This window comes from Simochromis diagramma, unplaced genomic scaffold (assembly GCF_900408965.1).
Source record: "Simochromis diagramma unplaced genomic scaffold, fSimDia1.1 OVJJ01000274.1, whole genome shotgun sequence".
Lineage (NCBI taxonomy): Eukaryota > Metazoa > Chordata > Actinopteri > Cichliformes > Cichlidae > Simochromis > Simochromis diagramma.
In genome coordinates this window covers 86,472-209,118 of record NW_024387386.1, presented here as the reverse complement: position 1 = coordinate 209,118, position 122,647 = coordinate 86,472, and the positions used below count along the sequence as shown (strand labels likewise).

General features: G+C 41.4%; 5 protein-coding genes, 2 long non-coding RNA genes and 2 pseudogenes across 9 annotated transcripts; 2 read left to right on the top strand and 7 right to left on the bottom strand.

Moving 5' to 3' along the window:
- Positions 1 to 2,618: 2,618 nt before the first annotated feature.
- On the bottom strand, positions 2,619 to 15,298 carry capga (capping protein (actin filament), gelsolin-like a). 2 transcript variants are annotated; one of them, XM_040009802.1, is made up of 9 exons: positions 15,168 to 15,298; positions 8,414 to 8,607; positions 5,678 to 5,832; positions 5,086 to 5,244; positions 4,728 to 4,877; positions 4,439 to 4,525; positions 4,218 to 4,350; positions 3,245 to 3,336; positions 2,619 to 3,046 (listed from the first exon to the last, which is right to left on the bottom strand). In XM_040009802.1, exons 2-9 carry the CDS (start codon positions 8,604 to 8,606, stop codon positions 2,981 to 2,983), a joined length of 1,035 nt encoding a protein of 344 aa, XP_039865736.1. In that variant the 5' UTR covers position 8,607; positions 15,168 to 15,298; the 3' UTR covers positions 2,619 to 2,980. The 2 variants fall into 2 exon arrangements, with proteins under 2 accessions (XP_039865736.1, XP_039865735.1); XM_040009801.1 differs by lacking the exon at positions 15,168 to 15,298 and adding an exon at positions 12,852 to 13,627.
- Positions 15,299 to 19,285: 3,987 nt separating this feature from the next.
- LOC120720192 lies at positions 19,286 to 24,031 on the bottom strand. Its single transcript, XR_005692827.1, has 5 exons — positions 23,829 to 24,031; positions 23,130 to 23,227; positions 22,997 to 23,047; positions 22,265 to 22,423; positions 19,286 to 21,703 (listed from the first exon to the last, which is right to left on the bottom strand). It is a non-coding gene; the product is annotated as an uncharacterized LOC120720192 (long non-coding RNA).
- A 2,626-nt stretch (positions 24,032 to 26,657) lies between these two features.
- On the bottom strand, positions 26,658 to 32,516 carry LOC120720188 (transmembrane protein 272-like). 2 transcript variants are annotated; one of them, XM_040009813.1, is made up of 5 exons: positions 32,404 to 32,516; positions 30,243 to 30,353; positions 30,103 to 30,153; positions 29,791 to 29,997; positions 26,658 to 27,660 (listed from the first exon to the last, which is right to left on the bottom strand). In XM_040009813.1, exons 2-5 carry the CDS (start codon positions 30,304 to 30,306, stop codon positions 27,452 to 27,454), a joined length of 531 nt encoding a protein of 176 aa, XP_039865747.1. In that variant the 5' UTR covers positions 30,307 to 30,353; positions 32,404 to 32,516; the 3' UTR covers positions 26,658 to 27,451. The 2 variants fall into 2 exon arrangements, with proteins under 2 accessions (XP_039865747.1, XP_039865746.1); XM_040009812.1 differs by having other exon boundaries at positions 30,243 to 30,328; positions 32,404 to 32,515.
- On the bottom strand, positions 32,402 to 61,748 carry LOC120720175 (annotated as a pseudogene).
- On the bottom strand, positions 41,506 to 54,147 carry LOC120720178 (annotated as a pseudogene).
- Positions 61,749 to 61,765: 17 nt separating the features above from the next.
- cnpy4 (canopy FGF signaling regulator 4) lies at positions 61,766 to 64,229 on the top strand. Its single transcript, XM_040009811.1, has 6 exons — positions 61,766 to 61,942; positions 62,034 to 62,160; positions 62,303 to 62,399; positions 62,510 to 62,632; positions 62,870 to 62,987; positions 63,706 to 64,229. The coding sequence occupies exons 1-6, from the start codon at positions 61,858 to 61,860 to the stop codon at positions 63,819 to 63,821; spliced, it is 666 nt and encodes a 221-aa protein (XP_039865745.1). The 5' UTR covers positions 61,766 to 61,857; the 3' UTR covers positions 63,822 to 64,229.
- Positions 64,230 to 70,298: 6,069 nt separating this feature from the next.
- LOC120720201 lies at positions 70,299 to 74,098 on the bottom strand. Its single transcript, XR_005692829.1, has 2 exons — positions 73,423 to 74,098; positions 70,299 to 70,752 (listed from the first exon to the last, which is right to left on the bottom strand). It is a non-coding gene; the product is annotated as an uncharacterized LOC120720201 (long non-coding RNA).
- Positions 74,093 to 93,640, top strand: ntn5 (netrin 5). Its single transcript, XM_040009830.1, has 7 exons — positions 74,093 to 74,295; positions 79,934 to 81,408; positions 82,089 to 82,277; positions 83,691 to 83,840; positions 89,374 to 89,424; positions 90,175 to 90,255; positions 90,524 to 93,640. Exons 2-7 carry the CDS (start codon positions 79,944 to 79,946, stop codon positions 91,084 to 91,086), a joined length of 2,499 nt encoding a protein of 832 aa, XP_039865764.1. The 5' UTR covers positions 74,093 to 74,295; positions 79,934 to 79,943; the 3' UTR covers positions 91,087 to 93,640.
- Positions 93,641 to 98,940: 5,300 nt separating this feature from the next.
- si:dkey-33c9.6 (active breakpoint cluster region-related protein) lies at positions 98,941 to 120,387 on the bottom strand. Its single transcript, XM_040009832.1, has 22 exons — positions 120,175 to 120,387; positions 119,883 to 120,001; positions 119,018 to 119,122; positions 116,686 to 116,919; positions 113,970 to 114,077; positions 113,831 to 113,885; positions 113,689 to 113,741; positions 113,383 to 113,520; positions 113,136 to 113,257; positions 112,790 to 112,958; positions 112,323 to 112,436; positions 112,155 to 112,230; positions 108,957 to 109,052; positions 108,674 to 108,748; positions 108,474 to 108,571; positions 107,966 to 108,067; positions 106,184 to 106,347; positions 105,769 to 105,908; positions 102,783 to 102,917; positions 101,263 to 101,368; positions 100,804 to 100,945; positions 98,941 to 99,155 (listed from the first exon to the last, which is right to left on the bottom strand). The coding sequence occupies exons 1-22, from the start codon at positions 120,278 to 120,280 to the stop codon at positions 99,054 to 99,056; spliced, it is 2,559 nt and encodes an 852-aa protein (XP_039865766.1). The 5' UTR covers positions 120,281 to 120,387; the 3' UTR covers positions 98,941 to 99,053.
- Between the last annotated feature and the right edge of the window lie 2,260 nt (positions 120,388 to 122,647).

Here is a 122,647-nt window from a genome sequence, read left to right as displayed (position 1 = left end):
TCAGTCTGACTGTAGTGAAACTGAATCCTAGCAACTCTTATCTTTGCCTTGACACATATTACACAAATGTGATATATGACGCGCCACTGTTTACAGTAACTGGTCCCATCTTGTCTATAACACTCATCATGTGGATGAATTTCATGGTCATCACTGTTCTTTTTCTGGGCTGGACTGATCATCCAGCATAGATCTTTAACGACTTTCAAATGCACATATTTCAATCTATTTAGGATTTTCTCTCATCCACACAGGCTCTAATATTTGGTCACATGTTCCTTAGCAAGTTGCACCTCGACCAGATGCTTCTCGTAGCCATCAACAAGCCTCTGACTTTATTCTAGCTGCATATTTAACTGAATTGGTAGAGTTTGTTTAAATTAGTTGGTTTTCTGGCGTGAACACTGCTTTTAAGATTAGTTCCCAAAAGTTCAGTAAGGTTGGCATCAGCGCTCTGAGAGACGTCAACATGCAAAAGACACCACATAACCGTCAGCCCCGCTTATTAAAAAGACTTCAGTGACTTAGTATAAAGCCATCTTTCAGGAATGACTATATTTCTTTCATTTCATTATTTTTGTTGTTTTTTTGTTTTTAAGTAAATCTTCATGTGAAGCACTTTGTAACTCTGTGATGAAAGGTGCTAAATAAATACTTATTAGAACTGAAAAGACAAAAAACCACACACTACAGTTCTACATCTACATTTTACATAATGTGGGATTTGTTTTTATGTCTTTATTTCCTTTTGCTTAACAGCAGATTATGAGTCGAAGAAGTTACTGATTATGTCAAAAACATCCATTGACTGGACTCACAACGTCCCGAGCGGATGCAATTTGGAAGGGTATTGCATGGTGTCAAAAAAGGCCGAAAAATAGGAGCTTCCATTGAAAATGACTCAAGGCATGCACATCTGGATGTCTTCAGCATTACATGCAGAAACGTCAGAGAAACACATGCTTCCCTGTATGTATCATCAGCGCGCTGCCCTTTATTCCCCTTTAGTCATCAGTGTTACATCTCGCTGCACTGTGCAAAATGAAACAGGCATATGAGAAGGAGAGGATTACTTTTAATAACCAGGAGAAGAAGAAAGGTTACAGTCAGCTATACTTGGTCCAAATTAGATTTTTAAAGTGGGGTCCTTATTCCTGGAGTTTTTGCCTAAATCATTGTGGGTTTCTTCCACCGCCTGGTTATCTGTGACTTCAAGGTCAGAGTGTCATTATGCAAGCCGCCGAGCCTTACGCTGTTTCTGTTTGTATACAATAAAACCAATCTAGTGTAAACTATTAGCCGCTGAGTTTTTTTCCCTTTTGAACAAACTTCAGTTTGCCTTTTAAGTCAGGTGGAGATTAAACCTGAATAAATCATCCTGCAAGAGAACATTCGTGAATTTTCTAACCTTCAGCAGCAGCGTAACCTAAAATATGATCAAATGTTTCCACAGTTGGTGTAAGAGAACCAAATTCAGCGATTCAGTCCGACTTCAAAAGCATACTTGACTGAAAATGAATCTCTGCATTAAAACAACAACAGCAAAAAACAGCAACCTTTCATAATCTCCTATAATGAGTTTGAACATCAGCAGTCTGCAGTAAGAAAGACTGGGTACAAATCAGGGGAATTCAAAATACCTGGTCCTTCCCTGAGAGTGGCTGACCAGCACAAATCACTCTGAGAACAAGACGTGTGATAGCCTGGGAGGCCACACAGAGCTCAGAGTAGCTTCTAAGCAGACAAATCAGAAAGCTGTCTGAGTAACACTTAGTAGCTGTAGTTAAATAACTAAACCAAAGGTTTTTGGTTATAGCAGAATAAACATCAGCATCAGAGGCTGATCCCCTCTGAGACACATCTGGAGGTGGGAGATTCTTTGGGTCTGTTTCAACGCGCCTGCTGATTATTAAAGAAGCAATGACCTTTGTGCTATGCCAGGTAGCCATTAAGAGAAAATGCCAGGGCATGTTAATCTAAGTAGGAAATAGGTCATGGAGCCACACAGGGACTGGTCAAAGAGGAATGATGACAGCATTTTTGGAAGTGAGTGAAGGAAACAATTACTGGCATTTTTTTAGTCCCACAGCTGGTTTATTGTGAATACTCCAAGTCACGGACATGGAATAATGAAGGCCTGATAATATTGTCCTCTCAGATTATTTAGGGTTTCCTCTTCACCCCCTTTTTAATAGTTGCGTGAAAATAATCTTGACGTCGTGTTTGTGCAAAAATACAAATTTGATTTCCCTGCAGCTGAAGCCGAACAGGCAAAAGGTAAAACAGTATATATAACTGTCCTTTCAAAAAGTCCTTTATGTAAAAGTATGCTACATATTACTCAGCAGTAAATGCAATGCCCCCTGTGACCGACTTAATAATGCCAGATTGTTTAATCGCCAATTATTGTGGTCTATAGTTAATTATTAATAGTGTGTTATTATACAGTCGGGTGTAATATTTGTGCAGCCGTGGCAGCAGTAAGGGCATAGTTTAGAATAAAGGTTATATAAAGTCCACAGTTGTGGGTGGAGACGTGACTGATAAGCATCAGATAATTTCTCCACATGATGACTGGGGGAGGGGGGGTAAAAAAAAAAAAAATCAGCACAACTTCCTCCTGTATAAACCACAGTTTTACATTTATTTTTGAAATGCAGGCAAAGCTGGGACACCATTGAACCAATGTAAAAAAAAAAAAAAAAGCACATCTCATTTACTTGAGTTATATCTAATATTTCTCCTTATATCCTTTTTCTGTTGCTACAAGGAGCTTTTTTTTTTTTTTATAAAAGTGGCATCACATCTCTGATTCTACCAAAGTACAAGGCAAGAGGCAGCTTACTGTCAGCCTTACAAGTATGTACATACAAGTCAGTATATATGTATCTTTAAAAAAAACAAAGCGATGCATTTTGTAACAGGTGCTCTCTCAGGATGCGCAGCCTCGTCTCCATGTGCAGGATTCCCAGCGAAAGGCTCAGTTCCAGTTTTTGAAGAACTGCTTGAAGATGATGGTCTCCTTTCCCTGTGGCAGGATTTCCACCTGTAGTGCAACGCACATAAAACTTTACTGCTTACTGCTTATATAAAAGACCTTACAGTTGACATCATAAACTCACACGTCAGATCTGTGGCTGTAAAAATAGAAACAAAGAGGTTGTACGAGCTTTCCTGTCTACAGTAAAGAAAGACGCTTGACTGGTTTGCGGTGTTTAACATGAGCAGCTTTTAGCAGCCGTACCTGTGTTTTCATGTGAGGGTAATTCATTTGTTCGATGAATTTGTCCGCCATCTGCAGGGCCATGTCCTTCTCCTCATCGTTGGCTCCGTTACCTGATGATTAAACGAGCTAATGTTAATTAGCAGCTCTGTTTGAGAGCTTTTTCGCACACAGAGTAACTTTCAGGGTAACTTTCGATATCAGGCGTGGTACAAGCTGCCACGATGAACAAATTGTTGAACAAAAGGTCCCTGAGCACATTTGCAAAAAATACTGACCCAGATACGAAGCAGCAAACAGCTCGTGGTGCTTTTACACCACAGCAGCCCTTTTCTAAAGTAAAATCGTACAGAAACACGGGTGTTTAATGACTTTAATGAGGTTTTGATTGCATTTATTATTTTATGAGCTATAATAGTTAATGTGAAAGAGGTCAGTTAATACAGTCTGATTTTCACATGCATCAGCCAACTTGGTGACCTTAATAGCTACTTTATGGCTCTGACAGTTTTTTAAAATCAACCTTGGAGCTGCTCTCACTATAGTTGTGGCAGAAATTTGGGGCTTCAGTTTTTTAACGAGTTTTTTTTGCCGTTTGCTGTGTGTTCAGAGATGCTCTTCTGCTCACTTTGAACTTTAGCAAGTAGCTTTGATCATCTTTACACCCCTAAATGCACTGAGTTGCTGTCATGCGATTCACCGATTAGGTGCACCTGATGAGATGTTGGGTGAGTGCATGTTTCTATGATGTTTATTTGCGTTTGGTGTGTTGTCTGATCAGTTCAGAGATGACAGTGTGAAGCTGTAGAAACCCCGCTGTAGCTCTTTAAGAAACCCTTACTCCGATCACATGTAAGCAGGTCCTCAGACTCACCTCCTCGTGAAACTGCCAATCATTATTTCTGACTGCGTTCATTACAATTTCATTTCATCAGATATCAAATTTGAGGAGGTGGCGAGTTTGCCGCTTCGAGTTTGAGTAGCAGCTCCTCACCTTTCCAGACGAAGATCTTTCCGTTGGAGCCGTTGTCCAGGATGAAGCAGTCGTCACGAATCAGCAGCTCCTGGAGAAACGGGCTCTTATCGGACACTTTAGTTGTTGTCATGGAACCGGTGGCATCAGACACCTGATGAGTGAGCATACAGTGAACAGTGATGGAAAAGGTGGTTTTAAAACGTCAACCTTGTGTATATAGTTCTGCATATAGAGCTTACCTTGTAGAGGGAGGCTATGTTGGAGGCGTCTGCTTTGCTGTCCTCTTCTGGCGTGCTCTCTGGCAAAGTCGGAGTCTGTCCTAGGACCTGCACAGCAGCACAAAAACATCTTATGAGGACTACAAAGAGAAGCTTTTTTTTAAAAAAACAAAAAAAACAACAACCCAAAAACCAAACCAAAACAAATAGATTTTTTTTTTTTATGTAATTATTGACTTGGAAATGGAAAAAAAAAAACCATCCTTCCTGAATAAAACAATCGGATGACAAATCAGGAAAACTTATTTACTCTGATCATTTCCTCCGGCTCTTCCCCCTCGTTTGCATCCACAATGCGGGCTTTACCGTGTCGGTCTATGTCGCGGATCAGCGTGGCGATCTCGCGCACCTTTTGCTTCTCGAAGATGTTGGCTTGTGAGCCGGTCCAGGACACAATCGTCTGGGTACAATTATCAACATTAGATCAGCACAACGTGGTAAAAGTGGCACTTTATTTTATTTGCAAGTTGCAGTAAAAAAGCGAAACAAACTGGTTATTGTGTAGCGCGTTAGTGTATAGCTCTGACACATTTTAGAAGAGCAAATGATTCTGTGGCGTTTGGCTGCACCTCTCCCCGGCATGTCCTCCTTTTGATAGATTATCTCACCGTTCCGAGATCGAGGATGAAGCAGTCTCCCTTGTTGAAGCTCTTCCAGGACAGCTCCACCTCTTTGGCACGGATGTTGCGCTTTCCTTTGATCTGGTACAACCTCTGCACGGTGCCAGAGCCCTGAGCCCTCCTGAAACCTGACTCCACACCACCCTCCTGTGAGGAGAAGCAGAATCATCACTTGGACTGAACTTTCATGGTAGTTTATTTTTTTAATGTTTTACGACAGCTGACTTTTTGGACGAGCGATTTCAGCCTTAACGTTGATTCATTTTAACAAGCTCAGATTGCTACCTGTAAAGAAGTCACAAGAAGCTCTAAAATGATAAAATTTGTTATTTATGTAACCAAGGATGTACCTGAGGTGGCCAAATCTACACAGACCTGACCACCTCAATCTCCTAAAAATAAAATAATAAAATTAAAAAGTCATACGGTACAGAATATTGTATTTTAAAGCTTGCTGTTGCTTGTTTTAAATGGCAGTGCACAGTTCAGTGCAGCACACGTATGCTGTGGTAATAAAGTTACTGGCATTTTCAATTTTAGGCATCCAAACACGTCGCTGTTTCCAGCACCACCTGCTCACCTTGTAGCTGACCCCTCGGGGGAAGAGCTCCATGAACTCCAGAGTCTCGAAGCCCTGAACGTGCCTGTGCTGAATAGGGTCTCCACCCAGAAAATTATCCAGCTGGGTGGCCAGCATGGCACAAGCTACCTGCTCATCTCGAGACGATTTTTCACCTGGAACAAGGGGGTGGAGCACAGGTCACTGAAAAGCATGTTCTTCCTGTACAAAAACTCAGTTTATTTATAAAGGATTGGGGATGTGAGAAACCAAGTTTGGGAAAAAGCTGAAAAACTGCTCTGGACCTGTTGCTGCAAGTTTAACTTATGAGCATGATGTAAAATAAAACAGTCTATCTTTAGCCTCGGCTGGTAGCCCACAGTTGGGTTTAAACTGTTCACACCAATTAGAATTTGTTCTCACTTTATGGCAGATTTCCCAAAGCATTCAGTAAGATATTAATACGTTCGACCAGCTGAGGTGAAGTTTGTGATGATAAATCCGCCTCAGTGCATCCAGTAGGAGCTGCTTCGACTACTTGAGTCACTTTCTGATTATAATTTGAACTCCTACAAATTCAAAACGTATTTACTTCTGTATTTTGTGATGTCAGAGTTGAAGCTGACTTCTCATTATACTAAAGCTAGGAGACGGTGCGAAAATTAGCCTACAGAGAGTGGTGCCACACATTTTCCTGGACATTCAGGTTATCTGTGGACCTCTAGTGCATCATCTAGCCCTACGGCCACAAAGCACTGTTAGCTCTGCAAATAACATATGAGTACTGCTACATGTGCTACCAGACTTACAGACAGTTTGTACCGCCAGGCCAATCAGGCTTCTTAACATATCTAAATATTACACACTGCATATTTGCTTTCTTGCTTCTCTGCACATTGTCTTATTTCTTGTACTGCTTACATAAGACTGATTGCACCTAAACCTTTACTCCTACTCTAGACTAAAGCTAATTTTAACTTCACCAGTAAAACTAAGTATTAATACTTAAACAGGGGTCAGGAACAACTGTGGGCTGGCCAAACAGCTTTAATTAAAGGAAATAAATCTATAATCTAAAACGGTTCTTCCAAAAATAGCTGGAACAGTGTGAATTTATTTTGTCGTCTCTGGTTTCCTGTGACAAATAAGCACGAGGAGTTTTCAAGAAAGCCACAGTCTGCTTCTTCTTCTGCAGAATTACACTTTAACATACAGGGCATAATAAAAAAGAAGAAGAAAAAAAAACACGAGTTTCTTACCAGGTCTTCAAATAATGTCAATACAACTTCAGATGAGCAACAACATATTACTCATTAGACTGTGTCCTTATTTATTTAACAAAAACTGAGCCAAAGTGTAGAAGCAGTGTGTGAAAAACTTAATCCACCCAAAGATTGGGTAGTTTGTCGACCCACCTTTAGCAACAGTAACTTGAAGTAATGGTTTCTGTATGACTATCAGTGCCTCACATTGTTTCCATTCTTATTTGCAGCATTGCTTCATTTCATTGAGGGCGCTCAAAAGCATTAAAATAAGGTTGAGGTTTGCCTTGCAGCACCTTAATTCTTTTCTTTTCCAACCATTTTGCTGTAGGTTTGCTGCTGTGCTTGGCATCATTGTCCTGTTGCATGACCCAGTTTCAGTCGTGCTTTAGCTGTCAGACAGACGGCCTTAAGTTTGACTCTAGAATACTTTAGTACACAGAGGAGTTCATGTGTGACTCAATGACTGCACGTTGCCCAGTTCCTGTGGCTGCAAAACAAACCCAAATCATCACCCCTCAACCACTGAGCTTCACAGTTGGTATGAGGTGTTTGTGATGATCTTGCTTGTAATTTCTCTGAACTTGTTTCCAGTTGAATCTAAATAATCTTTCTCACTGTAGACTGGAATGCCTTTATAACTCTTCCTTGATGGGCAACAACAGTTGCTTCTCCAAGACCACTTCTGACATCTTTTCTCTTTGGCATCATGTTAACACAGACCCGAGTGCCAGGTCTGATCAGTTAATCAAGTGCATTTGATTATCAGCACCTGGCTGCTACTTACCCTCTTTGTTTATGTGGAAGCACTAAACGTTTGCTTAGCGTTTCACACACTGCTTCGCATCGATATCCTCTTTTCAAATAGCAGCTTTATTATTTACCTGTATCCAACATATTTAGTGGAAATCTGTAAATTGTACCTATTATAAAAAACCCCAAACAGGTTATACTCTCTAATCAGGGGCTGGTACGACTGATTAAAAAAAGCTGAACTAAACAAACGGTGGACATACAAAGACACCGCCGGTCCATCAAGAGGAGGAGGAGGGAGGATTAACAGAGGTGCATGTTAGAGCGAAGAGAGGGCTCTCCAAGTTGTGACAATCAGCTTAGTGTTACCAAAGCACCGGATACATGCTGGAAACAACAGCCACATTTGAGTACTATAACAGTGCTCCTGTATTTTTAATGCTTCCCTCTGGACTCATTCCCTCATCATCCCTCTTCATCCAGCTTCTCTCGACACACAATGATGCATCAGGGCAGCAGAGTGTCTCGTGTGTCATCACCATCAGCGGGGTGGCTACTAGCCTTTCAGCCAGGGTTATGTGTGTAGCGAGCGCCAGACAATGCTTAGCTCTTTTACTGGGTGGAGTAAAATGAAATCAGATACTCTTCCATTGTTTTTCTCCAAGTAAAGTCAAGACTAGTTTGTGTTTGATTTGCATCGGGTAGCATGTTGCATAAGCCAGATGCGTCTTCAGTCTCTTACCTATCCACATGTGGAGGTCAGCTCCCTCCTCCCCGCGGTTATCCAGCACCAAATAGGAGTCTCCATTGAAGAAAGCTCCCACCTCAGAGGAATCTAGTGGCACCGCCTTCATCTTTTCTACTCTCCATACCCACAGGCCCTGCTGCCGGACCTCTGGGCTGAACTGACCTGGCACTGGCTTCAAGGGGAGCATACTACATGGAGAAAAGAACAAAGTAAAAAGGTGTTAGAAGAAAAAACAAATAAAGAGTAGGGAGCACGTGGGAAGCTTATCCATGGAGGACACCTGAGTCACACATCATGTCCCTTAAAGAAGGAAGAAGAAACAGGAAGTGGCAAAACAGTGTTGTGTAACTTGTTCTACATGGGAGCGCGTGCACGGATTTGGCTGGAGTAAGTAGAAGTAAAAGAGGAAGTTGAAGCCACAGTGTGTCTAAACGGAGCGGATTTACGTGACCTTTCTTGTCTACTCCTCAAAGCTGCCTAAATTCTCACTAAACTGACACTCCTCTCCACACTCAAGGAGAAGGTGCACTTCTGAATGTAGCTGGAGGTTGTTTGATTCGCTCTTACTGCAATCGTTCTAAGGCAACAGAACAGAGGCTGGAGACACTGTGATGAGTGTAATTATACCTCAAGTAGACACAAAGTGTGGGTTGTGTTGCTGCCTAAGGACCACAAGCTACATTACATGACTTTTATGCAACACGACACCAACGCAGCCGTAGCGCCACTGCACAAAAACAGTTGGTGTCGCAGGTAGGAATGAGGCCAGGTTGGACTCGCGTAATCGTGCCCCTCTTGTTTTTCATTAGCAACGAAAAATTTGTGGTTTTTTTGTAGTACACAAACAAGTGCGTCATCCAACCATACGCCCACGTCTTCCTGTCTTTGGTTGGTTTTTCTGGTTTGTCTCTTTGCACGAGAGCAGACGGTTAGCTTTGTAGGGGGATCAGATCACCAACGTCACCACCTTTCATGTCATTATCTCTCACTGTGCCTGACTGTATTTTTACATTGCATCTAAATTGTGGAAACTTGCAATCATATTTTTTATTGCTTGTACCTATTAGGGCTTCAGCAACACACGACCCAGAATTGGACAAGTGGAAAATGGAGATAAGGATGACGTTTGTCCCCTTCATGATATGTGTACTGTTCATTTCTGACCATCAGTCGGTTTTTATATGCTTGTTCAGTGTTATCCAGGTCACAGTGGTGAGGGTGCTGGAGCCTATTTGAAATGCCATAGAGTGGCGAGCGGGGAACACCCTGGACAGGTCCCTAGTTTATTGCCAACATACTACTACATACTTGCCCTATTAACCAAACTATTATGTATATATTGGTTAATAGGACAAGTATTTAAGTTTTATTTTGTTACAAAGAAATAAAAAAGGCAATAGATCACACTGGAAAGGCTTGAAGTGTCTTTTTTTTGGGAGCTTTCAAGCACATCAGAGTTGTCCTTGGCCGGGGCGGCGACTCATTGGATCATGCGAGTGAAGGTTTGCTCTTTTGTAAGGTAAGGGTGATTAAGTCAGCAATCTTTATCTACTGAAAAAGACCAAGAGATATTTTGAAAGCTCTGGGACGGTGGCCATTTCTTTAGGTTAGTGAACTTTCACGCAACAAGAATTATGTTGTTTAAACAGAAAAACAGAAACTGTAACTTAAGTGATGGCCAGCTTCCTTGCTCTACAGTTTTCAGCAAGATCTTCTGGATGAAGACAGACCATGCTGAAGTTGACTTTGTTGGAGTGATGACTTGAGGAATACCCTTGCCAGCTGCTAAAAGCAGCACAAAACTATATAAAGGAACCGTAAACAAAATTATTTGGAATTAATTTTGCAATGACTCACAGGAAAAGGACACAGAAGCCAAAACCCAGGTTTTAATCCAAGCAGGAGTCAAAAGCAGAAGGTAAGGTTGATAAAATATGCCAAGAACACACAGGAATGTCCTTAAAAAGCCAACAATGGATGAGGAACAAAGAAAACAATAACGGGAACTTGAAGGTCGGCGACGTCATAGCTTATCAGGTCGACGATCGACCACAGTTGCATTGATTGTATTACTGCAGTTAGCTTGAGATATGAAGGCCACACCCATATAACGAGGAAGTTAACCAATAGGACCACTCGACTCCATGATCAACATTTCAAAATTCTTTCTTTACAATTTTGTACAAACTCTGTGAACCTTGAGATTCTTGTGTCACTGACTTTGCTGAATGGCTGAAATGCTGAAACTGTAAATAGTATGCATGAAGGTAATACTGTGAAAAAATATATAAAAGGCGCTGTAAAATGACAGTGACTTTGAGTATAATTTGGATAAACTTATGTGATCACTGTAAGTTTCACTAAAATGAGACCAACAGCGCAGGAAAAAGCAGAGATTCTTGTGAATTGGGAATAAACGGACGACAATGCCATGGCACGAGCTCATGAGCTAAAACTAGAAAACACGAGATCGTGTCAGGAATATTTGATAACGGTGATAAACAGAATCAGCCTGACAACTGACGAGTGCAAAGCTGATCAGGCTTAACATCATGACCACTGACAGGTGAACGGACAACATTGATTACCTCTTCAGCATAGCACCTGTTAGTGGGCGTGATGTATCAAGCAAGTGAACATTTTATCCTCAAAGATGTGTTAGAAGCAGGAAAAATGGCCAAGTGTAAAGATTTCAACAAGTTTGATTAAGGCCAAACTGTGATGCTTGACGACTGGGTCAGAGCATCTCCAAAACTGCAGATCTTGTAGCATGTTCTCATTCTGCAGTCAGTATCTATTAAAAGTGATCCAAGAAAGGAACAATGGTGAACCAGTAACAGGGTGATTTCAAACAGATGAGCTGCTGTAGTTTAGATTACCTAAAAATATAATTCTGGTTTAAATAGAAAGATGTGAGAGTGCACAGAGGATAACCGTTTGTTGTGTAGGGCGCTGCATAGCTGCAGACTAGTTAGGATACCCGTGCTGACCCCTGTCCACCACCGAAAGCGACAACAAAGAGCATGTGAGCATCAGAATGGGACCACAGAGCAATGAAAGAAAGCGCCCTGGACATATAGGGGATTTTCCCATACGTCACTGAAGTATGTGCAAATGACTAGACCTTCTGCCCCTCCCTTTCCTCCTTTCTAAATAGCAGGATAATGCCACAAAGCAGAAATGGTTCAGGAATGGTTTGAGGAGCACAACGAGCTTGAGGTGTCGACTTGTCCTCCAAAGTCCTCAGATCTCAATCCAGTCGAGCATTTGCTGGACGTGCTGGACAAACAAACCTGATCAATGACGGCCCCACCTTGCAGCTTACAGAATTTAAAGCATCTGTTGCTAACATCTTGGTGCCAGATACCACAGCACACTTCAGAGGTCGAGTGGAGTCCATGATCAAAGGATGTTTTGGCACCAAAAGGAGACCAACACAATATTAGGTAGGTGTTCATAATGTTATGCCTGACTGGTGTATACTAAGCAGACTGAATTCCTAACTGACCACAGGTGTGGTACCAAAGGGTGGGAAACAGAACAGAGACCTCAAAATAAACAGGAAGTGGCTAAACAGTAGCTGATGATGAGACAACTGGTTTCAATGGCCAAAAATCAACTTTCAAGATGTCAAAGATAAATACTGATAAATATTAACTTCAGTGTCGATGACAAGCGAGAAGAAAGACTTCCCAGCTTTTATATAATCTTTATCATATTGATGCATGCTGATGTATATCTGCAGCTTCGCATATTCATCATCAACCTTATAAAAATGTTTCACAACGTCAAGAAGCTCTGGGGTTGTTTTTTTTTCTTGCGATAAAACTAATTAAAAAAAGGTGGCAAACTTATGGGTGTCATAACACATTCAGGGTGAGCCCCAACGGGCATTTAGATAAACATCCGTTTATAAAATAAAGCACGGGTGGAGCACTTACACTTTAACGCTTTCTTTTAGCTCTATCATCATATAAGTGAGAAGTTTTTGTTTTAACTGTGCTGCTACAGAGGCAACGGGAAGATAAAGGGAGGCTGGAAACAAGCAATTAGTTTAATTATAGGGATTAGAGTCAAGTGATGATCCAACATGTAAGAAGCTGCTCCCAGCGCTACTGCGTTATGTGTCTTAAAACAACTCATTTGGCAGCAGAAAACAGCGCATCTATCAGTGCTGACTATCGGCACTGTGGTCAGACTAACAGGATGTCAACATGCTCTTAAAACTCAGCATTATTTTTGTAAACTGTCAATCGAGCAAACAGCGCAGTGAAGTGAGCGTTTGAACATATATACTGAGTAGTGTAGAGGGGGTGCAGGGAAACGGAGAAAGGCGGCACATGCAGAGGCCACTGGGTTAAGGTTACAGTGCTTGGACAGCCGCTTGAAGAGTAAGTAAGGAGGCACAAATAAAAGCACCGGTCCACTTAACTGTATGATCTCCTCTGGTACCTCCGGCATGCTGTCTGACTCCAGGTCCATTCTGCGTGTCCACTGGAGTGTGTGTTGTGTGTTTGAGGTTGTAAGATATCGAGGGGTCTGACGAGGAGGAGTGTTTGAGCTCACCTGGCCTTGTTAGCTTATATGTGGGAGGTAACTGAAGCCGGAGTGATGAAAGCCTACCTGAGGCCCGAAGATAGGACGCTGTGTGTGTGTGGAGGTGGGGAGAGTCGGGTTCCTGGTTTCCTGGCTAAAGCTAAACACCAAGCTGATAATTACAGTGAGAGCGAGCTGCTGGCTTCTTCGTCTTTCCACTGTTTCCCCCTCCTCTATCGCATCTCTTCCCCTTGTCCCCATTTGTCCTCTTTAAAACAGGAGCGAAGGGCTGGTCTAAGCAAAGCATTTCTGTATCCAGCCTCTGAGGATCAGAGGGTAATTAGCAGCCAGTTGCCGATAAGTGTGAGCAGTTTGGAGATCTGAAGTATTCAGGTGTCTTAACACAATGCCATAATCTGCTCAGGAGCGTACGTCGCAGCAAATTCTACCCCAAGATAAGGCCCAAAAGCTACATGTCAGACTCTACAGGTCTCAGTTAGGATGGTAAATGTTAGAGTTCATGCCGGTAGAAAAACACTGAACAAGTATGGCTTCTGTGGACGGGCTGCCAGGGGAACGTGGACCATCAAGTCCTCCGTATGCCAAAGTATGCTAAAGTCAGACGTGTCTGACAGCTAAAGCTAATCTGGTTCATGCACGAGGGGAATGATCCAAGCACAGCAGTACATCTACAACAGAACAGCTGAAAAGGAAAATGATCAAGATGCTGCAGTGGCCCAGCGGCAACCACCCAAAATACTTTGTAACAATGAAGCCAAATGTAATGAAGTTAAAAAATATAAATAAGTATTCGCACAAAAGTAAGTCGACTTCATGAAACAGTCTGCACGAGGTGGGTCATGCATTAGCAGCCTGATGAAACTTAAAGAACATCCTCCCAGGAGGAGGTCTTGAAAGGGGCATCTTTTTAGTTACAGCATTAGGCTTAATTTTTTTTAATGACAATGTAAATAGTAATATAGAGAGAGTAACCTCAGAACTACAATTTTACTTTTCAAAACTAGCTCTGAAGCTAAGCTCATTTTTAAATTACAAGCCTGGCATCAAACTTCCAAAAACTGAAATCTGCTTCTTTTTTGTTTACTGCAGTTTCCATGAAACGTATAAATACCGACAGGCCTGTTTTTATTTCTCTTTTTCTTTCTTTCTTACTTCATTTTAGGTTTCTATTATTTTTCAAATTTGGGTATTGGTTTCATTCAAAATCATCTTTCACGTGCCTTTAAAACAGTGAGGGGTATTTTAAAATCAGTAGTTTCTCCTCTGGTCTATTTAATACGGAGCATAATAACTGAGCACTGTAATCTCTAAAATCCAGTCCAATCTTCTGCGGAGAAACAAAGCAAAACGAACTAAAGACGAGTTGCGGAGCAGAAAACGAGGTCGCTCGAGGGGTTAAAATGGTAAAAACGCAAAGATGCCCTCTTGGCCTTGTCCACTGAAGCATCAAGTGGCGCCTGGTTAGATGGAGAGGAGAGCCGACAGGGAGGGCTTAGATGGATACACAAGGTCAAAGATAGGCTGCTGGGGTCACTGAGCCAATCAGCCATTCATGCGGTGTTGGGCACACAATGAAATATGAGAGCGTACGACATGCAGGTGCACAGAGCATCAGGCGTGGAGAGACCTGAGAGCAATCTGTTAGTTGGCGACTGGTGAACAGGATGTGTGTGTATGTGTGTGTGTACGGTTCAGTGGGCTCTACGTTTATGAGAGTGAAATCAAGACAGAGTGATGGAGATACTGAGTGGACTGAAAAACAAATAGGGGTTAGAAAGGAAACAGTGTCATTTTAATTCAATGTGACAGCACGCTGCCTATGGTTTAAAGCCAAGGGTAGTTTACTTCCTTGTCTAAAGTAATGACACAGATTGGAAGTTGCTTCAGTGCCACACCCTAACCTCAAGGAAATTATTAGAAAGCTGTAAAAGGAAAGGAAATGAAAAACACGGGGCTTCCCTCGCTGCTAACTGTAAGAGCGTTGCAGTGAAAAAGGGCAAACTTTGAACGAAATGATGGACAGAGGTGAGTCCCACTGACGTGAAACTGAAGACTCATTGTCCAGGAGCAGGAATGTGCTGAGCAGACAGGGGAAAAGTACAGGGAAAAGGAAAAGTGGGAACAGAAAGAAGAAATCAGAGTGAAGAACTGTAGAGGGAAGCAAAAAAAACAAATCCGTGATAAGGCTTACCTTGGGAAGAGAGCTGGCGGTGGCACAAAACACGTCTGAGCAGGGAGTGGAGAGAAGAGCAGCAATGCAAGAAGCAGCACGACCTTAAACACACACAGTTAGGCAAGATATTTCCTGCCTCAGTCTGTGGCAAGCTAAGCCCAGCCCTCTGACTCAAAAAACCCACAAAATCTACATTTAGTCAAGACTCAGAGGGAAGGCAGAACTGCTGCTTCACAAATCCACCAGCCAGCTGTTGAAAGTGGTTTCAATCCATAATAGTTTGTGTCTTGTGTCAGAAATGTGAAAATCTGGTGTAAAAAATAAATGAAAAAATAAAAAAAATAGTTTTTTTCTTGTTGTTTAATGAAACCTTCATTTTAACAATATGAGTTCAGTCGGCCTCTCTGTGACTCACAGAAGTTAACAGTTTTCCTGTAATTAGTCAAACTCGGATTCTCCCAGTCGGACGCGCCCATCAGTGTAGCTAATCAGTTCATCACAAGGAACGCCACCCACCCACCCGCTTGCACAGCGTTACATGCACATAGTGGGAAACCTGTGATTCATCCTTTCCACAGGTAAAGGACCTCCCAACAGATAAAATGAGCTCTTATCTGGACAGAGGCGTGAACAGCCTGCTGTCTGGATGACTTTTTAATTTGCTGTCTACTTATTGATAAAGTGCAAATGTTTTAAGTTTAGAAAAAATTGATTCAAATAAGGATTGATGGCTGGAATTTCAATTCATAGGATCGATTAAATCAAACGAAATGCATAAAATATTCAGGAGAACTTTAAACCTCACGCAATCAAGCTACGCCGTGCATCCACGGTGTTCGCTCACCCATCCGAATGAATTAATTCAGTTGTTCCAATCGCTTCCATGACCACAGGTGTATAAAATCGAGCACCTAGTCGTGAACACTGCTTCTACAAAGAATGGTGTAAGAATTGGTCGTTTTCAGGAGCTCGTGAATTCCAGCATGGTACCGTGACAGGATGCCACCTGTGCAATAAGTCAGTCGTGAAATTTCCTGGCTACTAAATATTCCACAGTCAGCTGGTATTACAACAAAGGGGAAGCGACTGGGAACAACAGCAACTCAGCCAGGAAGTGGTAGGCCACATAAAATCACAGGCTGAGCAGCTGCATCCAAGCCTTACACCACCAGGCGCAATGCAAGGCGTCAATGCAGTGGTGTAAAGCACGCTGTCACTGGACTCAGTGGAGACGTGTTCTCTGCAGTGATGAATCACACTTCTCTGTCTGGTAAGCCAATAGGCAAGTCTGGGTTTGGCAGTTGCCAGGGGAACGGTACTTGTTTGACCGCATTGCACTGAATGCAAACTTATTTGGAGGGGGGATTATGGTGTGGGGTTGTTTTTCAAGAGTTTCTGGAAACAGTTTGGGGATGGCCCTTTCCTGTTCCAACAAGACTGCAAACCAGTTCACCAAAGAAAGGTCTATAAAGACACATTTGGTGTGGAGGAATCTGACTGGCCTGCACAAAGTCCTGACCCCAACCCAACAGAACACTAGCGCTGTAACTAACGATTATTTTTATAGTCAACTAATCTGCCTAATTTTTTTTTCTCTTCAATTAGTCAACGATTATTTAATCTGCACTTCCTGTGGGCAGGAAGCTTCTGCTCTAGGCTCCAGCACCTCACCTACTCAAGTTTTCCCACCTGTGTCACACTTTGTTGCATGAAAATGAAGTAAATCAGAATATTAGGAAATAGAAATTAATGTGCAAATAGGAAACCAAAAATTTCCATGAGTTCAATTATAGCTTCAAATTACATGAAAAAGATTTTATTTGCCGGTCAAAATGACAAGTTAGCAAAGTTTCCATATAATTTAGTTCATGAATTGACGATTGCAGTGTCCATGCTCTGGAGTAAGGCCTGCTCTTATCTTAGAGCTGCTGATAACTATGCTGAAGATGCTCTCTGTCACGATTTCAACCATTTGAGAGGTGCACGAGCCTCTTTACAGGACAAACTCATCTATGTGCCTTAATACTGGTAAAACAGAATTAGTTACTAAGCGCAAATTTGGTTGCGTATCATAGTTTATCAGGTGGTGTAACTTTCATTTCCCAATAAATTGTTTGTCCGACCCACAGATTAACGGCCTTAAGTTGGGTGGAAGAGGTTTACTCTTCAGAATAAACACTAATATTAATGTGAGAAAAAACAAACAAACTCGTATACAGTGTAGCTGCTCCTGTTCATTGGTCGCATTTCACTTATTAGCTAACAAAACTAAAATCGCGTTGGCTTAGCTGGCATCATGCTGAGCGGTTTCCGACTGTCTGTACAGTAACAGAAATATAAAGACGCTATGAGCGTGACGCACTATCTTAACTATCTAAAACCCATTCAGAGGCGACGTCACAGCTCCAGGGTGCCGGGGGTTTGTTATAAAAGGAAAAGGGTCGGCTGACATCATATTAAATGAAATATATTAAGAATAGGACATCACTCAAGAGTATATGTGTGCAGACTTTATTCTGTTATACTCTATTGTGATTTTTGCGTTTGTCACTACATGTCTGTGGAAAAAAACAAAACCTGTCCTTAAGATTAAAACTTCAGCATCTGACATTTTGCAGGTCTGTTATCTTTGGTTCATTGCAAAAGCTACATGTGGAAATTTACAATAACATATAAGCCAACGGACCAAATCATGTAGGAGAAGTAGATCGGCACATCTACCAGAACAGCACAAAGACCCTCTGGCTGCTTCAGCAGTTGTATCCTGCTATTACCAGCCTTTAGAGCTGCCGGATGAAGTACGTGTAATGTTCAACAAACCAATTAGAGATGATCTGAGCTTCAAACTGGTTCTTGAAGTGGTTTATGACTTAAAGGACTTGATTTTAGCTGAGTCAAAGTGGGATTATCAGTGTTTAGCTGAACTAAACTAAACTATTTTCTTTTTTGTTTTGATTTTTTTTGCATACGTGTTAAACACCTTCCTCCTTATAGCTGTTTTACCTGCTACGCCTCGCTGTGGTTCCTGAGATGAAAGCTTCAATCAGTCACAGCTGCAAATCAACACCATGTTCACCTTTTCATTTTATACATATTACCTGTGCAGTTTGCACACTAACAGACGGCTCTAATGTCCACTGAAGGACTTTACACTTCCTACAAACTGACTGGTGAACTCAGTGAGCAGGTGAGCCCACGAGCTGAGAGCGCCCCCAAGAGGACGAGGAGCGAGTAGATTGATTTGATTGATTAGCAGGCTGATTTTTTACGACAGCAGCCACTATGGGAGTGCAGGGTAAACACAGTTGAGACAATTATTATTAATAATTATGCTTCTTCCAAGCTGTTTGTGCCATTTGTACTTTTTGACATAATGGGAATTTTGTTGCACTTCTTATGAGTGTTTTCTAATTCACTCTCTTGATTGAAAGTCAGTTACAATGTAACTTCAACGTAAAGTTTTTAAGTTTTAATAAGATTGAACAAAAACAAGGATATGTGTGTTTTGATGTTTTAAATGCAGTAAAATTAAGTTTATTTAACGATGAGGTGTCTAAATTTGTTATGTACATCCTGACAATGCTAGACTTCTTTTGTTGTGTGAGCGCGTGTGTCCAAGTGTATACATTTGTGAAATAATGCACATATCTGTTGTTTATATATATATTTGTTGTATTAGAGCATATTTTTCTATTCATCTGTCCTGTAGTGCTAAATCACAAAAGTCACCTCAAAGAGCTACAATAATACAGAGAGAAGCCCAACAATCAGATGACCCCCTCTGGGTTTCCTGACTTTGTTTGAGTATCTGAGTAACTGGGAAAAAAAAACAACATAAAAACTTTCTCAGGTGTTTACATTTAAGACAGACTGGATTTAATCATATTGTGCGCATGTGGTCAGAGACAGTTGTAAAGCTGTTTGTAGATTATGAACAAATTCAGGTAAGAAAATATTGCTGAATTACAGATTCTTGCAAAGGCATTAATGTCACGGGATGTAAAGGCATTAGGGGAGCATCTAGTGGAGTTCGAATATAACTGTAGTCTGTTTTTGCTCCACTTGGAAGAAGTGAAACTAAGATTCAAACATGAGCGATGAAGAAACGATTTCACATAAAGAACAAACAGGAAATGTAACACTGTCAGTTCAATTTATTCACAAATCGACTACAATACAAATTCAAACATGATCACGAATATGATGCAGTTCTTTGTGAAATAATGATTTGTGAGTAATTTGTGAATGTGGACTATATATGAAATACATACATATATATAATTCCCAAAAGACATCATCCTTAATCACTCAAACATCTTAAGAATACCTTAAAGATAACACGAATCCAGTGACATCTGAAGAGTGACATGTAACCCCCCCCCCCCCCAAAAAAAAAAAACAACATTATGCATTACACGGACATTATGAAGGATGTTACATTTAAACAACTTCAGAAGTCTGTAATGAAGAAGAGGATTAGGGGGATCTACCTTGGACCATGATACAGCTAAATATAACTCTTTTTGTAACGTCTGCAATCTCCTAAAATGAGCAGGACACATATTACACCATGTAATTATCACAATGATTCACATTCAGGACAATTTCTGAATTTTAAAAAATAAGCCAACATATTTGGAAACTTTTTTCATAAAACCATCAATTTGCCTCTTAGAAGTCACAAAGTCATCAAACCTTCCAAAATATTGCAGATTTTACCCTCTTGATAACACTACTATTTATCTGCATACATACATTGTCAACATTTTTCTAGTTTCTGTTTGAGTTAAATACAACTACTTTTTTTATTATTATTTTTTTTTACATTTTTGCAAACAATAACTTATTAAATGTATAATATGTTGGAGATTATCTAGTTTTCATGAGACAAAACAGATTTGTATCATTAGCAAACATTACTTTATATAAAATACTAGAGGAGTAAATAAAATCATTAACATATAGAAGGAAGTAAACTGGGCCTAATATTGATATGTGGTGCTTTTATTGAATATTTGCTATTAACAGGCTAAATACAGGTACTATCTCTGCAATAATCCTATACTTCTGTTGTTAATAAAGCACTAAGTAAAAGTCTTGAGACCCCCCTAATTTATCTATATCTTGCTTCCAAACAGCCAGATTATCTTGTTGTTGTTTTTTGTTTTTTTCTTGCTTTTGTTTGTTAGTTTTTGTTTTTGTTAGTTTAGTTTTAGTACAAGTGGTCTTGTACAATAGGTCTTCAGGTCTGACTGAGATCTAGGGAATTAGGAGTCCACACCTTAAACCAACCCTGAACCATTTTTCATTGTGTTAGGGCGCTTTATCTTGAAAGAAGTGAAAGAGACTGTGTCCATGACAGCGTCTACATGACCTGCAATAATGATTGGGTGGTACTTGTTAAAGTAACATCCACATGGATGACAGGACCCAAGGTTTCCCAACGAGACATTTCCTAAAAACAGCACACTGCCTCTGATGGCTATAGCCTTCTTGTCATGGTGCATATTGGTGCCAGGTGTTCCCCACATGCACCTGGCCCGTGATGTAAAAGAAAACACAATTCATTAGCTCAGGCCACCTTCTTCCTTGCTCTGTGATTCAGCTCTGATGCTCACGTGACCGTTGTGACTGATCTACGGTTATGAAGCCCCATGTGCAACAAACTATCAGAACCACCATTAACTTTTTCTGCTGTTTTTCGAGCTACAGTAGCTCGACTGCTGGATGGGACCACACAGGCCAGCTCTCACTCCCCAAATGCATCAGTAAGCCTTGGCCGCCCATGACCCTGTCGCTGGTTCACCACTGTTCCTTCCTTGGACCTGTTCCTCTCAGTGTACACTGTATTTCCATGAATGTCTTTTCACGGGTTTAAAAAACCTCCCATTTTCTGAACAAAATAAACCGAAATGAGGGGCGGCTAAAGACTTTTGCACAGCACTGGAAAACAGTTCCACTGAAGAATAAACTTTTTTCAGCTGCAGCATTCTATGAAATAAATATTCTCCCTGGTGTTTGGTTTTTGCCACATTTCATTGCATTTCAGCTTTATACGTTTTGGACCTTTGAGAATCTCGAGTTCGTAATAACTGAGCTGCCAGTGGCTCAGTGAGGCAGAAAAGCATCAGCCAACCTGTTTTATGTGCACATGTAATCAAGTGCTGAAAATATTATTTGTAATAATGAATCAAAAGCTCAAGTTCATATCAAAAGCATTTGTACAAAAACATAATCATGTTTAATCCTGCATTTTACACGTCAATTATAATGTCAGTGCTGCTGTTTTATCCATTTGATGATATGCTTTAAATACACATATCCCATAAAAACACTCATTAGACAGCATACACACTGATTTTGACCTTCTGTGTGTATTTATACTTGAACATCAACCTCATCTGCCTCTTCTTTACAATAGCAACAACAACAAATAAATAATAAGACGTTGGTCAGAGTGGTGCTCCAAAATGCAAAAAGGTAGAGTGTCTTACTGCAGTATCTGTAGTCTGTAATCTGAAGTTGTTTATAATTGCTGTAGATCACTGCATTACCTGCAGAAATATGAGAGAGATCTCAGAAAATGAATGATTTTGGTGCAATATCAATTAAAGAAACAGTTGAATAGAATGTGTTATATATTTCTATTCTTCGGGCACTTGAGAGGAGAACAAACACAAGCTTTGCGATGAATCCAGTCGTTTTTAGCTTTCATTATTTCTATTTTCCTTATCTGGTTTTTTTGGTGCAGCACCTAACTTCATCCACAGCTAGAAACAAGCGATTTAAGCTCCTCCTTTAATCCCATCAGTACTTGAATTAGTATGATATTTTTGCTTAATTAGTCCTTTATTTTGCCAAGTTAAAGTCTCCTTGATGTTAAAAATGTCCATTCCCAGAGTAAACTGGTCAGGTTTAGGTTTAGGATCTGAACTTATCACTTGGTTACTTGAATAATTCCTATATTAACTATGCTTATAGTTTTGCTTTTTGTTTTCTTTCTCTGTCATACTCGTTGCTTGCTTAATGTGGTATTTTCTGCTGTGCAGGCTTCATGTTATTTTTCAAGAGCTGCCTGCTGTGGTCAAAAATTGAGTAAAATCCTTAAAGCTTACCAGCAATGTACCAGCAAATGAAGAAGAGGGTGGTCACGGACCAACAAAGCAGGTTACATGACCTGTACATACACCATGCAAAGAAGGCAATGATGGGTCCACAAAGATAAATAGGGATGAAGGGAATTCCTGGACAGTCATCGTTGGAGTACGTCCCACCTTTTAGGCACAAAGACACAAAGTATCACCAGAACTGCTTGCACGTCACCTGTTTGATGACTATCTTATTATAAACCTCTGGCTTTTCTCATGAACTCTTTATTTGATCTAGTCTACACTGGTGTGGTGTATTGTTGGGGACACAGTGAAGGGCTCGCTCATGGAGTCACAGTTTTCTTAATTCAACTGTTAAGCTTTTACAACTTCTGCTTTCTTGAGCGATCAGATCCTAACAAAAATTGTGGAGCAAACAATCAATATTTGTCAATATGTGTGGGACGTCTTACTGATGCTGAGAGGTAGTCTCAGATGTTATGTATCTAATTTGTTTGGAATTCAGGCTGCAGAGGACAAAAACACCTTCAGCACCATCATTAATTAAAGTGCAGGAGCATAAAGGGAAGCTATGGTATTCTTACAACTATGCATGTCATTTTCTATTGTCTGGTCCTGTTATCTCTGTATGTGAAGCAACTAATCTGTTAATAATATCATAAAAATAACACATGCTACATGCACTGGTAATATATATTCAGATAAATTCAGTCTGAATGTGCTGCTTCTCTCACTTACCAACTATCACTTGAGCAAAGACTGTGACGAATAAAAGCACTAAGATGCAAACTGAAGGGAGACAGAATAGATTTTTAACATCACAAATGAGACGGCTCAACAGCTGCAGATGTGCTGCACAGGACTCTCTTACCTAATGATGCTGTTTGTTTTGCCATTGTGCCAACTTTCACCAGCACAGATCCAGACAGTCCAGTTGTTTTTATTTTTCAGGAAAATGAAAAGATCAGTCTGCCAGAGAAGAGAAGCGTTTACTATCCATACAGTCTTGCATAATGAGCAACCACCTAATCCCCCCCCACAGAAAATAAAATCAGGTGTTACCTTTCTGCTGTGTAAGACACTCAGTTTATGTAAATGTTAGTAATGTGCCACAAAAAAAACCATAAAAAAATAAAAAATAAAAAATAAATAAAATTCCCATAAAGGACAATGATAAAGTGGCTCCTCCCATTTGTACTGGCAGGAAGTCTACCACAAAACAAACAACAAATTTGTTTGAACATTTTTGCTCTTTTCTTTTTTTAAAAGTAACATTTAGTTAATGCAGGCTCCAGCCCCTCTGGATTGGATAAGGTGAAGAGAATTAATGGACAGTACTTATTGTAAATAGCCTATTAAACATAAATGCAAGTATAAAAGAGTACAATACAGGATGCGTCATGAAGCACTCAACAAATCCACCAGTGGGACGATATGACACACACGACTGAGTGTCATGTACTGATAAGCATGTAGAGATATTTTTAACTGGCATTAAAAGTACTCACAAGTACAAAAGTAGCATAAAAATTGTTATACCTTCATTCTCTTTATAAGGAAACGTGTTTACCTGGAGGTGCACTGAAAAAAGATGTGAAGATGTACCAAGGAAGAAGCCTGCGCCACCAAAACAACAATGCTGGAGGATTAGTGATGAAACAGAAAGTTATGTTCTCAGGAAGCCATGTACTTGCAAGCGCTTCCTCTGGGGTTTAACTGCAGTTGGCATCTGTTTACAATGCATTACGCCAATCTTTATTATTTATCACAGATTTTCTGTGTTTATATTATATGAAAAGTCACCAAAAAAAAAAAATAAATAAACAGTTTCACTAGGGTCCCACTTTAGTATGTACTAATAAATAAATGTAGGTAAAACGCACGCCAAGCCACGTTCACTTTGCAAGCCTTTCACGTGGGGCAAAAAATCTATTGTAATAAGAACAGCCAATCATTGGCAAGTTCCCCCACCTAAAAGGAACACAGAGTCCAGTAATTTGCACCAAAGGTCATTCAAACTGTGAGAACAGAATTGTAAAAAAAAATAATAACATCCATGAGCCCCCACTCATAGGGAATTTATTCGTAAATCATGGGGAAACATAAGTTTTGGTCAATAACAACAATACACTCAATACTTTTCCAACCTTTGTGGCAATACCAGAGGTCAAACGTTTACTATAGGCTTTACCAGGTTTGCACACACAGTAGCTGGTATTTTGGCCCATTCCTCCATGCAGATCTTCTCGAGAGCAGTGATGTTTTGGGGCTGTCGCCGAGCAACACGGACTTTCAACTCCCGCCACAGATTTTCTATGGGGTTGAGGTCTGGAGACTGGCTAGGCCACTCCAGGACTTTCAAATGCTTCTTACGGAGCCACTCCTTTGTTGCCCGGGCGGTGTGTTTTGGATCATTGTCATGTTGGAAGACCCAGCCTCGTTTCATCTTCAAAGTTCTCACTGATGGAAGGAGGTTTTGGCTCAAAATCTCACGATACATGGCCCCATTCATTCTGTCCTTAACACGGATCAGTCGTCCTGTCCCCTTGGCAGAAAAACAGCCCCATAGCATGATGTTTCCACCCCCATGCTTCACAGTAGGTATGGTGTTCTTGGGATGCAACTCAGTATTCTTCTTCCTCCAAACACGACGAGTTGAGTTTATACCAAAAAGTTCTACTTTGGTTTCATCTGACCACATGACATTCTCCCAATCCTCTGCTGTATCATCCATGTGCTCTCTGGCAAACTTCAGAGGGGCCTGGACATGCACTGGCTTCAGCAGCGGAACACGTCTGGCACTGCGGGATTTGATTCCCTGCTGTTGTAGTGTGTTACTGATGGTGACCTTTGTTACTTTGGTCCCAGCTCTCTGCAGGTCATTCACCAGGTCCCCCCGTGTGGTTCTGGGATCTTTGCTCACCGTTCTCATGATCATTTTGACCCCACGGGATGAGATCTTACGTGGAGCCCCAGATCGAGGGAGATTATCAGTGGTCTTGTATGTCTTCCATTTTCTGATGATTGCTCCCACAGTTGATTTTTTCACACCAAGCTGCTTGCCTATTGTATATTCACTCTTCCCAGTCTGGTGCAGGTCTACAATACTTTTCCTGGTGTCCTTCGAAAGCTCTTTGGTCTTGCCCATGGCGGAGTTTGGAGTCTGACTGTTTGAGGCTGTGGACAGGTGTCTTTTATACAGATGATGAGTTCAAACAGGTGCCATTCATACAGGTAACGAGTGGGGGACAGAAAAGCTTCTTACAGAAGACGTTACAGGTCTGTGAGAGCCAGAGATTTTCCTTGTTTGAGGTGACCAAATACTTATTTTCCACCCTGATTTACGAATAAATTCTTTACAAATCCTACCATGTGAATTCATGGATTTTTTTTTCACATTCTGTCTCTCACAGTTGAAGTGTACCTCTGGTGCAAATTACTGACCTCTGTCATCATTTTAAGTGGGGGAACTTGCACAATCGGTGGCTGACTAAATACTTTTTTGCCCCACTGTATGCTTCCTGTGTGAAATCTTCACAATCTCCACTGTTTCTCTTTTGTGACACCAATAACATTGGCAATTTAAAGGTTTTCCCATAATGAAAGGTGTATTCTACATACCAAACAGAACTGCATTGTATATGAACCAACCTGTTTAAAAGGGTTTGAAAGAGTGTGATTGTAAAACACTTAATTTTATTACTTTCCCTAAACTGGCTAGGCAGATAAATGGTTAGTTTATCATCATTCATTAGATTTTTTTAAATCATAATATATAATAGGCTCTTATTCAGTGGTTTCAATGGTCCAGATTAGTCAGTTGTCAGTGGCAGTTGACTATTCACAGACACTAACCCTTTTCAATTCAAATTTATTTATGTAGCGCCAAATCACAAGCGCTTTATATTGCGAGGTAAAGACCCAACAATAGCACAAAAAGGAAACAAGTGACCCACTATGAGCAAGTGCTTTGGCGACAGTGGGAAGGAAAAACTCCCCTTTAACAGGAAGAAACCTCCAACAAAACCAGGCTCAGGGAGGGGCGGGGCCATCTGCGGTGACCGGCTGGGTTAAGGGGAGAAAGACTGGACAAACACAGGGTGTCCTGCGAGCCAAGCAGGAGAAGTAATAACTAATAATTTAGCACAGAATGGTGTATAGAGGTGTATACTTCAATTCTTAACCATAGTCGTCTTGCACAGAAACAGATATTTGAATAAATAAGCTTTGATATTGAGACAGTGCCAGATTGCAAATTTTAAACATCAGATACACTAAAAATATCTTTACTGTCCATTGTGCGATTGGGTCTAATGCTTTTTTTGCACAGATAACTACCGTTTAGCGTGTAGGTCCAGAATTTCTGCTTTTCAGATAAAATCGATTAGCCACACAAAGCTTCCCACTCTTGTCTTTCATTTTTATTTCTGACATGACAAAATACGGCAGGTCTTTTATTTCAAATGTCAAGATTCACGATCCATAACTTACAGTGATAAACCTCTGACTTTAATGATGTGATTACATTTTGAACAGTGAAATACAGAGAAGTGTTGGTTTCCACAGAAAACAAACCTACACTTTACAGAATTATAAATTATGAAAAACTGCATTACACAGGATTTTTTTTGGTATTCGTTTATTCCCTGATTGATACCATTACCAAAGTCACTTTTTCCATTTCATTATTTACACGCAATAACCCGAATTTGTGGCTCATCATGTAACAGCACATCTACAGATTCACAGATGTATCAGCTGAATCCTGACACTGACTGATGCTGGGCATTTATCAGCAAATAAGATGCCAGTAAACGATGTCAGTGGCTGAGATTTATCTGTAGCGTCACTAAAAGAGTTTAATGACGAGCTGAGATCCTTGTGAGAAAAACCTTCCTCACATTTATAATATAGACGTGTTTTCCTGGGACAAACATGGGGACAAATAGGAAAGTAAAAATAATTTTGCTGTTGGAATCAGCTCTCGCATAAATTCTTAAACACCAGTGATCTTCTTGATTTCAGAATAAAATTCCTGTAAACAGTAGCTGCTGCAGAGGTATAGAAAATGCTCATCTTTCAACACAAGATGCGCGGTCAAATCACACACTTACAACATATTCGTAAACATATCTGCATCAGCAGCATATTCATTGTATGCATCCAGAAAGCCGTTATCGTTTCTGAAAGCCGTTACACGTCGTCGTCGGGATCAGCACGGCCACACAGGCAGAAGCAGAGGAGGACCAAGAAGCCGCACACGAAAAACAAACCGATCAGGATGTAAACCAGAGTGGTGGTCCAGAAGGCAAACAGGTAAAGGGTCTTGTTGCAGTAGGTGCTCACATTTGTTGTGTTTTTGGTGTAGTTGGGCTGATAAATAGAGTAGATCCATACATTACCTAAAAAACAAACAAACAAACAAACAAATGAAGTGAAGAATGAATAATAACTGTTTGATCTCTCTGCACATAAGCTGGACTTTAGTGTTTGGAGGCCTGACAGCTGACAGGATGTGCAAAGCAGCACTTGAAGCCTCACTGAGCTTAGACAACTATTCTAATTATCTTAATTCATGTTACATGTACCTCTCAGGGGTTTGTGTGTAGTAATCCATTAAAACAGCCATATATTGCCACCTAGTGGCCCTTGCATGTTACAACATTCTCATTCTCACCCTTCAAAAAATATCTGGTTTTAGTAATCCAGTTTTTTCCTTCTCTGGATTATGTGCATCTAATCCATCTTACTTTTATCCTGGTTGTTCAAAGCAGAACTTATAGGCTCACTCTGATCCAAGTACAGACTTTCAAACATGATCAAATTCAGATTACCAGCATTTTCATTAGGATGCTGGGGGTGCTAAAATAAAAAAATTAAAACAAAATTAGAAAGATTCCCAATTAACTGCCTGCAGTTTGTTAACGCCCTATGACAAATGGAAGATCTGTTCAGAACGCACCCTGCCTCTCGACCAATGGTAGGTTGGATAGGTTCCAGCGCCCCTGTGAGCCTGATAAAATTTGATTGAAGTTTGATAATAAACAGCTATTTTGGGAATATTTAATTAGCAAGAAATTCGCTATTTTATCCACAACCAAGTTTACCTCACCTACTTTATCATGACTCAGAAGCACTGTACTGCATGACCTAAATAACTGCACTACCACAAAAGTCACAATTAAGACAGATACAGTCAGCTACTGCTGGTGATGTTAGCTAGCAAAAGAGACAATTGAAAAGATGATTGAAAACATCAGCTGACACATTTTCTGCACTTTTTGGCTCTGACAGAAAGCAGCAAACACTGAGAGCCTATGGATAGATTTAAGTCTTTAATGAGTTAAAGTTTATCTACTGTGATCACCTTTAAAATTCTTAATTCGTAACCTTTTTTAAAATAATGTCTTGTCTTGATCTTATTAGACCTTCCAGATTACTTCTGAAAACTAGGCCCAGTTTCTCAGACATTGATTAATCCAAGTCTTACACCACCATCATTTTCTAACATAACTTTACTAAATTTACTTCCTTTATCCCTTCTTGTGAGGCGTTTGGATGCCCCTACCCAGGCAATACCAGTACTTGAGGGCGATAAGGCCATCGGGAAGTGTGAGACAATGAGGAAGCTGAGGAGCATTTTCTCAGAGACTTTGCACAACCTTAAGTATTTTTAGAACCGCAGCAGTCACGTCGCAGCAGTCACGTCGCAGCAGTCACGTCGCAGCAGTCACGTCGCAGCAGTCACGTCGCAGCAGTCACGTCGCAGCAGTCACGTCGCAGCAGTCACGTCGCAGCAGTCACGTCGCAGCAGTCACGTCGCAGCAGTCACGTCGCAGCAGTCACGTCGCAGCAGTCACGTCGCAGCAGTCACGTCGCAGCAGTCACGTCGCAGCAGTCACGTCATTCGCTAAACTTTTAAGAACTGGAAGCTACATCCATCATTCATATACAGATTGTGATCTGCTCTTCCCTCTGCCAAGAATAATGGCTATTGATCTTCTGACCAATGAGAAAAGAGCATATTGATCAATCAACACTCAACCCTAAAGACTACAGTCCTAATTTACATCCATGTTTTCGCGCTTGTACTCCTCGTTTTCGTAGCGGCTAGCTTCTTTCACGCAGTGCTAGCGTGGGATATCAGTTTTAATGATTAGACAGGGAATCCTGCACCCTGAGTACATAAGACTCAGTGTCTGCTGTGATAAATCTAAGAGACACAATGAAGCGAGAGCACTTAACACAGCACCATATATTTTTTGCTGGCTTTTTAATACATTCAGTTTGGTGTTTGGAGAGTCATGGAGCTGAAACTAATGTGGTCTATAATAGAAACATTCTGCTATAAAAGCTGCATGAAGCACACTGTAAACATTGCCTGTTCTGTTTGCGGTGCTGAGAGCCGTTAATGTTTAATCTCTTCGGTGTGAATTTATGCTGGTTGTTTGTCCGATGACCATGATTGCATTTACACAATTTTAACAGGCAGCTAACCAGAAACAGGTCACTTCCTTTACTTTTTAACTCACCAGCGATAAACCAGCAGAAGAGAAAGACAGATGTCAAGGAGTTCCAGGTTGTGCAGATTGTGCTCAGAGGGTTGGAGGTGCCTTCTTCGGACTCCCTGGCGCAGGGCAAGCAGGAGAGCAACGACAGAATCAGGCCAAAGACTCCCACCACTATCAGATAGATGGGGATGAAGTGCTCACGCGGACACTCATGAAGGTATATTGTCCCTGGTGGACACAAGGAGGATGATTCAAAAAAAAGAACAATCTGAGCTGCCTGGAAAACTTTAATACTTGTGAACACTCAGTCAAGTAAGTAAGTATGGAGCTCACCAATTGCAATCTGAGCAATGGGCATGCCGCACAAAATCACCTTTGAAAACGCTGCAAGAAAAATCAAACACTGAACTCATTTTCTTCACATGATATTTACAGAAATGAAACTATGACACCAGCGTTCCACCAGATTTTACCTAGAGCGGGTGCTGGGGGTTGAGGATGGTTCCGGATGCGTCCCAGAAGGTTACTGTTCGCCATTTTTCCTAATGAGTTTTTTCACCTGCAAAGGAAGATAAAGAGCTGAGCTGGTGAGAGAAAAAAAAAAAATTGTTCAGATTCTTTTAAAGGTTAAAGTGAAGTTGTGCAAAGCGATTTTGAGCAGCCAGAAAAGGCGGTGACAATGAAGCAAACAAAACAAATCTTCTGATTACAATACAAGAAATTTGTATCTTTGTCTGCGAGCTCCTCCTTCGTCTGAGGCTCCTGTGGGCTCCAACCTACAGGTTTGTCAGGTCATCAAGCGGGCTATCAAACATCGAGAAATGGCCTAAAACGACCCAATTTTAGCATATGAACATCCACCACTTCTATTATTTTTTAATTTTCCCCAATGTGATTAAGTACAACAGCTTGCTGGCAGCACACACACTAGGATTGGATACCAAACTCTGTATTTTTCAGGCTACTACGAAATCAGTCTGCAACAGATGTTTGGTACCAGAACATGAGGACTGGTACCAGGATTAGAGGAAGAAAGAGAGCGTTCCTGTGATGTGTTGAGGAAGAACAAAAACACAGGATGGTGGCAGTGGTGGTAAGCCACAAACAATCTCAATTGAAAGGACTCTCAGAAAGAATTGTCATGGCAACACAGCACATCTAATCTGATGAAACACCAGGTTAGTCACAACATACTGTATATCATGAAGACATGAAGATTATATCAAATCTGAAAACCAAATTCCCTAGCAGAGCGGCAGCTAGCATTAGCATTGGGAGATAATGAGGAAACTTTATGTGAGATGGCACGTCTGAAATATTTCTATTTCACGGAGGAGCCATTTTCCACACTGAAGCTCTCTGAGCGCTCAATAAGATGTAACTGATTTAAAAAACAAACAAAAAAAACCTTAACCGTCTCATTAAACTTTTTGTTGCTAATGCACAACCAAGTCCTGCAGTGGTACTTCTGAGTAAAAAAAAAAAAAAAAACCCTCATAAAATATGTATGTGGGGTAATCAGGTTGTTAGTTTTTAACTGTTGCAAATTGGCAACGCCTGCCTTGAGAGGGTTAAATGGACACCACCTCTGAGTCTTGCAAAATTTTACATTCTTGTAATATTTATAGACCGTCAACTGAAACCTCCCAAATATTTCAGTGTCATTGCTAAAAATAAAATAAAAGAGCAACTTTTATTAATTGAGAAGCTTTAAACAAAAAATGAAATTACTGACCAAAACTCCAATCATCGCATTAGACACAAACATATTTTCATTCCATTGTAAATGAAAGGTGATGGCATCGTGCATTAGTAGCTATGATAACACAATTTATAATTCATGGGCATGCTTCCAGCTATCAAGTGTGTCTCTTCTGTAAAGTAGGAGAGACTCAGAAGAGAGAGTCCAAAACAATGAATACTACATTTCCCATACTGCAGCTGGACCCCATCTCTCATCGAACAAATTCCCATCTGTGGTAGGGTCCTTTAATAGCAAAGCAGGCCACATTAGCCCAAATTCAATTTACTTTCTTGCAGTTTATGTTGCAGCTCTTAATTATGAGCACAGACAGAAAATGTGATCAAACGCGGTGAACACGGAGTGGATTCAGTCTGTGTGGAAACTGGGTCGACTGAACTGCAGTGAAGAAGATAAAGGGGAAGAAGGAGAGGTGTGTCTGCATTCACTACAAAGCCAGTTTGACCAATATTACTTGAAGAGCAGAGGAAAGGAAACAGCTCGTGTTCCACATTACAAAAGAGAGAACGCAGACACAATCACGAGCAGGGGAAAAATGTAAAGCATGTGTGAGCCTGTTGAACAAACTTTTAACAGCATCCGAGTTGCTTTACGGAGTTCCTATAAAAGTGACGTAATTGCTTTCAACCCCCCCATACGCTTTATAATGTTCCCTATCCAGCACGTTTAACGTTAAACTGCAGCCTCGCCTTAATTTTTTTAAGCTTGCAAGACGGTAAGCGTCTCCGCCTGCGTGGGACACAGACACGAAGCGCGTGTCGTCTCTCGAGCCCTCAAACAACAGCAAAAAGTCAACACAAAGACAGAGGGAGGGGAAAATGAGTTTCTGTGTTTAGATAAACGAAGGACAGATTCCCTTTTAAATCTCTTACCTTGTGCTCACTCCGAGTTCACCTCCTGCCAGCTGCTCGCGTCTCTGACAGCCTCACCTAGTCAGATGCAAAGCCTCCGCCTCGAGGGAGCGCGCGTACAAACTAAAGCGCTCGCTCACGCGGTCAGCTGATTGTGAAAGAGGCGAGAGGCGACAGGCTCTGACACACATCCGGTTTAATAATGAGAGTTGTTAATGATAAGTTTCAAAATGACTGCGAAACACACTGTGTAAACACTTCAATACTTAAATAAAACAGTTTGAAAAACAATTACTTAATGCAATTTTAAACTGTTGTTCTTTTCATACCACCGGCCTAAAAAAAATGGCTCCAAAAAAGGTTTCTGAATGTTTCATTCCTTTGGACTGTTTTCAGAGATATATTTCAATATTTATTTATTTTTAAATTTCCAGGCTAATATGTTAAACTGGTGTTAAATATTTGAGAAAGAAGGAACGATTGTAACATAAAATGCAAATAAGGCTGAATTACTAAGGGTGTCATTAGGGTGAAATCATCTTTCTGCTCAAAGCACTGGTCGTGGCAGTTTGAGGTCCTTCACTTCTTACAGCAGCTGCTCACACATAGCAGCTGTCCTGATAATCAAATGCTGTCACATGAGAGCAGATAAAAGGTGGATGGGCCGTTTGTTCTTCTCAAAAGTTTATTGTTTGCATTTAAACAGAGGAGTGGAGCTCTGCAAATATCACCAATACACGTATATGTGCATTGTTTTTGTAAGCATTGTAATGTGTAGTAATGCTACAAGACAGATTTGAGTCTAATGAGAAGAAATGCTATTAAAAATGATTCACCCTTACGGGTCCCAGTGATGTCACCGGATATTTCATTGCATGCACTCATATATGTACTGATAAAGAAATGAGCACAGTGCTGTTTAATGCTTTGATTTTAATTTTACATGTTTATGCTTTTAAAAAAAGATAAAATGATTTTAAAAGAAAGGAATGCGAACTGTGAACTTTTGGTTCTCTGTCTGCAGCGGTCTGTAATCCGAACCGCTCAGTCTGACCACTGGAGATAAAAATAGTCGTTAAGTCAGATTTGTTATTGAATTACGGTGTGTATTTCATACTGCTGATTCTAGCTTTTTACTACAAGTGCTTTTAGTTTCATTTATTTATGAAAATTATGTATTGTATATGTATATAGGCTATATGATATATGTATATTTTTAAAATGTTATATTGTTACATAAAAATCATTTGAGGCCTTCCCCCCCGAGACAAGAGTCAGTCTGAGTCTGCTCACCTTCGTTTTGTGGCGTTCCCTCCTCCCTCCTGTACTATAGCGTACTATAGGAAGGGTGTCTGGGTCTTCCCTTAGGAATAGGGCAAGTTGCTCGGTCATTTGGGGGGGCAGAGAATAGAACCGATGCTCCTCCACATACATGAAAGGGCATACGTTAGTTGGTGATGCTGCTAGGACTTTGGCTAACGCGTCACCCAGCTTGCGACAAACCACCCACGGAGCATCGGGGACTCAGTAAGTCTAAGTCCGACGTAGACTGACATATATATTGACGTATATTGACTGACACAATTGCCAAGTGGATTGCAACAAACTGCAGACCTGTTAATATTGACGAGAACAGGCGCTTTACATAGCTTTGCAAAGTAAAATGAAATACAGAAAAATAAGTAAGTACGTTGATAAATGAAAAATTAAATGCAGAATTCAAAACACTGGAAACATAAATTGTGGAAAATATAAAAATAAAATTGTAAAAAAATGTTTTGGTTTTGAAACCTTTGGGCAGCTTTGGTCCTCCGTACCTTTTCAGTATCTACAAATATCAGAACGTTCAAAGCTATTTCTAACCCTTCTTTCCTGACCAGCATTTCACCTGAGTCTGATACGAGAGTGGGAGAAGAGGCGAAGCAGGAAGGTGGTGGGCAGCACAACATAACGTCCCAGAGTCAGAGTTCACCTCACTGTCACACTCCGGGAATCCATGTAGATGGAGCTGGCCGCCTGCTCCACCACGCACTGCACCCGACTGCAGCGGTTCACCTCCACCTGCAGATGATGAGGAAGGAGTGAAATATTTTTTTTATGAGTCAAAAACGTGAGGTTGCTCAGTGGCCCGGCTCACCTTCAACACCTCAAAGCCAATAGGCAGGTTTTCTCCTTTTCCATTTTTCCTCCATATCCTCCTGTCCTCCTGCTGCAGACAGATCAGCACCTCCTCCTCTTTGGCTCGCACCTCAAACATGAACTAATAAGAATGAAAAGTCATTTTTAGCATTCATGTGCTGATGCAAACCCTGGTTTCAATCTTATATTTACCTGTGGATTGTGCAGGAAGGTGTCCCTGTGATTGATACATCCACCACACCGGCTCCTCTTATCCAACTCCACCTTCCATACTCCATTCACCTTCCCACCACCCTTTTCTGCTGTCACTTTGTTCACATCAGGCTTGCTTCTTCCTCTTTTCCTTCCTTCCTGTTGACTCTCACCGAGTCGATCCTCCTTTCTGTTCCCACGCTGCTTGGTCCCTCCAGGCCCGTTGCTGCTCTTACTCAGAGTCAGTGTAGGGTTACTCTGGAGCACAGTGGGTGGAGGTGCTCCATGGGTGGGGGGAGGTAGAACCCACTCCCCGTAGCAGCTCACTTCTCTCCAGCGAGATCTCGGCCACAGCAGAGTCCTCTCCACCAGTCTGCACACCACCACGTCTGTAAAGTGTTGACAGAAGTCCTCGAAATCCATCCTGGGGGAAAAGGAAAAGAATAAAATGTGAGGCAGAAACCAGCTAACCCACATGACTTTTTGTTCTTCAAATAATAAAAATCAGAAGTACCAAAACTCCCCGACATCGCGAACAACGAGCCCCATCTTGTCCCTCTCTGCACGACTCAGTTGCTGCCACTGCTCTGACCTGCAGGGGGCGCACAAGGACAAAAAGCAGAACACTTGGAAAGGATATAAAAATAAAAGCAGTGTTTCAGCTTCTAGAAATCTTTAGTGATCCAGTTCTCAGACTTCCATGATGTGAACAGCAGATGTCCCTCCACCCCAGTAAAACAAATCCCAAACTATTGTAAAATGTCAGAATCTCTCCAGAATATCAGTAGTGGCATTATAAAATGCTGCAAACCACAGCGACACTGTTAAAGTCAGCAAAGACTTTTCCCCCCAGAGCTCCTACAAAATGCTCTCAGCAGTCTGACATGTGGCAGAAGCCAGTGCAAAGACTTCAAAGTCACCTCTCACCTCTGACTCCAGGCACCGGTCCAATCTGTGGTCCCCCACGGGTTCCTCTTGCGGACCATAAAGAGTCTGGATGTTCCGCCTCTCTTCAGTACCTTCTCCCCCAACCTCACCTTCCTCACTGCCGTGATCCCGTAGGCGTGTCCTCGCACAAGCCCACACTCCAGCACTGACTCCACGGTCTCTGCCTCTGCAGGCTGAGAAACGTGTAAAATCTTTTTAACCAATCTTTTTAACAGTTTTTAAAATGTTCAAGACTCAGAAGCCCTACCCGTATGGAGCAAGTGATGAGTGATTTGTATTCATGGACCTTGGTTAAAGTCTGGAAGAGTGCCCTCCTCTGGTCACTGTGCAGTCTCAGGCCCTCACGATCCAGACTGAGCGGCTCTGAAACTCCACCAGTGAAGTCGATCAGGGCCTCTGCAGTGTTCCCTCCCTCCAAGGCCTCATAGCAGCCGTTAAGTCTAAAAGGCATGATTCACGAACATTACATATTAGGACTGCCATAAGTAGTGGTTGTGGCAGTCAAGATGTAGGTTCAGCAGCCTGCATAAAATTAACAACAGTCCCATCGAATACCAAAACCAGCATTTGGACTTTGCTGCTTATAAATGGAACACACTAGCAAAAAACCTGCATCCCCTGATTTCTCTGATTCTGATTACTCTTGCACATTTTTCTTAATTTGCATGTATAATGTATGATACGTCCTTTTATTATGTAAATCTTTGTCTGTTTTTTTTTTTAATTTGTACACAGGTCACAATCGCATTGAGACTACATGTTTAAACATAGGATTTAGTGATAATATGCGTGCCTCACACAGACTGCGATACTTGCTAAAACAAAATACAAAGGTTTCACTCACCAAAAACTGGATGGACTTTACACCTCACAGCAATCAAAGTTTATGCCACACAATCACATTAAAAAAGGCACAATCACCACAAACACAGTCAAAGGGGTGCACAGTTGAAACAAAACAGAAGTAAAGCTTGGCAACCTGTCTGGGTACCCAGCTAACTAATAATCAGTGTTGGGCAAGTTACTTTGAAAAAGTAATTAATTATAGTTACTAATTACTTCTTCAAAACAGTAACTGAGTTAGTACCTGAGTTACAAAATTCTAAAAGTAATTAATTACTAAGAAAAGTAACAATTGCGTTACTTTAAAAAAAAATAATTAGGGTATAATTGGCTGTTTTTGACTACTTTCAATTTTACCTCTACATTTCACCTTTAAAAACTATTTACTTTGCCTTGTTTGGTATCATTCTTTTCAGCACAGCCTCACATGTCTGAATTTACAGTTATGTTTTCATTTTGACATACTGTATTAGCACAACTGATCTGAAATCAGACAAAAAAAACCCAAACTCTGAGTAGAAAAAGTTATATTCTTTTACTGTAACAACCACGAACGTGTTTAATGAATCATATTTCTGTCACGGTTCTGGGTCAGTTCTGACCTAGCATTTTGAGTTCTCATGTTTTGGTTTGATTTTGTATTTTTGGTTATTTTCTTGATCTATTGTCAGGCTATGATGATGATGATGATGTTTAGTATGTTCCAGCTTATTCTGGTTTAAGTTTAATTCTGCCCGTGTAAAGTCCATGTTTCTTAGTCTGCGTCTTTGTTTATTGTTTCCTGTTTTATTTTGAAAGATTATGTCTTATGTCAGTGTGTCCAGCAATAAAGCTGAGGTTTTTTGAGGTGCATTCTGTTTCCGAGTCCTGCATTTGGATCCACATCTCCACCTGCCCGCACACAGAGCCCTGACAATTTCATAACTTTGAATGTAAATATAAATTGTAAATTTTAAAATCCTATGCACAAGTTATTTGCAGCCATTTACTTTTCACCTTTTTTTAATAGCCATTTCAAACTATTTACATAACAGTCAGGTGTTCTCTATTAAATAAGATGCCACACAAATTATTTGTGCCACTCCAAAAAATATTTTCTGTCCACTATAAAGGAGAACATCACAGCCTGATACCTGCAGGCCTGACACAAGGTCATAAGCAGAGAGTGCTTGCTAATGCTGTCCTTAGACATTAAACATGATGAAAGTATTCAGGAAAAAACACCGTGTATATATTGTTTATCAACTCTGGTTTTACGTGGCCTATCAACACAATTTAAAAACTAGTATATATCACATTGTTGCTTTGTGATCTTGAAGTGGTCGTGTGATTGGCTTACCACGACTGCTTTATTCTTCCTCAGTCAAACAGCAGCCTCATGTGATTGTTTTGCCCCCTAGCGCCAGGTGTTGCGCCAAAAAGTGATCGTCTGCCACAATGACATTGGTCTGCCACAAAGTGATTGCCCCTACCGTGCCCCTACGTAGCCCGGTGGCGCCTGTGTCCGGCAGCCTCGCCTCTGTCAGTGCGTCCCAGGGCAGCTGTGGCTACAATGTAGCTTGCCATTGCCAGTGTGTGAATCAGTGTTGGTCAAGTTACTTGAAAAAAGTAATCAGTAACTAATTACTGATTACTTCCCCAAAAAAGTAATCCCGTTACTTTACTGGTTACTTATTTTCAAAAGTAATTAATTACTCAGTTACTTAGTTACTTTTTAAAAACACGATTTACAACCTGAGTAGGTGATAAAGCGATAGATCTTTCAGCCCAATTCTACTTTTTCTGCATAATCCATCATACAAAATGTAATCAAATGGAAAAGTCTCTTTTTATTAGTTTTAATCTTTTAACTTTATGCATCAAGCAAAAATGTAATTATATGCAACATTCTCTGACTTGAATAAATTAGTTTAACATTTAAAGCTATTTTCTGCACATTCCAGCACATAAAATAAAATATTTTTTGTGTTTACACTCAGTCTTTCAAATAGATGCAAGTAAAACACAGCAGAAAATAAATAAAGTCAAAGACTAGCGGTCCTTTTGCTCTATTTTCACCTGTAAAGCAGGAGTGGGGCAGGCGGAGGTTTACCCTGGTGCAGGTGTGCCGCGGTCAGTTGAAGAATCCGCGAGTTTCTCTGTGAATTTCCCATTACGTCATAGCGCACTCGGTGCTTGCTCAGAAGTTTAGGGGTTTTTTTCGCTTTAAAAAAGAAGTTTTCTTCCCACGCACAGCGGACGCTAATGTTTTTGCCACTTTTTATGGAATCAAACTCAAAGTAAGGTCAGTACTTCCACGCTTTAAACGCTGCACGCTCATACTCTCTCCCACAATCAATATATTATCCATTGTTGATCTGCACACAGCTGTTGTCGTCACACTCGCTTACGTCACTGTCATGAGACATTCTTGCAAAAAAAATCATGGTTTTAGTAACGCAGTAACGCAGCGTTCCTACGGGAAAGTAACGGTAATCTAATTACCGTTTTTGCAATAGTAATCCCTTACTGTACTCGTTACTTGAAAAAAGTAATCGGATTACAGTAACGCGTTACAAGTAACGTTTTACTGCCCATCTCTGGTGTGAATGTGTGTGTGAATGGGTGAATGACTGAATGTAGTGTGAAGCGCTTTGGGGTCCTTAGGGACTAGAAAAGTGCTATACAAATGCAGGCCATTTACCATTTACCGTGGCCCTGAGTGGCCAAACAGAAAAGAAAACACCAGCAATAAAAAAAACGCTGCAAAAGCACACAAAACACAATGGAAATAGGAAAAACGACAACTGAAATAGGAAACAACAAAACAGAAATAGGAAAAAACAGATTTCCAAAAGCACAAGGGAAGTGTTTCTGGGGAGACAATAACCAATGTACCAGGTGCAGGAACCAAAATATGCCAAAATTGTGCTGGGAGACACTTGAGAGAAGTGGAGGATCTATCGGTTTTGTGAGGAAAGAAAACATGAGAGGTAAGTGTGTTAGCCTAACTATTAGCCTAAAAATCCGTCATCAGTATTATATGAATCACGATAAAACACACCTACCATGTTTTGGGTTCCTGCAACTGGTCCATCGGGTTATTGTCTCCCCAGAAATACTTTCCTTGTGCTTTTGGAAATCAGTTTTTTCCTATTTCTGTTTTTCTAGACAAGAAATAAACCTTTTTTATGATGTTATCGTGTTTGTAACAAGCTTCTGGTGAGATCATAGAGATTATAAACTGGATAGTTTTGATAGCAAATGGGAAGTTAGGGTGTGTTTTGTGTGTGTGTGTGTGTGTGTGTGTGTGTGTGTGTGTGTGTGTGTGTGTGTGTGTGTGTGTGTGTGTGTGCCAGCAGGGTGAAGCGACAGGTGACACCCTATCATCTGTGTTGATACGCGCTTAAAATACCTGAGTAGTGCATTAGGAACGCAATACCATTAACCCTTTCTCTCCAGCTCTGAGTCAACAAATTAATTGTCAGCAGGGTTTCACATTGAGAGCATTGAAGGCCTGGCAAATATACTGAATGAACTCCTTGAACTAATGACCCTGATGGGAAATATCTGGGGATTTCTGATCCTTTCACATGTTTCACTGTTTGGATTAAACAGATTTCCCTCAGCACAGCACAGTGAGGATCAGTGTCCTGAAGATTAAAACACATCAGACTGGGATAATCATAAAGTTCTTGGACCATGAAATGTCTGATAAATATCCACACTAAACAACAATCCTTTCAACCTTGATTCAACTTAACATTTCACTGGTTTAATTCAAGTGTATTACTACACCCTTAGCTCTCTGTGGACGCAATAAAAACCTATCCTTAGCCCACTGTTGTGATGGGTACAGCTGTCTATTTACATTGGCTTGTGCTTTTTCTATGTTCAATTGTACACACACACCCACAATCCCACCAATATAGCAGTCCATCATCAACTTCCTCCCTGAGGGCTAAGGTTTCACCAGCTGACATGACGCCTGTCCTTTAATAAAAAGTGCTTTAATTAACTCAATCTGCTGAAATGCAACATGTGGAGGCAGCAACTCAGTTTATATGTGGGAGGTGAGAAGATGTATCCATCCATCCATCTAAATTGATAGCTTTGCTTTTACACTCAGCAATCTCTTCAACACAACAGACCAGTGCAGCATCCGCATCATTGCAGCAGCAGCACCAACCCATCTGTCGATCTCCCGCTTTTTCTCCCGTCACTCGTGAATAAGACCCCGAGATACGTGAGCTCCTCCACTTGAGGCAGGAACTGGGCACTCCACCCTTTTCTGGCTGAGGACCGCTTCACACTCGGCTGCAAACCGTTCCAGGCAGGGCCCCGGTAACCCTATCTTGGGCAGAGTGAACTGTTCCCTCGATGGTCTTCTCATAGGGGTCTTCTGAATCGCTCTTTGTCTGGTCCCTCACCCAGGACCAATTTGCCATGTGAGACCCTACCAGAAGTCCCGGGACAACATAGCCCCTGGGATCCCTGGGACACACAAACCCCTCCACCACGATAAGGTAGCGATTCACGGAGGGGATGTATTTCAAGTTAAAAAACAAAAAAATTTATATTTTACACTCCACGTCTAACTCACCCTCGGCCTCTGCCAGGACAGACCTGGTGGAGGCTGTCTCTTGTAAAAGAGGGACTGGTCTGTACTGGGGAATGGAGGATCCTTGTAGAGGATTTCAAGTCTATCACAGATTTCTCTGTTGTTCAACTGTTTTTATTTTCTGAAAACCTAAATATTAGTTTTCTTATCTGCACTGAGCCCCCACTCCTAAATACATGACTAAAACTGGCCTTCCCAGCCATACACTTTGCAAGCCTCTAAGGTTCTTGGTGTTTCCTGGATGAAATCATGAGTCTCCACTGTGTCTTTTTTGTAACACCGATTCTTATTCAGTGGTTTCCCATCTTTCGGTTGGGGTTAGGGAAGAAAGACAGGAAAAAGACATGCTGTGGAAGCAAGCCAAGCCAGAGATTATTAACAACTAATAATTAAACAGAGTCGGTTATAGAGGTGTACACTTTAACCCTTAACCATTGCCGTCTTTCACAGAAACAGATATTTTAAAAAAAGTAAGCTTCAGTACTGGGACAGTATCCAATTACAAATTTTAAAGATCAGATACACTGAAAATAACCGTATTATCCATTGTGCGCTTCGGTCTAATGCTTTCTTGCACAGACTATCATTTAGCATGTAGGTACAGAATTTCTTCTTTTCAGATGAAACTATTTCCTGTTGCTACACAGCCGGCGCATAAAAGCTTCCCACTCTTTCTTCTCTTTCATTTTTATCCCTAACATGACAAAATACAGCATGACTTTTATTACAAATCTCAAGGTTCATGATCCATCCTTGCAGCGATAAACCTCTGACAGAGTTTAATGATGTGATTACACTTTGAACAGTGAAATACAAAAAAGTGTTGGTTTCCACAGAAAACAAACCTACACTTTACAGAATTATAATTATGAAAAACCGCATTACACATGATTTATTTCTTATTTATTTATTTCCTAAATGATACCATAACCAAAGTGACTTTTTAATTTCATCATTTACACTCAATAATGCCAATTTGTGGCTCAGCATGTAACAGCACATCTACAGATTCACAGATATATCAGCTAATTACTGACACTGACCGATGCTGGGTTTTTATTGGCAAATAAGATGCCAGTAAACGATGTCAGTGGCTGAGATTTATCTGTAATGTCACTAAAAGAGTTTAATGATGAGCTGAAATACTTGTGAGAAAAACCTTGCTCACATTTATGATGTAGACCTGTGTGTTTTCCTGGGACAAATATGGAAACAAATAAGAAAGTAAAACATATTTTTGCTGTTGGAATCAGCTCTCGTACAAATTCTTAAACATCAGTGATCTTCTTGATTGCATAATTAAATTCCTGTAAACAGTAGCTGCTGCAGAGGTATAGAAAATGCTCATCTTTCAACACAAGATGCACGGACACATCACACACTTATCCTGCCATTTTTTGGAACCCATTTCCAACATATTTGCCTTGGCAGCATATTCGTTGAGTGCGTCCAGTCCCCTCATCATTTCCAAAAGTCGTTACACGTCGGCGGCTGGATTGGCACCCCTATACAGGCAGAAGCCGAGGAGGAACAAGAAGACGCCCAGGAAAATAAACCCAACTGAGATATTAACCAAAGTGTTTATCCAGAAGGCAAACAGGTAAAGGGTCTTGTTGCAGTAGGGGTCCACGTTTGTTGTGTTTTTGTCATAGTTGGGCTGATAAATAGAGTAGATCCATACATCACCTATGAAAAAAATTTTTTTTAAATTTAATTTAATGTTACAACATGTATTAATTCTCACCCCGGTATACCTTTATGCTCATGGGCACAGTTGTTGACAAGGTGTAATCTGGATAAAAAGGGTCTGGAGCCTGATAATGATAAGATAAGTGTATTTAATTGATGGATTCAAGTTTGATAATAAACAGCTATTTTGTGGAATATTTAATTAGCAAGAAATTTGCTATTTTATCCACAACCAAGTTTACCTCACCTACTTTATCATGACTCAGAAGCACTGTACTGCATGACCTAAATAACAGCACTACCACAAAAGCCACAATTAAGACAGATACAGTCAGCTACTGCTGGTGATGTTAGCTAGCAAAAGAGTCGTGACCAAAACGAGATGATTGAAAACTTGAGCTGAGACATTTTCTGCATTTTTTGGCTCTGACAGAAAGCAGCAAACACTGAGAGCCTATGGATAGATTTAAGTCTTTAATGAGTTAAGGTTTATCTACTGTGATCACCTTTAACATTCTTAATTCATAACCTTTTTTTAAAATAATGTCTTGTCTTGATCTTATTAGACCTTCTAGATTACTTTAACCATTAATTAATCCAAGTCTTACACCACCATCGCTTTCTAATGTAACTTTACTAAATTTTTCTTTTTGTCCTTCCTTCCTTTATCCCTTCTTGTGAGGCGTTTGGATGGCCCTACCCAGGCAATACTAGTACTAGAGGGCGACAATGCCATTGGGAAGTGTGAGACAATGAGGAAGCTGAGGAGCATTTTCTCAGAGACTTTTGCACAATCTTATTTATTTTTAGAACCAGAGTAGTCACGTCACTGTAGTCACATGCAGATTTAAGGCACTTCTGCTTTGACTAAACTTTTAAGAACTGGAAGCTACCTCCATCATTCATATACAGATTGTGATTTGCTCTTCCCTCTGCCAAGATTAATGACTATTGATCTTCTGACTAATGAGAATAGAGAGCATATTGATCAATCAGACACTCAACCCTAAAGACTACAGTCCTAATTTACATCCTTGTTTTTGTTGTGGCTAGCTTCTTTCACGCTGTGCTATTAATATGTATTAATGAGCCACAACTTTTAATGATTAGACAGGGAATCCTGCACCCTGGGTACATAAAACTCAATGTCTGATATGATGAATCTGATTCACATGAAGGAGGGACAGCACTTTACACAGTATCATATTTTTTGTGGCCTTTTAGAGCTTCATGCAGCTGAAACGAATGTGGTCTATAATAGAAACACACTGCGCACTGTAAACATTGCCTAGAAGGAGTCCTGTTCTGTTTGTGGTGCTGAGAGCTAATGTTTAATCTCTTCGGTGTGAATTTATGCCGGTGGTTTGTCTGATGTCCACGACTGTATTTACACAATTTTAACAGGCAGCCAACCAGAAACAGGTCACTTCCTTGACTTTTTAACTCACCAGCAATAAACCAGCAGAAGATAAAGAACATTTCCAGTAAGTTCCAGGCTTTGTAGATTGTGCTCAGAGGGTTGAAGGTGCCTTCTTCGGGCTCTTTGGCACAGGGAAAGCAGGAGAGCAACATGTACAACAGGCTTGAGAGTCCTAACACTATCAGATAGATGGGGATGTAGTGCTGGCGCGGACACTCATGAAGGTATATTGCCCCTGGTGGACACAAGGAGGATGACTCAAAAAGTACAATCAGAGCTGCCTGGAAAACTTCAACACCTTTGAACACTCATTCAAGTAAGTAAGTATGGAGCTCACCAATTGCAATCTGAGCAATGGGCATGACGCAAAATATTGCGATAAAGATCGCTGCAAAAAAATCAAACACTGAACTCAGTTTCTTCAAATGATATTTACAGAAATGAAGCTATGACATCAGTGTTCATGATGTTAAAATCGCTAGATTTTACCTAGTGCGGTTGCTGGGGGTTTTGGACGGTTCCTGATGCGTCCCAGAAGGTTACTGCTCTCCATTTTTCTCACCTGCAGAAGAAGATAAAGAATTGAGTTGGAAGTCCAACTGAAGGTGTGCAAAGCAATCTTCAGCAGCCAGTAGAGGCTGGAATTGCCCACCCCTGCTGTAGGCAGTCCAGACCTAAGTTTTGTGGCAAGCAAGTTATCACAACATGAACCAACAAAGGAACAATGGGTAACTGTGAAGCATGTATTAAGATATCTCAGATGGTCCAAGGATAAGAAGTTGTGTTTTAGGAGAAACAATGAAAATTTAGATCTAGTAGCCTACAGTAATGCTGTGTGAACCTATGTAAGAACAGTTCTCTAGTTTCATGGAAGACAAAGAAACAGCCCACTGTGGCGCTCTCTACCTGTGAAGCAGAATATATGGCTCTGGCTTCTACAATACAAGAGTTTATATATTTAGGGCAGCTTTTGAAAGGTATAGATAGCTAAAAACCTGTGAATCATCAGAGGTGCAAAGATGTGGACATTAAATATCATTTTGTAAGGCCCATTGTAAATGGAGGAAAATGTGCCTGTTATATTGCACTACTGAAGAAATGGTTGCAGATGTTATGACCAAACCTGTGTCTAAGCTAAAACTTGGAAAGTTTGCAGACATCATGTTTGGTGAGTCCACATCTGTATGGTAGTTTACAGGACAATATTCTTTAGATTCCAGCAACCTGAGTACAAGAGGGGGTGTTGAGATATTTATCGTGTGTACTAAGTTGTAAGTATGTTGTTATTTGTTATTGTTGTTTAAAGGAGATGCAGTATTTTGGCTGTCACCACAAGGGGGCAGTTTTCACTGTGAAGGAAAGTATGCTGTGAGTTGATTGCTGTTGATGTTGCACTGCTCAAAATACACTACTGTACAAATAAATGTGTATGATTAATGTGTAAATTAAAAGTAACGTAGGCCTACTCATGAACTAATTTACAAATATAACCCAATAATGAGTCCTAAATATTCAAGAACTTTTACTTTTACTACAAACTTTTTGTTGAAACTTAGTTTGAGTGAAAAAAGTATTGAATTTATGAATTTGAAAGATATAAATACTTAAATACACCAGTCTGAAAAACAGTTACTTAATGCAATTTTAGACTCGTATGTGTTTTTTATAACACCCACCTAAAAAAAAAAAAAAAAAAAAAAAAAAAGCTTGGAAAAATGGTTCTGAATATTTTATTCCTGTTGGCTGTTTTCAGAGATATATTTTTAATATTCAGTTATTTTGTAATTTCCATGTATATGTTAAACTGATGTAAAATGTTTGAGAAAGAAAGAACGACTGACCAAAAGCTACCTAAAACAAATTGGTCAAAGTGAAATAAAATGCAAATAAGGCTGAAACAATGGTCATGGTAGTTTGTGGTCCTTCATTTCTGACAGCAGGAGCTCACACATAGCAGCTGTCCACACACCTGATAATCAAATGCTGTCAAATGAGAGCAGATAAAAGCTAAATGGGCTGTCTGTTTAAACAGATTGGGGCTCTTCAAATACCAGCAAAACTTGTATCTGTTCATTGGTTTTTGTGAGCACTGTAATTGGTTTTGGTGAGTGCTGTGAGGCAGGCAGGGTGAAGGACCCAAATCCAGGACTCAAAGTAAAGTAAAACTCAAAGCTCGGCCTTTATTGCTATAAAAACTCTTCGTAGGAATAAACATTACAAAAACCTCAAATGCAGAACTAAAACCTAAACTGGGAACTGGAACCTAGAAACTCAAAGACTCAAGCCAACCAATGCTCAGGACACGGAGGGAGAATACACAGCACAGAGACATTGTCATTCACTGCTTTCTGTCGCACCGTACACGGGAAAAGCAAAACAGGAGCACCAAAAGTCAAAACAAAAAAGTCCAAAAACAGTGTCCCAAACAACCCAATTTGGGTGGCTGACCCAGAAGGTTGACAGCCCAGGAGCCTGGAAAACAGTTCAGGAGGCAGCCCATTGAGCCAACAGTGACAGAGGATCTCAGGAGGCCGACCGCAAAACAGTGGAGGCGACTAGCTGAGACAGACAGCTGGTGTGACCCCTCAGATCCTCCAGCGGAAACAGACGGTGGCATGCAAGCCACTGAGTGCTGGCGCGGCTCACCGGAGCCCCCAGTGGGAAACAGACACAGGGCCAGCAGGTATGGAGGCCCCTGGCTGAGACGAAGCTAGCTGAGGCTACGTGGAACACCCAGCCAGCTCTGGACACTTCACCACAGCGCTGCAGCGAGACAAAGTTTATTGGAGGCTGGGTGAGCTGCTGCAGACAGCTGAAATGGCCTGGTAGAGCTTTCAGGTGACACAGCTGAAGGCGGCTGAGAGAGTTCAGCTGAGCTCTAAGCCGATGATGGTTGTGGCTGAACCAACTGTACTAGCTCCATATCCTCCAGGGGCCCAGAGTCTGCTGAGGTCTGAAACTCAGCCTCTGGGGAAGCCCTGGAGAGAGTGACAGTCTCCTCCTTCTTGGGACACAGAAATGCTCTTTGTAATTTGTTTCTCTGCTGAGAATGAGCAATTGAAAAACAGCCCTTTACATTCACAGTCTTAGAGTTAACATTCCTGGTCATTAGAACTCTGGGCTCAGCAGGAGCAACATTGTAACAGTCAGTAAAGTCCTGTGAATGGGGACTTCTGTCTGTCTCAGACAGAAGAACCAGTTGTTAACGCCTCTGCAGTTATCTTAGCAGTAAAACAATTACCTTTAGTTCACTGAGGATTTACAGACTCAAGGTTAACAGGCTCAGAAACAAATAACTCTACCTCAGAATATACTGACTTAAAATTTACAGATTTAGTGAAAATGGGAGAATAACAGTCTTCCTCACGCATGGGTCCAAAAACAGGAAAAACAGTCTCTGCGTTAATCATACAATAGTCCATAGTTAGTATTGGTTCAGACTCAATGTTAGCTTGTTAGTTTGTGATTTTGCCCCTTGTGCAGTGTAGCAAATGTTCTCCAACTGACTGGCACAAACAGAAATCTCAGGTTTTTCAAAATCAGAAACAAAATCAGATTTCTTGTTCCTTGGGCAGAGAGAAACAGCTTTTAGGTCTTGTGAGGTGAGGTCCTCAGTCACGGTCTTAGTTGTTATACATTTTGGAGGGGTAAGGAAAAATTCTGTTCTACTCACCACAGCCGTCTGTTCTGAAGAAGTCCCTGGTGTGGGCTGTGGCGGGCAGGATGAAGGACCCAAATGCAGAACTCAGAAACAGAAAGTAAAACTCAAAGCTCAGCTTTTATTGCTGCAAAAACTCTTTGTAGGAATAAACATTACAAGAACAAACCAAAACCTCAAATGCAGAACTAAAATCTAAACTGGGAACTGGAACCTAGAAACTAAGAAACTCGAGCCAGGCAATGCTCAGGACACAAAGGGAGAACACAGCATGGAGACATTGTGTATGACGCGATAGCAAGCAATGAATGACAAAGGACTAAAATACACAGCGGAGTGATTTGGGAAGTGGAGACAGGAGGAAAGCACAGGAAAACAATACCAAAATGCAAGAAACTCAAAATGCTGGGTCCAAATGACCCAGAACTGTGACAAATGCTACAAGACAGACTTGAGTCCAATGAGAAAAAAGTGCTGTTAAAAATGACTCACCCTTATGGCTCCCAGTGATGTCACCATTTATTTAATTACATGCACTCATCCTGTACTATGTACTGACAAAGAAAGGAGTGCAGTGCTGTTAAAACTTTGATTTAAATTTTATATGTTTATTCTTTAAAAAGAAGATGCAAAGAACTGCAAGGAGATGCCGGCAAAGAGACAGAACATGCTGAAGAGATTATGGCTCTTAGCTGACTGACCATTTCAGTGATTTAAGGAAAGTAGGTCTGCTGAGTGATAATAAAATAAAACAGGCTTACACAGTGTTTATAGTTTAATTATGAGAAATGCAAACGTGAGCCAAACATCACCATTTTAATGAATAAAACAAAAAATAAATAACAAATCAATAAAAATACAACACATAACAATGCATATTTTAAAATAACACAAACTGGTTTTGGCAGCAGTCCCACTGTTCTTGTTGAACTGCTGTGTGGGTGCCTGCATAACTGAGCAGTAGATCACCACAGAGCATCTGTCAGTACATTAATAACCTAATTATTAAAGTCCCACAGCAAAGTGCAAGAGACCAAGCAGCTCACTGTGGTTTAAAATACAACAGGTCAAAAACCCCAAAAAACCACAGCACCTTTTGTCACACAGCTTTATTTGCTCATCAGCTTCTACCTGAGAGGGCAGTGTTTGCCAGGGCAGCCAGACTGTCACAAGTCTGTGAGGCACACGCTGGAAGACGTCTCAAGATAGACGCAACCTCTGAGCCCTGAACGAGACCGTCCGCCTCGCAGATTCATCACGAGGCTTCGACTCCTCTCAGACTCGGCCGTCTGGAGTCGAGTCTCACCGAGAAGCGAGTCCCACAGCAGACCTCTGCTGTATATCTGTCAATACACAAGAAGCCCATTAGCCCTGTGTGTTTGTGTGCTGCGTGAGAGGGAACAGGAATGTGCCAAACCTCAACAGAGATGTCTGTGTTGGGGTATCTCCTGTAGAAGATGGTTCTCAGGTTGAATTCAGGGTTTCCGCTCTCCTTGAACACCCGCGTCCTGACGTTGTCATTCTCACATCTCACTACAGCGTAAACATCGGGGGCTGTGGAACAAAATCCAGCACGGTGTAAAGAAAGAAAGAAAGAAAACACCAAGGGAGATATGTGCAATAATTAAGAGTCTGCCCAAATATGAGTCTTTCATTTTGCAGTCACCTGTTTGTTTGGGAGGGTGGAGTCCTGACGCCCTGTGTAGATAAACTGTGGTTACCACTGTGGGCTGAGGTAGAAAACAGTGGAGCACAGAGGGAGACGGTAAGTCCTCCCTCAGTTCCCTTCATGGAAAAAAGAAATAACTAAATTAAATGCAGAGGACTGGGAATATTGAAGGGAAAAAGAGATTTTTTCTGTTAAAGTGGAAAAAATTAAATGTAAGAAATAATATAAAATTTATGATGCTAATAGTGGTTTCATATTGATTTTTATAATTTATCAAAAAAAATGTCTATGTCATATTTACTGTTTGTTTGTTTTTGTTTTTTTCTCTGTTCCGCGGAAGGACAAAACCACCAAAATGAAAATTATTTGAATTATAAATACAAAAATAATAAATAAATAAATAAATATACTTTATGAGTAAATAAATATTAAAACTGTTCCATTACTTAATTTAAAAAATGTCATTTACATTTATTTTTCTGTTACTTCCTAAATCTTTCCTGTATTATTTAATTTTGTATTTATTCACCTGATTATTAACTATTTGATTTTTTATTTTATTTTTAGTAATTTTAAAATTTTCATGTAAATTAGTTGAACATCTGTAAAGATCTCCTGAGTAAAAGCAACAATATCTGTTTTTACTGGGATCAATCATCCCACCCTCTCCGTGAATCGCTACCTTATCGTGGTGGAGGGGTTTGTGTGTCCCAGGGATCCCAAGGGGCTATGTTGTCTGGGGGCTTTTGCCCCCTGGTAGGGTCTCCCATGGCAAATTGGTCCTGGGTGAGGGACCAGACAAAGAGCGATTCAGAAGACCCTTATGAAGAGAACATTAAGGGAACAGTTTACCCTGCCCGGGATAGGGTTACCGGGGCCCCGCCCTGGAGCCAGGCCCGGGGAGGGTGCCCGAGGGCGAGTGTCTGGTGGCTGGGCCTTAGTCCATGGGGCCCAGCCGGGCACAGCCCGAAGAGGAGACATGGGCCCATCCTCCCACAGGCCCACCACCCACAGGAGGCGCCATAGGGGTTGGGTGCATTGTGTGCCGGGTGGCGGCCAGGAGAGGAGGCCCTGGCGGACTGACCCCCGGCTGCCAAGACTGGCAATAGGGACATGGAATGTCACCTCTCTGGTGGGGAAGGAGCCTGAGTTAGTGCGTGAGGTTGAGAGGTACCGGCTAGATATAGTTGGGCTCACCTCTACGCATGGCTTGAGCTCTGGAACCGGGGGGGGGATGCGCTGGAAGGTGACTCTGTTGTCCTGCTGGGAGACTTCAATGCTCACGTGGGTAATGACAGCGAGACCTGGAGGGGCGTGATTGGGAGGAACGGCCTCCCTGATCTGAACCCGAGCGGTGATTTGTTATTGGACTTCTGTGCTAATCACAGTTTGGCCATAACAAACACCCTGTTCGAACATAAGAGTGTCCATAAGTGCACGTGGCACCAGGACACTCTAGGCCGTAGGTCAATGATCAATTTTGTAATCGTATCACCAGACCTGCGACCATATGTTCTGGACACTCGGGTAAAGAGAGGGGCTGAGCTGTCAACTGATCACCACCTGGCGGTGAGTTGGATCAGGTGGCGGGGGAGGACGCTGGACAGACCCGGTGCACCTAAACGCGTAGTGAGGGTGTGCATTGAGTCCGAATGGACCATGTTCAGCGTCTCCATTGCCGAAGCTGCTGCATTGAGCTGCGGCCACAAGGTGGTTGGTGCCTGCCGTGGTGGTAATCCCCGAACCAAATGGTGGACACCAGAGGTGAAGGGAGCCACCAGGCTAAAGAAGGAGTCCTATCGGGCTTGGTTAGCCTGTGGGACTCCAGAGGCAGCCGACAGGTATGGACAGGCCAAGCGGAATGCAGCTCGGGCAGTGGCTGAAGCAAAAACTCGGGTGTGAGAGGAGTTCGGAGAGGCCATGGAAATAAATTTCAGACTGCCTCGAAGAGATTGATTCTGGCAAACCGTCAGGCGTCTCAGGAGGGGAAAGCAGTGCACTACCTGCACTGTGTATAGTGCTGGCGGAGCGCTGCGGACGTCGACTGAGGAAATTGTCAGGCGATGGAAGGAATACTTCGAGGACCTCCTTAATCCCACTGACACATCTTCTGAGGAGGAAGCAGAGTCTGGGGATGAGGGGAATGACCCGCCAATTTCCGGGGGCGAGGTCACTGAGGCAGTTAAACAACTCCTTGGTGGCAGAGCCCCTGGTGTTGATGAGGTCCGCCCCGAGTTCCTGAAGGCTTTGGACGTTGTTGGGCTGTCCTGGTTGACACGCCTCTACAATGTTGCGTGGAGATCAGGGGCAGTACCCCTGGATTGGCAGACCGGGGTGGTGGTCCCCATCTTTAAGAAGGGAGACCGGAGGGTGTGTTCCAACTACAGGGGGATCACACTCCTCAGCCTCCCTGGGAAAGTCTATGCCAGGGTGCTGGAAAGAAGAGTTCGTCCGCTAGTCGAACCTCGGATACAGGAGGAACAATGCGGTTTTCGTCCTGGTCGCAGAATACTGGACACTGGGCTTTCACTTTGGTGGCCTCAGAATCTCATCTCTGCTTTTTGCGGATGATGTGGTTCTGTTGGCTTCATCGGGTGAGGGCCTCCAGCTCGCACTGGAACAGTTCGCAGCTGAGTGTGAAGCAGCGGGAATGAGGATCAGTACCTCCAAATCTGAGGCCATGGTTCTCAGCCGGAAAAGGGTGGAGTGCCCACTCCGGGTCGGGGATAAGTTCCTGCCCCAAGTGGAGGAGTTCAAGTATCTCGGGGTCTTGTTCGCGAGTGATGGGAGAAGGGAGCCGGAGATCGACAGACGGATTGGGGCTGTGGTTGCAGTGATGCAGACGCTGCACTGGTCCGTCGTGGTGAAGAGGGAGCTGAGTGTATAAGCGAAGCTCTCAATTTACCGGTCGAGCTACGTCCCTACCCTCACCTATGGCCAAGAGCTGTGGGTAGTGACCGAAAGAACGAGATCGCGGATACAAGCGGTAGAAATGAGCTTCCTCCGAAGGGTGGCTGGCCTCTCCCTTAGAGATAGGGTGAGTAGAGCCGCTGCAGCTCCACATCGAAAGGAGCCAGCTGAGGTGGTTCGGGCATCTGACAAGGATGCCTCCTGGGCGCCTCCTGGGTGAGGTGTTCCAGGCATGTCCCACCGGGAGGAGGCCCCGGGGCAGACCCAGGACACGCTGGAGAGATTATATCTCTCGGCTGGCCTGGGAACGCCTTGGTGTTCCCCTGGATAAGCTGGAGGAGGTGGGTTGGGAGAGGGAGGTCTGGGCCTCTCTGCTTAGGCTGCTGCCCCCGCGACCCGGCCTCGGATAAAGCGGATGAAGATGGATGGATGGGTGGATGGATCATCCAGTATGTGAAATGCTGAACTTGTAAAAGTGCCACTTGCAGAATAAATTGAAATGCAGAAAGTCAGTAGGTAAATAAATTGAAATTTAAACGCAGAATTCAGAACACTGGAAACATAAATTGTGGAAAATATAAAAATAAAACTGCAATAAAAAAAAACTTTTTTGGTTTTGAAACCTTTGGGCAGCTTTGGTCCTCCGTACCTTTTCAGTATCTACAAATATCAGAACGTTCAAAGCTATTTCTAACCCTTCTTTCCTGACCAGCATTTCACCTGAGTCTGATACGAGAGTGGGAGAAGAGGCGAAGCAGGAAGCATCCAGTGACGCCCGGCAGGAAGGTGGTGGGCAGCACAACATAACGTCCCAGAGTCAGAGTTCACCTCACTGTCACACTCCGGGAATCCATGTAGATGGAGCTGGCCGCCTGCTCCACCACGCACTGCACCCGACTGCAGCGGTTCACCTCCACCTGCAGATGATGAGGAAGAAGTGAAATATTTTTTTTATGACTCAAAAAACGTGAGGTTGCTCAGTGGCCCGGCTCACCTTCAACACCTCAAAGCCAATAGGCAGGTTTTCTCCTTTTCCATTTTTCCTCCATATCCTCCTGTCCTCCTGCTGCAGACAGATCAGCACCTCCTCCTCTTTGGCTCGCACCTCAAACATGAACTAATAAGAATGAAAAGTCATTTTTAGCATTCATGTGCTGATGCAAACCCTGGTTTCAATCTTATATTTACCTGTGGATTGTGCAGGAAGGTGTCCCTGTGATTGATACATCCACCACACCGGCTCCTCTTATCCAACTCCACCTTCCATACTCCATTCACCTTCCCACCACCCTTTTCTGCTGTCACTTTGTTCACATCAGGCTTGCTTCTTCCTCTTTTCCTTCCTTCCTGTTGACTCTCACCTAGTCGATCCTCCTTTCTGTTCCCACGCTGCTTGGTCCCTCCAGGCCCGTTGCTGCTCTTACTCAGAGTCAGTGTAGGGTTACTCTGGAGCACAGTGGGTGGAGGTGCTCCATGGGTGGGGGGAGGTAGAACCCACTCCCCGTAGCAGCTCACTTCTCTCCAGTGAGATCTCGGCCACAGCAGAGTCCTCTCCACCAGTCTGCACACCACCACGTCTGTAAAGTGTTGACAGAAGTCCTCGAAATCCATCCTGAGGGAAAAGGAAAAGAATAAAAAGTGAGGCAGAAACCAGCTAACCCACATGACTTTTTGTTCTTCAAATAATAAAAATCAGAAGTACCAAAACTCCCCGACATCGCGAACAATGAGCCCCATCTTGTCCCTCTCTGCACGACTCAGTTGCTGCCACTGCTCTGACCTGCAGGGGGCACACAAGGACAAAAAGCAGAACACTTGGAAAGGATATAAAAATAAAAGCAGTGTTTCAGCTTCTAGAAACCTTTAGTGATCCAGTTCTCAGACTTCCATGATGTGAACAGCAGATGTCCCTCCACCCCAGTAAAACAAATCCCAAACTATTGTAAAATGTCAGAATCTCTCCAGAATATCAGTAGTGGCATTATAAAATGCTGCAAACCACAGCGACACTGTTAAAGTCAGCAAAGACTTTTCCCCCCAGAGCTCCTACAAAATGCTCTCAGCAGTCTGACATGTGGCAGAAGCCAGTGCAAAGACTTCAAAATCACCTCTCACCTCTGACTCCAGGCACCGGTCCAATCTGTGGTCCCCCACGGGTTCCTCATGCGGACCATAAAGAGTCTGGATGTCCCGCCTCTCTTCAGTACCTTCTCCCCCAACCTCACCTTCCTCACTGCCGTGATCCCGTAGGCGTGTCCTCGCACGAGCCCACACTCCAGCACTGACTCCACGGTCTCTCCCTCTGCAGGCTGAGAAACGTGTAAAATCTTTTTAACCAATCTTTTTAACAGTTTTTAAAATGTTCAAGACTCAGAAGCCCTACCCGTATGGAGCAAGTGATGAGTGATTTACATTCATGGACCTTGGTTAAAGTCTGGAAGAGCGCCCTCCTCTGGTCACTGTGCAGTCTTAGAGCCTCACGATCCAGACTGAGCGGCTCTGAAACTCCACCAGTGAAGTCGATCAGGGCCTCTGCAGTGTTCCCTCCCTCCAAGGCCTCGTAGCAGCCGTTAAGTCTAAAAGTTGAGAGAGGGATTGAGTGATTGATTCAGGATCATTAGACATTAGGATTGCCATAAGCAGTGGTTGTGGCAGTCAAGAAGTAGGTTCAGCAGTGTAAAATTAACAGCAGTCCCATCAATGCTACTGAATTTCCCGGAGGAACCCACCCGAGGGATTAATAAAGTTTTATCTAATCTAATCTAATATCAAAACCAGCATTTTCTGCTGATGCTCACTTGGCGTAGGCCTTTTCCAGCAGGGCGCTCCAGAACTCTCGTGGTGTTGCCGAACGACAGAAGAGCAGCACTCCATCCTCGCTGACAGGCAGGCGATCATCTACAACAACATCCATCCAGCGACCGAGACGCCAGAACCTGAAATGGAAAATTCCTGCATACAAGTCGGGACGCTTTGGATTCCACTCCTGATTCAAATGATCGGGGATGACCTAGGAAGAGGAGAGAGGTGGATGAGGAAGGGTGAAGAAAGACAAGGAAGGAACTAGGAGGAAATGCAGAGAATGCAGAGTAGGGACGATAGTAAAGAATAAGGAGAAAGAGGAAAGATGATTGTGAAGAAGGTGAGGGGAAAAACACACCAAACCTTTTTCCACAGTGATGGCTCAGACGCCAGGCAGGAAATGGCTGCCACCATCCAGCAGTTACCCAGACTTCCTTGGTGCAAATCACGAGTGCTGATGCCATCGACAAACAGACGGGGGTCCTTACAAATCTCCTGGAGAGGAAGAGAGATCAGACTTATGACAAGAAATATGGGACGTAGTTAGTCATCACCTGGCAGACTGCAGGATAACAGTAACACTTTAGCAATAGACTGTATATCCACAGTGTGTCTTTGCCCTGTCTTCCTCCTCTCACTCCAACCAGTCACAGCAGACAGCCAACCCTCCCTGAGCCCGGTTCTGCTTGAGATTTCTTCCTGTGAAAAGGGAGTTTTTCTTCCCGCTTGAAGCTAACTTCAAGTGACCACAGTTTCTGGTCGTCACTTTCACATCCTAAGTTTGGACCACAGTTTTTCCACCTTATCAGCAACAGCAGGTTCATTTCTTATTTGTGCATCAAGGAGTCAATGAGCTCCTACCTGCACATTTCTAGGGAAATACAGGGATTGTTCATCACTACGTGACAGCTAATGGGGTGAATGGCATCTGTGTCCACCTGGGATCTGAGATCCTGTGATGATAGCAGGAGGCTTGAACCTAAATCTAGAGCTTAAAGGAAGGTCGGCGTTCATTATTATTGGTGAGTTCATCTCTAAAAGCAGGTTGTTTCATGAAGCAGCTTTAAACGACACAGTTAAGTGGAGCAAGCACTGCCATTAATGACTTCAGCAGCTCGTATCGTCACAGTTTTATGGGGCTTGCGGGCTGATTCAGTCAGGGTGTCAAAGCACTGCTGAGGAGACAGATAATGTGTGTGTAGACCTTCTGCTCTCACTTTGGACAGGGTCAGGTAACTGTAAAAGTGTCGCTGCACTCACACACACGCAGAAAGATACGCTCTGGGTGGCCATAACTTCTTCAGTTGTAACGCTATATAAACCTTCTTTACGACGCTATCATGTTCGTAACAAGCTTCAGCTAAGACCACTGAAATTATGAACTGGATAGTTTTGATAGCAAATGGGAAGTTAGGGTGTGTTTGTGTTTGTGTGCCAGCAGGGTGAAGCAACAGGTGACACCCTATCATCTGTGTTGATACACACTTAAAATACCTGAGTAGTGCATTAGGACCGCAACACCTTTAACCCTTTCTCTCCAGCTCTGAGTCAACAAATTAATCGTCAGCAGGGTTTCACATTAAGAGCACTAAAAGCCTGGCTTTGAATGAACTCCTTGAACTAATGACCCCGATGGGAAATACCCGGGGCTTTCTGATCCTTTCACATGTTTCACTGTTTGGATTAAACCGATTTTCCTCAGCACAGCACAGTGAGGATCAGTGTCCTGAAAATTAAGACACGTCAGACGGGTATAAAACTCTGTAATCATAAAGTTACTGGACCATCAAATTTCTGATAAATATCCACACCAAACAACAATCCCTTCAACCTCGATTCACCTTAACATTTCACTGGTTTAATTCAAGTGTATTACCACACCCTTAGCTCTCTGTGGCCACATTAAAAACCTATACTTAGACAGCTGTACCCATCACAACAGTGTGCTAAAAACACCCATGCTATTTACATCGGCTTGTGCTTTTTCTATACTCAACTGTACACACCCACAATCCCACTAACACAGCGGTCCGTCATCAACTTGCTCCCTGAGGGCTAAGGTTTCACCAGCTGACATGACGCCTGTCCTTTAAGAGAAAGTGCTTTAATTAACCCAATCTGCTGAAATGCAACATGTGGAGGCAGCAACTCGGTTTAGATGTGGGAGGAGTGGAGATGTATTTCAAGTTAAAAAACAAAAGAATTTCAATTTTACACTCCACGTCTAACTCACCCTCGGCCTCTTCCAGGTCAGACCCGGTGGAGGCTGTCTCTTGTAAAAGAGGGACTGGTCTGTGGCGGGGAATAGAGGATCCTTGAAGAGCGCTCCTCGACGGAGGCAGGCCCGCCGCAGCTTGTGAAAACTCTGGCCCTGGAAGTCATACACTCGTTCTGGCATCCTGGTTGGGCCTCAGAGGCCTTAAAGGAAGGTGGAAAGCAGATGAGAAAGGGGAGAGAGGGTCAGAGAACATACTGTAAGGAACTGGAGCTATGCACTGCTAAAGTAGTGTGGTGATACGCTCGCAGCATGCTCACTGGAGAATCATATGGTTGTTGGGGTTTACTCTGTTTCCTTTGTATTATTGTAGGATTTTTACAATATAAAGTACCTTGAGGCAACTGATGCTGTGATTTGGTGCTTTATAAACAAAATTTTATTGAATTGATGATCAAAATGTTTTTTGGTAAATGTGAGACAAGCAGTTCTTTAGATGCTGTTCTGGGTTCTTTTGTGAGCTAGATGAGTTGTTAATGCCTTCTTCTGTTAATTTTGGCAGGCCGGCCCCTCCTGGGAAGGTTCACACTGTTCCAAGTTTTCTTCCTTTTTGGATGATGGCTCTCACCGTGGGTCACCGGAGACTCAAAGCCTTAGAAATGGCTTTGTAATACCTTCCAGACTGATAGATGCCAATGACTTTGCTGTTTCAATGACAGTTGAGATCTTTCACACTACTTCACTTAATATTATTATTTGTTTTGCCCAACTAAACATTACAAATAGTATCACATCACACTGACCGGCTGCAACCTGCCTAGAGACTTTTCTGTGCAGTCCCATTAAGGTGAACCCCACAGTTCATATAATTCCCACTTAACCAAAATGTCAAAGTAAAATTGCAAACACTGTCATCGTTTAACTTATTGATAAAAGTTCATTGAAATTCACAAAGTGTATTAATTTAAAATGTACATAAAACCACCTAATGGAGCATGTTTTAAGTTTTTGTTGAAAGCCCTGATGATGCAAGTATAACATCCAAGTACTGAGTAAGCACACAGTAACTACTGTGTAAGTATTAATATGCAGGCTACATAACATTGAACTAATTGAACTGAATCTAAAGGGGTATGTAGCTCATGGCAGAGGTAGCTGGGGGTGTTCTGTGGGGTCAGTGTGTATTTTGGGGCCACAGGGTGAGGACAGCAGTAAAGTAACGGCACTGTTTTAGTCATCAGTGATATGAACTCAGGCAGGAGTCAGCAGTATGAGCATAGTTGATCTTTAACTGTTTGTGTAGCAGAATGATTCAGTGCCAGAGAGAGTGTGCCAGGAGGTCAGTGTTATCACTTTTTGGTGAAGTCTATTTTATGGCTTTTTTTCTCATACGATCTTTTCACAGACGTACCAAATGAGAAGGAAAATCTATAAACACACATTTTTACGACATCAAGCTGCAGGAATTGATGAATGTCTTTTCCTTGATGCTTTTGGATTAGATGCTGATATTGGTGACGTTGCCTTCTCTCACCAATAGACTGAGTACTTTTAGTAACATTTCTATGAATTTATCTGCAGGTGCTACATGTTTGCTTTGTTGTTGTGCAGTACTTTGACTCTTTAAACAGATGGTTGTTATTTTGGATGAGCCTGATCTGAGTCTATTTTTGTTATACTGAAAACCAAATTCACTACGAGGAATAATTAATTTTATTATAGTGAATGAAATCTTTGTCTTGCTGTGTGTTTATTTGTTTCACTGATTGTGAACTCCAACCCTATCTGGCACAAAAATACATCTTATGCCAATGAATGTTTTTATATTTTTCCGATATTAACGTGTCATTACGTTGCCTGGCAACCACCTAGTAATCGACTAAAATGACCCTTTTTCATTTATGCAACACTTTATAAAAAGTATCCTAACACACACAAAACAAATCATCAATTGATCCCAGTGAGCATCAAATCAAAGTTCTTGTATTTGAATAATTAATCATTCAGGAATGATTAATAAACTGAAAAGGGTTCAAAGCCAGATTTGTAGTAACTTTTGCAATCCATTTTTAATTTCAAATTTTTCATATAGTTTAAAACAATCTTAGGTTAATAAAAATCATAGTTGCTGATCAGATCCTCTGTTTATAGTGTTTTATGTATAAGCTCACTTTAGGTAATCAACTAAGATAATAACGAGATATCACTAGTCATTCAACACAAAGTATTTAAGATAAATTTACAAACGTATATAATTTTCTCTTTCCTTAAAAATTCCCAATAAAAACTCCAACTTTAGGGTCTGCTAGTTTTTTGGACTTCATGAGACTTTAATTGCTTAATAAATGATTTTTCCTACAATAGTTTGCTTGGTTGGTGCGTTAGTTTGGCAGATCACCTGCTCCAGTACTCACTTTTTAGTGTTCATAGTGCATCGACTTTAAGTTTTATTAAATTACAATTCTTAATATTGTCATTTAGTAAATTTGAAAAGTAGACCTACATTGTTGCCTTGGCTCTATAAACATATATTTTACCTTCAAGTCTGGAAGTTTATCCACTTGCTTCCTAAGATGGACCTTTGTGCTGAGCCCCGTCAGTGGATTCCCTTAGTCATTTAGTCATCCTCATTTTTTGAGGATAATTAAAAAAACCCAAAAACAACAACAAAAACAGCCAACATGTGTCCACTTTTTCCTCTTCCTTATCCCAGAGTCAGCAGCAGTTAATGTTGTCCCTTCCTCTGAATGTGTCAGGAGTGTTTGCTACATCTCCACCAGGTAATTAACTCGGTGTCATATTTGTGCCATTGGACCTGGATGAAAAAAAATTGAACGTGAAACACAACTCCTCACACCATGACTGTGTGTGCAGTTTTTAGAGCTGATGCATGAGCGTATGTGTGTGTGTGTGTGTAACTTTATCTCCCTTCACTCAGACAATAGACAGACAGCCGCCACACCAGGTGTAATAACACAATTAGAGACTTGGAAATCCTCACACAGTTACTGCAGTGACTCAAGGTTCAGACATTCAAGACGAACAGTTTATCCTCTGACATCATCTGAAGAACATCAACAAATGTGTTTCCTAAGGTTGTGTGTTTGTATATCTGCGCTCATATCACTTACTGCTGCCTCAGCTTTTCTGTTTGGTGACTGTGCACATTCTGTCCTCTTCTCCTCGAGTCTCATATCTTCTCTTTTCTCTTCTCACTTGAACATGGCCTGTGACTCCCTCGCTTCTCTTTTTCTGTCTTATCTGTGTAGTCTCTTCTCCTCTTTCTTCTCCTCTCTATCTTCTCCCTCACAGTCTGCTGGAGTATCTGTTGATCTGTTGCTGTCGAGTGTGCTGCTCCTGACACCTGAGAAACCAAGAGACTAGCGCTCCTATGTTAACTACTTCACTGCTGAACACCAGGCCAATAATCCCCCATTCATATACAATAATAACACCCTGCAGCAGCAGCAGCAGCTTTTTAAGGAACACATTGAGGAGCAGAGTGAAAACTGACAAGCTACTGATATATTAAAAAACAAAAAACAAAGAACAGATTGTGCTTAAATTATTCTTCTGTATAGTCTGACCATCTGTGTAATTGTCTATCTAGATTTCATATTGTGTACACTACTGTACACAATATGAAATACTGCATCCACTTGTTAAACTCTATATTTTTAGAAATACACTTGCTGATGATGTATAACATCCATGCGACCTGGCAACATACTGAAACTTCAGTAGTTTCATTCAATTGTTTTGACTTAAAAAATTCTTTATGTCACATAAAAACATAAATTCATTTTCACATATTTCACTTTTTGGATATGATTGTTAATCATGTGTCTACATGGTTATGATCATTTTATTTAAATAATATGTTTAGAGACAATATGCATAATCCTTTTATTTCATGTTAATATATCTATGTGCATTATATTGTAAATATTTCTGCCATTTCTATATACAGTTACTGTCCACTTTATTAGCCACATGTTGCTGGAAGTGGTTTGGAACCCGTTTTTCCTTCAGAGCCACCACTTTTCTGTTTTTAGGAGTGAGGCCCATTTTAAAAAAATACTAATAAATACACTAATGTTAAAAAATAAATACATTAAATTAAAGTTATTAAAAGAATAATAAGTGACGTTGATTCTAAGAGCTTATACATTTATTAGTAAAGAACTGAACTCAAAACTGAGCTCTTTAACGTTTGTGGATAGACTATCTTCCCTGACATCGCAGCATCATGCATCGACTAGTTACGTCTGTTATGACGCACTACGCACGCGCAGTTTAAATTCGCCGTCAAATACGCCGATGTGGCTCCTGTGCCTTTAAACTCGTGGTAGTTCGACTTTTCCCGCAGGTTTTAAAGCGAACCGTTGCAATGAAATTTGCCGTTGTGTCTTTGTTTTGGCTCTGCGGCTTTATTTCGGCGGAAGAAAACGAGAGGCTGCCGAATAAATGCGAAGGTAGGAGCAGAAACTAGCACCAGCAGCTATTCTTGGACCTGCCCACAGTTACCAAACTTCTTGTTAACGTGTGACTTCTGATCTCGGTCAGTGTGTAAGTTTCTGACAGTCGAGCTGCAGGACGCTCTGGAGAAAACCGCTCGCTCCCGTGAAGTCTTGGAGGTCGGAGAAGTGTTGGGCACCGGCAAAAGAAGGAAAAAGATCAAATACAACACCTCGTAGGTATCTCTGAATGAGGACATGCAACTTATTTGAAGCTTTTTTTATGGGATTTCTTTGTGGCATGTTTGAGCTGTACTGCAGGCTGTGACCTGTGTCTGACTGTGAGACCAGTAGTTAACCCCGTGTGTTTGAATGCAGGGAAACTCGGCTGACTGAGGCTGTAGACAACATATGCGAGCGCATCCTGGAGTATAATGTTCATGCAGAGAGGCCTGGCAGCCTGAGATATGCTAAGGTAATCTAACAGTTTTTTTTAATACTTGTGCATTAAAAAGTTGGTCACGTGGTCCATATTGCTTCAGTTTGTGTGTCAGACTGACATTTAGCTCGTTTGTGTGTCTGCAGGGCTCCAGTCAGACCATGACGACCCTGAAGAATCTGGTACACAAAGGGGTTCAAGTGGACTTGGGGATGCCGTACGAGCTGTGGGACGAGCCCTCTGTGGAGGTGACAGACATGAAAAAACAGGTAGGTGTGTGTGTGTGTGTGTGTGTGTGTGTGTGTGTGTGTGTTTTTAAATGCACGTTTTGCTCCACATTTTGTAAAGTGCATAAGTTATTTGATGACACTATATGTAATCATTTCGTCATATTACACTATATTGTGGTGGGCATTATGCAGGTGCTGCTATGGAAACCAAGAGGAAATGTGTTTAATGTAGTGTACACTTAAATTAATTGATATTAATTACTTGGTGTGTGTTAGTGTGAGACGATGCTGGAGCAGTATGAGGATGTGGTGGAGAACTGGTACTTCCATCATCAGGACCAGAGGCTGGAGAATTTCCTCTGTGAGAACCACGTCCTCGAGACATCAGAGCAAGGTGGGAGATGCATGGTGCCAAAACAAGTTACTGGTTGGCAGATGATATTTATATTTTAAGTCGCACTTTGTTGAGAATGTAAACACCCTGCCAAAATGATTACATTCATATACCAGGAAAAGCAACAGAGAAAATAAGAACTTCTCATTTCCTCTGTTTTGTAAATTGAATCGAGCCCAGGGTTAATTCAAACAGGCCCTGAAGTCAAATCACAAAATTTATACAATACAACATTTTTAAAGTGTGTATGTGAGCAAAAGAGAGGATGTCAGATTCTAGGATAAACTGGAACTGTGGTGTGAGTACATGCAAAGAGCCAATTCTGTTTTCATTTGGTTACCTGCAAGCCACTTTGCAAACCACCTGCACCCAAACTCATCTTTGATGCTGTGTCTCACTGAATTATTGCTAATCCTGTTATCACTGATGTCTGCCCTTTTCTGTAAGGGAGTCCTACTGCTGCTCGCCCTGCGGTTTGGCCATTTGTTAGTGTTTGTGTCCATTTGTAGATATTTGGCTACAAAGAGTGAGAGATTTACTCAGACATGCTTGCACAAAGTCCTCCAACTGTAAGCATGGATGATGCTTTGCATTTATTATTTTTATTTATTTATTTTTAACCACAGCTATCAGGAGAATGTTTATGTTTGCATGTAAAGTGACTGAAATGTGAACTGAAACCACACAGCCCTTTGTTTTCTTTCTCTCCTTCCCTCAGAATGTCTAAAGGAGGTGTGGAAAGGAGACATGGGGGACAAAGAAGGAGCTGAGGAGGAGACAAGTGTGGAGGAGGAGGTAGAAGAGGGAAAGATTCATGATGCCGGGGAGCTTTGAAGAAGACGAGGGGAACAAAGAAGACAACACTACACCTCAGTTACAGGTTTTTCTAACTGCAAACTGGTGGACAGAAGCTGAAATCGTTTGAGAGGGTTTCAAATATTCAGTAAAAGTTACACTTAGATATATAGCTTTACGATGAACACGTGCAACATGACACTTTATAGGATTTAACCCTAAACGTCTTCCATTATTTTGTATGTGTGGCCTTTCTAAACTGTTACAGCGCTCCCTGTGAGGTTTTAAATCTTTATCTTTAATATTTGAATGTTAGATCATCATGTGACTTCTCCCTTTGCCACAGTCATGGTATATATCAGTATTGTTGTATCCCTAATTGCAGACTTGAAGTGCAGTATGTACAGTTTTTTTTTTCATGTTTAATAAAATACTACTTTTACAGTGCCTCTGTACAAAAGTCACTCATGAAATACACATCTTTGTTTATTTCATCTCGTTTCTGTATGATCTGACTAGATAACTGTTAAGTTTTTTTTTTTTTTTGTTTTTTTTTTTTTTTTTTAAACAGTGAGAAAGGTTATTTAAAGAGAAGAAAAATCTCCTGTTGAAAATTCACCGTGGCAGCACGGTGGTTAGCACTGTTGCCGCACAGCAAGAAGGTCCTGAGTTCAATTCCACCATCAGGCCGGGGTCTTTCTGTGTGGAGTTTGCATGTTCTCCCCGTGTTTGTGTGGGTTCTCTCCGGGTACTCCGGCTTCCTCCCACTGTCCAAAGACATGCACTTAGTAGGGATAGGTTAATTGGTTAATCCAAATTGCCCATAGGTGTGAATGTGAGTGCAAATGGTTGTCTGTCTCTGTGTGTTGGCCCTGCGACAGACTGGCGACCTGTCCAGGGTGTACCCCGCCTCTTGCCCTATGACAGCTGGGATAGGCTCCAGCAACCCTGAAAAGGATAAGCGGACGCGAATGGATGGATGGATGGATGGATGAAAATTCACCTGTTTTGGGGGGGGGGGGAAGAGAGAAAACAAGCAAAAAAGAGCAGCATAATAAACACAACACCATCGCATTAAAGTTGACATTAATGCGATAACATTGAATGTTGTTGTGCAGCACTCAGGACCGACAGCGCACAATGTTCTTTGAGGTAGCAACCAAGAAAGGTGTGGTTTGTCTATGAATAGGGAACACTTGTGTGTACACCTGTGTGGATGAGCGCACTTTAATTAAAAGGTTTCTCCATGTAACGATCTGCAAGACGGTGTAGGGAGCCATAGCCCTGTCCTCCAGGGCATGAAGCATGCATGGAGAAGATCCAGGACCCAGACATCCAAAGGCCCCAGAGTGCGAGGGGCATCCGTGCCACCCTCCTGGGAAGAGCTGAGGAGAGCCCCAGAGCAGGGGTCACCCAGCAGCCTCAGAGCAGAAGCCAGAGGGGGCTGGAAGAGTGAACCGAGCCGAGGGCCCCCCACCCCATAGAAGAGGCCAGACTGAGCTACGGCCGCCAGGCCCCACCAAGCAGCCACCGGGAGTGAGCCAGAACATACCTGCGCGCCCAGCCCCGGACACCAAGAACCAACAACGCCTGAGGGCATCAGCCACCAGCTGGGAGTGTGGTGAGGGGAGATAGGCCTCCATATTTTGGAGGGCCTGAGATGTTCCCAAAGAGGTGGAGTCTAAGACCCGACCTGACATATATATACACAGATGTGCATTTCCACCCTCATGCGCGCATATAAAAATACTCAGCACTCAGTCCAACTTGAAGACAGACACAAATGGACACTGAACACACAATCATACTCCCCAAACATACTTTACACCCCAGGTTCAGGTTCCCTCGTCCCCAGAGGGGGAAACCGCACCTAGACCCAGGAGATATAACTGTTAAGTGTTACACTTATCAAAGCTGCCCTCTCTTCCTCACACAGCTGGCAGGCAAACAGGCCAAACTCCCACTTTGGAGATCCGGTTGAAGTTATAACTGCAGATAAATGAAACAAGATCCAGGTCTCTGTGGTGAAATGTTATGAGGACAGCATTAAGATTCTAATAAAAACTGCTTTCTTGCACACTGGCTCACCTGCAGGATCACTACACTGCCAAGGTGTCTGAGAATGGAGACTACCACAATTTCTGCTGACTGTGTGAGAACAGTTGTGGTTCACACAAAGCTGCGCTGTTGTCCAACTTCAGCTCTTGAGGGCTCAACAAAACCTCACAAAGCCTGAATGTAGCTGCTTAATGCTGCCACCTAGTGGGTTCTCTTGATAGTGCTGAGAGTGTTGTGCTTTTTATCAACTTGCTCCCGCCTCACCTGGTGGCACTGTTCACACTGTTTCTGTCCAGTGTGAACAGAAATGATAATTTACACAAACATAAAAGTCTTAAGAGCTTTTATTGTGTCGCTGATCCATTAAAAACTGACGATATAACCCAAATTCCAAAAACTGGACTGATGAGTAAAATGTCCATTTGACACCATGGCATTAAAAACAGGTATGATTCTGTCATGGACTCAGAAATGCTTATAGAAATCATTGTGTGTGAACATAGTTGACAGCATCATCCACAAAGGCAGGTTAAAGCGCTATAATGCAAAGAATAAGCCATAAGTGAACACAATCCAGAAATATGTCTGTGAAGATTCTCAGTCACCCAGGTCATCGTAGTCTAAGGAGCTTGGAAAGAAAAGCGTCTGGACTAGTTTAAGTTGCTTGAAGACGTTTCACCTCTCATCCGAGAAGCTTCTTCAGTTCTAAGGTCAAATGGTGGAGAGTCCCAGATTTAAACCCAGTGGGAGTTCTGATTCTACAGAGAGCACAAAATCAGCTTCTAAGTGAAAGGATAAGAGGATAAGATAATAGCCACTTCACAAGTGCATGGCACAACACAGAAGAGCCACCTCCACAGGACAAGACTCAGCTGTCCATCTGCATCTTAAGGATAAAGGTCACTCTTTCGAGGATGCCAATGTTCACATTTTGGACAGAGAGGACAGATGGTTTGAAAGAGGAGTGAAAGAAGCCATCTATGTCCACTGTGAGCGACCATCTTTGAACACAGGCGGGGGTTTACGACACCAACTCTCTGCCATCTATAATTCAGTTTTGAGATCCCTTCCCAGACGCCTTAACACCCACTCACATCCTGGGCCATCTGATCTCAGGAATTCGCATGATAAGGTGGGGCCAGGTTTCACAATGAACTCACCCGAAACTCTGGCTGATTGGGACCCACACCCAGTTTCACACCTTGGCTCAGGCGATTAGAGGATCATCAGGGGGTCCTTTTGTCCCTCTGTGGGGGGATATTCCCACTAGGTTTATATCTGGGACTCTCCACCATTTGACCTTAGAACTGAAGAAGCTTCTCGGATGAGAGGTGAAACATCTTCAAGTAACTTAAACAAGTCCAGACGCTTTTCTTTCCAAGCTCCTTAGACAATCCAGAAACAGTGCTGTGTTTTCTGGGTCAAAGCTCATTTAAAACGCACTGAGTCAAAATGGAAAACTGTTCTGTGGTCAGAAGAATCAAGATTTTAAATTATTTTTGGAAAACACAAACACCACGGCCTGGAATAAAAAGGAGCTTGTCATCAGCACTCAAAAACCTTAATCTCTGATGGTATAAAGGTGCGGTTCATTTGTGCTTATAGAGATGGCAGCTAGCACATCTGGAAAATCACCATCAATGCTGAAAAATATATACACCTTTCCGTGCAACATGTGCTCCCACCCAGATGTCATTTGTCAGGGAAGGCTTTGCATATTTCAGCCAGACATTGATAAACTGCATAGCGTGTCTATCACAACAGCATGGCTTCATAGTAGCAGAGTGCAGGTGTTGAACTGGCCTGCCTCCAGTCCAGACCTTTCACCAACTGAAAACATTTGGAGCATCAAGACAAGAAAAATATGACTTCTCTGAGCTAAAACAAAATCATTTTTCAATGTAAACAGTTAGACTGGAAGAGAAGTCTTAAACACAAAATGTTTTTGTGTCTAGCTATTTTGTTACATTCTCTGAATGAAACAAAAAGCTGAACAGATCTGAAAGTAAAAGAGGTCCAGATGAATAATGGCAAGGTGTACCTAATAAAGTGGCTGGTGAATGTACATCGGAGCATTAGCACAAAAATAAACAAATGTAGGAGCGCATTGAAATATCTGTTTATAACATTTTATGAATATTCCCTTTATTCCTTCTTATTTATTTGTTTGTAATTTTGGCATGCTGGGTCCTCCATAAAGAACGACTTTTGACCTTTATTACTTGATATAACTGTTCCTTAAATTCTGATTTGAAATCCGAGCTATAAATAAAACAATGCAATAGAAACAGATTTTCTCTTCATGTAGACATTCAAGGAAACATGTTTTTGTTCTAAAAGTTGAAAGCTGATTAAATCTGCAGCTCATCCCTCATCAGATGATTGGAACAGTGAGCGACAGACATCTGTTTACTTCTTGGCTGAAGCAGTCAACATTGAGGCCTCTGTAGATCATCATCCTCTTCCTCTCAGAGCTGTACGCGAGCAGCTGTGTGGCCACTCTGACCCTGATGTGAATTCTTACCCCAGATATCCCACCATAGACCACCAGGGGTGAGTCTTTAATGTCCACAGTAGTTCCTCCACTTAATTCTCACAAATGAAAGCAACTTCCTTTGAACACATTGCTTTCCAGTTCCTGCATCCCATTATTCCAAAATGCTAATAAAAGCTGAGGGCAGAAGGTAAATCTGATAAAGGTTTTGTCTGTTCTTTGCAGATGTTTCACAGACTCCCAGCTGAGCAGCTCCAGATCTTGTTTCCTGCCCCAAGTTCAGAACAAACTCTTCCAGATTCAGCTTGTACCTTTCCTTTTCCATCAGGACCCCAGGAGCACTGTTAGCACTGAAATACCCAACTTTTGAATGCCTACAAGGAGGAAACATATCCCCCAGCATGGGTTCTATAGGTATCACGTGTTATCTGGAAGCTGGGCCCAGTTCAAGAAGGATCCCAATGAAAAAAGTCCCTTTCTTACAAAAAAAAAAAAAAAAGAAGAAGAAGGAAAGAAAGTTAAAGGTCAGTGTTTCCAAGTTCAAATTAAACCACTGAAAAATGCCTGATGCAAACATTTTTTTTTCAAATGGAGATCAGAGGATGGCGACGATCAACTCTATGAGTTGTCCCAGCACTGACAACACGATGTAGACAGCTACTGCCAAGTCCAGCCACGAGATGGCGCTGAGGAGCAACACAGCCCAGACAAACCGCTGCTTCTGCTGTGATTTGGACAGAATTTTAAAAGCAGACAGCTTGTAAGTCACAGGATCAGCAGAAGATTCACTCGGATGTTTTGTTCTTGCAGAGATAACCACTTAGGGACCAATCGTTTTTCTTCCAGAGAAGGCCTACATCAATCTCAAATATCTGTACCGAAGAAGACCATTTTAAAAATGCTAACATTTTTTTTTAAAAATTACAGGCTAGTGTCATTGAACTGTTTTTTTTTTAAGCATTAATGTAGCCATCTGTATAGAGGCTGCATTGCTGACCTTTTATTTTATTTATATTTATTTATTTGCAGACTACACCTGCAGGTGCATTTGAAATATCAAGTATGTGTTCACTTTTATTTAATCCATAGAGCCTGGTAACCTGTCTGGAAGTTTCCACAGTCAGAGCTTTATGACTTTGTAATATCAGATAGCAGATAAAGTGATGTGTACAAAAACGAGTTTCAAAAAGGAAAGTTACAAAAATGTGCAAAACTTTAAAGAGTGATTAAAAGGGATTGTCATGCCACTATTTGGAAACTGCTACAGTCTGTGGGCCCTGTGCCCAAAGGTGTCACAGATGTTTAAAGAAGATACCTTATAAGGTGCGCCTTGCACAATGAGGCTGGTGAGATCATTCAAATTAAAACTTTAAATGTGTTTGCCAGCCTTGTAACGATATTTTAAAAATATCCACATTTGTCAACATCACGCTTGAAATTGTATTACAGGCAACTTCCTCTGATGATGAAAACCCCTATGACAAAAATATACACAATGTTTTTATCATATTACACAAGCTGCTTGTCAGTGTTTGATATTGTGTCGAAACGTCCATTTTTAATAATTTTTTTGTGAACAAAGCCTTCGGTTTGTTTCCTTTTCCTCGTGTTTCATTTCCTCTGATTGTTTTCCTCTCTGAAAGGATCTAGAAACCTTCTTTGTTTGCTTTGGCAAGGTGCATAGTAGATAAATATTTGATATGTGAGCTAAAGCGAGATGTAGGTCACTCTTAATTTTGGAAATCTTAATCAACCACAATGATAAAAAGTATTTTAACAAGCAGTTTAAATAAGACAGAAGGCCACCATGATGTGACTGGAAACGAGAGACAGAGCGACAGAGATTTAAGGGTGAACTTGTTGCTGCTGTCAGGAAAAGGTGCTGAGCAAAAATCCTTTCTTCTAAATTCCACACCGCTGGTACTTGAACTAAACAGGGTAATTGATTTGTTTTTTGTTTTTTTCCCCAGAACAACAGCCTGCTCCCCGTCAGCAAACAGCACCCGTTAGCACTCCTGCCAGAGACAAAATGAGGAAAACTCTGGAAAAACAAAACACTGCATTTGGATTCATGGCAACCAGGATAATTTTCCACTCTGTTCTTTATGCCAAGCATGTTTCAGAGCCAAAGCATTCAATAAAGTTTATTTTGTTTTTTCCTCCTTAAAGATAACAAAAAGAATCATATTGCATTACTTAGGAAATAATGATTTGTGTACATATTTGTACAACATAGAAATTTTTTAAAATCCAAAATGACTGCCACCTTCTGGGTGAATATACAAATGAGAATCCCGATGAGGCTTATGCCAAAAAGCGTGCCCATTGTTTATTCTCTCTATGGACTGGAGCGGAGGTCAGAGGGAAAGAAAAACGATCTCCCCGAGGATCTGTTCAGATGACGGAGGGGGTCGATCTCTGGAACAGATGAGACACATCTCAATGTTTACAGAGGATCTTCTTACAGCCTCTAAACCTTGGTTTTCCCAAGTAGTATGCAAAGTTTTTCTTCCAGAAGATGCTGCTATGGTGATGAATTAGCAGCAATGAGCTGAAGTTACTGCATATTTAGTACGTTGACCCCTAATATTTTTGTCAGCAGAAGAAAGATCTAAATGGAAATATGGATGTAAAATTGACTCTTAGTTTTTTATCTGCTTTCCTCCCCCCTCTTTTAAGTCATTTATAATAACATCCTGGTTAAATTCTACAGAGCTAATGGCTAATCTGTCTATAATTTGCTAGGCTTTAGCCACTTAAAAAAGAAACGTCTTCATTTAAATGCAGAATTATACCATAACATTTAAATTATTATATACATCCCGCTGGAGAAATTTTTGGTTGTTTGTTTTTAAAAGAGAGGCTTTAAAGGTGTTTTTACACCTGCATTTGGTGGGATCAATAATACACACACTACAAAGCAACTTTAAGGGACCCGACATTGAACCTTGAGGTACACCGCTGACTTTTTTTTTTAATGTTTTCTTTGGACTGAGTCAAAAATCTCCTCAAATGCATGTTTTTCTTTTTGTCCAAGATCATTAATAGTTCTCTAGTTTTATTTGTTGTCACCTCATTAATCATATGTAGAGGAGAAAAAAAAGATTCAGCTGATCTCAGTTAAATACATAAGAACCCACGGTGACACAGGTGTCACTGCATCTTTACACACTGAGGAAAGTTTCTGTTAAAGTTTCAAAACTGACTCTCCCATAGTTTTCCTCACAGTAAAAATGGGTCCGAGCTCTTATGGGTTAAGCTTTAATTGCTTTCAGTCTTTGAGTCATTATTTCCCACATGTGGTATTTACACTGATTTTTGCTTTTATTTATTTATTTTTTCTTGGACCTCTGCGGTAAATCTTTTTATTAATTCTGTGTTGAAACCCAGATAACAGTGAATGTTCGGCCCCACATCTGCAGTTTTCTGTGGGCTCTGACTGATGACATGGACTCCGGGTGTGCCTCTGCTCAGGCGCAAGTTCACTTTATTTGCGCCAGCTGTCAGGTGGATTGTGATATTAGGGTCGTGTCTAGACCACACAACACTTTCCTGTGGCATAACTGGAGCCGATGGTGGCTCACATTAGGCCTGGATGTTTCTACTACACGGGCATCTTTCTCCAGGATAATATAACATCCCATCTGTTGCACCAAAAGGTGGCCGAGAGCTGGGGCGGGGGGGCAAAAATTCATGTAATTTCGCTATATTGGAAATCCCCCCCCCCCTCCCCTTAGTTGATCATTAAACCAAGCTACAGAGCCATATTGTAGTACTTTAAATATTTAAACACTGCTAATCCATCAAACACGGACAGCCACGTATTGTGAAATGTGCCCCTTTTCTGTTACAGCGAGTTAATGTTGACTTTTAAAATTGCACCTCCGTGGTGTTTTGTTTATTATGCTTTGAGTCTCTAAGAACACTACTAGCTGCAGGGTGAACAATCTGGCAGTGCAAAGCACCTGTCAAGGACCTCCTTAGGACTTTATTACACAGTTAAACGCTTTTTCTTATATCACTGTAAGGGGTGATTTCTGCTCTCAATTAGTATTTGCGTTTTTCAAATTATTCTTTATAAGGGTACCTCCTCCTCAGCACGCTGATATCTCATGTGCCTTTGTATTGATGTTGCCAAAATGCAGTATTGACGCATTAACGTGCTATTTCACTCCTCAGTTTACTTTATTGCACTTGTCCTGCGTCCAAGGATAGCATTTCTTAAGTGCATTGTAACTAGACACACACACGCACGCACACACACACACACACAAAACACACCTGGGGAAACATTCCTCGAGGGAAGTCATCAATCAGTTTTATGTCTTTCTCTGGGAAAGTTTCCTCCTCTCCAATCAAGCGTCTTCCCTCCTCCCTCCCTCCACTTTCTCGTTCCTATATTTCCATCTGTATCAGTTTTGCCTCACATCTGAGAACGATCCACTCCACCAAATTAACTTCAGCTATTTTTCCTATTTCACCGAGGGGATAGCGAGATCTTTGCCTGGATGACGAGATAAGACTACTGCAACTGAACTTTGTCTGCACCCCTCAATTTACCTGCCAGTGCTAATAAACCTGAAGGAGGAGAATCCATGCAGTGCAAAAAAAGAGAAAAGAAAAGGCATCCTTAACAAACCATGAAATGCTGAGCTGAGTCTTAAAAATTGTAGTTTTCTACTAAACAAAAAAAATCTGGAATAATGGCAAAGGTCAACCTGTTTGTATTTATAGGGAGCTGTGTCATGTCTCCTGCTGCATGACGTAACACTACAAAACTATAAATTACAGAAAGCACAAACATATTATGAAAAAATGCACGAGTATCATAAGTATGATAAATGGGAGTTGGCTACTAATGGGCTAATTTGAGATATTTTGATCTCTGGTTTAATTTAAAGTGTCGTTTGCAAACTCATCTCATGTTTTGGATATCAAATCTTAGTCTCCAATGCACTCAGTAACTGGCCAACAAAATAAAAGAGTACAAACGCGAACACATAACTCACAACTAAAACAGCAGTGCAAATGTAACTAACACACCTGCAACTGATGGAGCTGTTTTCAGAAAAGAACTAAACTCCTCACCTGACAACAGAACAAAGAAGTGCGTCTTCTCTCTGCAGGCCCTATAAATAAAATCAGACTCCAAAAAAGGTTCTGCTCCTGAAAGAAGAACAAAGAAGAAAAGGTGTTTCTTTGAGCCAGTGAAGGCAACCAGAAATCAAAGCTACGTTTGACTAAAAATATTCCCACAGTGAGAAAAAACAAAACCTATGGAGTTCATCTGCAGTAAACAAATCACACAACAACACGACAAATGCCCTGCTTAATGCACTTGTGCACACAGAGGGGGTTTGTGTGGCTACTTTCCGTTTCTATTCTTACATCAAATGCTCTTTCGTCCTGTTTCAAAACAACTTTTGATTATTTTAAGATATTTACTGAAAGCATGCACTGGTGCAGAAAACCTTTTACATAACTATTTATATAATCAGTGATTAACTGGAAATATACAGGTTGTTAGCATAGAATGGTGGGCGTCAACACTGGATTTTCCCACAAAAAAGAAAAGTAAATGTTATCCAAACATTTGAAGCTGATACCAGCAGAACACTTAGCAGTAAAACAAGTGTTTAAAGAATAAAGCTTTGGATCGGGGTTTTACGCATTCGGCACTTGGAGCCAGTTTGGCACAGAATGATGTGACTCCTCTCCTCGGTGGGAGCTCTTGGCTCAGTTTTGTTGCTATTAGGAGAGACACCTCCCAGATTATCCCATTAATTTGCACCCACAGTCCCCCCACCCCTACCCGGTGCGTTGCCCCCTCCCGGCAGGTTTGCCTTCTGCTCAGCTCTCCTCTGCACACCGAGCTGGATGTCCGGACACTTGCTGCGCTGCTCTTAATGATCAGGAGGCACCGCGGGAGCAGGAAGGAGAAGCACAGCGACGACGCACATGGTGAGCTCCTGTGACTGATTTTTGATCGTTTATCGGCTCGAGGTCTGCGGTAGCTGAAGGGATGTGAAGTTTTATCTGCGCTTTTGTGGCGCTGGAGAGAAGCAGCGACGGAACTTCAAGTGCAGACTGTATTTTCTGTCGGTGGAACTGAGGGCTAAATGAGGGTTAAATAAAGGCAGAAAAGCATTTGTGGGGAATAAAAACTCGTATAAATTACATCAGGGGTAGAGTTATAGCTACGTTTCTCTTTTCAGTTATCGTTTACACACTTATATTTTCATATTTGAGAATAAATCTCATTAAAAATTCATTCTTTTAAATGTGATTACTGATTGTTTTACGCGCTGACAAATAAGCTGTAGGACTGAACTAGAAAAAAATACGTTTAATCCTTCTTGAAAATAAAAAGACCTCATGTAGTATAAATTGTTTTACCTCGAGTGCTACTGAAATGTAAATTGCTTATTGTGTTTATTTTTATTTTATTTTATTTTTAATAAGAAAACATTCTAAAAAACAATCTGTATTTAATTTTTGTTTGTTTTTTACTGCAACATTGCGCAGAACTACAATTTAAAAAAACATATTTTCATTTGTATATTTCTTTTGAATGTAATCGTACGCACGTGGTTTTGCCATTATGTCCCATTATGTTGAGGTAAAAGAAAAATTAAATAAATAAATCAAAACACAATATACGCTCATAACACGATTTCCAATTAGCAGGCCGGGAATTCGGCGCTGTTATTTATCCTAAACGTTAAACACCAGCGAGAATAATGATCAACATTAAACATCAGAGTGAAAGTTTTCTGATCACGTTGCGATAGCCTCGCTGTGTAAATAAAGCTCATAATTGGCTGCAGCTAATTTGCGCTCAACAAAAGCGCAATTAGCTCTGCTGAATTGAGCCAATTAGTCTCCGGGCTTCGCTCTCAGCTCTGGCCAAAGCAATCAGACTAAATATGATAAACATTTACGTTTCATGAACCGTGGCAAAGGGATCATTAAAGTCTAAGGATCCAGATTAAAGTCAACTCCGGCATCCAGCGTGTATCTGCGGGCTGTTTGCCTTTTAAGGTCCGTTTACAGTTTGTTGGTTTCCCTAAAAATCCAGTTTAATAAAAAATATCACCGCATTTGTCTTAATAAAGACAGCCTGCTTTTTTCTGTCTTTCTTTTCTTAAGGAATTTGGGGACTGGGGTTTACTGGATTGCTGTGAAGTGTTAATTAAAACAAGCTAAAGTTTAGTAAACAAAAAGTTGGGTTTTTTTTTAATGAAACTGTAACAATAATGATTAATTAGCTGACGCAAATCATGGCTGTTTTTCTTTTCTTCTTTTTTATTTCTTTTTTAAAAACATATATTTTTTAATCTTGTCCAGTGCTCATAAAAGGCGCAAACCTGGCGGTGTTTTCTGATTCATTTTGCGCCTGCTTCTCATTATTAACTTGCTGTATGACACTATGCGGATTTAATTGGCACACAATTACGCACAGGAATTTTTTTCCCCCCACAATGCCCGAAGTTGTCTTTGGCCTGACTGCAGCGTGGATTCCCAGTGATTTCATTTCCATCTGGTTTTCAATAAGATCATGTGAAGTTGGAGCTGCGCTGAAAGCTTCTTGCCAACTTGTATGAGGCAGTAAAGGAGAAATTGACAGGAAACTCCCCTTGTATTATCAAGCGGGCAACATGTGTTTTTTTTTATTCAAAAATGAAGCAAGTAAATCTTGCAGGTCGGTGCAGAGACACCTTTCAGATCTGAGGGAGCACAGATGGCCCAGGAGGATGCGGCACACGTGCACCGGACTGGCTGTTTGTTGGAGGTGCAAACATGAAGGACAGAGGCCTTTAGCTAAAGATACGAGCAGCGATAATCCATTTTGCGCTGTCTGTTGCTTCCACCTCCCTGGCCACCCCACTAAAATTAGATTATTACACCTAAAACAGAACTCCTGGAATCCGCTCCGCGTGGAATAACACACACATGGGCTTCAACTGTGCGGGCAGGAATGCAGTATGGGAATACAGAGCGCATGCATAGCCTTTCTCTTCTCACCCAGAGCCCAGGGTTGTATTTCTGACGGCTGAGGACAATTGCAAATTAACAAAGGTGTCAGTTTGGTAACATGCGCCAACAGGTGCCCGCTTGGTTCAGCTTCAAACGCGCTGGCTATAAGACAGAGCTTATATAATTGATCATATTTATTTAAAGGCTCCGTGTCTTGGAGCAGAGCTGCAACGTAAAACCCTGGGAAATCTTCCCAGATGCTATCAGCTCGATACAAATCCACCTTATTAAACAACACAGCCGTGTGTTTATTTGCGCAATCCTCATTTTAATCTATTGAAACTCCTCACAGAGGTTGCAGAACTATTTGAATTTAGCATATTTTCCCTCGCTGCGGTTGACCGGGACTGCTGCGCATGACGAGGAATGTTAAAATGTGCGAGACGGGCCAAATCCAGCTCATCTGCTCAGCAGAATAGCTCCAGACGCAGACAGGCCCAAAGCTCTGCAAGGGACAAAGCGAGTTAGCAGGTAGCAAGAGAGAGGAACCACAGCAAGAGACAGGAACACAAAAAAGACACGTTTGCTGCGGAACAATTAAACAAGCAAAAAAAAAAAAAAAAAGTTAATTTATGAGTGATAAGTTTTCAGAAGGATATGATCTTCGTTCTTCAGTTAGAATCATAATACAGCAAAAGGCATGGTATATTACTTACAGAGACAGGCCAAGCATGAAAAATGAACATGCATGGATATGGAAAACTATGGATGTATTGCTGTTATTACCCCATAAGATCACATCTCTCTCTCTCTCTGAAAGCTCCACCAGACTCCTAAATCTACAGAAAGACTCAGTGCAAAACTGTCTAGCAAGCAAATGCTTTTGCAAAAAGCATTTTCAGCTGCACCGAAACACCTTATTGAGTTTCCTATTCACTTACATATTCCTATCCATTTATTCAGATGTGAAAAACTTATATGCATGTGCATGAACTCCTGCAGCTTCAGCCTCTACCAAATCATTAAACCACTTTTTTGTTTCTGCTCCCGACATCTCTGCTGCTTTCAAGTTCAGACACATTTCAGCGTTATGAAGAACGGGAGATTTACGTCGGGAAATAAACGAGGACTGCAGAGCACGAACACCAGCGCCGCTCTCCTTGCTCTCTCCTGTTCGACTATGCTGTAAACATGCCCCCAGGTTGTCAGCAAGTATTTTTCCAGCCCCTTGCCAGCCAAGCATAGCTGCTTCTAAAGATCACCCGCCGGAGATGTTGTTGATCTCATCATACCACTATTTGGCTGTATAAGCTTTTTGAGAGGCAGATTGCTGCCAAGTTATTTCAAAACTTCTGCTCACAGGGTCCTCAAACTGAATGCATATTTGTTATATCAACAGCTATTGTGTGCATTAAGTTTGCAACTAAGAAAAAGTAGACAAAACTGAAACGGAGATCGAGGCCTCTTCTTGGAGTTAACGGGAAATTCATTCAGAGGAAATCCCGCTCGTCTTCAGCATTTCCGCCCCCGGCATGCTGGCTGTGTGAATTTATTGAAAGCGGTAGAGAAAAACCGTAGTTGAAACCATATCTGCTGGGTTGCATTGGCCATGCGAGACAGTTGATCTAGTCTCTGCATTTGGCCTAGAGGGGCGCATTAAAAACCTCAAGGGCCTCACTTAGCTGAGCATCCATTTATCAGAGTGGGTGTAATGGGCAAATGTTTAATTAGTCATGTAATGTGACAAAGACAAGAGCAAGTGCATGTCACGGGAATGTTAAACAACCTACCCCTTTCTCTTTTAGCCATGTGTACGCTTCACCCCCACCACCCGCCTACACGCTTATAACTGCCCATCCGCTGCATTCCTGACTGAAATCTCACCACTACTTCCCTGAATCCTCTGGTAGCTTTTTACCCCGCTCATCATCCCTTTGACTTGTCTCCCCTTCTTATACAACCGGTATATCGACACCACATGAAACCAGAGACCCAATTAATCAGCCGATCAACTTATACGTCCTGCTTTTTATCAGTGTGTTCAGGTTCCCGTGGGGCATGTCTCGACACGTCAGGAATGGCTAGCCGAGGCATTCTGGATCACAGGAATGTGGCTCACTGGGACCAGGGTCACAGTCAGACCACTAATCACTGCACTTGTTACTTGTTTCCTTTAGCAACGCCACAAAACACAGGCGCCTGCTGAGCCTGTTATTCCCCTTTTGTGCTCAATCAAGTTTAGCTGATTTATTTTCTAGCATTTGGTTGCTTTTGGACATTTGCAGTTTGTCCCCAGGCAGCCGAGAGACCGCCGTGACCTGCACACAGGACCCCTCAGAGTTGTGTGGTCCCAAAAGGGAGGCCTCATATTTCGGTCGTTGGCTAATTGAGCGGCATGACGAGGCCGGAGAGGCTCTCAGCCCCGTTCCTCTCCTACGGGTTTGGTTTATGCAGCCCTGCTGACTTTGCTGTCAGTGTCAAACGCTTGTTAGGGCATCATCAATCTCACAGCAGTTAAGAATATTCCCAGAACAGAATGAAAGGGGCAGGTGATAGATGGGCAGGGAGACGGGAGAGTGGAGGAAAAGTTGTTTGAAACCGCCGAAGGATGGCGGATATAAATGAGAAGATGACAGCCCATTTAATGAAGAAAAGAAATCATTTCCCAAAAGCGAAAGGAGAAAGGTGCTGAACTCACCCTGCAATGGAGAAACTTACGTAGTGCTCATTGGGAAATGTGCTTCTGGGCTTTGTGTGAGCAGCGAAAAAACGATAAATCATTGGACCCAGAGAAAGTAGGTGCATTGTCCATTTTGTCCGGATGCCAAAGCGGACGAATTCTAGTATCAAATCATGACAGAAAAATAAATTACACTCATCACCAATTATACGAAACGGGAAGCGGATTTGTTTGCACTGCAGACCTACACAAGTCAGGGTTTGTCTCTTCAACGGAAGTATCTGAGTAGAGGCTCAAGTCGAACACACATTTCATTCCATAAATCATTTCTACCATCCCAAACGCTAATCTCCAAGTCCTCTTCCTCCCTCTCTGTTTCTCCGTGCCCTCTTTCCTACACCACGACACTACTACACTGCTCATGGTCGGGGCCCTCGCTGCGGTGGCTGCAGCAATGACCAACGGTAAAGATATTTGGAAAGGGAGCAATAAATATGATGGATGTGGTCCAGCTCAGGTTTTAGCCCCAGCTGTCGGGCATGTTTTTTGTTATTTCAGACAGACCTGCTGGGTGCGCGCCCTTCTTCACCCGCATTCATCCACTCGTTTTGGGGTTAAGGAGAGTTTTAAGATGGATAAGTTCTTATAAGTTCTCAAGTTCAAGGGTTCAAACCGGTGGCTGACACTACTGGGATGATGGGAGATTACATTTTTACAGGATGAAGTCTTTACTGGCAACTACTGGAAGCCAATAAGGTGAACTTGCAGTGATGCAATCAGTTGGTATGGTGTGTTTTCAATAAGGGGACAGGTGGTCCTTCTTAGATTTCCTTCTTCGGCTTCAAATGCGTATCATATAAATCAATCAGTTAGTCTTTTGTTCTTTTCTGATCACACTCCTGTGGTTTTCCTCTTTAAAAAAAGATTTTTTTCCTCTCACAGGCTGGATGACATGATGTTCCAACCCTTTTCCCCTCCTCCCTCCACCTCTTTTTGTCCTGTTTTCCTTCTACTCCTCTTCCTCTGTCTTTCCCTCATTTCCTCTTCCCTTCCCCAACCGCCGTTGAGCTGGAATTCACCTAATGACCCCTGCTACCACACAGTTGGCCGTCCGCGACACTGCCTGTCAGAGTTTATCAATGCTGCCTACGGGGTTCCAGTCAACGTGAACCACTCGCTACAAGGAAATGATTATGACAGCCACATCACCACCTTAACCGACCTCAACAATCCCCACAACCTCACATGTTGGATGGCCGATGCAGGTACTGACACAGGAGACTGGGTCCTTACCCTACCGCTGGGCCGCCGCTTTGAGATCACATACATAAGTTTTCAGTTCTGTCACCAAAAGGAGCCATTGGACCCCATCTCCATTTCCATCCTCAAGTCGATGGACTTTGGGCGCACCTGGAGGCCAATGCAGCACTACTCCAGCGACTGCCTCAGGAACTTCAAGCTACCTTCACAAACAGTGGCCCAAACGAGACATCAAGAAACGGAGCCCCTCTGCTCAGACCCACGCCCTCTACAGAAGCAGCGAGGAGGCATGGTGTTGGCCTTCTCCACTCTGGATGGACGGCCATCCTCTCCTGATTTTGACTATAGCCCCACTCTCCAGGACTGGGTGACAGCCACCGACATTCGCGTGGTCTTCCATAAGGTGTCCAGTGAGGTGAAGATAGGCCACATGGATAAGACGGAAGAAGAAAGATGGCTTGACCGTGGACACGACATCAGAGAGGCTGGTGTTGTGAGATGGAGAACGGACTTCAAGGATCAGACTGGAGATCAGGTGGACAAGTTAAACACAGAAAATACACTGGCATTTTTTGACAGGGAGACAAAAAACTCAGAGACAAGGGTGAGGAACAAAGGGGTTAGAATAGATAAGCAAGTCAGGAAGGGTCATTATAAAAGCTCAGGTCAAGATGAAGACGGGCACAACGTCACCAGCAAGGAAGGGGGGGACAGTTTCAGCATGGACACTCTCACTTCTCCTAAAAAGGGCGGGAAAGGCAGAGGGCGTGGCCGCAAGAAGGAAAACAATCATTGGCTGCCTTGCCCCAATGGAGATTGCAATTGGACAGTTGAGGGGCGAAGCAGAAACAACAAAGGGCAGGAGCTGAGGAAACGGAGGAACAACAATCACAATACAAGGCCGAGGAATCTGCAGGCGGCCCAACCTTCTGCTTTTAAGCCCCCCGGCCGAGCTCCTTTTGCCCTCTCGGACCTGCAGGTCGGGGGCAGGTGTAAATGTAACGGACACGCTTCCAGGTGTCGCCGCGACGACACGGGTCATGCAGTGTGTGTATGCAAGCATCACACAGCGGGGCCAGACTGTGATGTGTGTGAGGACTTCTACTTTGACAGACCATGGCATCGAGCTACGCCCACTAACCCAAACCCCTGTGTTGGTGAGTCCTGCATCATACTGCCTTTGAAAATGCTAACATAAGCACACCTTTGGTCTTATGAAAGAAATCAATGAAATCACTAGAAAACATATTGCAACTGTCAAAAACTGTGCATATAGTAAAGACAGCATGATTGAATCCCAATTTCAAGTACAGGTTTATAAAGGCTATAACTCATCCAGCAACTTAATGTCGCTCAAACAGCACAAGCCAGACATCTGTTTTCAGCATTAACATAAAAACCTTTGCACATCAGATCCTGACCGATACTCAGCAGCCTACAAACATGTTGCAGAGGTCCAGTTCAGTGACTGTTACTCAAGGCAACACACCATTAATTATACATGACTTCAAACATTAATACAATATAAATGAGGGCGCTTTAAAAGATCCCCCCCATACAGTTGATGTGAAAGTTATTCTCGCTATAAAAATAGAACAAAAGACGCACTCTGGAAGAGAGCTAAGTGTAAGAGGGCTTTGTGTCAACATATTTGCAATCAAACTGAAAGTCATAAATCTGGCTTAAGCCAAAATTTCCCTTATTTGGTACTTTCTGGATACCATATTAAAGCCAAACTGCTGGATTTGAATAACCCATTGATAATACTTTCTCCAGCCCTGAAACTCTTTTCTTCGTTGGTGTTCATCAGTATTTATTTTGCTTTGCCTATGTCCAGCCTGTGAGTGTAACGGCCACTCCAACAAATGCCGCTTCAGCATGGAAGTGTTTCAGCAGTCGGGCCGGCGCAGTGGAGGCGTGTGTCAGAAGTGTCGCCACCACACGGCCGGACGCCACTGCCAGTACTGCCAGAATGGATACACCCGCAACCACAAAAAGCCACTCAGCCACCGCAAAGCCTGCCAACGTCAGTGACTGGATGTGTGTGTGTTTAGTGTATATGTGGTGGGGGACACAAGATGGAGGGTAGAGCGAGTGCGTGACCCATACCTTTGATTGACTGTACATTCGCTGAAAGATGAAAAGTAAATCAGAGTGTGATCGTGTTTATGCCCGACTGTCAGAATGTGTGTTGCTATTTGAGCTTACGTGGTCCGCTCTGCCTCTGTACAAGTGTACAAAAGTGTTAATGGGGTGGTTACATTGTGACAGAGGACAGCTATTCCTGTTAGCGATATACAAAAGCACACACAAACCACACCGAGCTGCCTCATGCATCCACATTATTACCACCTGTGGCATCTGCAATGACCCCCGGTGACCTTTGACCGGTATCATGTCCTAAGTGACTGTGACACCCTAGCTTAGCTGTGTGCAAGCTTGTCCTCTGCTCTAATACTTTGCTGTATATCCAGAATTAACAGGCCTTGTGAGTTTCACACACATTCAGGGATAATAAAAAATATTAAACACGCTCAATATTTTATCACTTTTAAGGCATGAAACAAGAGTATCCTGCAAATTTATACGCTTTTAGTCCTGATTTATTGCTGCTACATTTCACTTAGTAACCATTCAGAGGCCAGCGGTGAGACAATTACTCATTTTCTCCAGGCAGGTTGTTTGGACTTATTGTAAGGATTTGTATAAACATTGTTCGAGTGTGAACAGAGCTGCTGAGGAGAGGCTTCCTCTCCCCATCTGTCTTCTCTCATTGGCCCTTATCCTTTGAAAGCACTGGTAAATAAAAAGCTTTGCAATGTAAACTATGGCAAATCCAGGCAGTAATCATTATACCGTGTAACAGGCAACACTGCTAATATCTACTTAAGAAGGTTCATCTTCACTAAAAAAAACTTACCTAAAAGAAACACCAGAGTGATAATGATTCCCTGCAATGGTGTGCAATTTTGTTAATATCTCCACTGAGGAATTTGTCTTTGTTTACCCATCAGGAAACAGACGCCCACCTGGCGTTAGTATAGGCCTTCTGTAATGCTCAGTGACACGCTTGAGGACACATGCTTGTCATTCAGGATTAAAGCAGGTCCTGTCACTGATGGATGCATTTCTAAGTCCTGTTGTCATGTCTTTCCTTTGTTATGTTATTTTTAACATATCTTAAACCTATCCAAAATATAGATTATTTCAACTGGCTCTGCTCACCATTTTAGCATCTTTTAGCTTGTTGTTTTGGTTTACAACCTGCTTGTTGGTGGACAAGAAAACTGAGGCAAAAACAGTACAGAGCTTTAAAATACAGGCTAATAAGCCTGTACTGTAAGGTGATAATATGTCAGTGTTGGATTTACAGCTCATGTGAGTACCTACCAAAAAACGTGCTTATTCAGCTTCTAATCTGTTCATTTTTCTTTCCCAGCGTGTCAGTGCCATCCTGTGGGGGCAGTGGGTGGCTGGTGTAACCAGACATCTGGTCAGTGCCTGTGTCGACGAGGTGTGACCGGCCTCAGGTGTAACCGCTGTGCCCCAGGATATGAACAGGGGAAGTCTCCTTTACAGCCCTGCATACGTAAGTTTACCAGCCACGCAGATGTCCATTTTAAACCTGCTAACTTTAGCAGTGTTGTCAGAAAGATTTTTCACTTTGAAGGCAAAACAAGAACTTCTTCCTCTTTCTGTCAGTTATTGATTCCACAAGGTTTAGTGCCACTAAAGAGTGCACAAATGAGCCACACAGTGTGTTTACAACTGCTAGCAAAGCATAAAGGCTGTCAGTGCATGCTAACACTTTTCCTCACCCAAGGAAATGCTAACACAAGTGCAGATCACACCAGTTTGTCCTCATCTACAGCAACTCAGATTGTTACTATTGCAATATTAAAAATGAAATTGGAAATGGGTTTTTGGCATGGATTTATGCTAACCTAACCAGAATAGCTCTCCCTTAAAACTAGCAACATGTAGATTGATATTAAGTAGCTACTTGATGTTAGCCAGTAGCTCAGTGTGGTTGTATGCAAAATTTGATATTTATCCAATACAGCACTGCATATGCCAAAACCTTTAATTTATAAAGGCAGCTTATGTAGACTCTGAGGCATAATTTATGAGGCGAATGCATCATCAGTAGTCTGAATACATTTTCAAGACCACAAAAAGTGTTTGTACAGCAACAATGTTTTTCTGTTTTTGTTTTGTTTTGGTGACTTCGTTTACTAATTCCTCTTAAATAGTTATTGATTGTTCTCATCTGGACTTGAGAGTTTACACAAAAGGATTATTATAATTAGACGTTTTCATAGTTCATATTTGAAGAACACAGATTTAATAAAGCAAACATTTAACATTCATTTAACATTTAATACAGGGCTGAATTTATTATTTGAATGTCTGAATGTAGTCAATAGGTAATCAGCCTGTTAAAGACACAACTGTGATGACCAATAACACTTTTACCATTAACTAATGACTGAAACATCGCTTCCATCACGTCTGGATATTCATTTCCTCTCTGGGAGGACTCTGCCAGTGGGCTCTGTCTTTTGTCCCAGGGGTTCTGGGTCTGTCTGAGGGATTTCTCTCCTCCTCGCTCTGTTTCAAGGATTTTCGTGTGTTTGTGGAAATTGGTGCAACTGCCATAACACCCATCAGACACAGATCACATTTTGCAGTGTCTCATTTCAGCCTGCATGTGTCCAAGTCAAGTCCAAGTTCCCATGTAATTTTGTTACATAAGTAGAATGTAAAATGTTACATTTATTGAACCTGGTCAAATGGTTCAATACTGCACTTATTTTGCCTATTGAGTTTTGCACACATGTGGGAGCCTTCCAGGACTCTATGAAAACTATGAATAGATGCCTCAAATCTGAAAGTTATGACAACCTCTTTTGTTTGTTTTTATAAGGATTGATTTCATAACAGCACTTAGTCTTACCGTAATTAAAAATGTTCTCTCTGCACTCGACACCCTTTGGCTTTTAATAGTTTGTTGTCAGTCATGACAAAGTGACTTCTTTAATTTCTCCTTCAGCCTCATTTGTTCGTGGCCTAAATGGATTAAGCGACTCTATCAAGCTGTGTAAGCCTTTATCAAATTGTAGCTCAGTATAAATAGGGCCGCTGCGCTTCAGTTTAATTTGGCCCGATCTCCTCGGCGTGTCTCCTTTTCATCATCCCTGGATGGTTTCCACAGCAGTGATAACATGAGCTGAGCGCTACAGGGAAACCTCATCTCCCGCTGATCTGGTATCAGCGTCAGATCAAGAGGATTGTTGCCACTCACATCTCTGCGCCTGGCCAGCAACAAACATCAGCCATGAGCGCTAATCCACGCGCACATCCCGGGCTAATCGCACGAGTGCCGACAACTACACAGGCTCTGACGCTGTGTTAGTCCCAATCAGGTGACATAGGGAGCCAGCAGCAGGGAGCTTCGCACCTGTTGCACGCCTCAAACTGCCCCCATCGAAGGGCCCAGACTCATAACTCTCCTAGTGAGAGGAGTGAGTGAAAGAGAACCTTGTTTGTTTTTACTCCCAGACCATCTCAGTCTATGTATAGCACCTCTCTGCTCCCACCACCTCGTACATCTCGCCTACACCTCATCAGACAGCCCTAAATGTGTGCAGCAGTCAGGCTAAATTCAATGTTAGCTACCTTTAAACCATTTTATCTATGCTCTGAATAGACCAGGATGTCAGCAGAATTGTCTGACAGGGCTGCATATTTTGGTCAAACTAAAGCTAAAGCAAAACGGAATCCAAGCTAGCTGATGAGATAGCCCCAGCTAACCTTTGCTAAAGCTTTAACTGCAAATTTATGAAATGAAAAATGATCAAGTTTTATGATTTGTTACAAAATAGCAAACAGTTATTTCACACATTTAAAGCAAGTTGATGTGCTGTCACCTCAGCCAAAGTCATCTATGACCTCGGGTTTAATCCTGCGAGGGCCATCGTGAAAGATTACTGGAACTGTTATTTTGAAGCATTATCTAAAATAACTCTAACTTTAGTGTCCACTGGGAGATAAAAATGAGATCTATACATTCCCCAGTTAAATCTGATTAACAAAACATGTCAAAATGTTTGCTAACTTTGCAGAATTTAACTTTTTTTTTTCCTCTGAAAGTTATATTTCTACCAACATCTTTGCTGATTTCACTTCAGAATCCTCTTAGCAGCATGTCGCTCTGATAGTGGCTTCTGTTTTTGTTAATAGAGTTTCAATGAATGCCAAAGAAAAGAAAATAGTTGAAATCCCATTAACATGAAATATTGGTCAATGAAAAGTCTTCTCACATTAAGATGAGTTATCTGATTTAGTTAGTTAGTGCTGACTTTTCTCCTAGTGTCATGTTTTGTTGTGTTTTTACTTTGACCTGATATTTCTTGGGTTAGATCATATTTTTATTGATTTATTTATTGCTAATTTTATCCTGTATAGTTTCTATATTGATTTAGGAATGCATGAACAGCATCTTTTGTTTCTGCACTATTTGGAATATTCCAATATGTGACGATTCAGACATTTGACTTGCCTTGTAAATTTAGAAACATATTAAAAACTAGAAGTCCACTCAGCGACACATTCTCCACCGAGACCAATAACCTTGCTTTTCAGTTTTAATCAATCACAGATGTTGCCTAACTGCTGGTTTGAGGTACTTCTTGAATGTCGCCTAAACAATTGTGCTAGACTTTTTAGCAAGAGAAAGATTAGCATTAAGAAGTGTTTTATGTTTTTTTTATTATTTAGAATTAAAAGAAATCTTGAAGATCTTGAATCTTGGAAATCCCTGTACCCTTAATGACTCGGCGTTTATCAATAAAGATGTGATTTTGATGATGATTAGAATAATATATATATAATATATATACATACATATATGTATGTATATATAGATATATATATGGGTCACCTTCTCATTTAATTGTTTTTCTTTATTTTTACTACTTTCTGCATTGTACATACATACTGAAGACATCAAATATATAAATCAAGATATTTGGGATTATGTAGCAAAGAAAAGTAAATAACTCCAAATATGTTTTATATTTTAGATCTGCCAGAGTTGCCACCCTTTGCTTTGTTGAGCGTGCTGCAAACCCTTCTCTAAATGAGCTTCATGATGTAGTCATCTGAAATGGTTTTCACTTCACAGGTGTGCCTTGTCAGGGTTCATTGGTGGAATTTCTTGCCTTATTACACAGTTTACAGCCTTATTTGACAACTGTCAGATTATAGCATATTATGGCAAGAACCAATCAACTAAGTAAAGAACTGAAGGTCAGTCAGTCTGGAAAATTGCTAAAACTTTAAATGTGCAGTCACCAAAATCATCAAGTGCTACGATGAAACTGGCTCACATGAGGACCGCCCCAGGAAAAGAGGACCAGTTCCAGTAGGAGACACAACCTCTACATCAACTGTTCAGAGGAGACGGCGCGAATCAAGCCCTTATGGCCAAACAGCTAATAAGAAACCACTACTAAGGAAAAGCAAGAAGTAGTAAAGATTTGTTTGGGACAAGAAATTCAAGGAATGGACATTAGACAAGTGGAAATCTGTGCTTTGGTCCGATGAGTCCAAATTTGAGATCTATGGTTCCACGTGCCTTGTCTTTGTGTGATGCAGAAAAGGTGAACGGATGGTCTCTACATGCATGGTTCCCACCCTGAAGCTTGAAGGAGCAGGTATGATGGTTTGGGGGTGCTTTGCTGGTGACACTGTTGGGGATTTATTCAAAATTGAATTTGACATGTATACCATAGCATCCTGCAGCGACATGCCATCCTATCCGGTTTACGTTTAGTTGGACCACCACTTATTTTTCAACAGGACAATGACCCCAAGGGCTATTTGACCAAAAAGGAGAGTGATGGAGTGCTGCAACAGATGGCCTGGCCTCCACAGTCATCTGACCTAAACCCAGTCGAGATGGTTTGGGATGAGATGGACCTCAGAGTGAAGGCAAAAGGGCCAACAAGTGTTGGGGACTCCTTAAAGACTGTTGGAAAACCATTTCAGGCGACTACCTCATGAAGCTCATTAAAAGAATGCCGAGAGCGTACAAAGCAGCAATCAAAGCAAAGGGTGGCTATTTTGAAGAATCAAAAATATAAAAGATGCTTTGAGTTACTTCACACTTTTTTTGTTTTGTAATAAATCCATATGTGTTCATTCATAGTTTTGATGCCGGGAGTGAGCATCTACACCGTAAATAGTCATGAAAATAAAGAAAAAACATTAAATAAAAAGGCGTGTCTAACCTTTTAACTGGTAGTGTACATAGAATAGTCAGCTAGTCACTAAATTCTGATAGTGACCCAGTCATTTTGTTCTGGAAGCAGGCCTGACATGACAGAAACTGCTCAGTTCAAAAAATTTTCTGAAATTTTCATGAAATTTTAGGAGATCAGGCTTGGTAGTTTTTACATACAAAAGATATCCCTGTCTGTCAGTCGCATATATGGATATCATATTGTCACTAGCCCTGCTCATGCAGGTAGCCCCATTTGCCTCATTGGAACCCTTGACATGTACTATAAGTACACTTACAGAAACCCAGAGCACCTTCTTGACTTTTAAACACGAGGGACCGTCAGCTGGAAGGGGGTGTTGGGTGTCAGTGGCCCAGTTGTGTCATAGAAGACCAGACCTGGACAGAGGACGATGCGTGAGCTTATATGGCGGCACTGTCACACACAAACTTTTACAAGAGCCTGGGTTATGCACGCGTCGCCAACCAGGATGTTAATCCACACCACCAACACGCACTACTCTGTTTAATGTTTGAGACAAAACCATACAAGAAGTGAAGGTCTGACCCTATTAAATTCCAAAAAGTAAAGTTTGCATCTGTCTGTGTGTTAGAGAGAGCACCACGGGATGGGTTTGTGGACCATAAAAGGACCACACACACGTTCATTTTGACATTTGCTTATCTTCTGCATGGGCATGCCTCACGCAGCGAGGGTCATTCAAACACAACGCACACATATAATGCACAGAAGTGAAACAGACTAACAGCTCTGGAAGGTGTCCTGAAGTTTCTCTTTGTGTGTCTGTTTTGTCTGAAACTGTGTTTATGCTTGCAGGAATTCCAGAAGTTGCTCCAACTCCAGTGTACCAACCTCAGTACAGCATAGGTAGGTCTGATGTATGGCAGTCCTGGAGAAATGCTTTGCATCAATGTGATGAAGCTCCTTGAATTATTTTTTTAAGCAGACAATCACTTCATAGACAAAAATGGAGAAGAAGGCAAATCTGGAAAATTGTATCCTGAAAGACAGTTTTATACAGAAAGTAACTTTTTATAACTTTTTATAACTTTAAACCAATCTATTAACTAAACTTCTGGTACTTAAATATATTAAACCAATATCTGATTTTTCTACTGTAAAATTTTCTGCCTGCTGTAACCTGCCATAATAACTTATGATATCCGAATGCCTCATGCAGGAAATTGTGTAACTGACAACAAGATTTGATTGAGTAATAACAATAAAGTTTTTCCCTTTTCTATCCTCTCCCCCCCGCTGATGTCACCGCAGCATTTAGATTTATGGCTTTTTTGTGCGATCATATATCAGATCTCCTCTGAAGGCGTGCCACATATTTTTTAACAGATCAGTCCTTGAATTGAAACTGCTCTGGGAGCTGCTGCTCACTCTCTCCACGGAGTGGCTAACCACTCCCTCCTAGCGGCGGCTCGAAGAATGTCCCACCTGCTGCAGTTGGGATCATCTGTTAGTCAAAGGATACTGTGATGACAAATAGAAGCAGCCATATTGTAATTAGGGGAAAAGACATGTGCTGATATGCTTGCTATGAAATGATATCCACCCTCATTTGACGATTCTCTCTCCCTCTCCCCCCTCTGCTTGTCTCTCATGTAGCGGAGGAGTGCGTTTCATACTGCCAGCCTTCTCAGGTTAAAGTCAAGATGAACTTGGAGACCTATTGTCGAAAGAACTATGGTTAGTGGCCATTTTTCTGTTTTAACCACTATATTTTTTATTATATTATTAAATATAATTTAACAATTATAGTGTTTCCTGCTATCCATATTTGATATGAGCATCCACAGTGTATGTATGACAGAATATAATGAGTATAAGTATAACCAGTCTTTAAATTATTTCTTCAAATGAATCAAATCTAAATTGTAACAAATATTTAAATTGTGGACCAAAAGAATCTATCAAAATACTATTTTTTTTACTATGTTGTGCCTGTGTTTGTTAGTGCTGAAGGTGCAGGTTAAAGGTATGGAGCGCTCAGGTCCCTGGTGGCAGTTTTCCATCTTGGTGCAAGTCGTCTTTCGCACTGGGTCCCACGCCCGCATTCGCAGGGGCTCTCAGTCCCTTTGGGTCCCTGACCGCGACCTTGGCTGCGGCTGCCCCGCCCTCCAGGTGGGTCGGACAGTCCTTCTGATCGGAGCAGATGAAGGAGAGCAGCCCTGGGTGCCAGAGGAGAAGCGCCTGGTGGCAGATCGCTCCACTCTAGCCCTCCAGTGGCAGGAACACTGGAGCCCCAAACTCAGGGCTTTCCGGGGGCAGGACAAGAGGGGCCGCTGTCCACCAAAACAGGCAAACAACCACCAGCGCTACAGGGAAAACCCAAAACCCCAGTCTGGTTATGTTCCCCCTCACTTGCTGACTGAGAAAGATGTCGAGTCTCACGCAGCAAACACACACAAGACTGAAAGCACAGCAGTGCCGCACATGTTCAAAGTGAAATCCACTGAGGCAACACTACCCTCTTCTTCTTCACCCAATCCAGTGTGTTCTACTCAAAACCCTTCATGAAAACTTTAACAGTGAGAAGATTTAAAGACTCAAATTCTATTGTATTGAAATTCTTAAAAAACAGAAGAACTACAAGGAGTAAAATGTACATTATTCCATTTTTTTGTCAGTGGACTTGACAATCAGGTGAGAAGAAAGCTCAAAGAAACCCTTCAACACCGAAACACATACCCACCTTTAGGTTTATGTACATTCTTAAGAGGTTAATTATTGCATAATGAGTTTTGCAGCAACATAAAGTGGTATCACTCAGTGATGATGAATCTGTGAGACTAAAATGGTGAAATGTAAAATGTAAGTATCATTATTTTAATATTTCTACTAAGGAAACTTCTGAAAATTAAAGTCTGACTGAACTTTGAAAAATGTCAATTAGCATTTTGTCTTGAAAACTTAAAAAGAAAATCTATATTTAGATCATATTTATTTATTGAATTGTTTAGCTAAAGGGAAAATATTACAATAAATGACATCATAAAACTATTTACAATAGTAATTAACACAATGACAAATGGTTTAGTTAATGTGCAAAAATGTGATTGATTTTTTTTTACTAGTAAATATTTTATTGTAAATTGCCCATTATACCATGTTAGACTTTATTTTTAATTCACATGTAAATTTGGGAAAAGCAAATACTGAAAAGTAATCTCTGAAGCAATTTCACTAAATTAAAATAACCGAACAAAGTTGAAAGTCATGTAGCTCACATGGATAATTACAACAGAATGTGTCTGTTATGTAAAACCATGCTGGAGACTGCAAATTTGCATTTATTATAAATAACTAATATTTACTATTACATCGATGCTGTAGTTTTACAGTTTAAACCCAAAACTTTCAAAACTAAACAGATTAATTAATACATTATTTATTTATTTTGCTGAACTACTTACATTTGTTCCCCTTTAATCAACTTGAAATATTTGCAGAATATGTATATCCCACGTAAAAGTATAATTTCAGTGTATTTATTTTTGTTATTTCTGTCTGATATGGACATCAGTTAAAATAGCCTTCATAACGTGTTGCTCAGATTGTGTTTTTTTTACCTTCATGTAAGAAAAACAAAGCTGTGACACCACGAGTGCATTGAGCAGCCGGGTTAGCACAGACAAGATATTATTATATTATTAAATTCCATTTTTAAATTTGACAAATATCTTTACTCTTGCCTGTCTAAAATAATGAAATTAAAAAACTGAAAACTGAAATTTTTCATTTAGGCTAATTCAATTTAGACAAAGAAAACTCATTGATTTTTAAATTAAAACATTTAAATAAGAACACTTTATTATGTATGTACATATAGTACATTTCAATTCTAAAAATGTAAAAAAAAAAATTGCTTTAATTTTCTTTTTGAGTTTCCTTCTTTCTTTTCGCATGCATTTCAGTAGTGGGAGACGAAAAACCTCACTGCGCTCACACCTTTAATTCAAACTGTACAATGTTTGATGAAAAGAGACTTTATCTACAATCTGTTCCCTCACTGGACAGCTGACACAAAGACCAAACTAACTTAACCTCATTTTCTAGGAATCCTCAGATACACCATAAGGAGCCCAGATACGGATCTAAAAAACATCGGTCCAACCTGTCGTCATGACTTCTGTTTCCATTTGGGAGATATCGCGTCATAGCCCAGGGGAAATGGGGGGTGGTTGGAGGTTATGAAGACAGATGGAAGAGTTCCTATTTGTTGAGCAGCCACCTTGTTTTGGTGGGACCTGTGTCAGCGATTGGCTGTGCAGCTGTGGTGAAGGCTATGATTGAAAATAAAGAGAGAGAAATAGACTCGCTGACTGATGACCTCGCAGCGGGACTGAACATACAGTACACCGAAGAGTGTGTGAGACTGTTTTGGGGCCTCTTTTCCTTTTCTTATAAGGTCCAAACATCCGTGCAACCAGCTGGCAGCTTACCATGCTAATTATGCTTCCAAACAAGCTGCTCAGATGTCTTTATACAGTAACCCAACATGCAGCATGTTTTCTGTACACTGTCTTTAATCATTTACCAGAAAAAAAACATAGACTTAGTTTTATACTTATTCAAATACAAACTTTTTTTTAACCACTTAGGGTGACCTTTGTAAGAAATCAGTCAAATTTAAGTGCACATTCATGATTCTGTACTTGTGAAGACCTTAAATATCTAATTTTGACAGATCTATATTCATCACACATATTCTTCAACACCTTAAACTCAGTAAATGGAATGACAACAATACTATAAATATTACATGAAAACAGCCAAAAATGTCAGAAATACAAAAAGAGAAAATTTTAATAAAATTTTAATGTAATCATCTTTGGCATTTTTACTGGCTTATAGTTTAGTTTTTTCAAAAAAACAACTGTAGTCATTTCATAATGTGTGTTGATTTTATCAGACCATTCATCTAAGTGTCTTTGACTAATACTTTGATGCTAGCTGGTGATAAAGAAGCTCTCAAACGATACATATAAATGTTAATTACACAATATGTGTGGATATGTGTACTGTGTGTACTATGTAAAGTGTTTCAGATATAAACCGTAAAGAGATGTAATGTATGGACCATCTTTTTAGCATCTTTCAGCTCACTGTTTTGTTTTTAAGGCGTTCAATATACTGTTTTGGTTCACTTTCACTGCTCTAATTAGCACACTTTCAACAGCAGGCAGCTGTTTAAAAAAATTCAAAACACAGCTGTACACTACCAGCAAAACAGCAGACAGAAAAACTTTGGCAATTAACTGGCAAACACAGTGGATCATTTAGTAGCTAGAAACAGATATTGTCCTCAGGAGTTGGTGGAGACCAAAATATAGCTACAAGTAGAGTGATTATCAGGTGGATGCAAACATACTGCAAGTAATTTCTTGGTGTTCTGTGTTTTTCAAAATCCAGTGAAAGTGATAAATAACTCATGTCAGGTTTGTGTTTCCAGCTTGCAAACAACAACAAATTGTAGCAAAAACCATCCAATGTCACGTTTTCATTTTGGCAGCTAAAAACAAGAAAAGGAGTTTCTGCACCCTGAAACACCAAACAACCCAAAACGAGAAGGGCACGGCTGTAAAAGTTAACAGTGCGTAACACACAAATTATGTGTGTGTGTCAGAGGAAAAAAGTGCAAGTCAACACATGCACAATCATGTCTCGGTGTGTGTGTGTGTGTGCGTGTGTGTGAAGCACCTGCTGCGTTGCTGCAGGAAGCACCTGTCAGCAGTCGTCTCCGCGGTGCAGCCCCTGTCGACATGAGGGTTTGATCCCAAAACTCCCCAAACACACACACTTACACCGACACTAACAGACAACTTAAGCCAGTGGCTCGCTCTGCAGCAGGGGCTTCGCATAGTCTGCGGCTTTGCTCCAGTTAAACTGACAACATGTTCTTTTCTGAAGCGCTGTGGATGGGGGTAGGCTCCCTGTTTTGGTGGCATGTGGGAAAAAAGGAGATCAGATTCTTCTTCTGCAGAACGGGAAGCAGCAGTGTGTGTGTTTGTGAGCGTGTGGTATTATGTTTACAGCCTGCCGAGGGCACGTTTTACGAGAGGTGATTCCTCCTGTGTTGCAGCCAGAGCCAAAGTTCAACTAGACTTCTTGCAAACACACCAATTTGCTTTGTCCTCAGACACATACACACACACATTTAACACTATTCTCATCCCGTCTACACACACACTCCAAATTGTTGCCTCGCACCCAAGAGCTTAAGTCCAAGTTCAGAAAGTCACACTGTTTTCAGGATGCACACACACAAAGACACGGGGGCTTCTGTTAACCTGAGAGGCAGAGGGTCAATCCCTGTGATCCTGCAGCCTACATGCCTTCCATACAGACATGCCGCCGACACCGCAACCCGACTCCCGGCCAGATTAGGACTAATCAAGCATGGCACAGCTCAGGGCAGCAACGGCATGACACACACATGTAGACAAACACATGGATATACTGCACTACAAACATGTGCCAACCCTTCCTCTTTAAAATTTCTGATCAAGTATTTGCCAAAAATATGACCACAGAGAGAAAAATAATTTCTTGCATCAAGTATCATTATTAACAGTCAGTGTTGGGAAGGTTACTTTTAAAATGTATTCCATTACAGATTACAGAATACATGCCCCAAAATGTATTTTGTAACGTATTCCGTTACGTTACTCAATGAGAGTAACGTATTCTGAATACTTCGGATTACTTAATATATTATCATGCTGTTTACAACTACATGAATGTGATTTATTACTATTACTGAAGGTCCGCGGCTCCGAACCGTAGTAAAGGAACCTCTGGCTAATACGTGGGTTCCGTGTCGGGCTCGTAGCCGAAAAATAGCTTTACTTTGTTGTCTAGGCCAACTTTGCTAGCGAGAGACAGAGAGAGGCGTTGAAAGACTGCTCCAACGGAACTTATTGTTTCGGAGGAAAACACGAACACGGTGTACAGTCGAGTCTTAATAGCTTACTTACAACTGGGCTCGTCAAGCACTCTTCTTGGCTGCAGTGGTTATTATTATATTTACATGCTTCCAGCTCCCGTTTCTGCTTGATGATAACTCGTACTTTTCCACTCTTCTTTTTCTCCCTCCTCGCGCTCACAGACACATAACGTGTATGGCAGTCCATTCTTCCTGCAGCACGGACTACACTGCCCATGATGCTACATTCTTTAGGGCTATGTCTGTAACACTCTACCTTTTAGCTTAGCACAACAACAACAACAACAAAAAGGCGCTCTCTCACCCAGGAAACACAGTCGCAAAGAGAGCGCGCGTCACCCTGTAACCATGGCAACCGTAACGCTGCCGCCTGGAACAACAGCACGTAGCTGTCAAACAAAACCCAAACAGTCCTGACCCGCGACAATATGAAACAGGAAAGTACCGCAGTGTAATCCATTTATTTCAACAAAGTAACTGTACTCTAAATACCACCTTTTTAAACGGTAACTGTAACGGAATACAGTTACTCATATTTTGTATTTTAAATACGTAACGGCGGTACATGTATTCCGTTACTCCCCAACACTGTTAACAGTACATGCAACATTTTATAATGTGGATTTTGCTCCTTGTTTCGGTTTCAGTCTGTTAAATTTCCTGGCAGTTTTTGATAGTTCAGGTTTTATAGGGTTAATGCTTTCCTACAGAACATAAAATGTCTGAAAATACACAAATTCCATACCAGTGAGAGTCTATCCCTCAGAAAACGCGGCTGCTGAATTGAAAGGTCTAATTTAATGTCCAGGTTTGTCTTCCTTCACTTATTTTTGGCACCATGTAACAAATGTGCATGACACTCTTCCAGAAGTGAGTAGGAAACACCCGCAAACAAAGAACGAGCAGCTGCTTCGTACTCTGACACTTTTATATACTCTCCAGATTCACTTCTGTAACTCAACAAGTTGTTGTTGATGTGACTCTTGTGCATTTCTGACATCTGAGGAACTGAAGATCCAGTGGATTACTTTTATTTTTGACATCCTAACAACAGCAGAAAATTCTTAGTGATTGCATGAGGGGCAGCTGATGCTACCAGTAGCAGGCCGGAGCAACACTGCATGGAGAAAAGTCTCGATAATCGAATCCCATTGCAACAGCCAAGCACCTATCTATGCTGTCTGCCTTTACAAACATTCGAGGAAGAATGAGCCATTTGAATATGAGCAACAAGTCAGTTTGTGAAATTTCTTCCTTCGTACACATTTCACGATCAGCCATGAGTGGTTTGATTGCAAAGTGAAAGTGTTTAGGAACCACAGCAACTCAACCATGAAGTTGTAGAGCAGGGTCACCGGGTGACTGGGTGACTGGAGCTCCAAACCTCATCTGTCCTTAACATCAGCACAAAAAGTCTGCACCGGGAGTCATGGTTTCCATGGCTGAGCAGTTCCTGTTGGTGTAATGTGCACTTTTTTCCCACACAATATTTGTGTAAACTGTAGTGTGCACAATCAGAGTCTTTGATACGAGTTTGAAACCAAATAAAAAAAAAATATGACTGTCTTCATGTTGTGTTTTTCTTTTCTTTTCTTTTTTTGCAACTGGCATTTTTGAAAGGATTTTCTCTCTAAAGGAGAGGGGCTTACAAGACTAATAGTCTATTTAAAGCAACCTGGATGTACACCAAGATTTTACAGGTTCTTCTTTTGCCTGTCAACCACGTCTCCACTTATTTTAATGAAATTCAGATTGGTTTTCCAACAAGCGTTGTGTTACATAGTAACTTCTGCAGGATTTTCTCTTTGTTCCTGCTCTGGGTTAGATCCTGCTTTAACTGTATCCAGCTGAACTCTGAGGTTGTTATCCTTTATGTCTTAAACAGCCTTGACTGCGCTCTTACAGGTCAGGTACTTAATTAATGCCTCATCAATCAGAGCAGGCTGGTCTTTGGAGAATGGCTGCATTAAAGCAAACCAGAAGATTTTCGAGGGTTAAAAAAGTGCTGCAACAACTTATAGTGTAAAAAAAATTATGTATTTCTTGCACTATGAAAGCACATAAAGCTATTCTGGTAGATCCCAAAATGACATTTTAAACCTTTAAATGTATTTAAGCTTGCGATTTTAAGAGGAGTGAACTCATAGGTTTAATATGCAGAGCATACATGCGCGTCTGTATAATGTTTTTGCATGAGACCGTGAGGACCTGCCGTCACGTGGCTACAGCTTGACTTTTCCCATTAAAGTTTTCCCACCAGTCGCAGGTGTTGACCGGTCGTCTGGTCCCTGTTTGGCCACAAATGTCTGGGATGTGTCAGGCCGTCCTCAGCTCTGCTCCCTTTGTAGTCTGCAATGGGAGGCTCGTTTTGTCTTTGTAGTCATTAAGCAGAACCTTATTTTGGCAGCCATCGTGTTAGAGGGGACAGGTGATTTATAGCGGAGGGAGCAACAGGGTGATCCCTGCCATTCGTTTCTTTTTTGGGGGGGGGCGGGGGCTCATTCTGGATGTTTTTATGGCGTCTAAACACACTCTACAGTCTATTAGTACCCTGTGCGCAGGACTCGGAGTCCAGGATTAGCGATCAAAAGACTGATGGCGGGGGCACTGGGGTAAAAGGTTGGAGGTAACATTAGCCCGGCCTGCCCAGGTGGCGTGGCTGGAAAGAGACTCCCATATGTGGTGTAGATGGGTCAAACGTGGGCTGTGTGTGTGTGTGTGTGGAGGCTTCCAGCATGCTGTATGTGGAGCCTGTGTGTGCATGACTTTTATGGAGCATACTGAACTCCGTCTAGTTGGATCTGAACCATAACCGATTAGATTTCAGGCTCAGAGTGGTGACCGCTGACCTTCTTACAAATGAAATGTGGTTGATTTTTCCGCAGCCACATCTCACCTTCACAGCACTTGGTGTGCCACTGCAATCTACTTCACTTACTCTGAAAAAAACCTACTTAAAATCACCCTTTTTGCTAAAGTTCCTGTGAGCAGCTTTGAGTAAAAATGAGGAAAAAGACAGAAATTTAAAAAATTGGGTTTTAATTTTGCCTGGGCAGTCATCCTTAGAATTACAAAAATAAGGGAATTAAATAACATTGAATAGATTTCAGTTTTGATTCCTTAAGATGACTTTTTACTGAAAACTAAATAGACTTTGTTGGTACGCTGTATACCTAACAGGTCATGAATGTACTGAACTGACACGAAAAGTCATCATTATCTGAATCTACTGTTGAAAATACTGGTTTGCTTTGCTTCCTACTTTATATTATGTAAGTTTAATATAATGTGTGATGTAGGTATAGAACTATTTTAGCTTTGGCCAGTTTAAATGCTTGACGTGTCTTTTACGACCTGATGTTCGGGACATATCTAACAACAAATTTTGCAAATTTTAAATGTAGCAAAAAACACACAAGAGTTCATTTTTTAAAATTCAATAAATAGGTTTATTCTTATTGGTAATCTTACAGCAGTCTCTCACAGTGTGGTTTCTAACCATTTATATGTCTTGCTGGCCATGACACAGCTGGTGGTCTCATATGTGGGTGGCCTCATCCTCAGTGTCTGAGTCATGTGGCAGAGAGAGCTGGGCTTCAGGGAGGTTGTTGCACTGCAGGTAGCTGAAAACGACTTGGACCTGAACACACACACACACATGCACACACACACACACACATCAGGTCAATGGTGAAAGAAACACACGTTTCTAAGTTATCACACACCTCAGAGCTTTGAAATGTATTTCAGTTCAAAATTTTGCACAATTTCTGGAAACTGAAAACTGATGATGTCATTATGTCATACTTTTTTGGAGTTTCAGTGATTGATCGAGTCACGAGGTGTAACTGAATAGTCTGAGCAGCCATAAAAAAGAGCTGCTTGAATTCCCTACATACCAAGGAAAGGTAAAGTTTCCTTTACTACCTCCTTTAGCACAGGATGCATTGGCTGGACCATAAAGTATGGTCCAGCCAGCCTTCATAGCAAATCAGTCAAAAAACCCAAAATGTCCCAAAAATTATCAGAAAAATTAACGAAGTGGGTCAGATCTTATAAATGTTAAACAGAAGTATGTTTCCATGTTCACACTATAGCTTTTTAGTATGTTTTTATTTTTTAACAACAGTTTTTTAAACCCAGAGGTGAAATATGAACAATAATGAAGATGCTGCCTCTTCAGATCAAGCTTCTAGCTCATGGGCGGGCAACTCCAGGCCTCGAGTGGCGGTGTCCTGCAGGTTTTAGATCTGTCCTTGATCCATCACAGCTGATTTAAATGGCTAAATGACCTCCTCAGCATTTCTTGAAGTTCTCCAGAGGCCTGGTAATGAACTAATCATTTGATTCAGGTGTGTTGACCCATGGTGAGCTCTAAAACCTGCAGGACACCAGCCCTCGAGGCCTGGAGTTGCCTACCCCTGTTCTAGCTTATATCAAAATTTCTTTAAGGTTTGCTGTAATTGAATTTGTATTAATTAAGTCTACTGCTCTATTGCCAGCATTAAGAATATTTGTTAATTCATTTTTACATCAGGTTAGCTGGTGTAGGCTTGAGCCCCCAACCTCTGTCTCTGAAACAGACAAATAGAGACAGACAATCATTCTCATCTATGTCTAGTTTCAGATCATTGGGTAACCCAACATGCATGTCTTTGGTGTGTGGGAGGACGTCGGAGTACCCATAGAGGGCCAACATACACACTCCACACAGAAGGACCCCAGCTGGTTGGTGGATTCAAACCTAGGATCTTCTTCCTATGAGATCAGCGTGCCAACAAGTTTGGTTGAAGTAAGGGGGAAATTTTGCAGACTGCTTTCTGGACATTGTAGTTTCAACACGGTAAAACATCTGGCATCATACTGTTCTTCATCACACATTTCATTGACCTAACAACTTTTTCCATTGACACCAAGGAAAAGGAGGTAGGGAGTCGAGTTTGGACGATATGATCTTATGCCTGTTTTCATGCAAATCTCAACTTGTCATTACATTTTCTCTTATCAAGTTTCCCACTCAGCTGACCTGTAGTTTATACACTCCCAGCTCACAGTTGTTTAGGTTTGTGATTTCCTGATTTCTTTTCAAACCATGCCTTTTTGGTAAGTAATGCTCGCTCTTTACTCTGACATTTACTTTCACCTTTCATTTGTTTTTACTAATTATTTCACTTTGGCATTAATTAATCATTAGAAAAAATAAAATAAATAAATACAGCAAATTTGCAGACATTGTGTTAAACACGGCTAATTCCAGACATCAGTCTTTTTCTCAGGTATCCACTCACCTGTACCACCACCTCCTGAGAGATATCCACAGTGGGCCCATGGTGTCCCTGCCCAGCCACTGGGGGGCGTAGGAGACTCGGCCCAAACACAGTGGCAAGGTTTAGTAGAGACATCTTGTTAATGTGTTGCCTCTCTGAGATTCTGGAAGGAAAAAAAAAAGATTGAAAACATTAAAAAGTTTTAGGCACAGACTGAAAATATCAGCTGATTTGTAAAGATAAAAAATAAAGTTTATATTTCTTACTTCCCGGTGTAAGGTGTTCTAGTTAACTGACCATTACGGCATTTTGTGCAGTTTGTTTAATGAGCTAAGTGTATTTTTTTTTCATATTCCTACATATTTTTAAAAGTAAGCATTTTTCAGTTTCAACTAGCAGAGAGAGCAAAATTCACTCTAATAATTATCCTGAAGGTTAAACCAATATAACCATGTCATGGGTGAAGCTGTGGATTCATACCGTTGGAGGTGATGCAGCAGGTAGAGGAAGGTGTGGCGGTTGGCATCAGGACAAGACTGCAGCAGGGACAACATGGAGACCAGCCGTGGGTTTTGTTCTTGGATGTCTACATGAAAATCAGCCAGGATGCAGTTAACTGAGTAGCGTCTGTGAGACTCACAGGGCATCATTTAAAGGTGCTGTTCATGTCAATAAAGCTTAGGAAAATAGGGTTATTGTTCACTTCTGCAGAAGGAATTTCAGGGTTTATATACAAACCCCTTTTCCCCTGTATGTAAAATAGAGTTTATATAAAAGATGGACGCTCCCCATTAGTTTGTATGGTGCCACAGTGAAATCTCCAAAGCATTTTGACTGTTGCCATATTGTGCTTTGAAAGCAGATGTGGTGAGCGAGGGGTGGTTCTGACAATTAAAGCACGTTACACAGCACAAGCAAAGCTTGTGAAAAAATTCACCGCAGATGTCATTTCCTAATCATTTTTTTCTGATTTCAATTTAAAACATGCAGAAGACAAAAGAATAATGTGAAATATTAATAACAATGCTAAATAATGTGGCAGCAGAAGCTACTGATCTCAATGCTCTTTTCTTTACCTTAACAATGTCTTGAAGACGCACCAAAATGCACACCATAGATACTTCACCTTAAGTGTTATCCTCTTGTTTTATTCAATTTCAATTACATTTTATATATTTACCATTAAATCAAAACAAGCTCAAGGTAGCACTTTATATTGTAAGGTAAAGACTCTGAAACAATAGACAAAAAAACCCCAACAGTCAGACAACACTATGAGCAAGCACTTGAACAGTGGGAAGGGAAAACTCCCTTTTAACAGGAAGAAACATGTAGCAGTGCCAGGCTCAGGGTGGGGTAGCCATCTACTGTGACCAGTTGGGGGGTGAGGGGAGAGAGATAGGTCAAAAGACACTTATGGTGGGTAATAAGGACGCACTGAAGCACCTTTCCTCTGTGTTCACACAGGAACCCTCTCAAATGAGTAATCAACCACAACCACAATGTAAAACAGGCCCACCCTGAAGTGTACCCTGCTTTCTCCTCTTTTCTCGCTCTATTGACAACCATCACATGCAAATGTGCATCATGCTGTATTCAGTAACACTTGAAACTAGCGCTGAAAAACGTATCAGTTCACTGTGGTCATAGATCAACAGTTGTTTTGCCATCGGCCTTTATGCAGCCAGATCTCTCTTGCTTGTCATTAAAAAGAAAGCACATCTAAGGCATTTCTGAACTGGCTTCAGTTTTCAGGCTGTGAAAACTCACAGGAAGCAGAATATCTATTTTGATAGATGATTCATCTATGATTGTTTTAGCCTCTTTTTTTCATTCCTTTACAAGCAGTAAAAAGCTTCTAGATGATGAATTTGCACTGAAGAGATACCAGTTCTAACAACAAACTATGCAAGTAGTTTAAAGGTTTAGAGCTAAACTTCAGTGAAGTATGCATACAGTATGCATGTGCTTTGTCATGTACTGGGGATGTGTTGTCTTACCTAGACTTCTTGACAGACTCTGAAAAAGCTCAGTGGGTATCAGAGGTTCAGGCAGCTCTCTGAAGTAAAGTTTGAGAACACCAGACACAGCGTTCACTTCGGCACTTCTCAGCTTCGTCACCGCTTCACGGAGATCTGATCAGAAAAGGGACAGATAATGATAATTATCTTTATTACAGGTATCTTCTTTTAACCTTCACTTCCTTCCTCACAGGCACAAGAACATGTATGGGTATGCGCTGCATTGCAGATGTAGATCATCAGGTAAAATATTTTGAGTCAGTTTTTGTTTTTCTTACGATAAACAAGACAAACAGACCATAATATACGTTTGCCTGCATATTAAGTGTTCATCCTCCAAGACTGCCGTTCATTGATTAATCTGTCTGATATTGAATGTGTGCATAAGTTTTTAAAGCAATCAGGTGTTTTTAGCTAAACAGACATTTTAGTCGCTAGCAACAATGACAGTGTTCACTTTTCATTCAGTTCTTTCCTAGACAGAAGAAACATGTGGGTTTAAAGTCAGCTATCTTTGGCACAGTGCAGCACTAGCAAGAGATAAATGTTTCTGAGATGTCGCACCTAAACTCAAGAGTCAAGGTCAAATGTCACCACTAGTGTTTCTCTTGGAAGAAAGTTACGATTTCAAGGAAATTAATTTGAATTATTTTGGTGATAGTTGAGTTTTTAAAAATTCTTGGTCTGCAACCAATGAACTGATGCCTCTTTGAGCCTTCAGTTTAGCATTTTAATTATATCTTTTTAAGTTATACTGTATGTTTAGTGCTCAAACATTATTGCTAAATACAAACATACAGCACTGTGCAAAAGTCTGGAATCACTTTTCATTTTCTTCTTCTTCTTTTTTTTGTTTGTTTTATGTTGCTTCAAAGCAGTGAAATGTTATCTTTTCAAGTATTGCGGAAGTGATCTTGAGCAATAGTTCTCTAGGTTTTCTTTTTAAATGATTCTATCTTTCAATATTTTTCTTTGGATATTTTTCAATCATTTTCAGTCCAGCACTTGGACCGATTTCTTTTCTTTTGTTAAGTAGGCCTAAAAAACTATTCACAGCAACAACAACAACTTTCCTTAATAAATAGGAAAAAGGTGTATCTAAGACCCAGGACCCGAGAACCCTTAAGTTTATCAATCTGCTGTTCACTGAAACCTCATCCGAAAAGTGTGGCTTTAAAAAAGGAAGGGAATTCTTAAGGGAGAGAAATAAGGAGAAAAGAATGAGGTATTTCAATTTCATTTTTAAGCATCCCAAATACAGTTCAGTTAAAGTGTTCCTGGATAGAAACACACAATGAAACACCATCAGTCATGGTCTGGCCTCCCCAGAGCCCAGACCTCAATATTGAAGTATCATCTAAATCCAGCCAACATTCATGGAAGAGCTTTGAATGTCCTTAAAGAAACCTGGAGAACTTTTCCTGAAGACTTCTTACAGAAATGACAAGCAAACTGCCCAAGAGAGCTCAGACTGTGTTGAAGTATAAAGTTGAAATATTGACTTAACCTTATTAGAACTGCATAAATGCCGTTTTTACCTTATATACTGTACTCCCATGTATGTTTACACATGTTTCAATAACGTGCTGCAGTTTTCCTAACAAAACTTGTAAAAACTTGTTACCATGCTGATATGAGGCACTATTTGGCGGGAAGATAAAACCCAGGATCAAGGAAGTTCAAAGACAAACATGCATGTTATTTCCCTTGACTGCAGTTCCTGATTCTCACTGACTTTTACTATTAACAAAAGGACTGTTCTGAATAATGTTTAGGAAAGAGGATGAGGAAGCTGAAAATGTCTGGGTCATGTTCAGTGTTGGTCAAGTTACTTGAAAAAAGTAATGAGTAACTAATTACTGATTACTTCCCCAAAAAAGTAATCCCGTTACTTTACTGATTACTTATTTTCAAAAGTAATTAATTATTTAGTTACTTAGTTACTTAGTTACTTTTTAAAAACACGATTTACAACCTGAATAAGTGATAAAGCGATAGATCTTTCAGCCCAATTCTACTTTTTCTGCATAATCCATCATACAAATCAAATGGAAAAGTCTCTTTTTAAAACGTGTTTTATTAGTTTTAAGCTTTTAACTTTATGCATCAAGCAAAAATGTAATTATATGCAACATTCTCTGACTTGAAGAAATTAGTTTAACATTTAAACCTATTTTCTGCACATTCCAGCACATGAAATAAAATATTTTTTCTGTTTACACTCAGTCTTTCAAATAGATGCCAGTAAAACACAGCAGAAAATAAATAAAGTCAAAGACTCAGCGGTCCTGTTGCTCTATTTTCACCTGTAAAGCAGGAGTGGGGCAGGCGGAGGTGTGCTCTGGTGCAGGTGTGCCGCAGCGGTCAGTTGAAAAATCCGCGAGTTTCTCTGTGAATTTCCCATTACGTCGTTGCACACTCGGAGCTTGTTTGGGGGGGGGGGGTTCGGTGTAAAATAAGTTTTCTTCCCACGCACAACGGACGCTAATGTTTTTGTCACTTTTTATGGAATCAAACTCAAAGTAAGGTCAGTACTTCCACGCTTTAAACGCTGCACGCTCATACTCTCTCCCACAATCGATATATGATCCATTGTTGATCTGCATACAGCTGTTGTCACAAACGTCGCACTCGCTTACGTCACTGTCATGAGACATTCTCGCAAAAAAAATCACGGTTTTAGTAACGCAGTAACGCAGCGTTCCTACGGGAAAGTAATGGCAATCTAATTACCGTTTTTGCAATAGTAATCCCTTACTTTACTCGTTACTTGAAAAAAGTAATCAGATTATAGTAATGCGTTACAAGTAACGCGTTACTGCCCATCTCTGGTCATGTTAAAGAAGACCTGAGTGAAGAGCCTGATGACTGCAGCTCACACCAATCTGCTCCTTGCATTGCAACAACTCTTTATCACTGCACTTTCCAACAAAAAGATCATTTTTCGGTGTTATGTTTTTCTTACTGTTGTTGAACGCAGCCTTGAGCGTGCTGATTTCACTGGTTGTTCCTGAAATCCTGTAGATTCCCACCTCGTCCATGCCTCTCCTCTCCACTTCCTCCACGCAGCATCGCACCACATGAGGAACCAGCACTCCCTCCTGTCTGACAGAGGATTGACACTTTAAGCATTGTGTAAGTTATGTTGCATTTGATTGATAGGCTGTTTCATTTCATTTCAATCTCCACTCCCGCCACACTTCTGCTTCCCTTTAATCCACTTTCCCACAAATTAAACTGAAAACTAGCTCCACGAAAGGGCACACAGGGGAAATAAAACTCTGAACCGAGCTACAGCTTTCAGTTTCAAGGTGTCTAGACTGTTCGGGTAGGCCAAGAGGGAGCCAGCTGACACACTGACATGATAGGCAGGAACTTACTTTGCCACGGTTTCAATGGGGACGCCAAAGATTAGCGGCTGTTGAACTGTGGAGCTGGGTGGTCCCAGTGGGTGGGGACAGTACTTGAGAGAGAGGGTGAGCTCCACCTGGCCCAGCTGTAGGGTCTGTTTTTTCCATCGCTTATTCAGAGTTTTAGAGTCCAACTGATGAACACAGAAAAAAGTAAAAATCAACTTGACATGGGGTTTTAAAATAAAGGAAATGGTAGGATCATTAGTTAGAAAAAAATCTGTCTGGTGAAATAATTACATTGGGCATTTTTACCCCTAACCTATATATCTGGATTGGCAAAAAAAGGCACGTGCCACATTAATGATAATAATAAGCTTCATTTATGCAATACCTTTCAAAAATAGTTGCACAAGATAAGACAGAAAATAAAGCAATATGTCTGTCTCTATGTAGCCTGCCTCTTGCCCTGTGGTAGCTGGGATAGGTCCCTGCGTGCTATGTGTGCCAAAAGTCAAGTTTAGACAATGTCCTATGCCCTATTGGTTAACCTAGATTATGTTACCCTCCTACTGTTCTCTCAAGGACATCCTGGCCTACTCTTACTGATAACTGCCTGACATAGAAGCGCCATCAGGTAATGTAGCTCACCAGGCTTTCCAGGCTATAAAACTTTACTCTCTGTCTCTTAAATTCAGTGGCAATTTCAGATTTTGTGGGAGACCCAAGCAAAAATTCACAGAACATTCATTACTATGTTAGAAATTATCTGACACCTAAAACAACCGTTCTATTAAAAAAACCCATTAACCCTTTTAACAGGAAGAAAGCTGTGGCAGGCTCAGGGAGGGCCAGCCAACCGCAGTGACCATGTGGGGTTAGGGTAAGAAGATGTCACAAAAAACAAATTATGTGATGCTCTATTATTCATGTGTCTCTCTCACAGTTATTTAATGTTATTTAAGCATTTAGTTATCTATGATTCATTTGATTGCTCCAAAAACAAAAAAAAGCTTCCTCATTTTTCTTTTTTCTCTTCCTCTTTTCTCTTCTTCTTTTTCTCACTCACAGAGGGATAACTCCTTCTCATTTCCTGCTGAGTGGCTTTCATTGCTTACAATGGGAGTGAGTGGGGCCCATTTAGGGAGGGCAGGTCTCTCCTACTGTCATTGGAAACAATGGTGCACTACTGTTGCTGTAGTTTAAAATTTGTAGCTGATGCCCAGCCACTTGCCTGCATTTCCCTTCTGCTTTCACTCCACCTGTCATCACCCACTTTGATGTTTGTGTCTTAGGTATTTTATGTTTAAAATAATTTTATGTTTAAGATGTTTTATTTGAATAAACCTCTTGTAGGAACTGTTATCTCATCCTCTATTTTGAGCCAGTTTGTGACAAATGGCCACGATGCCAAATAGTAAAAGTACTTCAGCTAATCATTCAGTTCAATTCATTTCAAGCCAGAGATTAATAATAACCAATGATTACATGCAAATGCATGCATTTAGAAAATTACAAGCTAAGTTAGCCATCAACACTGACTCAAACTCCATTTTCACTAATTGGTATTAAATATCCCGGACAAGTCCTGTTACAACGTGAACCACAGTTTCTGTGGGCTCAAACCCAAAGTAGACATTAATCATCTCTGCAAATTAAAGAGGAACTGCAACTGTTAAAACCCATTTTTAACATAATTTTTTTCTTCAGTGCTGCTGGGAAAGATCTTGGATTATATGTTTAATATTATATTGAAATCCAGCTTACTGATATTAATAAAGACAAAGCTGAAGTTCTTAGGCCTCTCCGTACCTTTACTGTATTTTTTCCCAGAACAGTATCATCCTGTCCATTTGACTGACTCACACATAACACCCTCAAGTTCTGTGCACCGTCCACCTGGAAAGACAGCTCCTGTTTAAAATGTAAAAAAAGATGTTAACAATGAAAAAAGACTTTAACTTCCTTAAGCTGCATGTGGAGAATCTATGTCTTATTCTAAATCCTTCACTTCGGCCTACTAGTCGGATTTAGTGTTGATTTTACTGCTTCTGATAATGTTTAAAGCATGGTATTGTCACACCAGAAGTGCAGACTTTTGTAATCCCCTAAGCTCAAACCTGACATCATGTCGGATACTGTCTAGACATGAAGAAGAAATGAAGAATTGCTACCTTGAACTGGTTGACAAATCCCATCTACAAGATAGTAGGACTTTTCCTCAAATGCTCTGATGTCTCTTATTTTCTTTACTTTAACAAATGAACTCAATATTAAAGCCAAATGTAATATTTCATATTTCAAAAGGCTTGAGTCTAACCTGGTCCCAGTGAGGGTTTAGGCTGAGGACTGAAGAGTGTGTCTGGGTCTGCTGATCGTAAAACTTGAAGCCATCCACTTCCACACACACATACACACCTGAGTGAGAAAGAAAGCATCATTAATGACCCCAAAACTATTTAGCTTAGACAGAAGATAGCCCAGTCTCTCATGATGCTTCAAAATTGCTAAGAAGCATACAAGCTGGCTGCTGTAGGCCAGCGGCAGAATCAATGGCCACACTCAAAGTCCCACATAGCTCCTCCTCGTTCAGTCCTGAGGAAAGAGACAGAGACAAATCTCACTGGATTTATTCACGCTGAATAAAAGCGTAATGGCAATACAGGACACGCACGAGGAAAGCTGTGGTAAAAGGTATTGTGGGTCTCATGTAAAGATCAAAGAGAGAACCTCACACAGTGTATTGCATTTCAGACACAGATGTGATTGTGTGGTGAAAAAAAAGTGAGTCTTAGATGTGTACCGGCGTTAGTGCTATGTAGAGGTGGCTGCTGGGTCATTCTCAATTTCACACACGAACTGGTCAACGTGAGCAAGTCTGGAGGGACAGTTTCTATGTCTGGCAAACATGACACAAAGCAAATAACAATCAGTTGACAGAAGAGTAACACATTAGTCTGGACCCCAGTGAGAGAAACTTGAAGCTCGGCTCAATTAAAGCAAAAAAAAAAAATAAAGCATATAAAAGGCAGGCTGCAACCCCCCCCCCCCCCCCCCCCCAAAAAAAGCCCTAAACTGCCATTCCTCATAATGACTACTTGAGGCTGACTGCAAAAGTGAGTCAGCTCCTAACTACTCCCATTTTAAAAGAATATAGCTATGGGATTTAAGTGATGTTAAGTCGTACTAAGGGACCCATAGTGCACCAAGAAAATGCTACCACTACCAGCTTGAATTGTTAATTTAGCCACGCATTCATGTTGTTCTTGCCCAATTGCCAGAATGCTGTTTATAGACTTCAGTTCAGCGTTCAATACAATCCACCCCTCACAACTCATCAGGAAACTGACAGACCTGGGCATCAGTTCCCTCATCTGCAAATGGTTACTGGACTTCCTGACCAACCGCCCCCAACATGTCCGGCTGGATAACCACTGTTCATCTACCATCACGATGAACACCGGTGTACCACAAGGCTGTGTGATGAGCCCTTTCCTCTACTCCCTCTTCACCCACGACTGCAGACCTGCTGATGGTTCCAACACCATCATTAAGTTTGCAGATGACACCACGGTGATTGGCCTCATCAGTGACAACGATGAGGGCGCCTACAGGGAGGAGGTGGATCGTCTGGCTGAGTGGTGCGACAGAAACAACCTGCTGCTTAACACCGAGAAGACCAAGGAGCTCATCGTGGACTACAGGAGGAATGCTGACCCACATCCACCCATCCACATTAAGGGGACGGCTGTGGAGCGTGTGAGCAGCTTCAAGTTCCTGGGAGTCCACATCTCCGAGGATCTCACCTGGACGACCAACTGCTCCAAGCTGGTCAAGAAGGCTCACCAGCGCCTCTTCTTCTTGAGGACTCTGAGGAAGAACCACCTGTCCTCAGACATCCTGGTGAACTTCTATCGTTGCACCATCGAGAGCATCCTGACCAACTGTATAACAGTCTGGTACGGGAACTGCTCTGCCTCGGACCGGAAGGCGTTGCAGAGGGTCGTGAAAACTGCCCAGCGCATCGCCGGAGCACCACTTCCTGCCATAAAAGACATCTACAGGAAGCGGTGTCTGAAAAGGGCTGGGAAAATCATCAAAGACCCCAGTCACCCATCACATGGACTCTTCACCCTCCTGCCCTCTGGGAGGCGCTACAGGAGCCTCCGGACTAAGACCACCAGGTACCGGAACAGCTTCTTCCCCACAGCTGTCAGACTCCTGAACTCTGCCTCCTGACATCTGACCCACGTTAAACTCATGGACTGAACACACACACACCCACAATGGACAACTGTACCCTCAAACACACAATAATAACATGGACTGAACCACCACTCACAACCACTAGCACTTTATATAGCCTCTGTAGAAACTATCTACACCCTCACTTATCTTAACTGCACTACTGTATAGCTCTGTGTAAATAATCATTCTGTACATTCGATAATCTTTAATCCTACAACTGTTTACAACTTGCATAGTTCCCATTTCTGTATAGCTGTATATCTCAGATTCTGTAAAGTTATTTATTTCATATTCTGTATAGTTTTTCATATTTATATCCTGTTCATAGCCTGTACATAGTTATAGTTATAGAATATTCACAACATACTTCATACCGTGTACATTATAACATACCATAATAGACCCATTTCTGTAATATACTCACATATCTATATTATTGCTAATATATATTGTAATATATCTATATCACTAAAGCACTTCTGGATGGATGCAAACTGCATTTCGTTGCCCTGTACCTGTGCATGTGCAATGACAATAAAGTTGAATTCTATTCTATTCAATTCTGATGTGAACATCTGATTCATCAAACCAGGCAGCATTTTATTATCCAATCTTGGTGAGCATATGAGATTCAGTTTCCTTTAGCTGAAAGGAGCGGCACCTGGTGTGGTCTTCTGCTGCTATAACGTCCATGTTGTGCATTTAGAGATGCTCCTCTGCACACTCTGGTTTTGACAAGTGGTTATTTGAGTTACTGTTGCATTCTTGTTGGATCAAAGCACTTCAGCCATTCTCCTCTGACTTCTGAAATCAACTAGGGGACTTCCACTTACTGGATATTTTACTTACTCTTCCACTTACTCTTTTTCATGCCATTCTCTATAAACCCTATAGATGGTTTTGTGGGAAAATCCAAGCAGATCAGCAGTTTTTGAAATACTCAGAGCAGCCCGTCTGACACAAACAACCGCACCACATTCGATGTCACATTTCTTCCTCATTCTGATGATCACTTTGAAATTCAGCAGGCGACCTTGACCAATGGCTACAAACTTAAATGCAAGTTAATGTCATGTGGTGTTCTGATGAGATATCCGATATGAGATACGAGTAAACACAGATTTTAACAGCTGTACTTAATAAAGTCATCAGTGAGTGTGTAGTAACGGTAATTAGCTGTTATCTGGCTCTGCGACGTACCCATACATAGCAACCAAGCTAGCTAGTATTATAACCAGCGTATAGTGGCCAGAAACAAGTATGCACTTTACTAAAGACACGATGAAAATATTGAATGCAGGCCTTTTTTCTCTTTTCTTTTTTTTTGCTCATATAAATGATGCAACACTGCCTCACATGACCTACAGAACATTTTCTAAGACCCTCAACTTCCTTAAACATAACAAGTAGGCATTTTATAAAAAGAAACCGCATGCTGTCCACGAGACATTTCACGTTCGCTTCTCTCCTAAGTCGACTCATCTCTTACACACAGCCTGCTAGCAGCACAACAGAAGATGGTATTTTAATAAGTAATTACACATGTTAATAAATTAAACTAAATAATTACTTACGTTTAGTTCATTATTTAGCTACTAAACTAAATTAAAATATGCTCCGGGGCGAGATTGACTTCAATCACTTTCATGACATACAGCTGGCCACAAATGCTTAACAGTGCTTGAAAAGCTACAAATAGATTTGCAGAGTAGCCGTAATTACACTCCAGAGTGGTCAAAAGCTGTGTACTCACTAGCTGTGGTGAGTTTTAGTATGGCCTGCCTCCATTCTTCTAGTTCATAGAGAGAGGAGAAGAGGAGAGTGTGACTCTGTGATAAGACAAAAACAGGCCATTGTGTAATCTTAGTCTGTTGTTTAGGACTTAAGTGAACTACATTAGAATGTGTGTGTGCTCGTATACCTTGCCACTGGGGCTGTGCAGCTCCAGTCTGTAAGCAATCAAGTGTGTGAGCAACATCAGCTCCATTTGTTCCAGTTTCTTCTGGCTACGAGCTGCCAAGCTCCTGGATGTTTTCTTCATACAGAGAAATGCAGTGACAGTTCATAAGAAGTTACTGACATTTGTAATGTATGTTTTCTGAATTTAGGCTGTCATTTTCAGCACCTAAAAATACTTAAGTATCACCATTATCTCATTGTCTGGTCACTTTAAAAAGTTATTAAAATTGTTTGTTTCCTCTTTCCTGTAAAACTAAAAGTTGTTAGTCCCTTGTTCTACTGTGCAGACTGATGAGTATGTTTAGGTACTAGAAAAAACAAAACCTGTTATTAAATGTAGGTTGCAGGCTGTATTATGAAGTGCTACCAGAAATGTTTACATTTAAGTCATCTGGTTACTCTCTCACTCTCTGTGTCATAAACACACACCGGATTTTGCCGGAGCTGCTGTAGTAGCTGCTGACGCAGGACGTACATCTTTGTTCGTATGCTGTGTAAGCGCACGTTGGTTTCTGGCGGCCGTTCCTTGTCTGCAACCCAACGAAGTCTTAGACCGGCGAGAGGCAGATACCAGCAGAATCTGTACTGGTCCTGCTTCCTAGGAGAAACACAGCATGAACAGGCGTCATGAGATTTCTGTTTTTGTAAGTCTTTCCACACCTTTAAACAGTTTTAAGAGGGTTCCCTTTTAACTGTGAAAAGGCAGATGCACACTTCATGCTGCAGATTGACCACATTCCCCACAAGCCTTAATGCGCTCTCGTGCTAAGCTCACCCTCTATTTGCATGTTTAAATCTTGTGCACAGCAGGAGGTCGGTGTAAAGGAAGAGGTGACGCAGGCTGCGTTCACTCTCACTCACATCCACCACAAAGCCATCACGCATTAGCTGGCGTCTCTGGGAGAGTACACACACACAGACATGTTGTAAAATGGGTGCCTGTATACATTCAGCAGGGCATACGTCCTATATAACTTTTCTCCATATTCATTTGAAGGGATCGGGTTGGAGACTAAACTCACCATCCCACGACTTAACGTGACCTCCCGTTTACTTTGTGAACTCTCGTTGACACCAGACAGGAAGCTGCGAGACAATCTCAGAGCTTCCTGTAAGGCTGTGTAATCTCTATGCTCTGTTGGCGTCGTCTTCAGGAGATCCTACAAGATGACAGAGGTTGCCAAATCAGAAAAAAAACAAAACAAGAAAGAGCTCCTGCTCCAGGAAAAAAAATGTATGGACTCGTCATTAAAAATAATGCAATCAAACACCAGAGCGATTTAAAAAACACTAAGAGGAGGATGTTAATAAAATCGTCCAGAACTTACCTGCAGCACTAATGTGGTCTTTGTAACTCTGTCCAAGGGCTTGTAAAGAAGAGCTATAAACACAAACAGAGCAATCAGACCCTGGCAGACATGTATGTATTTTGTAAAAAAAAAAAATTTAATCACATTTTATTGTAAGTACCTTCAAATGTGTACGTAGTCCGAGCTTTGTCTGTGCCGTTGTTAGACATCATGCTCTGAAAAAGCAGCAGAAGATGCAGTAACAATGATGCAGTGTGACTCAGCTAAATGTTACTGTGATGGTGCAGGATCTTTAGTACCTCTGCCAGAGTTCGGAAGCGAGGGTCTGAGTGGGTGCACTTCCTAACCACTTCAACAGCTTTCACGTAGTTTTCAATGAAGCCACCGTACAGACCAATCTGGCTCACCTGCAAAGGTAAAATACACTGGATGAAAAAGGTCCAAAGTCTAACCTCGATGCACATACAGCTGTGTGACGCTTGATAAATAGCCTGAATAAATCAGCAGCAGTTCCGGCTGTTTATCGCCATCTAAAATTGCCTGGTGTGTAAAAATTTTAACCCAATGTCTAAACTTGAGAAAATGAAATTTCTGTTAATGATGTCATCCTTCCTTTTTATCAGCCATATCTTCCCCACAAACAGAGTCACTGGACAAAACCTGGGTCTTACATACAACAAACAAAAGCTAATTTCCATTCCAGTAAAATAATGACAGAAAACCTAAAACTGAAACAGCCAGATGGAATTCAGCCATCTGTCACACCGCGTCTCTCTGACTCATCACAATATCAGACTTGAAAAGTCATATTGCCTTCAGAAAATGATAAAAGTGTTTGGAAATGTATTGTAGCTTCACCACAATGTGTATCTTAATGAGCACTCAAAGCATTTTACAGTAGAAGCCACAAAGATCCTTACAGCACTCTATTCGATTCATTATGTTATTTATCCTCCTTTCATTCGCGCCTATGTCATGCTCTCGAGTTTTGGTAAAGCACTTGTTGTCCTTTGGTCACTGCTGTATTTGTTGGTTTTGTTGCATTTTTTTGGTTCTCCCTGCTTTTGTGTTCTCTTGCCTCTGTCACCATGTTTCGCGTTAGTCATAATGGTTGTCTTTGACTCATTGTTACTTCCTGTTTTATTTTGAAGGTTCCTTTCTGCTGTTCTTCTTTTCATTACTACCACCTTTACCTTTCATTGTAGTCACCTGTGTTTGACTGTTTCCTCCAATCACCCACCAATGTACATCTGTATAGTATAGTATATAGTCAGTTTGTGTCTGTCTCTTGACTCTAATCTTTTTTGTGATATTTTGTTCTTTCCCTTTTGTTTTTTTTGCTGAGTCAGCCAATAAAGGCTCACTTTTTATTACGCTACAGATGGCTCTCCTGCATTGGTATCATCTCGCTGCCACGCGTTGACACCTGCGTCCAGTTTAGAATAATCAAACCCAATCAAGAATGTTTTTAAACTCTGAGGCAACAATCCTAACCACTGAACCACTGCTATTTTTAAAATGCACAGCAAATGCAAACAGGCATGTTTTATTGGAGATTATGTATCGGAATTTCAGGAGCAGGACCACGTCTCCAGACACACTCCTTCCAGTTCTCATCTATATAGATTCCCCCAGTTCTGCAAGCTGTTCATTCTCGTTTATGTGCCTCACCCTCCCTCCCTCCTTGTTCTCAATTCTTTAACTTCTTCACTTCTATTTAGTATACGGGGATCTGCCAGGCCCGGGAGCTGTCGCCAGTCCCCTTCGAGGCCTTCCCCAAATCGCAGCTCAATTCATGTCAAAGCATTCACTTTTACCTACTAAAACGCTGCCAAACCTAAAATGAGGACGTGGGCCCAGCTAGTGAAATAGTTTAGGGTACCTGCTAGGATAAAGCCCACCTCTTGTTTAATGTCAGCGGGGATATGGTCCCTCCACCATGACCGTTTGCAACAGGGAAGTCAAACTCATTTGACATTGTGGGCCACAGCTTTTAATTTCACTAACTTCATAAACACAACTAATTTTATTCTGTTTATGAAGTTACACACAAACAGGAAATAGGAACAACAGAGCTTAATGCAGTCGTTATATATATATATATATATATTATTTATATTATATATATATATAGATATGTATATATATATAGATATATATATATATATATATATATATATATATATATATATATATATGTATATATATGTGTGTATATATATATACATATATATATATATATGTGTGTGTGTGTGTGTGTGTGTGTGTGTGTGTGTGTGTGTGTGTGTGTTTGGTTTGTATGACTGATTCAGATGCGTCCATTGCACACCAACCTCAGGTGAGATTGTTGCAGCAATGAAGCTACAAATGAACGTGGACATTACGCGCATATCTTTACCCAGCAAGCACCATTTCAGGCCGAGCAGCTGCGATTTGGCATCCCACTGATCAGAAGCTCAGTGTCTGTTCCAGAAAAGCATTTCTGCAGAACATCTTGTGTCAGATTGATACTCATGCTTGACCACTTTGATGTAAGATGTTAATGTGTTTGTGCAGGAAGCTGTGCGCGTTCTCTCTATGTTGCTTATCTTCATTGACTCAACTCATAAAATATGTGGTTAAAAGCTCCTCTGTGATCATAGTAAAGTCCATAAACACAGAGTCTATGCCTTAGCAAATAATTGCTCAGTTCCTGCTGTCACTTAAAACATATTTAAGGAGAGCCATCGTGGGCTCAGAAAAAAAGTGTCAGTCACACTGTGGTTAGAACTGCCGCCTCACAGGAAGAAAGTTCCTCCTTCAAACATCTGGTTAGCTGAGGCCTAATTCTCCCTGTCCATGTGCGGATTATCCCACAACTTCCTCCAACAATCTAACGGCATGCATGTTACGCTAACTGATGGTTCTGAAAAAGGAGAATGGAGAGTAACTATTGAGCCATTAGGGAACTGTCGTTTATCTCTCTGTGGATTTCCACAACTGAAACATAACATACGATGCAAACAAAAAACTCACCATTTTCTGGAACAGGTCCCCGACCACCAGCTCAAAGCCTCTGCATCTCATTTCTGTCTCATTACCAGGGCTGATCTCAATCTGGTCATAAGCACTCAAACGGGCCTTCAGACCTGAGTGAAAAGTTTGGTGCACGTCTCTGAGCTCAGGCACCTGGTAGAAAACGGTCTGGACCTGCTGGCTGGACAGAACTGGTTGAGAGGTCCCAGCTGAAGCCCGCAGAGCCTTCATGGGCTAGACAGCAAAATTAAAAAAAAATAAAAGTTGTGTTAAATGGCAGCCAGTGTGGGTGAGAAAGAAGAACAACGTGGTGTGCTGAAAAGAGAAATAGGCTGTGGTGAAGTGAGAAGGACATGAATGTGTGAAATGTGCAGTTCACATGTGATACATCTCGCAAAGCTTTATTCAACCATCTCATTGCCTTTGGCACATGCATGCAAACCACCACTATAACCGGAAGAGCAAAAATGTTACATTTAGTCACTCAGTGATAAGATTACAGTGGTGAGCTCACAACGTCACAAAACACAGCAGCCATGCTAAAGAATCAACCACACAATTTCATTTACTTTCTCACATCTTTTTTCTTGTCTTTTGTTAAATGAGTCGGAAACTGTAAGAATGGGGAAATGCGTGTAGCTGTTGTTATTAATAGCACTAAAAAGAGAAGGAAAAATAGATTCAGGCACTCGTTATTGCGCCATCATTTCCTGACTTAATTTTGTTTGATAGCACTTATTGGCACTTGGTTGACCAACACACTCAGAGCAATGGGAAAGTCCAAGGAACTCAGTGAAACTCTGAGAAGGAGAACTGCAGATTTGCACAAGCTGGGAAGGTCTCTCTGAGACATTTCTGCACGACTGCAGATTCTAAGATCGTAAGTGCAAGTTACTTGGATGCGTCTCCTCTTTCCCAAGAAATGGAAGAAGATCCAAACAGTCAGACAAGAGGAAATTGGTTAGGATGCTCAGCAACAACCCACCAAAGCTCAAGCCTACAATAAACTGGAGACTACTGGAACCAGCCCAGTGTCATTACCGACGCGTAACATACCAATGATTTGTCACATCCCAAGGCGTCCAATGGGAACGCGAAAGGTAACCTTCCGCGTTCCCATGGGACGTGGCGAGTTGTGGATGAAATCCAATAGAATGATGGTCCCGGCGGTAACAGACGTTCCAGTCGTGTATTCCAGCCCTAACCCAAACCTTAATCTTAATCCTAACCTTATCCCTAACCTTGACCACAACCTTAATGGTGTTAGGTAGTGTCTTCCAAAGCGACATATGCAGACTGAGTCCAAACAGTTCTCATGTTTCCTCCTTTTTCCAAACGCATAACATAGGATCGTGTTGGGTGGCCAAAAGCGTAACATACCGACGATTTGTCACATAGCATAATATGCTACACGTTGGGAGTGAGAACATGTTACTGTCCACAGTGAAGTGAGTTTTACATCAACGTGGACTGAGAGGGTGTCGACCAAGAAAGAAGACCTTGCTCCAAAACTGAATCCTTTAAGCTCAATTAAAATTTGCAGTAGTCCACATGCGCAAGCCAAATGCCTTCTGGTTAAAAGTTTTGTGGTCAGACCATTTGGCCACAATGACAAGAAGAGTTTTTGGAGGAATAAAGATGAATTGAAACCTGAGAACACTGCACTAACTGTCAAGCATGGTGGTGGTAGCATCATGCCCTGAAGCTGTTTTGCTATCAGTGCTACTGGAATACCAGCCCAAGATTACCATGACATTCACACTTATGATGAGTGTATGTAAACTTCTGAGCACACCTGTCTTTTAGTTTACAAAAGAAAACAAGCAACGAGACACCGATGAGCGTTAAAAACTGTCTGCATTCTTTCAGCAAAACGATCCCCTTGTTCAGAGCCACGTAAGGCTAAGGTAACTTCTCGCACCTTGTGCTACATGTTTACTTTATACATGGGAGTGGTTTCAATAGTTTTATAAAAAGAAAAAGGGAAGCCTAATCTACAAAGGAGAACAATCTATTTACCACTAAAGAAGGAAGCTGAATAATCAAGACTTTGTTGCATGTGATTGCCGGACATGATCCTGTGTAACATGCTAAAAAAAGGTAATGTTAACTAACAAAGAACAGGCTTAAATCACTATAGTAAGTGTGGTTACAGTTGAACAACAAAGCAGAAGTGAAACACTAATAGTCCAATAGTTTTTATTGCTGTAAAATAATATTCAGTCCAGCGAACAAGTGATGACAACCTGTCTATGAATAACAAGAACAGAGAGCTAAATATAAGAACTGAGAAATGCAAATTTGTGCTTGTGTCTGTGTGTGTTGATCTTACCATCAACAGGGTGTCCAGCTCTCTGAGGTAAACCTCCTCGCTCTCCAGGATGCCTTTCAGCACCGTGAGCCTCCTCTCCAGCATTTCCTCCTTGCTGCATGTTGTCTGGATCACAGGTGTGCAGAGCATGAGAATACATCACAGCGCCCCCTCAGACTCAAGGTTATTGTCAAAGAGTTTTTACAAAATTTGTGATGCCAACCTCTGAAAAAGAGGCCACAGTTATCATCTCCGCAGGACTTACAGGGTGAATCGGAACGTTAGACGTTCCTGTTAAAGGAGTCCCGTCGCTAAAGCAAGCGATGAAGAGCAAATTGAGCTGCAGGCCTTTTCTCATGAATCTCAGACGGGTTGTTGGAGTTTCACAGGTTTGTACAATGTTTTTAATTTGTTTTATGTTTTTTTGTATATGATGCGAGAGCTTCCTGAGATGTAACTGCCCCTCAAACATAAGTCAGATAAACATGGGAACCACACTAAAACTCTTTAAGGTACCTTTGTTCTAGATTTTGAAACACAAAGTTAGATTTCTCCTTGTTTGTCTTTCTGGGTGCTACCTGCAGTTGTGTGTTTTTAACCAACATAATAGCCAGAAAGCTCTATGTAGCAAAACTTGAAAACTTGGCTGTGCTTCACTCCGTCTACTTTCTGTTCTGTGTTGGTTGCTTTCAAATTTACTCACGTATAAAATGTGAGAATTATAGTGCTGAAAGGTTTTTATATGTACTTCCCACTAGGCCATTGATCCTTCTCCATTTTCATCATGAAAATACAAGTATTGCAAAACTAAATGCAGTCTAGAAGACAAACTCAAGAAGGTACAAAGACTCTGCAGTGATACAAAACACTGGAGTCGTGAACTCACAGGGGTGTCAGGGAAGTCCACGCTCTCGGTGTTCAGCGGGGAGAGAAAACAGGACACTGCCTCCTCTGGGAAAACGTCCTCTTCCAAGACATCAGCTTCTTCTGCCACTGCAGCAGACACTGTTCAGTCAGAGGGAGAAAAGCTCACAGTCTCTCACATCTACTTCTGTTTTTGTCTTTCTGTCTTTGAAAAAGTATTAATAGCAGAGCTTTTTTTAAATTGTTTTTTCTTCCCCCTCCCAGCAAACAAAACAAGAAAACGGCTGCAACATTCAGGTTAAATCTACTCTCACCTGGTATGTTCTGTGATTCCAGATATTGCACAGCCTCCTGGTAGACATCCATAGCCGAAAAACAAGTCCTCTCTGCGCGCCGGCTGAGTGTCGCGGTGCGCAGCATGTGAACGCACTCAGCTGGTGACACAAAACTTCCTCTTTCTTTTAACTGTGCACAAAAGGAGACTGTAGAGACCCGAGCATAACTTCCTGTGTGCGTGAAATAAGCTCATGAGAGCACGCAACTGACATTTTATACATTCTTACAGTTGCATGTTACTTCCTATCAGCGGGATATTATCAGCGTAGTGTTTATATGTTGTACTTTTTAAAAAAAAACCTGAATATCAGATGAAAGTAGTTGAAGGAAAGTTGCCACACTAGTTTGAAGTAAGTTGAGCCAGAGTTTAGCTTTTTTAAATACATATATGTATTTTGACCTAATTTCTGTTTTCAGTGTTGAAAGGAAGGACCTTTTGGATAAAGTAGAACACGTTTTTCACAATATTTTTTCAAAGATTTCTTTGGGGTCAGTTTTTTTTAGCTACGCATTTAGAAGTGTTATAAACGTGTATCACATATGCTGATAAAGTGTCAGCTCATAAAAACGCGTGTCTGCAGTGGCAAAAGTCTTTCTCTGGTTTAGACTAAGCACTTTTTTGGAAATGGTGGCTGTGGGCCAAACAACTGTGGGTTAGTTCAGTTGGTGGTATTGTTAAACCTTGAAGTTTTAGAGGTGTTATAGCAATTCACAAAGGATATTAGATTTAATGCGTCAGGGCAGCATGGTGGTGCAGTGGTTAGCACTGCTGCCTCACAAAAAGAAAGTCCGCGTTCAAACTCCTGGGGGCCTCCTATGTGGAGTTTGAGTGTTCGCCATAGCTTCCTCCCACAGCACAAAGAGGTGTGAAGGTTAAGTTGCTTGGCAGTTTTAACTAGGTCTGTCTCTTTGTGTTTGCCCTGCAGTGGACAGGCATCCTGTCCAGGATCAATCCCACCCTGGAGAGCCGTCCTACCCCACTGAACTTGATAAGTAGAAGTAAATAGATGTTAGGTCACACGATGAAAGAATAACTCCATGTTCTTTCCCCATCTTAGCTGCAAGTATACTATACAGAATACTACATTTTCCTTCTTTTTTGAATAGAAAACATGTGTTTGGGAAGATTGATGTTTATGTTTGTTAGGTAACCATTTATCTAATTTCCCAAACATAAAATCAGAAGCACACACTAAAGTCTATGCACATTACAACAGCAAGACTGAAAACTACGAGGTCTTTGTTAGGACACAGCTGATATAAAAAATAATAGTCAGCTGTTGACAGAGAGAATAAATTACTCAGAGTGCATTACTTTCAGGCAAACATTAAAGTGCAAGTGTAAAAACGCACAAGCACCACATCACAACCACATCAAAAGTGCTCACCTGGGCCACAGCCGGTCTCCAGGCGCAAGTCTTGCCCCTAAAATTGAAGCAAACAGCAGGGAAGTATTTTTTTTTGTTAAATTGTTTTCATCATTTAATGAGCGATCCATTCAGACAGCAGACGATGAGCAGTCTGAGATGTCTTAAGGAGCAAAAAAAGTGCAATTTCCACAGATTTCTTCTCCCACGTTTTCTGTACTTGTGGAACAATTCTCTGTTAGGTCACGTGCATTATAACCTGTCATTCTGCGACTCTGAGGATTTGGTTGAGCTTGTTCTGCGTCAGCCTCCAAACAGAGAAGCAGGAACAATCACTTTTGAGCTGGCCAGTGTCTGACTGGTGAATGCAAAGACCCACAGCACCATAACATTGATTGAGTGGGAGGAGAAACCTTTTTTGTTTTACAGTTTTAATAAAGCACTTTGTTGATATTCCTATTTCAGTCTTTACTTTGACGCTTGTCTCACACGGTCTCTATACTGTCTTGTTTATTCTCAATGATGTTAAAGTTTCCACTCAGAGCGTATGAGGAAGAAGGTGGAGTGCCAGGCGTAAAGTAACGCAATGAGTGTGTTGAATGTGTCCCTACATAGATCAAGTAAAGCCTGTCATTTTCAGGGGTTTAATGCCTGCATGAAGAGGCAGGCAATACATGATCTGAACAGGGTGCTGACAGATTAATAAATAAGTAAATGTCTACGTTTTAACTCTTTGTCTAATGAGGAATCCTGGCAAAATCTAAAAGTTAGTTTCTAGTTCAGCAGAAGCAGGACGTGAATGTTTCAGTCTTCAGATAATAGACTGCACTGTGCAGTAAATTTCTGTTTGCTTTGTGCTTCAGACTCGGCTCCACAGCGACATCTAGTGGTTTGATATACTCAGCGCAACCCATTTACTCCAAGCACAAGTATGGGAACGTTGTTTATTTATTTTTCTATTCTATTTTCTATTATTATTTTCCTATGACTTGTAGTCAACCGTGACCAAGACAAGACCAAGACCAAGTCGAGACGAGACCTAGGCCGAGACAAAAAAGTCTTTAAACTGCAGCCAGATGCTGCT

What these genes read in the sequence shown, in the direction of transcription:
- ntn5 (XM_040009830.1), top strand. Translation starts at nt 79,944, where the DNA reads ATGATGTTCCAACCCTTTTCCCCTCCTCCCTCCACCTCTTTTTGTCCT. An exon ending in TAACCCAAACCCCTGTGTTG is followed by an intron (nt 81,409 to 82,088) that starts GTGAGTCCTGCA and finishes GCCTATGTCCAG; the next exon opens with CCTGTGAGTGTAACGGCCAC. An exon ending in CTATTGTCGAAAGAACTATG is followed by an intron (nt 90,256 to 90,523) that starts GTTAGTGGCCAT and finishes TGTGTTTGTTAG; the next exon opens with TGCTGAAGGTGCAGGTTAAA.
- LOC120720188 (XM_040009813.1), bottom strand. Translation starts at nt 30,306, where the DNA reads ATGGCGAACAGTAACCTTCTGGGACGCATCCGGAACCATCCTCAACCC. An exon ending in ACCCCCAGCACCCGCTCTAG is followed by an intron (nt 30,154 to 30,242) that starts GTAAAATCTGGT and finishes TTTTTCTTGCAG; the next exon opens with CGTTTTCAAAGGTGATTTTG. An exon ending in CATTGCTCAGATTGCAATTG is followed by an intron (nt 29,998 to 30,102) that starts GTGAGCTCCATA and finishes TGTGTCCACCAG; the next exon opens with GGACAATATACCTTCATGAG.
- si:dkey-33c9.6 (XM_040009832.1), bottom strand. Translation starts at nt 120,280, where the DNA reads ATGCTGCGCACCGCGACACTCAGCCGGCGCGCAGAGAGGACTTGTTTT. An exon ending in AGCTGGACACCCTGTTGATG is followed by an intron (nt 116,920 to 119,017) that starts GTAAGATCAACA and finishes TTTGCTGTCTAG; the next exon opens with CCCATGAAGGCTCTGCGGGC. An exon ending in AGACCACATTAGTGCTGCAG is followed by an intron (nt 113,521 to 113,688) that starts GTAAGTTCTGGA and finishes GTCATCTTGTAG; the next exon opens with GATCTCCTGAAGACGACGCC.
- capga (XM_040009801.1), bottom strand. Translation starts at nt 12,901, where the DNA reads ATGGACCTGGAGTCAGACAGCATGCCGGAGGTACCAGAGGAGATCATA. An exon ending in ACATAGCCTCCCTCTACAAG is followed by an intron (nt 4,351 to 4,438) that starts GTAAGCTCTATA and finishes CTCACTCATCAG; the next exon opens with GTGTCTGATGCCACCGGTTC. An exon ending in AAAGATCTTCGTCTGGAAAG is followed by an intron (nt 3,337 to 4,217) that starts GTGAGGAGCTGC and finishes TTTAATCATCAG; the next exon opens with GTAACGGAGCCAACGATGAG.
- cnpy4 (XM_040009811.1), top strand. Translation starts at nt 61,858, where the DNA reads ATGAAATTTGCCGTTGTGTCTTTGTTTTGGCTCTGCGGCTTTATTTCG. An exon ending in GCAGCCTGAGATATGCTAAG is followed by an intron (nt 62,400 to 62,509) that starts GTAATCTAACAG and finishes GTGTGTCTGCAG; the next exon opens with GGCTCCAGTCAGACCATGAC. An exon ending in CCTCGAGACATCAGAGCAAG is followed by an intron (nt 62,988 to 63,705) that starts GTGGGAGATGCA and finishes TCCTTCCCTCAG; the next exon opens with AATGTCTAAAGGAGGTGTGG.